The sequence below is a fragment of the Equus asinus genome, chromosome 11 (genome assembly GCF_041296235.1).
Source record: "Equus asinus isolate D_3611 breed Donkey chromosome 11, EquAss-T2T_v2, whole genome shotgun sequence".
NCBI classification, from domain to species: Eukaryota; Metazoa; Chordata; class Mammalia; order Perissodactyla; family Equidae; genus Equus; species Equus asinus.
In genome coordinates, this window is record NC_091800.1 from 32,742,258 (window position 1) to 32,886,436 (window position 144,179).

At 37.9% G+C, this 144,179-nt stretch overlaps 3 protein-coding genes, 1 non-coding gene and 1 pseudogene across 16 annotated transcripts in view; 4 read left to right on the forward strand and 1 right to left on the reverse strand.

Moving 5' to 3' along the window:
• Positions 1-269: 269 nt before the first annotated feature.
• NAA16 (N-alpha-acetyltransferase 16, NatA auxiliary subunit) lies at positions 270-69,748 on the reverse strand. 9 transcript variants are annotated; one of them, XR_011493001.1, is made up of 21 exons: positions 69,410-69,748; positions 65,410-65,494; positions 63,742-63,846; positions 62,172-62,329; positions 59,728-59,862; positions 49,012-49,165; positions 45,342-45,461; positions 42,303-42,398; positions 36,396-36,502; positions 20,494-20,566; positions 18,804-18,973; positions 18,101-18,253; positions 13,845-13,973; positions 13,120-13,260; positions 7,531-7,744; positions 6,461-6,654; positions 5,124-5,232; positions 4,594-4,692; positions 4,114-4,257; positions 2,226-2,323; positions 270-1,642 (listed from the first exon to the last, which is right to left on the reverse strand). XR_011493001.1 is itself a non-coding variant. In XM_014854835.3 (21 exons), exons 1-21 carry the CDS (start codon positions 69,461-69,463, stop codon positions 1,445-1,447), a joined length of 2,622 nt encoding a protein of 873 aa, XP_014710321.1. In that variant the 5' UTR covers positions 69,464-69,728; the 3' UTR covers positions 270-1,444. The 9 variants fall into 9 exon arrangements, 7 of the variants coding, with proteins under 7 accessions (XP_014710321.1, XP_014710322.1, XP_044635845.1 ...); XM_014854835.3 differs by lacking the exon at positions 13,120-13,260 and adding an exon at positions 43,978-44,004 and having other exon boundaries at positions 69,410-69,728; XM_014854836.3 differs by lacking the exon at positions 13,120-13,260.
• Positions 69,749-88,591: 18,843 nt separating this feature from the next.
• MTRF1 (mitochondrial translation release factor 1) lies at positions 88,592-126,528 on the forward strand. Of its 5 annotated transcripts, XR_006533914.2 has the most exons (12): positions 88,592-88,884; positions 89,071-89,187; positions 91,293-91,718; positions 96,190-96,281; positions 97,716-97,797; positions 97,997-98,104; positions 108,428-108,600; positions 113,550-113,667; positions 119,397-119,533; positions 121,141-121,281; positions 122,127-122,225; positions 126,366-126,528. XR_006533914.2 is itself a non-coding variant. In XM_044779904.2 (11 exons), the coding sequence occupies exons 3-11, from the start codon at positions 91,301-91,303 to the stop codon at positions 126,477-126,479; spliced, it is 1,341 nt and encodes a 446-aa protein (XP_044635839.1). In that variant the 5' UTR covers positions 88,592-88,884; positions 89,071-89,187; positions 91,293-91,300; the 3' UTR covers positions 126,480-126,528. The 5 variants fall into 5 exon arrangements, 4 of the variants coding, with proteins under 4 accessions (XP_044635839.1, XP_014710331.2, XP_044635840.1 ...); XM_044779904.2 differs by lacking the exon at positions 121,141-121,281; XM_044779905.2 differs by lacking the exon at positions 121,141-121,281 and having other exon boundaries at positions 88,761-88,884; positions 88,961-89,187.
• A 5,303-nt stretch (positions 126,529-131,831) lies between these two features.
• On the forward strand, positions 131,832-132,742 carry LOC106839866 (mortality factor 4-like protein 1 pseudogene; annotated as a pseudogene).
• Positions 132,743-136,091: 3,349 nt separating this feature from the next.
• Positions 136,092-141,809, forward strand: KBTBD7 (kelch repeat and BTB domain containing 7). The gene has a single exon (XM_070480856.1). It carries the CDS (start codon positions 136,398-136,400, stop codon positions 138,435-138,437), a length of 2,040 nt encoding a protein of 679 aa, XP_070336957.1. The 5' UTR covers positions 136,092-136,397; the 3' UTR covers positions 138,438-141,809.
• Positions 141,810-143,682: 1,873 nt separating this feature from the next.
• The window catches only part of LOC106839856 (uncharacterized), a 2,608-nt gene continuing 2,111 nt past the window's right edge, over positions 143,683-144,179 (forward strand). The window contains exon 1 of the transcript XR_011493003.1: positions 143,683-143,820. This is a non-coding gene — a transcript (uncharacterized protein). The remainder of the gene's footprint in view (positions 143,821-144,179) is intronic.

The following is a 144,179-nucleotide window of genomic DNA, read 5'->3' on the forward strand; positions in this document are numbered from 1 at the left end:
TTTATGCAAATGTCATCTTGCTGAAAGTAACATGACAAATTACATGTTTGCCAGGATATTCAGTGATGAAGATTGATTAGTTCTAAAATTACTAAAACACTAAAAACAAGTCAAGCTGCTGTGGCACCAGAATATATTGGTAGGTGGATTTTTTTTTACAAACTTGAAAGAAATTAAGATGATTAAGTTTTTACTCCCACAAAGAAAAAACATTTTGCAAAAATATCTTGATACCGTTAAGTGACAACAAAACACAAATACAAATGAGCAACTGTGTACAAAATAATTTATTACAGCATTATATAGGTTGGCATTATTTTACAGTGAGTTTTTTTCCTCTCAACAACTATGAATCTAAATAGCTTAGAGTGAAGGAAAATCATTTTAATTAGCTATGTTTCTCTAAATAAAATCTCCCTTTTTGAATTTATGTTTTCCTTAAAGGGGAAGTATTAATATTACAGACATATTTACAAAGTTCTGAAACATTAAATGATTCCATTACTGTTTTCTGTACAAGACAGAACAAAAAGCTATCGCCTCCAAAAAATATTGCCCAACAATACTGTTTTAATAGTCAAATGAATGATAGTTTAAATTCTCATTTTGCTGATATAAAAACACATTTAATAGTCAACACATGGCTATAAGAATGTTTCACTATAACTTATACGCTGCCCTATTAGCTCCCTTGAAGCACACTACTCAGATATAAACCTTGTTAACACACAAAGCAATTAACTCGAGAGAGCATAATTCTTGCCTGTGGGTCTTTAAGACTGATCTAGAGATATGCAACAAATTTACCAGTGAATATCCATAATTAAGAGGCAAACAAACCCCCACCTTCTGAAATCAGCTACATAAAAGTGGAGTACCCTTATTCAACAGAAAGTATCATTTTCATAGATAGTGAAAAGGAAACTGTAAATCATGAAAAAATTAAGGTGGAAAAAAGGGCAAACTGAATTTCTAAATAAACCTCAGTATTTGCCAAAAGGAGCTCCATATTGTTTTTAGCATACAGTTAACATTTAAAACTCTTGTGAATTAAAAAGCAAGCAAATAAACAATAAAACAAACCAGTAAGGGATCAAAACATAGATCCTACAACCAGGATATAAAGAAAATACTACAATGGGGCTGTATACAACTCAGCTTACTAAGAAATCATCATATTCATGATACAGAAGTGACAGCACCCATCACAATGCCGATAATTTGAGAGTTTAAGAAAACTGTACAAGTATAAACAGGTAATTTTAATAGATGTTTACATAAATTGGCAGAATCAGATAAAGAATAAAATAAGCTTACAGAACATTCCATTTAAAAATTCTAGCCAATTTTTTCATTTCATATCTATATTAAAATATACCCTGGAAAAGAAACCCTGATCTGAATTCAGCTTTGAGTCTTATAGGAGTCAACTTTCTACGGGATTTCACATTTCATTTGCCAGGACATCATAGTTAGACGTGTGGTTTAGGGCCGCACTGTGGCTGTGGACTTCATTCACAGCAGGCAGGAACGCAGACGTGAAAGGAAGCAGGTGATGACAAGCCATCCTGTATTCTTCATACTGGGAGTTACAGATCCCAAAGCTGCCATCAAGCAGGGCCTCAGAAACCTTTACTAAAGTCTATTGAAACAAGGGGAAAATAAAAATTATCAAAAAAAAAAAAGTTTGGTTAATAATCACTTTAATCAAAAGATGCAATCTATTAACTAAGCAAGAGAAAACTGACAAGGCCTCAGTCTAAAATAACTTCTTGCTATCTATGGTAAGTAATCACTCAAAAAAGGAACATTTTAAAAATCAATTCTGCAAAGCTTTAAAAAAGCAGTAAAATTCATATACTTGAAAAAGTGAATCTCTGAAACTGTGATCACTAAAATGAAAGTGTCCTTTATTAATAACAGTTCCCATTTACTGAGTGCTATGTGCCAGGCAGGTACTAAGCACTTCACAGTTTATTATTTCAGTTAACTCTGATACCAACTCTGTGAGACAGACAGTATTTTCATCCTCATCTTATAAATGAGGAAAAGGAAGCTACGAGAGGTAACTTGCCGCATGTGACACAGTTCAGAACTGGTGGCGCTGAGATTCAAACCCAGGCATAACACTGAAGGCCTGCTCAAGAATCACGCCATAAAGATACGTTTTCTCAGATCACTCACTATCGGTAAATTTGCAGATATCGGTCTGTGAAAATTCTTACCTTTACATTTTTATCTTTTATAGTTTCATCCAGTCTAGTGGCAACAGCAATTGCTTTCTCTTGCCTTGACTTGTCCAGAAAATACATCATTTTAGCACCTAAAATACCAAGACACTTCAAAATGAGTAAATTCCCATGTCTTGCATTTGATTTGACTTATATTGCCCAGTGACTTAAAATATGGTTCCAAGTGTTTAATCAGTGGTGCTCTGCTGAGCCAAGTGTGACATTTCTTCCCAACTCCTTCTTCAGTGACATCCCACTGACACCTTGAGGCCACAATGGTAGTATTTATATTATGGCAAAACACTACAAATCAGGGCTTTTTCAGTCACAAAGAGATGGTTATTAAACATTTACCACTAGACCAGATTTAACCACCCCACCAACTCTAGAACTCAAAATGTAAATAGGGGCTGCCCTGTGGCATCAAATCATTATTTCAGCTAGAATCATTCAATTATTAAAAAACATGATACCATAAAATAAAACATCTAACAAATTATTGTTACAGAGGAGTATCATGGAAGGACAAGAGAAAATGTCTGCGTATTCACCAAGAAAAAAAGTAATTGTTAAAGCTATTTTTAAATAAAACCCAGTTTATATTTCTCCTGTAATTACATGGTCTATCTTTATTTTTCTATTGGACTGCTATTAATTTATATTGTTTATTGTTAATTTTTAAGAGCTCTATGTATATTATTAGCTTTTTATCAGTTACATATCTGTGAATATTTTTTCCCCAATTGGTCTTGACTTTCTTTATGGTGGCAAAAATTATCTTCTTAGTATTTCATATTATGTTTGGAAAGGCGTTTCCCATAATTATAATAAATAAATGTTTTCTTCCATTATCCTGTGTTCTTGAAGAGAAATTATTATCTGCCCTTACTACCAAGAAGTGTTGTAATTTTTCCCAGGAATTAACTTCTTTTCCTAGTTATCAGAACCTAAAAGTTTCCCTTTACAACAAGAAAGCTTAGGTTAAAATATTTAAACATATGGCATAAAGTAGGAGCATACTTAATTATACTAGGCACTTCATTTTGTCCCCAATTCTTTTTCCACAATCTTTTGTCCAGTTTGCATTTATGCCATCTTATCATTTTGTGAATTTGTATAAACTGCCTAAAATCCTTCCTGTAACAAGGCAGGATAGAAATAAATCCTGAAAATACAAAAATATGTAAAGTAATAAAAACACAAGAAAAAAATAAATCATTCATAACCACAACACCCAAAAGCAATCACTAAAAGCTCTGGTACAGACTTCTTTTCAGCCTTTACCCCATGTATATTATTTTTACACAGTTGAGATTATATCGCATGTTAATTCTGCATACGCATTATAGAAGTATTCACCCCTGTTATTACAAATCTTTGGAATAAACATCACTTTATATGACTACCTGGTATTCCATCCTATGAACCTACTGTTTCCCCTGTTACTGGACATACAATAACTTTGTTTCCATTCTTCTCCCCATACTTACCCACAACGTGTCAGTCACCATCTCTGCACTTAAAGCTCTTTCTTTGCTTTGGCTTAATTCTTTAAAAGTATTTACAAAAGTTACAACTAAAGCAAAAGATACGGCTAACGTGAAGCTCTTGGTAAGAATGACAAATTGCTTTCCTAAAATGGCTGGGCCAATTTACACTTTCAGCAGCAAAATACAAGAGGACTTATTTGCCACATCTTTACCATACTTGAATCTCTTTTGTTCAAACCAAAAAATTTTTTTTGCTAATTTGAAAGATCAAACATGATACTGTAGTCATTTCTTCTTCTCTGATAATTAGTGAGGTTGAACATCTTTCTGATTTTTTTTTCACTGCACTCTTTTTTCCATAAACATTTTAACCCTGGGAGCTAAATACCAACCTGAAAGCAGATGCTGAAGAGAGGTAGCATTGCGCTTGAGAAAATCCTCATTAAAACTTTCCAAATCCTTGTTGACAAATATTTTCTGCATTTCTTGAGATAGAACTTGGCTAACAATGTCTGGAAGGTTACTATGATTAGACACTGTAAAAATAAAACATTTGGAATGAAAAAATTTTTGATCTATCCTTCGAAACAAAATCAATTAATACATTTTTATTTATTATTAAACTCGATAGATTTTACATAGTAAAAATACTGTTCCTTCGGAATATACACATTCTAGCTTATAAATGCACTAATTTATAGCATGTCTTTCATAACATACTTAATTTATAGAAACATCTTCATTTAAATACTTTAAACATTATCTCTTTTTTTGCTTTACATTGTTGCAAATCTCCTTAACATCCAGTTTAATGGAAGACAACTGAATGGTCATATTTGCTTTTACATAAATATTATCTTTTTTATACTTACCAGATTTAGAAAATTTAATTAAACATTCATGTAACCATGGGTTATTACTGTTGATGGCAAAAGCTCGTTTGACAGACTGCAACATTAACAGAAACTTTCCTGTGTTACAAAAAAATACAAAAGTAACAGCATCAACATTTATGTTATTTCCTTCACTTTATTTTAGCCTCACTTAAAATTCAGTAACAAAATGTTGCCTTTCCTGTAACATTCATAAGTAAAATTCAAAGCAGACTGTGGTTATCAAAGACAATTTTTATTTTCTAAAGAAAAGCTTGAAACCTCATGAAGAACTGCTTCAGGTCAACAGTTTGTATGACTGTTCAAACTATGCTTAAAATGTATTTGACCATAATATTCTAATTTATTACCCAGGAAAGTTCTGGGTAGCAAAGGAAAAAGGGATTAAGAACCTTTGTGGAAGACTGAAATGGAACTCTAAGAAACAAAAATAGCTCTAAGTGACAAAGATTACACTGAAAATGGTCTCCAACATAATTAAGGATTAAAAACTGAATTCAAACTATTACCTTTTCTAAAATATATTTCAAATGCTAACAGATGAGTGTCAATGTTATCAGCGACAAGGTTCTTAAGAGGTATAAGGAACTTGATAGCTTCTTCTAATGGATTTTCTATCTATTTTGAAACAGAAAGGAAAATTATTATATTTCAAAAACAGCTACACAAGTTAAATTTCCCCTAAAATTTTATATACATATCTAAAGTAATTTAGACAGTTCTCTTTATATAACCAACAAGCAAGAAAACATTTTAAAACTATCATCTATAAACAAATTCAAAGTAAATAGTCAACAACTATCAAAATGGAAATAGCTCTTTTTTTCTGATTATAAAATCAATATAATTTTATAAAAATCCAAAAAAGTACAGAAAACTATTCCATAGACTTAAGGAGATGGTACACCAAGAACTGACAGTCCCTTACACTAAAAAAAATCTAAAGGAGACAAATATAATTGCATCATGTAACTGAAAAAAAAGTAATGACAAATGTAAAAAAATACTTATCCTAGATTCAGTGAATAAACCAGAAAGCTAAGTACTTCCCTAAATCTAGTCCCTAAATAACTATTAATACTTTGAGAAAATCCTGGAAATGAAGTGATATCTCTTTCCAGTTAAAACATATCTAGCAAGATATATAAAATGCTTTCATATTTAACAGACAATTGTATTGCTGCTGTAACAAATTAACACAAGTTTATTGTATTAAAACAACACTCGTGCAGTTCTGTCAGAAGCCCCCCCTGGGCCTCACTGGGCTAAAATCACGGTGTCAGCAGGACTGTGTTCCCTTTTGGAGACTCTACAGGAGAAGGCGTTTCAATGCCTTTTTCACCTTCTCAAGCCTGCCTAACAGACCTCTAGGCTTGTGGTTCTCCCGGCCCTCTTCGAAGCAAGCAGGATGAGTCCTTCTGACACCACTCTGACCTCCTCTCCTGCCTCCCTCCTGCACCTCTAAGGCCCCTTGTGATTACACTGGGCCCACCTGGACCGTCCAGGCTGCCTCCCTGTCTTAAGACCAGCTAAGTACAACATTAAACCCCATTAGCCACCCTCATTCCCCTCTGCCATGTAATACAATATGTTCTCAGGTTCCAGAGATTAGGATGTGGACACCTTTTAGAGCCACTGTTCTGCCTACCACTACTATAATTTTATGAATAATTAGTATTAGACAACATTTGTATATTATTGCTCAAAAATAACTGATGACTATCTTAATGACCTTGAAATAGTACAAATGGCTTCTGATTTATAGATTTAAATGCATCATGTTTACGACCAAAATAGAACCAAGTAACATAAATTTTACCAAATAAAGGTAGTAAACTCATCTCACCCTTTCTAATTTTTCAGGCATAAGTTCTTCTTTGAGACCACTGGCTTCTTCTTCTTCTTCATCTCTTTTTTTCTTTTGACTTTTTTGTTGACGTTCCCTTTCTGCGTGCTTTTTCTCTTCTTCTAATTTAGCCTTTTTCTGAGCTCTTCTCTGCTTGCTGAGCATTTTCTTCAATTCTTTGGCTGACAGGTTTTCTATAAATATTCAAATAAGTGAAAATTCTGAGTCAATGTTTCCATTTTCCGTATATTCTTCTGCAATACATACTATTAGTAGAGCTTTTGGAGGGCAAAGAGGAAGAGGCAACTCCATAAAAGGTTTTAGAAAGTGCATTCCTAATGACTAGCACAAAATCTGGCACACAAAAGGCAAACAGCAAATGCTGCATCAACCAAAACTAACTGATGCTAGCCCAGTTCTGCCACCGACACCATACATGACTGTAGGCACATCACTTCATCACTCAGTCTCAAGTCCCAAAGTGTGCCAAGTGGGGCTGAGATCACCAAGCACCCTCTTGGAATGCTATTTCAAGGATAGGTGAGACAATGTATATAGACACTAGATACATATTAGGAATGAAAGATCAGAAATTTGCCTCCACGCTGTTTCTCAAATATTCCTAGATATTATAGTGAATAAAAGGCTGTATAGATATTCTCATTGGCATTATTATTTCCAATCAAAAGGTACTAGCAGTTTTAAGAAACATCTTTCTCTAAATAATTTTCCCTAAGAGGCTCAAAGTTATTTTTAGTTACAATAAAAAAAAGAAAGACCCTAGCCCATAGACACTTCTATTATTCCTGAATTGGCCTTACTAAGGATAAAAATAAAAACGATTATGAGTCATTCCATCAGGGTGATTTAGAAGCATCAGCTACAGAAAGAACATCATCCTGCCGACTTTTTCTAAGTTTCTCCACTTTTTTTTGGTAGCATAACAGTTTATCTAACGCTGTCTTCACATCCATTTGACAATACACTTTTCTATGAATTATTTATGTCAATGACATTCTCAAATTTAGTGTTCTTTTCAAATCTTCTTAAGCAAGTACCTGTTCAGTTACCTGAATTTATTTCTTGTTGTTTGCTTTCATTGGTTAAGGGATTATCATACAATTTCAAGTATATTTCAATTGCAGATCTAGCAGCCTTGAAATAGAAAGCATGTCTTCTGAGTGTATCTTCTAATCTCAAAAGGTCAACATAGGCCCGAAGGGTCATCTTTCTCATGCAGTATGTATGGAAGTCAAATTGATCGTCAGTTATCTCAAAAAAATGCTTAAAAACAAAACCACAAAATTACCCCTTACATGTATGTCAATAATGTCTACTTTTGAAAAGAAAATCATAGAAAGACTTCTTTTCAGAATAAGAAAAACAAATAAACAGTCACAATTTCACTTAGTTGCCCTCTCTACTGTTGAAAGGACAACAAGTTGTTCTTTGTATTCGATTAAAGTTTCTCACTACACATAATCCATGCTTATTCCATATAAATCATGTTTTGTGATGATACTCAATTTCTACGTAATAAGTCAGACAAGCAAGTTATTTTGTAAATGTGGAAATTAGTACATATTGATATTTTAGTTTTAACAAAATATTTCTCCTCAGTATTCCTCAAAAATCAGCACAGCAGAGTTACACAGAGCTCTGAATTAAAACTAAATATATACAGGTTCACACTAAATACTTACAAATCAGACTGTTCTACTCAACTCTGAGCGCTTCGAGGGCAAGCAAGCCTTCCCACTGCCTGGACAGAGCCTAGCGTAGCAGACATTCAACAAGCATGCTATTTGCCAACTCAAGAGATAGGCTACTTCTCAGGCATGCGACCTCTTAATCTCCTAGAGCCTCAATTATTTAATCGAATTTAGGAATAAAGAAAACTATATAGCCAATTTCATAAGGCTGTTAAGGGACAAAATAAGAACTATTTTAAAGTTCACTCTAAACATTACTATTACACAAATGCAGAGCGTTACGGTTTTCTCTCACTCAATAAGCTTCCGTTAATCTACCTATGTTCCATTTTAGCCAAGGTTCTTCATCTGGAGTCTGTGTGTATATAAGCATGACAGCGTTTTTGCAAGGGGAGAGCTCAAGGCTTTTATCCAATTCTCAGAGTCCCTGGTCCAAAGAGAGTTAAGAACTAATCCCTTACATGGAAAGAAAATGACTAACTCCCCTAAAAAACAGTTCATAATACTTTTGTTTTCTTCCCTACATATATCTCTAACACTATCTTCTTTCTTTTCCTCTATTGCAGCTTCTCCAAAAACATATAGAAAATGAATGTTTTCACACACAAACACACACTAAGCTCTTCTACTGCTTCACCTTCTCTGCGTCCTGGGGGCCCAGAACACACTGTGGAGAGGACACATTAGTAACTGCCCAAGTCATCTGATAATTTTAGTTGTCTTGGTAATTAGAAATACACTGTACGCAGAACTACATTAAGTACCAGAGACTTTCAGGGAAGAATTCTTAAGATAAGAGAATAAAAGTACACAGTGTAGCAGGAAATTAAAATTTTTAAAAAATGAACGTTTCACATTAGTTTATATTTATTACTTCAATAATTATGCTTTAATGATTTGAAAACTGCATTCCTCCCATCAAGAAGAGAAATCAACTCTTAAATAATAACATAAACTTAGTTTTTACTTTTCTTAATCAAAGGATTCCGTATTTCCTAAAGGTGTTCATGGTTAATGTAAATCGAATTATGTCTAGCACCATAATATCTTAAAATTCAATACAACTGACTGAGGAAAAATGGCAAAGCCAAAAATGATGGAACACATAATGAGTTGAAAATATCTAACAGCTTACAAGCTTTTTTTAAGCTGAGAAACATTTGTGCGTAAAAAGGCAGACATCAGTTTCAAGAGATATTCCTAGCAGCACATTCCTAGGAGACACAGAATTTAAGTCAAGTCTTGGAGGGAGCCGTAGGGAACCACAAACATTTAAGCCGCCTCTTTATCAGTAACAGCCCACAGGCTGCCTCTCTCCAGTTAATGTCTTCCATAAATAGGATAACCAACTTACCCCAGTTTGCCTGAGGCTTTCTGAGTTTTTCCATTGAAAGCTCTGTGACTCAGGAACCTGCTCAGCCCCAGGCAAATCTGGATGTTGATCACCCTATAATAAGCTAATTGTGGTGGACAGAACATGGCTAAATTAGTATCCTACGTTTTCTAATTTAATCTAGCCATATTCTGTATTGCAGAACCCTACTCAAAAACAACTAAATAATCTTAGGTTTTCTTCTTTTTTTAATTTTTTATTTTGGAATAATTAGAGATACAGAGGAAGTTGCAAAGGTAGTATAGAGATGTCCTGTGTACCCTTCCCTCAGTTTCCCCCCAAATGTTACATCCTACATAACTACAGTACAATATCAAAACCACAAAAGTGGCGTTGGTACAACATGTGTGTGTAGTTCTATGTGATTTTATCATGTGTAGACTTGTGTAACCACTACTTCAACCAAGATACAGAACTATACATACTGCTCATCAAGCCCTGCTGTGGCAGCATCCCGCATATAAAATAGAGGAAGATTGGCACAGATGTTAGCTCAGCAACAATCTTCCTCATGCAAAAGGAAAACCAGCAACAGATGTTTGCTCAGGGCCAGTCTTCCTCACCAAAATAAAATAAACCGAACCATGTAAGAATAATACAACTAGGGGCCAGCTCCGTGGCCGAGTGGTTAAGTTCGCACGCTCCACTGCGGCGGCCCAGGGTTCGGATCCTGGGCGCGGACATGGCACTGCTCGTCAGGCCATGTTGAGGTGGCATCCCACATCCCACAACTAGAAGGACCTGCAACTAAGATATACAACTATGTACCCGGGGGGGGGGGGGGGGGGGGGGGTTTGGGAAATAAAGCAGAGAAAAAAAAAAAGAACACTACAACTGAAATGATTAGTAAAAATAAAACTTGAATTATAAGATTGTTTATAATGCCAATTTCCAAGCCCTTTGAAGTTGTTACAATCTACTGTTTTTGTTTAAAGTTTGATTGACTTAAAAATATAGCAAAAATTAATGCTTTAATATTACTAGCTAAAAGTATTATTTAAAAAATTTTTACACAAACTTTGAAAAAACTAGTGGTCACTGGTCATTCACATGTATATAGCCATGTAATGAAAATTAATACAAAAGTTTAGCTTATATATGCTAATAAATTAAAATATATAGAAAAAAAAAGAGACAGAACTATTCCATCACCACAGAGATCTCCTTTGTACTACCTTGGGGTGAGTTTTTAAGTCTCCAAACTTATAAAACATAAAAATACACTAGATAATAACACAAACAGGTAAAGTTAGCTTCTCTGCACTTCAGACAAATGAACATAAGGTCACATCAGCTCGCCACAGAAAGTGGGTACCCAAATTTTAACACACAGCTAACGCCCTCCTTTCATCATAAACAGTAGTGCTCTCTTATTTGGCGGGGGAGCGGGGGGAGGGGTTAATACCAGCACAAATCGCTGACATTGTCAAAATTAGGCTTAAGTCAAGTAAGACAAGTCAGCATAGAATTAAGAAATGCTATTCACAGCTTTAAGGGCATGGTTTTCTTTAGTAATTTCCTATTAGGCTCTCTCTTCTGACCCATATTCTCCCATCCATTACTTCTCAGAGTTCTGGAGGAGACCGGTAAGAGCTTGCATATAGAAAGGGAACAAAAGCCTCTGGAGTTAACAAATAATAACCAGCCGAACTAGGGTAATAAAATATTCTATTTCTTTTATAGAATATCTGTCCTTATAAAGCATGTGTCAATTTCATAAAGATTAAGATGCACTAGAAGACAAAGTTATGAACTTCCTATGGTTTTGACCTATCAGAAACCCTAGATCTTATCAAAAAGTTTCAGAAATAAGTATTGTTGCTCTATTTCAGATATAAATCAGCACACTAAAATAATGAAAAACCAATCTCCAGGAAAAAAATATAAGAAAGAAAACAATTCTTAAAAGATAAAATAGTTTGTTATTCTGAACACTAGGTTATATCCAATATTTTGAAGACAGCTGTTTTATTTTTAATAAAACTCAAGTTCTAAACATCAGATTGGGTTGGACTACATAATCTTTACATACAATTCTAAAATCGTATGACGGAGGCGAGGTGAAGACAGAAAAAGTCCTAAAGCGCGGCCAGTCCAGAACTCTAACATTCCAAACCCAACTACTAAGAGTGCAGAGCAGGGTGGGTCCCAGCCGAAACTGCCTGCAACAAAGATTTCTTGAAGGCAGAAGGAAGACTCAGCCCTTATTTGAACATATTTCTCTATTCACTGACCTTCTATTTAGAAGGTAAACTGCAAAGTTTTATTTTTAAAAGGTGCTCATTTCTTTACTAAAATATTTAAAACCCAGGCAAAAGTAACTCAGGGAGATGTCTGAATTCTGCAATTACTCCTAAATCCTTACCATTATACTGTGAATGTGTTTTCTTTTAGAGTACATTAACTTTATTACAAATCAATTTTAGAAGTATTAATCAGTCTGCAAATATTTAATCACCCTATTTGTACTAAGCACTCACATTTCTACATATAACCACCAGAAAAGTCTTATTTACATTTAGTAAAAACTACTCACTCTAAAGACTAGCTTACAAGTGGCCTAAGAATAGGCTCTTTTCTTGTTTGTCTATTTCTAGTTCTTTCTATTCTCAGAGCAAGCTCTAAATAAAGACAGTAAAGTTTCTAACAATAATTATGTAACGTGACCTAGACGGTGACATGATTTCTGCCATGTTTTAATCTCTGATAACCACTGATTTCCTATAAATTTTTTTCCTTCAAAATGCTTTTCACCAGTCAAATCATATTTCTTGAACTAGAAGTAGTTTATCCAACATTATAGTTTTATTTCATGTTACTCAGCCAATTTTAACAATTTAAGGGAAAGCATAATCTAAATGAAACTTAGCAACAGAATAGCTATTAATCATAGTCTAACAATCCTCAAAAAATATTAAAAAGAATACAGTAATACAGTTATTAATGTTAGGAGGAACGGGATTGAAGCTGGAGAAGTTTGCAATTATAATGATGTTAAGTATGTTCAAACTTCACTGTCACAGAAAATCTGATATATTTCTAGCTATGGTCTTGCTGCAATTACTAACCCATAAGTGCCTGGCAGCCTCTTCATTCAGAAAACAATCTACTACTCACTGAGCATGTCCTGGTTAATAAAAACACACCTTTCCCGAATATCAAGCAGAGTGCTTTTAAAGTGACAGTCATCTAGGAGTGTCAAAACAAACTAATGATCTACAGTTTTACCACAGAAATAAGAGCCTGATTGAAACTAGAATGCTTGGATATTGACTGAATATTTCACATTATCATCCAAGGGCTTTATGTTTTTCAAGGAGAAGATGAGAAGGATTTTCCCCAGAGACACAGCCATCAAGCCCAGGCTTAAAAAGGAAAAAAACCCAAAACAAAGCAAAAAACTAGGTTATTTCTAAAAGGGCTCAGGTATAATCCTAGTTTCAGTTTCCATCAAAAGCCACCCCCTAAGATTCAGCCTTTCTTTTGGGTAAGCTCAGAAGTTTCACATGGGAAAAAGGCCAAAGTGACTGCCAGAGAGCAGACATGAGGCTCACCTGACTACGATGCCTGTGGTTTTATACTGCGCAGCGTGGGAACTGTGTGCCGAGCGACCCCACAACTGAGGGCTGCTGAGGACTGCCTTAGGGGTGCATTTGTGGCTCTGTTCCTCCTGGTGTCCATTTGGAAGGAGAGTGCTTCAGAGATGACAAAGAACAGGAAAACAAAAATTCACACAAAGGAAAAGAAAAGTCCCCTCACTAAGGCACATCACACTCATCATCTTAAAAGCAAGTAATAAAACAAGCCTGCAAACCAGCCATAGGTTGCTGCTCAAAGTACTGAATGTGAGAACAAACAGCCTGGGAAGACAAACTGGAGAGAGGCTGACTACGGAGCAGATCCTGACGCAAAGGGGAAAGAGGTGGCCGTCAGCTTGTGTATCCTTCTAGGCTAGTGATGAAAATCAAATAATGGCCCATTGAGGGAAGAGAAATTTTGAATATATGTTGGTAATAGCAATAATGGCTTACTAAATAAATTTTTTCCTTCTTCCTTCAGACAAAAATACGTAGACCTGTCAAAATCACAACCATTTGAGGAGCAAAAGAAAGCAATCATTTATTCACAACTTCTGAATTTTTGGAAGACTAAAGATCAAGAATTTTCTTGACAACGAAGTTTCCGAGGTAGTTAGAAGAGGTAGATGATCCTGTGTAGAAATCTACCTGTTTTCATCACCTTACAGGAGAAAAATAAAGTCAAAAGTCTATCAACTTACCCTTTCCACTTCATGGCATTTTTTCAAGGCATCCCCGTATCTCCCCAAACGCTGATAAGCTGAAATGCATTCTGTTTGAAACCACATACACTGCATTTCATTGAGATTTTCCATGGCAGATGTTCCTTCCTGAAACGGAAGCATTCATAACTATAGGAAACAAACAGTAAAAGAGATCCTAAAAATCTCATTTTCTCTTTTACAACTATGACTACCAAGTACTATTATGATAATAAATGGCACTTAACAAATATATCAATGTGCTTCCAAAAGGCTCCAACCAATTTAAAATTATATAACATCTTACTTATCCAGCTCTGTTGTGGTTCTCAACACTCTACATAGAAAAGACTCCAGATTACTAAAGCTACGTTTTTAAACACCAAAGTTTCTAATTTAAACTATTTAAGACGGTAATCCTATGAAACATTGCCTACTTTCTGCCTATTAAGTAAAAGCTACTTAACCTTTCCTTGCTGACTCAGCGTCACCATTATGTTCATCCATTCTTGTCAAATCTGTTACTAATAATTCAGTCTCCCAGTCCCCTCCCTGCACAGCAGGCTATCAGTTGTCACTGTCTTTGTACCCATGTGTCTGCTCCTAACAGCATCTCCTGCTCCATGCCAACACTCTTCCTTTTCAGCAGACTGACAAAACCAAATAATGAAATGTGTTAATTTAGGCTCAATGTGAATTCTGAGAAGACTGTAAGACATAAAATACTCAGTTTCAGTGTAGGGACACTGAGGTTTTGTCACAATTTAGAAGAGTTATTTCAAATATATTTTCTGTGAGTCGAGGAATGATGGCAAAAGTGTATTTACATAAATAATGTCAGTCTTCAGTTCCTTTTCACACCTATTTTATCAGTTCAATTTTCAGAATTCTCATTAAAAGTATAAAAACTGGTTATCTCTGAGTGGATGGTATTATCGGCATACTTTATTTCTTCTTTACAGTTGCAAATATTTTTCATTTTCTGATGACTATATATAAGAAATCGACATTATTTTTCATATCAAAACCTTTACCCACTAGAACTATCCAACTTGCATCAGCAACTCTGTACAAAAATTTACAACTGTGAAAAGTTAGCAAGAAGGAAATATGAGCACTTTACTCATTTATTAGCAAGCAGATATTAACCTCTTAGTCAAGGTCATTAGCAGTTTTCCTCCCCTGGCTCACTATGTTATCCACCACACATTACAGACATGCCCAGCCAATGAACCAGTATGGATAAGCTCTCCACACAGCATGACAACTTCAAGAATAAATGACCGGAGGCAACTGTCATGAGCAATCTGAGCCACAGATTTTAGTGAGTACTCTCCTCAAATAGCGAACCTCTGCTCTTCTTTCTCATTCTCCTGTGCCTTTTCAGACACGTCCTAGTTGTCTGTGGCTTGGGGTGGGGGTGGGGGTGGGGGTATGTGTGTGTATGTGTGTGTATGCGTATATGTGTGTGTGATTGTGTGTGTGCTTGTGTTTGGTTTTTTTTAATCACTGGACTTATTTAACTACAGAAGTTTTGTACACTCATTTTTAATTGTACTTTACTTATAATCTCTACCCTAGCCTGCCAGGTGGTACTTTTCTCTACAAACATCATTGCTTTTACATCTACTCTTATACTGTCTTTTAATCTTCAAAATCGAGATACAGTGGAAAGGGCACTGAAGAGTTTGAACCCCAGCACTATTTACTACGGGACCAAAGATGATTCAAGTGACATCTTCACAGCCTGAATCACCTTGCTGTAAAATGTCGAACGTGATTCAGTGCTACACAAAAGTATTACTATTTTCGTAATTTTTTTCTAATACCCATCATTCTTGCTAATACTTTTGCCCAACATTACATCTTCCACTTTGCATCTGCTGTTGATCCTATAGCATCTGAGTTTTAGAAACATCAGTCACTGTAGCTTCTGTTCCTACTAGACGATTCTAAAACACGGGTTTTAGAGTCAGAGACACCCAAGCTGGAATCCTGGCTCCAAATGAATGACTAGCTGGGTGATCTCCCACTGGCACAGTACTTGACCTCTCTAAACATTTCCTTAACTGCAATACGAGGGTAATGGTATAATAGGATCATTAAGATTAAATAACATCAATAAAGTATTTGGCTCAGTGCTTAATAATTGTTAAAGCCACCTTTCTATTTCCCTATACAAATGATATACAAACTATTAGCATTACTCTAAATATCAGAAAGTAAAAGTCAGGCAGGCTCAGATGGAAAAAACCTTTTTATGAGAAGTGTATATACCTATAAATATATATATATAAATTAAATGGATATATATATCTATTAAAGGCCACTATCTATAGACCATATCTTGTTTCTCATTAATATATGACATATTTCATATATATACGTATATGTGATATATATGTACTATATATGATATATATGTGACATACCATTTGTCAATACCTAGTAATGTCAGGTACACATTTCTGCTAATTTGATAGGCATAAAATGATACCTTATTTTTTCCCTGATTACTGATATAGACATCTTTTTTGGTCATTCCATTTTCCACTTCTGTGAACTAACTATTCATATCCTTTGCCCAATTTTGTATTGTGTTGTCTTTTTTTTACTGAGTTTTGTGTGTGTGGGGTACATTTATATTTTTATGACATCACTCTTGCAAGTAAATTTTCATAGTAAAAGTTCAAGCTACTCTGTGGCTTCTAAATGATAAGGGGTTTCCATTAACACCCAGACACAACTAGAAATCTCAACACCTAAGGAAGGTGGTACACTGGCGCCATGTTAGCAATACATTAGCCTCACAGAGCACAGCGATAACTCATTTTCATCCTTAACATCTTACTAGCAAACACCATCACTAAAGCCCTCTGCTTTGTATAGAATTTCAAAGTATCTTAACTGTAACTTGGAAATCAAACTCGTAAACATGGTTTCCTCATTATGCCTCAATATCACATTCAAAGTGTGTTATATAACTATTTCACAGTGAATTCTTTGGAGTTCAATATAAATTCCTTCTTTGTTGTATGAGTTGGAAATATCAACTCCAATTCTATGGTTTATCTTCCCACTTTTTTTGCTGTTTTTGTGAGGAAGATTGGCCCTGAGCTAACATTTATTGTCAATCTTCTTCTTTTTGCTTGAGGAAGATTCGCTCTGAACTAACATCTGTGCCAATCTTCCTCTATTTTGTATGTGGGATGCCTCCTTAGCATGGCTTGATGAGTGGCGCATAGGTCCGCACCCGGGATCCAAACCTGTTAATCCCGGGCCACTGAAGCAGAGCACACAAACTTAACCACTATGCCACCAGGCTGGCCCCTTCCCACTTTACTTACAGTTACTTTTTGTTATACATTATCATAAATTTTAAAATAGTCAAGTATATCAATTTTACTTTTGTACTTGATGCTTTTGGTGTCTTAGGAAATGTTTTCTACCTCAAGCCCTAAAGATAAACTTCTATATTTTCTTCTAAAAGTTTGAAAGGTTTACTTTCCATACTTAGATCTTTAATCCACCTGGAACTGATATGTGTGCAGTGTGAGATAAGGATGTCATTTTACTTTTTTCAACACAAATAACTAATTGTCCCAGCAACATCTTTTCACCTGATTTTTAAAGCACTTCTAGCTATACAACGTGTCCAAATATGTGTGAATCTGTTTCTGAGCTTTCTATTCTGTTCCATGAGTCTACTTATATGTTTAACCATAAACATGTATTATTTTAATAATATAACAGAAAATCTATGTGAAAAAGGACATGAAAGGATGATGAAGGACTGAAAAGAAAGGAACAAATGTTTAGACCAACAATTTCAGAGAACTTAAACTCTTGAATGTCACAGAGACTAGTAGTCCAAAAAAGTTAGTTCTACATAGAAAGAACTCTATGAACAATTCTGAAGATCTGTAAAAGAGAGATTAAACAGCAGTCACAAATTACTAGTGAGACAAAAGAACTGTAAATTGAATACTACACACAATCACTGAGGTATGGCATGTTGCCTATCTTTGCATAAAAGTATTTTGCTCCTTATACTGCTTTTTAACCATCCTCCACCAGAAGTACATGCACGCACACACTCAACCACAGAAAGAAACCGTACTTCGGATATGAGCTACATGGGGTTAAAAAAACAGTACAAAAATGAATTCTTAAGAATGCCTGTGGCAAACTTCATAAATCACCACAGAACTTAAGTTTAATTTTTACTAACTCAGATAATTACAGCTATTTCCTACCCTTGTGAACTTGGAGCACATTTCCTCTGCTTCTTTTATCATGTTTGCTCGAAGCATGTATTTTGCACATTTAGAATTGATAAATCGATCAGCTGTGTCCAAAGACTGCGCTTCATCCATCCACTTTGCAGCTTCTTTGAGATTACCTATATGCTTTAAGAGATCAAAGTATTAAAGAAATCACAGTTTATGATTAAGAGAATATGGGTGCAATATAAATGGAAAAAGTTTATAAAGACAAATCAGAAATTTGGTAACATTCCTGTCAAACTTATCTACAAATCTTTGGGTAAATTACAATTTACACTTACTAAGAGCTGAATCAAATGATCAACACTGATTACATAACTATGCAACATAAAACTCCTTAGGGTTATTAGAGTATTAGAAATAGATTACCAAGGTGCCCCGAAGTTATTTCTATATGGAAAGAACTCCAAGGGTTTTTTTTTTTCTTGATGAGGAAGATTGTCACTGAGCTAACAACTGTGCCAGTCTTCCTCTATTCTGTATGTGGGATGCTGTCACAGCACGGCTTGATGAGCAGTGTCTAGGTCCACACCTGGGATCTGAACCCACAAACCCTGGGCCGCCAAAGCAGAACATGTGAACTTAACCACTATGCAACTAGGTCAGCCCCTCCACGGGTTCTTAAAAGTGGCCAAATTCTTCAACTATTCAAAAAACATGACTAAGATTTTACCTTGTAAATTTTTGCTTTCATATAGAATAATTCTATTAGAGTTGGAGTACTAGCAATTGCAGCATTAATATAATCCAAAGCCAAAGAATATTGCCCAAGTTTATCAAAGTGCTGTGCCAGGAAATACTGAACCCAGAGTAGTGTTGTTGGTGGTTCCTTCTCCCCCTTCTCTGCAATCAAACAAACATAAAATTATTATGGGGAAGAAGACAAAGTAAAGCAAATCATGTAACTTTCTCTCTCCCAATGCATAATGAAATTAATAATTATTACAATAATAAACAGTAAAAACCCAGCAAAAACGATCAATTTCAACAGAAAGAGATATGACTTCATGCCATAAAGTTCAAAAAGTGGCAGCCAAGCACAGAAACAAGATGCTAGTTCCATAGGCTTCTAACTCCTACCGCACTCCAAAGAAAGAATGCTGGGGAAGAGAGGTCAATTAATCTAACTCTGTGAGTTCTCAGGCTGAGAGCATAAGGCAGCAGGCCCAGGAAAAGTCAAGGAAAACAGCTCAGAGAAAAGGTGTCCCTAACCACTACTACAAATTCCACAGAGGCAGGAAGTGCCAGGGGTTAGCAGTGCCGAGGCCTGGACAGTGAGTGAAGGAAACTCAAAGCTGAAGGGCTTGAGGAGGATACGTTTCTGACAGGGTGATATTAACTCTGCTCATCAGCTGAGCTCTGTCCTGTTCCCCCCTTGTACCCTCAAGCTACAGAAGAGCAGGTAAGAAATATCAAGCTACCAAAATGGATTTCAGAAGGGAAGACATACAGGTATAAAATACGGTAGAAAGAGTGGAAAGGAGCATTTACCCGCACTACATCAGAAAAAAGTAGAAGGTCTCCTAGGCTAGCTGAACTATAATGAAAAGATAGTAATGCACACACACAAATTAGCATAAATTAAAACAAATAATAAAGGCAAAAAGCCAAGCATTTATCTTGCTCCTGTTTATATAAACTGTATTTCAAGGGAACCAAACATTTGATGAGGGAAAATTCTCTGTAAGAATTACAGCTAATAAATGCAGAAGAAACGATGATAGGATTGAGGCAACGATCTTCAGCGGCTGTGAAAATTATTAGGTGAGAGGCCAATGAGGAACTTTTTAATGGGCAGATGAGGCTGACAACATCTGAACCCTGATCAATCTTATTTACTTCTGTGTCTGTTATTTTATTATGAAGTTTGTTTCAAACTAACAAAAACAAAAGGACAATAACATGTATCAAAAGATACACCAAGAAACCAGACTAAAGTGGCATCTGCATGGCTGAGAGCACTCCAGCGTGTTTTCTAAATCAAGCTGTCCTGGTTTACATATGCCCCTACAAACAGAGAAACAAAACACGGTTTAAAGTAATAAGAGTAGAAAGAGGAGAGAAGTAGGGATTCAGGAAAAACAGGTTTCAATACATTAAGTGCACAATCTTGGCCAAGCCACTCAAACTCTCAAGTGTGTTCACTCGTGTTAAAATAGGGTTAACTCCCACCTCACAAAATCATGGAAAATTTAAATTAAATAAGATTGAAAGTGCTCTTCTCATTTCATTCACTAACTCAAAAACTATTGAGTAAACAGCTAATCATGTAGCACGTACGTAACAAGATAGTTTTACTATAAGTGACTACAAAGGGATTGAAATGAGTAATCAAATTCCAATTCGATCTAATTTAAACTTACCATAAGGGCTAAAAAAGTCACACATTTTAAGAGAGGCTTCATAATTAGTAACAAGCTCCTGGATTATAGAAATCTGTTAAAGAAACATAGTTTTAAAATTTAAAAATATTTTATGAAGGTACTTATACTTACTATGGGTTAGATTTGGAAACAATACACAGCGTATTTCAGAACTATGAATTAACAAATTAACTAAACCACTAGGGTGTCTGCTTTTCCCCCCTCCCTGTGTGGGAGGAAAGTGAGAAAAAACACAGAAAATGTACTGCTCTCTTCATTAACAGTAAAACAGAAGCTCATAATTTCTCATCTCAATAAGTAGCTTCAGGTTTTGAAAGACAAATTATCACTAGTTACTACAAAACCTTTTTTTGACCAATAAACATATCTGTATAATTTATTATTATTAACAGTTAATTTATTTGCCTTTTGCTTCCCACTGTTATATTGTGAAGCTGTAAGCCATTATATATTCAGATTTTCTAAAATGCTACTCATCACAAAAAAGTCAAGTAAAATGATCCAAATCATACTCTAAGTTGACGGAAGTGGTTAAGTAAACTCCTAACTAGATGTTTAAACTACCTTTGTTTTTAGTGATCATTTTGACAGAATTTGCATTTCAATGCTCACTCAGGTACGAATGAAATATTATAAACCACACAGTAAATGTGCTATGCCCTGCGAGCGCCAACAGCAACATGAATGAGAAGTGGCAGGAGAAAAAAAGGTGCTTACATGTATAGTTGGCTTTAAATGGCCACTGATGTCAACTGTTCAGAATGAGTTAGAAAATATAACCATCTTATTTGTGAATTTCAAAAAAAAAAAGGTCAAAAGTGAAGGAAAATCATTAAAAATTTTAACTGTATCTGACCAATATGATATTATTTTCATAGTGATAATGTTGAAAGTATTCTAATTTTTTAAAAATGGCCTTAATGCTACTAATACCTCCAGACACAAGGAAGATACAGACAGTGGAACAACAATAATAATAAGCCAGTAACTGTCACAAGTGCTTTACAAATATCATGTAGTAATTATATTAATAGTCAACCCTATATATGGCACTTACCATGAGCTAGGCACTGTTTGAAGTACTTTACTTGTATTAACTCAGCCTTAAAACAACCCTATGAAGTATGCACTATTAATAAACTTCATTTTACAGGCAATGGGAAAATAAATATAAGCTGCAAGTACACAATGGCGGAGCCAGAGTTCAACCCAAGCAACAAGGCTCCCGAGTTAAGCTTTTAACTGCTCTGCTCTCCCAGTCTTCAGTATACGGAGCATCGGCACAACTGCTCCGAAAAGGGGAATTCTCCTTGACTCACCGGGGTCCTGTCAGACTAGAGACTAACGGCAGCACAGGAACCTTTCCCCAGTCAGTTCTAGTGCACAAAACACCAAGTGGTGTGCATCAAATCGGCCAGACCGTGGAAAATACACTAAGTGCTTCCAAACTGAGGAGGAGTAAACTTTAAACACACACACACACACACACACACACACACACTGGGGGGACAACAGGGAGGGGAAACTGAGGAGGAGTAAACTTTAAACACACACACACACACACACACACACACACTGGGGGGACAACAGGGAGGGGAAACTGAGGAGGAGTAAACTTTAAACACACACACACACACACACACACACACACACACACTGGGGGGACAACAGGGAGGGGAAACTGAGGAGGAGTAAACTTTAAACACACACACACACACACACACTGGGGGGACAACAGGGAGGGGAAACTGAGGAGGAGTAAACTTTAAACACACACACACACACACACACACACACACACACACACACTGGGGGGACAACAGGGAGGGGAAAGTTTGCCAGAGAGGGAAAAAAAGTAAGAGAAGGCTTAGGAGGGACAAACTTATGACACTCTTATGTGACATTAAGCAACACATTTCCAAATACACATTTCCAAACTGAGTTCCCAAAGAATCTTAAAGAGTTCTTGAAATTTAAAGAAGTTTTCTTTTGTTTGATTGGGGGGAGGAGTGTGTTACAGAGGGACAAACTGGGCAGCCACCCAGCCTCTGGAGGAGTCCTAACTGTGTTATGTCTCAGGTCTCCACGTGCATTATAATCTCTAATATCAAATGCTGTATATTAATTATACCATTAAAAAAATTGTGATCTCCTACTTCAAGTTTGTAAACATTTATTACATGGGGGCCGCCCCATGGCCAAGTGGTTAAGTTCACACACTCCGCTTCGGCAGCCCAGGGTTTTGCCGGTTAGGATCCTGGGCATGGACACGGCACTGCTCGTGAAGCCATGCTGAGGCAGCATCCCACATAGCACAACCAGAAGAACCTACAACTAGAATATACAACTACGTACTGGGGGCCTTTGGGGAGAAGAAGAAAAAAAAGAAGACTGGCAACAGATATTCGCTCAGGTGCCAGTCTTTAAGAAAAAAAGAAAATAAAGCATTTATTACAACAATATAAAATAAGCAAATATAAAATTAACAAAAGAGAGTTATTTCATTTACGAATCATGTTAGCATGTCTACAAAAAAACTAAAAAGATTTGAAAAGTCTGAGTGAAATCAAAAATGACTGATTTGCTTATTATTGTCAGCAGCCCTGGTAAAAGGCAGAAACTAAGAATCTGTTCTTAAAACAATTACAGGTTTTCCTATCTAAATTCACTTACCTACCTACTACTAAAATAAAGTCTGAAACATTGCTTACTATTTTGTGAAAAGTGGGATGTTAGACATTTTATTTTCAGATAAACAATTATTTTCTTTCTAGGCCTCTTTATGAACTAACCAAAACGTACTGTAGTTTCACTGCCAGTGAGGAACAGACCATGTATCCACAAAGTCCTAATCAGATTTTGGTATTTATGGCTACAAAAGAAACCTCTTCGTGCATTCCATGTAACACAAGATGGTATGATTTAATTAATTTAATTTTGAATCCAAATTAGAACCCTGCTCCACAAAGTCACAGGGTGTCATGTCCATAAAGCCACTGACCATCCTACTGACACCAGTCAAAAAACAAAAAAAAGACCAAATTAAAACACTTCTCAGGCCTACATATCTTTGTGATATGATGCTACATCATATGGCATAATTTTCTATAGAAAGGCAAAAGGGAAATAGATGGGACTATACATTAATAATGAGGAAAAATATGTAAATAACATAAAAAAACAGACCACAAAAAGAATTTACACACATTATGACTTCACTAAAATACATATACATAAATACATATCAATAAAAACATTACCAAATAATTAGGATAGTAAAATATGGGTACATTCTTTCAAAAAACAATAATGCTGTATTGTTTTAATAATAAGACTTTTAAAACAAAGATTGTTAAAAAACAATGTTTCTTAAAATCTGAATAAACCTACAACTAGTAAGGAGATTGAATGAGTAATCAAAAATCTATTAACAAAGAAAACCCTGGACCCAATGGCTTCACTGGTGAATTCTACCAAACATTTAAAGAACCAATGCCAAAGTTTTCCCAAAAAACAGAAGAGAAGCAAACACTTCCAAATTCATTTTATGAGGCCAGCATTACTCTGATACCAAAGCCAGAAAAAGACACCATAAGAAACTACTGATCAATACCCCTGATGACTATGGATGCAAAAATCCTCAACAAAATACTAGAAAACAGAATTCAGCAGCATACTAAAAAGATTATACACCATGACCAACTGGGATTTATTCTGGAATGCAAGGATGGTTCAACATATAAAAGTCAAGGTAATATGCCACATCAACAAAATGAGGGGAAAAAAAAAAACTATCATCTCAATTGATGCAGAAAAAGCATCTGACAAAATTCAACATCCTTTCACTATAAAAACACTCAACAAACTAGGATTAGAAAGATACTACCTCAATATAATGAATGCCATCTACAAAAAACCCACAGTGAATATATCAAATAATGAAAGACAAAATGTTTCTACTAAGATCAGGAATGAGGCAAGGATGCCCACTTTCACCACTTCTATTCAACACAGTTCTGGAAGTTCTAGACAAAGCAATTAGGCAAGAAAAAGAAATAAAAGGCATCCAAACTGGAAAGGAAGAAGTAAAAATATCTGTTTGCAGATGATATGACCTTTCCTACAGAAAATCCTAATCACACCACAAAAAAACTTTACAACTAATAAACAAATTCAGCAAAGTAGCAGGATACAAAGTCAATATGCAAAAATCTGTTGCATTTCTATACACAAATAATGAACAACCTGAAAAGGAAATTACAAAAACAACTCCATTCACAATAGCATCAAAAAGAATAAAATACTTATGAATTAACCAAGGAAATGAAAGACTTGTACAATGAAAACTACAAAACATTGCTGAAAGAAATTTAAAAAGACATAAATAAACAGAAACACATCCCATGTTCATGGATTGGAAGACCTCTTATTAAAATGTGAGTACTACCCAAAGATATCTACAGACTCAATGCGATCACTATCAAAATCCCAATGACTTTTTTTTTCAAATAGAAAAACTCATCCTAAATTCACATGGAATCTCAAGGGAACCGAAATAGCCAACGCAATCTTGAAAAACAAGCACAAAACCAGAGAACTCACATCCTGATTTCAAAACTCACTACAAAGTTATAGTAATTAAAACATGTGGATGAAAACTGACAGAGACTAATGGAATAAAAGAGCCCAGAAACAAACCCTCGCATATGTGGTCAAATGATTTTTGACAAGGGTGTCAAGACCACTCAATGGGGAAAGGGCAGTCTTTTCAACAAATGGTGAGGGGAAAACTAGATATCCACAGGTAAAAGAATGAAGCTAGACCCTTACCTAAAACCATAAACAAAAATTAACTCAAAATGGATCAAGGACCTAAAGGTAGGACCTAAAACAATAAAACATATGACAAAAGCTTCATGACCTGGATTTGGCAATGATTTCTTGGATATGATACCAAAGGCACAGGTAACAAAAGAAAAAATAAACAGACTGGACTTATTGAATATTTTTAAATTTTGTGCATCAAAAGATCACTCAGAGTAAAAAGGCAACCCACAGAATGGCAGAAAGTATTTGTAAATCATGTATCTGATAAGGGGTTAATATCCAAAATATATAGAGAACTCCTAAAACTCAACAACGACAAAAAACTCTATTCAAAAGTGGGCAAAAGACATTTCTCCAAAAAAGACATACAAATGGCCAATCAGCAAATGAAGAGATGCACAACATCACTAATCATTACAGAAATGCAAATCAAAACTACAATGAGATACTTCACCCTCAGAGGATAACTATTATCAAAAAAACAGAAAACAACAACTGTTGATGAAGACGTAAAGAAACTGGAACTCTTGTGCACTGTTGGTGGGAATATAAAATGGTACAGCTGTTACGGAAAACAGTTTGGCGGTTTCTCAAAAAATTTACAAAAGAATTACCAAATGATCCAGCAATTCCATTTCTGGGTATATAGCCAAAAGGATTGAAAGCAGGGACTCAAAGAGGTATATGTACACCCATATTCATAGCAGCATTATTCACATTAGCCAAAACGTGGAAGCAACCAAAGTGTCTATCAACAGATGAATGGATAAGCAAAATGTTACCACATACGATAAAATATTTTTAAGCCTTAAAAAGGAAGGCAATTCTGCAATATGCTACAAGATGAGTGAACTTTGAGGACATTATGCTAAGTGAAATAAGCCAGTCACAAAAAAGACAAATACTGTATGATTCCACTTAGAGACACTTAGGGTAGTCAAAATAATAAAAACAAAAAGTATAATGGTGGTTGCCAGAGGCTGGGAGAAGGGGAAAATGGGAAGTTACTGTTTAATGCATACAGAGGTTCAGTTCTACAAGATGAAAAGTGTCATGGCGATGGATGGTGGTGATCGTTGCAGAACAATGTGAATGTATTTAATACCAGTGAACTGTACACTTAAAAATGGTTAAGACAGTGAATTGGATGTTGTGTATTTTACCACAATTAAAAAAAATAAAACAAGGGGCCAGCCCAGTGGTGTAGCAGTTAAGTTCATACATTCTGCTTCAGCGGCCCAGGGTTCACCAGTTCAGATCCTGGGCATGGACATGCAGACTGCTTATCAAGCCAAGGTGTGGGAGGTGTCCCACATGTAAAATGGAGGAAGATAGGCAAAGATGCTAGCTCAGGGCCAATCTTCCTCAGCAAAAAGAGGAGGGTTGGTGGCAGATGTTAGCTCAGGACTATCTTCCTCAAAACAAACAAACAAACAACCAGTGGTTCTTAAAATGTGCTCCTCAGACCATGAACATCATCAATACTGGCATTAGCATCACCTGGTAATTTGTTAGAGATGTAAATTTTGGGACCAAGCCCCAGATTTACAGAATCAGCGATCTGTTTTTAGCAAAACCCTCTTGTTAATTCTGATACACACACTAGAGTTTGAGAACTGAGGGGGTGGCCCAGTGGTGCAGTGGTTAAGTTCACACGTTCCACTTCTCGCTGGCCCGGGGTTCGCCAGTTCAGATCCCGGGTGCAGACATGGCACCACTTGGCAAAAGCCATGCTGTGGTAGGCATCCTACATATAAAGTAGAGGAAGATGGGCATGGATATTAGCTCAGGGCCGGTCTTCCTCAGCAAAAAGAGGAGGATTGGCAGTAGTTAGCTCCGGGCCAATCTTCCTCAAAAAAAAGAGGGAAAAAAGAACTGAGAAAAATATTGCAAAAAGACTATTACTATAAAGCAAAATTAACGGTAATAGACACTTTTGTGTGCGTGTGTGTGTGAGGAATATTAGCCCTGAGCTAACATTTGTGCCAATCTTCCTCTATTTTATATGTGGGATGCTGCCACAGTATGGCTTGATGAGCAGTGTGTACGTCCACACCCAGGATCCAGACCTGCAAACCCTGGGCCACCAAAGCAAAAATTGCAAGCTTAACCACTACACCACCAGACCGGCCCCAGTTATAGACATTTTTAATGCACCATGACCAATACCACGCCATCAATCTCACTTAGAATATCTGTAAGTTAAAAAACTTTCCAGGTCTAGAAATTCAGTCCTCAAGTTGTTCAATTTATGGAAGCAAAAATTTTCTCATGAACTTATAATGCCATCTACTGGCAGTTGCAAAAACTGCAGCTGAAGTATGTTTTCAATAAGGGTCTCTCTGCATCTCTAAGGGTGAAACATTTTTAAAGTCAGTTTAATAATAAAAGTACAACATATATTGAAGTTACGTATAATTCAACATAGAGACATATAAATACTACTGAATAAAAAAGATCTCCAGCTTTAGAACTTCAAAACAAGATTTGATTGAGGAAAAATCAAGATAATGTAAAGTCCACATGAAATCTCCTAAATAAAAGAACCGCAAAGAACATCGGCTTTCCTGGTTCATTAGGCATATTTCTTGAATCTAAAAAATTTATATTAAAGTCACTAACTCAAGAGTTAAGCGAATAATTCAATTTTCCAAATCTGTCTATGAAAGTTAAGTCTAAGGAGTTTTACTCGGGTATAAGGACCCATCATACTTCAAGTCTACCTAGAATTTATGTCTCAGCTCAACTCCTTTCTTGTAAAACTTAACATGTAATGACTATCCTTCTTGAAAATAATATTTTGCCACTGCCATTTAAAATCAAGAAAACCAATCTACTAAGTTAGTTATCTAAGATCACAATAAAAACTTAAAGCCTTGGGGCCAGCCTGGTGGCATAGTGGTTAAGTTCGCAAGCTCTGCTTTGGCAGCCTGGGATTCGCAGGTTTGGATCCTGGGCACGGACCTACACACATCAAGCCATGCTGTGGCAGCATCCCACACAGAAAACAGAGGAAGACTGGCATAGATGTTAGCTCAGGGTCAACCTTGCTCACCAAAAAAACCCAAAAAACAAAAAAAACACCGAACTTAAAGTCTCCAAAAGGACAGCTTAAGTTATACAGCCAAAATTCTATGAACTGAAAAATTTCCAAATTCAACCACCTTATCCTAATTTAAGTATTTTCTTCTATAGCTATATTTGATCAAGACTGAAGCAGCTTTATTTTTGTTAACAAAATCTAACCTGGGCAAATATTGTGACTACTATAGATAATTTCCTAAATCATGATGATTGATCAGCTTTTCTTATGTACAAGTTAAAAGAATCCTTTATTAACCTTAAAGACAAAGTGCTACAACACCACATCTGATACACAATTTTTCACAATATAGACACAAATCACATGCTTAAAATGTTACTGTGACACGAAAGTCACTGAAACTATCTTTTCATTTTTTTACCCAAACTGGAAAACTAAAAGCACAGCAGTTTATTGACAAGGACCAAAACTGCTGGATTAATTTCCAATAAAAGTACAATTAGTAGTGACAATTTTGGTTTCGAAGGAGCTAGTTCCGGAGATAAGTTGTCCAAGAACTAAGACACTAAAACGAAAACAAGTAATTTCTTGCAGAGATGAAGTGTGAGGAACAGGGGTGGTGAGAGAATAACCAGTTCTTGAACACCTTTCTCTGAATCAAACACTTTACAAACTTTATCATTTAATTAAAACACACACCAACTCTTTAAGTATTATTTTCCCCAACTTCATGATCCAGAAACAGATTTAGGTAATTGCTCAAGCAAAGAAGTGATGGAGTTAGGATTCCAAACCAGACCTGATTTCAAAGCAATGCTCTTTTCCCTGCACGGTATTTGCCAAAGTGTGATACACATGGTGAAACACAAGATGATTATAGTTAACTCACCGACTAAAATTTTTAATTTTTATTTTATGTTTTATAAAAAATAAACTAGCATAAACCTGTGCATTTTATGAAAAACAAAAAAGCAATCAAACTCAGTGAAAAAACAAATTATAGGTGTTCCCCAGCAACAACAGCCAAATGATTCAGTACTTCCCATAGAAACACCGCAATGAAGTTTATGATGACTCTCTCTTTCTTCACTGAACACGAGGCCAAGTTTTCTATCACTCTTTGTACCTCCTGTCACGGGTTTCTAGAGAGCACACATAGCTCCGCCCGTTCTTTAACTACAGGAGGATCTAGGTCTGTTTTCATAGTATGGGCAGATTATCACACGAAAGAAAGGTCTCCTGCGAAACAGCCTACCTTCTCTTCCTGTGAGTGGACAGTCATTTACTTTCTGTTGAGACATCTGACACTTCATCTAGTCAGAATCTCATCAAGTACTCAATTTCCAGGATGTTTTAAGTTACTCCTATTCAGTACACCTGTGTACTGATAGCCAGCTTCAACGGAATCAGATGCACCTGTAACAACCCAGGCAAACCTTAATGACGACCGTCCTTACTCAAGAGTCTTACACTCACAGGGAATGTCTACAGAAGAAAACTAGGAAGTCACATCCATTATAGGTGAAAATAGAAGTCCAAAATTAATTTGCAGAGTCATTTTGGTTTCTTTTATAACACATGCACACACCAACATGCATAACCTGTAACCTTGACAGTTGAATTAAAATTAAATAAAAACTGATTTCACTATCTTTTTTTGTACAAATACAAATCTTTATTCTTAAACCTGTTTTTCTCACTCAAATCAGTAAAGTAAAAGATACAAGTACAGAACACTAAGAACATATTAGAAAAAGGACACTAAAAAAGACAAGCAAATTAAACCTAAAACAAGTAGAAGATTAGATTGGAAATTAATGAAATAGGAGGGGAAAACAATCGGCAGACCTAAAACTTGGTACTCTGAAAAGACTAACAAAATGAGCAAATCTTTAGCTAGACTGACCAAGAAAAAAAGACTCACATTGTTAAAATTAAAAAGAGAAAAGACATTACTACTGACTTTACAGAAATAAAATGATTATAAAGGAACATGGATGATTATATGCCAATATTTGATAACAGATGAAATGGACAAATTTCTAGAAACACAAATTTCAGAATCCAGGTCAAGAAGAAATAGAAAATATGAGTAAACCAAAAACAAGTAAAGAGTTTGAATAGGTAATCAAAAACTACCCACAAAGTCCAGGCCCAGATGGCTTCAACTGGTAAATTCTACCAAACATTTAACACCAATACTAATTCTTCACAAACTTTTCAGAAAAAAACAGAACAGGAGAGAACACCTTCCAACTCATTGTAAGGCCATTAATATCCTGATACCAAAACCAGACAAAGACATCACAAGAAAACTACAGACAAGTATCTCTTAGGAATAGAGATGCAAACATCCTCAATAAAATACTAGCAAATTGAATCTAGCAACACATAGAAAGTATTATACACCATGATTAAGTGGGTTTTATCACAGCAGTAACAGGTTGGCTTAACATGTGAAACTCAATTAATGTAATACATCATATCAATAGAATAAAACCCAAAAAACACATGATCATCTCATCAGACACAGAAAAAGCATGTGACAAAACTCAACACCCTCCCACAATAAAAACACTCAACAAACTAGGAATAGAAGGGAATTTCCTCAAAGTTATAAAACGCATATATGAAAAATCCATAGTTAACATAATATTTAATGGAGAAAGACTAGATGTTTTCCTCCTAAGATCAAGAACAAGAGAAAGAAGCCTCTCTCATCACTCCTATTCAACACTGTACTGGAGGTTCTGGCGAGGACAATTAGTCAAGGAAATGAAAACAAAACAAAATGGAAAGGAAGAAATAAAACTTTCTATTTGCAGATGACATGATCTTACACATAGGAAATCCTAAGAATCCATTACACCAACTATAACAGCTAATAGACGAGTTCAGCAAGGGTGCAGAATACAAGATCAATCTACAAAAATCAACTGTATTTTATATACTAGCAATGAACAATCTGGAAATGAAATTAAGAAAATAATTCCATCTAGAATACCATAAAAAAAATAAAATACTTAGGAATAAGTTTAACAAAAGATGTACAAGACTTGTATACTGCAAACTCCAAAAAAGTGCTGAAATTAAAGAAGATCTAAATAAACGGAAAGACATCCAATGTTCATAGATTGAAAGATTTAATATTGTTAAGATGGGAATATGTCCCATAGTGATCTACAGATTCAATGCAATCCCTATTAAACCCCAGATGGCTTCCCTGTAAAAACTGAAAAGCTGATCCTAAAATCCAAACACGAATAAAAGGAATCCTGAACGGCCAAAAGAATCTTGAAAAAGAACAAACTAGGAAGATTCACACTTCCTAAATTTAAAACTTACTCTAAAGCCAAAGTAATTAGGACAGTGTTGTACTAGCGTAATAACAGATGTACAGATCACTGGAATAGAACTGAGAGTCCAGTAATGAATGCTCACATTTACGGTCAGTTTATTTTCAACAAGGCTGCCAAGACCTTTCAACAGAGAAAGAACAGCCTTTTCAACACACAGTGCTGGGAAACTGGAAAGTCACATGCAAAAGAAGGAAGGAGGACTCCTACCTCACACCACATACAAAAATGCTCTCAAAATGGATTGAAGACCTCAATGTAAGAATTAAAAGTATACAACTCAGAAGTAAATGTGTAAATCTTCATGACCTTGGATTTGGAAACAGTTTCTTAGATATGACACAAAAGCACAAAAAACAAAAGGGAAGGAAGATAAACTGGACTTAACCAAAACTAAAAACTTTTGTGTGTCCAAGGATACTTTCAAGAAAGTGAAAGACAACCCAAAGAATGGTACAAAATATTTTCAAATTATACCTCTCAAAAGGAACTTGTATCTAGAAGATAAAAAGAACTCTTACAATTCAATAATAAAAAGACAACCCAATTAAAAACTGGCAAAGAATCTGAATTGACATTTCTCCAAAGAAGATATACATATGGCCAATAAGCACATGAAAAGATGCTCAACATCATCAGTCATCGGAGAAATGCAAACCAAAGCCACAAAGAGATAGCACTTCACGCCCAAGAGAGTGGCTATTAATCACACATAACAAGTGGATCGTCGGTGAGCATGTCTAGAACTCAAAATACTCATACACTGCTTGTGGGAGGGTAAAATGGTAAAGGCACTTTGGAAAACAGTCTGGTAGTTTTTTACAAGTTTAAACATAAAGGTAGCATTTGACCTAACAATTCCAATCCTGGGTAGATACACCCAAAAGAAATGAAAACATGTACATGCAAAAACTTGTGCAGAAATGTTCATGGCACCATTATTCATAATAACCAAAAGGTAGGAACAACCAAAATGTTCATCACCTGATAGATAAAATGTGGTATAGCCATAAAATGGGATATTATTTGGCCATAAAAGGGAGTGAAATACTCACTCATCCTACCACATGGATGAAAATATTATGCTAGGTAAAAGAAGCCAGAGAAAAAAAGGCCACATATTGTATGATTCTGTTTGTACAAAATGTCCAGAATAGGCAAAACCACAGACAGAAAGTACACCAGTGGTTGCCTAATGCTGGGGGGATGGAGCTTCTTTTTGGGGTGATGAAATTTTCCAAAATTACACTGTTGTGATGGTTGCAAAACTCCAAATATACTAAAAATCACTCAATTGTACACTTCAAATAGTTAAATGTTATGGTATATCTCAATAAAGTTAACAAGAACAATGAAAAACACTGGGAGGAAGGTACTGGTATCTAGTTGGTAGAGACCAAGGACAGGCTAAATATCCTATAATGCACAGGTCAGGCCCCTATGACAAAGAATTATCTAGCCCAAGATGTCAATAATGGAATTCTCTGTTGTGGGGGGCTGTCCCGTGCATTGCAGAATGTTTAGCAACACCCCCGCCTCTACTCGTTAGACGTCAGTAGCACACCCTCACAATGGTGACAATCAAAAACGTCTCCAGACAGTACAAAATGTCATCTGGGGGACAAAATCCCCTTTCCCACCCACCCCTGAGAAGCACTGCTCTAGGGGAAGAGGACTTTCCATACTGTTTCTAAAGCAGTAGACGACTTTCTACAATAAAAATAAAGATCAACAAATTTGGTTACATTAAATTTTTAACTTCTTTATGTCAAAAAAAAAATCTCCATAGAAAAGCAAACACAAGAAGGGAAAATATTTAACAACCTAATGCTGGTGAGGGCCCAGTGAACCTGTCACATACACTGGTTCAATACAAACTGGTGTCTACAATCCTAGAGAAACCAATCTATCAGTGTTTATCCAAGAACCACAAAATGTTCATACCTTTTACTCACTAATTTATTCTGAGAATTTATGAGAAGGAAATAATCCTAAGTAAAGCTATGTGTACAACGATACTTAAGATATTTTTTTAACAGTGAAAACTTGAAAAATGGAAGTTCAACAACGGAGGTATGATTTTATAAAAGACTGCAGTCATTTAAAAAGGAAGATAATGAAGACTATACAATAACACATTAAATGCTCATGAAATTGCCAGGGGAAAAGGAAAAGCAAAATTTTTTCATCAAAATTACTACAGCTACATATATACACCACAAATAAATTCACAAAGAAAAGAACCTTGAAAGGAATTACACAAAAAATGCTCTCAAATAGTGCATTCACAATTTAAAATGCTGGAGACATTTTTAAAATATTTTTTTGCAATTGTACTATATCGTGACTTCAAAAGATTATTTTATTTTCATGCTACCTGACATGAATTATTCTTCAAGACTTGGAAAGTTACAAAACCCTGTTTATCAGACTTAACATTTTTTTTTCCTTAAGATTTTATTTTTCCTTTTTATCCCCAAAGCCCCCTGGTACATAGTTGTATATTTTCAGTTGTGGGTCCCTCTAGTTGTGGCATGTGGGACGCCGCCCCAGGGTGGCCCGATGAATGGTGCCATGTCCGCACCCAGGATCTGAATCGACAAAACTCTGAGCCCCCGAAGCGGAGCATGCAAAATCAACCACTTGACCACCCGGCCGGCCCCAAGACTTAACCTCTTTGAAATCCTTCCTTGAGAGTTAAAATGCAGCCCTTGCTAAAAGTCAGGACTAACTGCTGGTTAGAAATGTGCAAATTTTAAAATGCCCTTATGAGGATTCACAGATGTATGTGGCCAAAATTATTTGAGAATTTCCCATACTTGTAAATTTTTTCCCACTATACTAAGTTCTGATGACTTGAACTCAATTTTCTGCAGTTTAATTCAATTCTCAAAAGCACTTGGTAAACATTCCTGGTGTGTGCTTAAAAATTAATACTAAAGAGATGTCAAAGATTCCCATATAAATTAATGCATTCTCAGTGCCTTCTTTAAAAATGCAATTTCCACACTTTATAAAATACCAACAAACGCTTAACACCTTTATGATGGTAACTTTGGATCAATATTGGAGGGATCTGAAAACGTCTACGCCCCTTGTGAAAACTGAGAAACCCCGTGAGAACTCAGCGAAAGCCTAAAAGGAACCTAGTCTTTAACGAACACTGCATTCACTTGTTGGTGCGACACAGTGCGACAAAAGCAGCGTGCTAATTCACATATGTAAGTTCTTTATGACCTTTCATCTCACCTTTCTTCTCTGTCACCCTTGCCAAAAAGAGTAAGAGAGGAATTCTGGCGAACACTAATTTAAATAACATACAGAAGTTATTGGTAGGCGCTGCTATGTGTTTTCATATGAACCAATCACTGTTTCTCAAAAAATGCATAGCACTGCCATTACAGTCAAATAAAGCATACTACAGACATCAAAGAACTGTAAGATTTTTTAAAGGTAAATGACATTTTTACTAATCAAGTACTAGATATTATCAGTTGTCCCTTTCAGTTTACAAAAGCTGCTGCCACAGGGAAGAAAGTGCCAATCAGTTATACCTAACATAGACCTTGGTTTCAATATTTTACTATTCAAATTATTGCTAATTTACAAATAATTACGGGTCAAAGCTAAATAAAGTGGGAGAGGTTGAACAAAAAATATTTTGGCATTTCTTTTTTTCTTTTTTTAAAAATTATTGGCAGCTGAGCTAACAACTGTTGCCAATCTTTTTCTTTTTTCCTCCTTCTTCTCCCCAAGTCCCCTAGTACGTAGTTGTATATTCCAGTTGTAAGTGCTTCTGGTTGTGCTACGTGGGACGCCGCCTCAGCGTGGCCTGATGAGTGGTGCCGTGTCCACGCCCAGGATCCGAACCAGGGAAAGCCTGGGCCGCTGAAGCGGAGTATGCAAACCCAACCACTCAGCCACGGGGCCAGGCCCTATTTCAGCATTTCTAATAAAATCTTTTCCTTATCAACTAGTAACTTTCAAAAACTCTGACTACAGAACAGAACACAAGATTTCAGACCTTTAATAAATAAGAAGTAATGCTTACAAATATTTTGTTTTCTATTAACTTTTAATTTTCTAATTATCTTTCTAATTTAAGACCAAGTGCCTATTTTCTAATTTTTAAAGGCAGAAAGTATTATTCTCTTTATTCAAGAACTAGCTAAAACTACATTTATTAAAATGTAGCCTATTTGTTAAAAGTAATAGTACTAAATGACATTTTACTGGTGCACTAACTCAATTATCCATGCTCTAACTTTAAAAGCACGCATAACAAATTAAAAAATCCACTATCATACTATAAAATAATAGATAGTTAATCATGAACTAGTTAAATATAGACCTCTGGTGACAATACGTCAAATTTAAAATCCCACTAGAAAAGTATAGCCATTAAAAACAACTTTTTTCATCTTAATGCTTTTAGAAAGCCTTTACACTCTTGGAAATCTCACAGATTGACATTTCCTGTGATAGTACTTATACCATATGCATATAATTTCAGTTTATTATTAGACTAAGGTGATTAACATTACTAAAATAGAGAAAATAATTAAATCATAGCATATTCTTCACATGGAAATCTTTCTATAATAATTAAGTTAGTAAAAAGAATATAACAAAATAGAATAAAGACCAAATTTTACCTTTTCTGTATTGTAATATAAAGATTTCAAAGTAGTAAACAAGGGTGGGCAGCCTTTACTGAAGTTAACCCTCAGGAACTTATCGATCAGGTCTCTAAATTTTTCACCTGGAAACAAAAGTATACCTTGTTATACTTCAATTAATGTAAACGGTTTTCAAAACGACTTTATAAACAAAGATAAAACTCCCTCAAAAACAATGATCCCCCTCTCCAATTTTAAACCCAAAAACTCAGCATTATTTCTTGTTTGTTACCAATAAGGAGTATAACACCAAATATCTCAGTTGGCAACTACATTTTTTCCCTAGATCTAGGTTCAAATTATCTTCAAGGAACACTTCGAAAGATAGGTAAACAAGATGACTGCACAGCTTTGAGTAAAGGTAACCTACTATCCATTGTGAACAGTCCCACAGCAAGTATCTGTCCCAATGTCACTGACCAGCACAGACTCAGTCCTGTCTGCAGACAACTCATAAAGCACTCTGCAGACTACAGAAAGATTCTACTGCAATCAGCACCACATTCAAGTAGCAGCCAAAATATCTTTTTAAACCCTAAAGTGGTATTTACAAATGTTTTCCAAATCAACTAGCAATTTACTTCAACATTCATTCATCCCACAATCATCTATCCAGCACCTACGCATGTGCCAGGCACTGTTCCAGGTAGTACAGAGATAGCAGTGATTAAAACCAAATTTTTTTTTTAAATCCTGCCCTCATGGAACCTAACACTCTAGTGAGTGAGATAGACAATAAGTAAAACAACATGTGTTAGACACTAGACAGAGCCCTGGAACATTCTAACATCAGAATTAAAACAAATACCCTGGGACTGGCCCTGTGGTGTAGTGGTTAAGTTCTCGGTGTACTCAGTTTCTGCGGCCTGGGTTCACAGGTCGGCATCCCGGACCCAGCCCTACACCACTCGTCAGCCATGCTGAGGCAGCAACCCACATACAAAATAGAGGAAGACTGGCACACATGTTACCTCAGGGCTAATCTTCCTCAAGCAAAAAAAAAGGAAGACTGGTAACAGATGTTAGCTCACGGCTAATCTTTCCCACCAAAAAAATATAAATAAATAAATACCCTATTTGCAACATCAGTAAATAATTATTATTCTTACATCTTTACCAAAAAATTTTGGTGTCATTTTTTGAAAGCAGAAAAAAATTGAAAAAATTTTAATTTTAAATACAAAGGTTCTAACTCAGATAAATGAACTTTTTGACAGTAATAGTTAATATATAATGACATGGATTTGCCCACTCACTTAAAAAAAGATATGTCATGAATGTTAACCTGAAGTAAGACTACCAAAATGACCTCTTAAGGTTTCTTTATGAATCACAACACTTCACTAAAAACCAAGCAACTCAAAGTGTTTGTTTTTATTTGTTGTGACTGACAGTGTTGAACAAAACATGCATACTCAATAAAATTAGATGTCATAAAAATTTGAAAGAGAAATTTAAATTTTATTGAGTAGAAAATTTATCAAATATAAAAACAGGTTCAACATTTGTTAACTCTATTATAAAGACTGATTTCAGATAATCTCTCAGCTTTGTATCAGAGGAAGTGCTGGAAAGATTTGACCTCTGAAACTAATTTTGATTTTTAAGGAAGTAATGATGTGTATTTAACTCAGAGTGAAGATGTGTGTTGTCTTGGTATACTTCGTACATGATCTTTCAAAAATCACAGGTTACTTAGGGGAATGCATAAACCTCCACTTACTTTGTATGTGACGTTGGGCAAAATAACTTGTCCACTAAAAACCTTTCTCCACCCTAAGATGAGGATACTATCATCAGCCTCTAAAGTACTCTTATATGGCTCAAACAAGCTGGGAGCATATAGCAGGAAGCAGAGTGCCTGGCACACGGTAACCACTCAACAGATGTCTTGATTATCTGACAGCTATTGTATTTCTACAGGTAAGAATCTTTTGCTATCATCTACTGAGAAAACAAGCATTTTATCTTCATGTCAGGACCTTACATTTTATCTTTACTTTGGGCTCCTCTTCTTGGTCAACTTTCTCAGTCTATTCAGATCATACTGGTAGATTTGATTTAAAAGACAATATACTCAACTCTCAATTATCCACAATATTGAAAGCCTCTCCTCTCACTAAACTGTCACTTAGACTGGACAGCTCCAAGAACAAATGAGGAAGCTCCTACCTGCTGACAGCACTGAACTCTAGACACTGAATTCCAGTTAAGTGAAAAGGAAAAGCAGGTGCAGAGCAATCTATGTCAACACTTTCGTACAGAAAGGGGAGGAAAAAAGCAAACTATGCACAAACTCCCCAAACGCATTTTTGTTTGTATATGCACAATGTATTTCTGGAAGAACACACCATCTACTGATAACAATGGCTGTCTCTAGAGAAGTAAACTTGGTGGCCAGCGGACAGAGACAGAAAAAAGATCTTTCACTTTAAAACTCTTTTGTATCCCTTTACCTGGAACTGTATAAATGTATTATCTAAACAAGAAGCCTACATTCAGTTACTCAACTGCTCAGTCCACACTATACCCCGAAATTACTTACTATTTACACATCTCACAACGTTTTCTTTAGGTATAAGAAAAACTCTTTCACGAAACAAATAACCTCCCTTCTTCCTAGTTATTGTTAAACAATTCTTTAGTACTCCCATAGTCTTTCCTTTGGGGGGTAAAAAGACCATCAATCATTATGTGTCTGTTCAGTATTACAGCTTACAAAACAGGTTATCTGACTACACAGATGCTATGCTAATTCTTCTCCAGATGTGTAGCATAGATTCACACAAAACTGATGTCTCAAAATTCATTGCTAAAATAATGAACATAAACAGCAAGATCAGACTGTATCTGACTCACTGGAAATTTATTCTAAATATCGGAGCATGTCCTCACTACAAAAAAGAAATGATAATTATGTGACCTGGCGGAGGTGTCAGCTAACACTGGGGTGGTAATAACATTGCAATATATAAATGGATCAAATCAGTATGTTGTACACCTTATGAGTGACATATAACATTGTGTAAGTCTACCTCACTAAAAAATAAAAAAAAATAATAATCCAAAGAAACAAAAATAAAATAATGGAGCAAAATTTGATTAGCATTCTATGTTTAATACACTGGATTATCTCCTTCCCTCTCCCTCCTCCCTTGGTCAGTGAAGACTAAGAGAACACGATGAATCAGATAGTTATTTTGAAAAGTACCTGTATCCCTGCATTATCTGCACAGCACTTAATATTTTAGGCTGCTAGAGAATCTCCCCAGGACTTCTGCTGTGTTCACTACTCTGTAGATAATAAACCTTTTTAACCAAAAACTAGAAAGCCCTTTTCAAAACTCATCTTGCATTCTCAAGTTCCATCATGTTTCTTGAAAAAGACCTTAGTGCTTTTGATAATGCCAAGATACCTTTCCTATTACACAAAAAAATATTTCTAGACAGGCAAAAAAACTTCATGAAGTATTCAGCTTTTGCACAAGTACAAGTATTTGCACGATTTTATACAGGCTCACTGGAGCTCTGTAAATACATGTATGTTAGTACCTCACAGTGATGTTGACCTTGAACCCATGCCATCAGCCCCCTCAAGTGAGACCTATTCTGTAAAAAGATCCCTTTAGCATTTCAAAGCCAGAATGTCCCACAGAGTCCACACAGATTCCACTTTAACCTAAATTGTGCTTTAAAATCAATAGTTGATTCTAAGTTATCTTTCAGTAAAAATGTATTTCCTATCATGTACTGAGGGCTTTTAGAAAACTTTAGCGACTATGAACATAAATCCAGGCAGGGTAAATTTGAAGTTCCATGTTCCATAAAGGAATAAAAGAACTAAGAAGTCTTGTCTGTAATCTTAAAGTTAAATGAAGTTTCTTTCTTTTCCTTAAGAGGCACATGAATGCATTTGAAAGCTCCAAACTAAGCGAATATCTCCAGTCACATTGTGAAACACAAGACATATCCTGAGACAGATTAAAAAAAAAAAGTCAGACACAAAAGGCTACCTATGGTATAATTCCATTTATATGAAATGTCCAAAACAGGCAAATCCATAGGTACAGACAGTAGATTAGTGGTTGCCTGGTGCAGGTGGGGGACAGGGGGCGGGGGAGTGGGAGTCACTGCTAATGGGTGTGAGGTTTCTTTTCAGAGTGATGAAAATTTTCTGAAACCAGATAGTGAGGATGGTTGCACGATTCCACGAATATACGAAAACGCTAAGTTACACACTTTACCAAGTGAATTTTATGGTATGTGAATTGTATTTCAAAAAGCTGTTATTTTACAAAAAAAGGAGATATAGAAATGTGAGCCCAAGCACCTTCCATAAAACACTTTTCTAGGGAAACACTCCTCCCTGCACAACACAGCCTGTCTTGGAAATTCACGATGCATCTATTACAGTTTCTGGGAAGTCCTGCAGAAACCTGACTGATCACGTTTAAACCAAAGCCTCCCAAAGTCAGGGAACTGACGAACACCTGGGTCCACCAGCACCCTCCTCCTCCAGCCTATTAACATCCACTTAGACATAACGGTCCCCAGAAGACATTAGGGGATCTGCTCTCAGTCTTTCACAAAGCCAAACAAGAGAAGATCAGAAGGCACTGGTGGAAAATGAATTTTTAAAATAAATTTGTATCTGCTGTCTAATCCAATACATTTCTAAGAGACTTTTCATATATTTTAAAAGTTAGTCAACTAAAAACTTTCAATTTTCATGAATCTTTTGATAAAAAGAAAATTAGAAGACAATTGTTTAAACAAACATTTCCATTGTAAATGAGAATTCATTAGAAAATATACTCCCTGCTCACCCCATGCCTAGATTTTTAAGTTATATCAGTTTTCTAGGGTCTGACTTGTATCAAAAGACATGCCAGAAGTCCCAATAAGTAATACATAATCTATAGTACTTTCAACTAAAGATAAAGACAATTTTAAGAAAAATGGCACAATTTTCTATAAAATCATCAAAGATATTAACTATCTGAAGAGCTAATATACTCTTTAGCTCCTATACAGTCCAAAAGTCAACGAGTTCAGCTACATGCAACAACTTGGATCAAGGTCATGAATATACTATTGATCAATAAAAGCAAATCACAGAACACATACCATAGTACTCCAATTTACATAAAAGTACAAAAGCAGGGGTTTTTTTGTTTTTGTTTCTAGGAATAAAAAAACACATGGAGCGCTACAAAAATAATAGCATGGTAAAAAGCAGATTTCAGTAAAGTGGTCAACTCTGAGAAGAGAGGGGGCCTTCAAAGGGAATGGCGATGTTCTTAAATAGTGCAGCGGGCATAAAGAGCTCACAACTCTTTCCTTGAATTTATGCTCTAAAAAAAGATTCAAAACTACAAAACTTCTACCACTAAATCGTAATATCTCACATATAATTTGTCATTAAATTCTAGGGAATTTAATTTACCTTCTAAATATGGTGTTTAATTTTTAAAGTCACTAAAGAAAAACAATTTTGTACAGATAATTTCTGATACTTAAAACCAACACATAGGGGCCGGCCCCGTGGCCGAGTGGTTAAGTTCGCACGCTCTGCTTTGGTGGCCCAGGGTTTCACATGTTCGGATCCTGGGTGCGCACATAGCACAACCAGAAGGACCTACAACTAGAATATACAACCATGTGCTGGTGGGCTTTGGGGAGAAGAAAAAAAAAAAACCAACATATAGGCATATACTGAACACTCTTATGAACATATACATAATAAATTCACAACAGATCATTCCCACCCACAAGAGTGGTGTAAATGTAAACTCTATACCAGAAACAAGTTTTTAAAATGTGAATGGTGTTGAGTAATTTCAACAAATAATTATTAGTGTTACAAAGATATCCTAATATTACCTGGGACAAGATTCAAAGGTAATCTTCTAGGTGAAATTGCTCTGGGGTGCTGCTTACTAATTTCTTCATAAATTTGAAGCCTCTCTTCTAAAGTGCCTAGTATCAGTAAATATGTATGAGAATCAAAGCATAAAAAGTCTTACCTACAATAAAATGCTAATTAACTTTAAAAATTATGATACAAATATTGCATTATCAATATTAAAGCTGCTCTCAATTTCGGTAAGAATGACATTAACTCTGTGGTAGTGAAATAACAAGTAAATTACCATTTTAAACCCAGTCTCTGGAGAAATTCAAAACTTCTTTCACCAACACAGATTCTACATCCAACTCAAATGATATACACACAAGACACACAGACACACTGCCCTTCTCTTATATTCTCTAGGGCACAACCCATGAAAGAGAAAATGTTCCTGGGGACCAGCCCCACGGGGAGTGGTTAAGTTTGTGCGCTCCGCTTTGGCGGCCCAGGGTTTCACCGGTTTGGATCCTGGGCGCAGACACGGCACCACTCATCAAGCCATGCTGAGGTGGCATCCCACATGCACAACTAGAAGGACTCACAACTAAAATATATACAACTATGTACCTGGAAGCTTTGGGGAGAAAAAGGAAAAATAAAATCTTATTAAGAAAAATGTTCCTTTATAACATATCTTACGTAAACCCTCTAACCCAACGGAGCCTACATACATCAATACAAAAATCTATAACGCCTGTTGATTAAGCTTAAAGAAGCAACAATTTTAGGATCATGAATGCAAACGTTTTATATTTTAAAGAGATTAACTAAATTTCTAAGGTAGTTTTCACACTTAAAATCTTCAATGAAACTCCATTATAAAGAACCCCATTTGTACAGACTGTTTAAAGTGGCAATTATTTCTCCCAAATAAAACGATATAAAATACATTTCTAACGGAAAGTTGTATCTTCCCTGCCAAGAGCAACCTGATTTTATAGTACTAAACAGAGAATCTATATATAAACTACATGATACTCTGCAATAGCAATTTGCCGAATAGGATCTGGGTCTAACTCATTATTCTAAAATAATATCCTGCAAAATTTACAGAGAGAGATTATATGCATTATTTTATATAAGCAATAAAGACCACTTACAGCAGAATTTTAAGAAAAAGCAAACAAACCTGTTTTAAAACTATAAGGTTTTAAGTGGATTTTGATTCAGACCACAGAAATATAATTAATTTAAGAATAACCCTTGGTGCTAGCAATCAAGGTATCTGCATAGTAAATGCAGTGTTCAGTATCGAGATTATAAACGCCGCACTTTAAACGGTAAAGTCTGATTTTGTTTAGACTCCTTCCTTCCCCCAATAATATGCTTTGGAGCTCCAATGTGGTTGGATTTTAAAAACTGGGATATGTAAAAAGTAATTTTCACCTTCTGTTAACGATTTGGAGACTTCATGAAATATTAAGGACCCTTATACTAAAATTTACAAGAAGGCTATTGCATATTTAAAAAAAGCAGTTCTCATCTTTCTGCCTAATCTAGAGAATGACAAACTATAAATACAAAAAAAAATTTCTCCACTATTCCATATATAACAGGTCTTATAAATGCAGTTAAATTAACATTAAGACAAAACCAACCCATTTCAATGCCCTATTTGAAGTCATAATTTGGAGCTCCAGAACTTACCATGGGGGAGAAAAGGTCCTAAGGAACCTAAAAAGATAAGTAATGCAATTAGTTTTGTAAACAATACAATGTACAGTAAGCATGGATCCTGACATTTGGAACATCTTACATTCATTTCACTAAAACATTTCAAAAATCTGTATTATTAACTGCACATCAGTAATCAGTAGTTTAAAGGAAAATCATAGCTATCTCACATTTCCAACCTTCAGACATATGATTTGTGTCCTGTATTTTTTAAAAAACAGATTACTGATCTAATATTTTAATTATCATCATTTTCTTAAAAATATTTAAGAAGAAAATTTAGTAATTTGTGATATTAAATTTGAAATACAAACAGAAAACCTGGGTTAATTTATAACAGTCATTAGGATACAACAAATAGATGTTTCTCATAGCTATATTACTATAAATGAATATGGGTAGCTACCTATTTACCATACTTTTTAAATTTAAAAATTCTGCTGTTTCAATACCTTTGAGTCATAGTTTCATAATTATTTCAGCCATATACTTAGCGATGAGTAAATGTAATTTTTGGAATATTAACAGCTTCTAATAACATTTAATTATGAAAATATTAGGGAAAATCTAGAATAATACTCTAGATTTCTGAAAAGGGTCAAGATTATCTAATTTCAAAAGAAAATATATAACATTTTGCTCTACATAAAATTAGCCTAGTTTGAAATTAAGAGAATAATTTTTATGCTGATGCTATATATACTACATATCCTCAGCAAAATTTCTTTGGCCCAATTCTTATGTTTAGAGGTTGAGGGTAACAGACCTCTAATTCTTTTTTTTTGGTAAGGAAGATTGGCCCTGAACTAACATCTGTTACCAATCTTCCTCTTTTTGCATGAGGAAGATTGTCCCTGAGCTAACATCTGTGCCAATCCTCCTCTATCTTGTATATGGGATGCCACCACAGCATGGCTCAATGAGTAGTATGTAGGTCCACACCCAGGCTCTGAACCTGCAAACCCCAGGCCACCAAAGCAGAGCGCACAAACCCCATCTCTACGTTCTTGGGCTGGCCCCTCTAATTATTCAAAAATATTAAATAATTAGGATGTTTCCCAGAAAGGGAATGCTCATTTTCTTCTCCATCTCTCTAGTTAGTCTAAATCGGTAATGTTTTAAGAGGCCAAGGAACTTAAAATTATCTGTAAGCATTTACCACTTAAGTATAAATATTGGAATTCACTTTCACTCTCATGTCTAACCTGTATATTTCCTAAATGGAAAAATGGATGCTAATGCTAAAAATGTATTTGTCTTGAAATATTATTACAACTTTACATTTTATTGTACTTCAAGCACTAGTTAAGAGAAGGTAGAGGAGAAAAATTACATACTAAGTTGTAGAGCTTTTTCCAAGCCTTCATAATAACACCAATTTTCTGCATTCCGATCAATTAAGTTTTTGAATACTTCACTGGCTTCTTTTAATCTTCCCAATTTCAACAGCATTTCCCCTAAAATTAAGTTTAAAGTCACATTCATTTTACTCAAATATTAAATACCTTCCTGATCCCACAGATTTCACTAAGTGTTATTAGCTAATATGTGTTTATGAAAGACAAAACCGTATGTCCTCCCCTTTGGGGCATGTTGCAGTTCATACAACTAAACATAGATTAATTCACAGCTTGCCTTCAGAAATGAACCTTCATTTACATATTCTACTACACTAATATTCATTTTTGGCTTCCTCCCACACCCCAAATATACATATAAGCTATTAATTTGTTTGTAAAAATCTTTACACTATACACATTTTTATGTACCCTTTAAGATAAAGACACCCTATACAGATAGGTAAATAATTATAACCACACAGCCCTACCTTCGTACTTCACCATTTGCAAGTACTTTTCCTGATTAATTCATATATTAAACAATTCCCCAATAAACCCTCGTAGTTTCCTTTTCAGTGACTAAAACTGGAGAAGTTTAACTCAGTAAGACAGTAACACTAAAGGCCACTCCACAGCAAAAACCACACACACAATGCTCACACATGCGCCACCTCTAAGATTCAATCCCTTCTACTAAGCCATACAAATTGAAAGTGGGTACAGGAAGTGAAAATCTAAATTTCTCAGATAAAATGGAAAGCATACCTAATCCAAGATAAAAGGGAGAGTCTCAAAAAAGAACATATCTCAGATATAGAGATATATCATATCTAAGATATATCATATCTAAGATTTCACATTCCCCAAAGAATCTATTTCAGACAAAAAACCCTTTGAGATGTCTTCAGTCATACTATTTTAGCTTTCATCATCCTAGAGGAGGCAGCATATTATAGTGGTCATTATATACTAATATTTTACTATTTATACATTTATATATTACTCAGGCTTTAGAGTACGACTAACTAGGCGTAATTACCAGTTTTACCACTTTCTAGCTTTGTGACCTTGAGCAAACCACAAATTTCCAATGTCTATTTCCTAACCCATAAAATATCAACTACCTCAGTCTGCTTTTGTGATAATCAACCGAAATAATTTACTTCAAGTGGTTGGCACAGTGCGCTTGGCACAAAACAATGTACATAAACATTCGCTGCTTAAAACTATGCACGTGTCCCATTCCTCCACAATTAACTTCTGGCTAGTCCAATTTTTACCCTTACCCTAAACATAATAGATAACAGTATATATTTCAATTCCGAAAACCTCTGTGACCTGCTGCCACCACAAGCAAAGGTTATTACTAGAACAACATACAGGATAAATAAGTACACTTTCATATTAACAAAGTAAGTGAAACTCTAACTTTATGTTAAAAGTTTTTTAAAGGATCTTAATATGCTAATGACTACAAAAGACAAAAATGTATAAATATAAAAGGCCTCTGGGCCTGCAGAGTTCACTGAAAAAATAAAAATACCATAACTTGTCTCTACAAGCGAATATAGAGCATTGTCTTTATATTCGAATTGACAGCCCCTAAATTACCCTCCCTTGCAACATACAGATGGATGTGGCTATGGTGCAACTTGCAGAGTGTTTGTAACTAGAATTGATCTCCCTTCATCACATCTACTTTTTAATCACAGCATTCCCTATTGATGCTACAAGAGAGAAACAGCAGCCTGAGAGTTAAGATTTAATCAGGAAATAGCAATAATACATCAGAACATAAAAATAATAGCCTTTTGTCTTCGCTCCCATCAAGTACAGGTAGTGGAACAAAAAAGAAACCAAAACATTAAAATAATTTGTCCACATTTTACCAAGAGTTTGAAAAACATTGTTGTATTCAATATTGTTATATTACTTACAATAAAAATTAAACCAGTCAGTTGCTATACATTAACAATAAGAGTAGAAGATAGCACTTAAAAGGATTCATGAAAAGACATGGAGGAACATTAAATGCATCTTACTAAGTGAAAGAAGCCAATCTGAAAAGGCTGCATACTGTATGATCCCAACCATACGACATTCTGGAAAAGGCACAACTATGGAGATGGCAGAAGATCAGTGGTTGCCAGGGGTTGAGGGCAGGGAGAAACAAACAGGCAGAGCACAGAGGACTTTCATGGCAGTGAAAACTACTCTGTAAGACACTATAATGGTGGATATATGTCATTATACATTTGTCAAAACTTAGAGGTGTACAACACCAAGAGTGAACCCTAATGTAAACTACAGACTTTGGGTGATTATAACGCGTCAACACAGGTTCACTGATTGTAACAAACGTCCCACTCTGATGGAGGATGTCACAGTGAGGGAGGTTGTGCACAGGTGGCGATAGAGGGTATATGGGAAATCTCTGTACCTTCCACTCAACTTTGCTGTGAACCTAAAACTGATCTAAAAAATAAAGTCTATTTAAATTAAAAAAGAAGGGCTCTGAAGTCAGAAAGATGTGTTTAGAAATTAACTCTCCCTCCTAAAAGGCTAAGGGACTCTGGCCAAGTCCTTAACCTCTCTCAAGCTTTAGTCTCCGCAACTATAAAATGAAGATAATAAATAACACCCACATCACAAGTGTTACAAAATTAAATGAAATAAACTAGTTTAAGCAATTGCCATACTCTGATATACAGTAAGAGTAAATAAATGTTAGTTATTTTTATTAAGCTTTAGAAGTCCTACAAATGTATGAAACTTTAGTTTTAAACTAATTATTAATTTAGTTGGACATTCTATTTAACACAGCATTGCTCAGGAAATGGGTAAATGATGAGCAAAGATTTGTATAAAAAAAAATAGTGCTTGATGTTTTGTTGAGGAACATTTTTAATGAACTATTTATCCAGCTCCTGCCTTCATAACTAGCCCTTAATGAAAATAAATTAATCTTGTTTTCATGATGATCCAAGTGTCATCCTTTACTATTCTCATTGTATTTTACTATATATGGAGATATACATTTGGGGGGTGGGAGGGATACGAAGGCAGTATAACATACTGCTTAAGAAAGTGGACTCGGGGGCTGGCTCCGTGGCCCAGTGGTTAAGTTCACACATTCTGCTGCGGCGGCCCAGGGTTCGGATCCTGGGCGCGGACATGGCACCACTTGTCAGGCCACATTGAGGCGGCGTCCCACATTCCACAACTAAAAGGACCTGCAACTAAGATATACAACTGTGTACGGGGGTGGGGTTGGGGAGATAAAGCAGGAAAAAAAAAAAAAGATTGGCAACAGTTGTTAGCCCAGGTGCCAATCTTCAGGAAAAAAAAAAAAAAAAAGAAAGTGGACTCTGGAATTAAAATCCCTGGACTCAAATCCAGTACTACTCAGCTTACTTAGCTGTGTGACTTTGAGCAAGTCACTTAACCTCTCTGTTCCTTGGTCCCCCATCTCAAAAAGAGATCTAATAACTACATCATAGGGTTATGAGGATTAAATTAATTAATAATGGCTTAATAATAAAAGTGTTCAGAGTACTGCCTGACACATACTAAGCCTTATTTAACCGTTAGGACAGAACAAATTATATAGTTTTTGTTCTTTTCTTTAATTGAGGCCATTAAAAAGGGAAGAAGCACGTCAATTTACCTTTGATTTCTTCCACCAAAAGTTTATCACATATTTGTCTCTCATATGTTTCTATATGTTCCAAAGATTCCTGAAACAGATCTGCCTCTCTCATCACTTGATTCTGGTATAATATCAGTTCACTATATTCATAGTCGATTTTGTTGGGAGGAACCTGGGAAAAAAAGACCAAATTACCTTTTTTATATAATGACATAAAGCAGTTACAGGTCTTTAATTGCTTTCTCAGGAAAATCATTCACACAGACGTAAAAAAGGAACTCACAAGCAGTTACAAACAGGAGGGTGATTAACAGAAAAGAAGATTAATACACTCTTTAAAACAAATAAAAGGATGGGAACTTCAGCCTATGGCAAAGTGAAGAGGTCCGCAAATCCTACACCCAAAAAAAAAGTATGAAAATTGTTAAAATCCTCTAGAATCTACTTAAAAAACTACTAGAACTAAAAAGGAAGTTTAGGATGGTGACAGAATACAAGATCAATATATGAAAATCAATTATACTTGTATATACTAACAATGAACAACCAGAAAATGAAATTAAAATAATCTCATGCACAAAAGCATCAAAAAGAACAAAATATTTAGGTATAAATTTAAGAAACAAGATCCATATACTGAAGACTACAAAACATGCTGAGAGAAATTAAAGACCTAAATAAATGGAGAGACATTCTATTCCATATTCAAGCATCAGAATACTCAATATTGTTCTGATGGCATAATTCTCCCAAATTAATCTAAAAACTCAATGCAATCCATATCAAACCTCGGCAAGCTTTTTTGTAGAAACTGACAAGATGATTCTAAAATTTTAATGGAAATAAAAGGAACCCTGCATGAACAAAAGAATCTTGAAAAAAAGAACAAAGTAGAACATGCACTTCAAATTTCAAACTTACTATAAAGCTACAGTAATCAAGACAGTGTGGCTGGTATAAGGATAGATGCACTGATCAGTGGAAGAGAATACAAGGCCCAGAAATAAGCGTTTATATGCTGGCCAACTGATTTTCGACAAAGGTGCTAAGGCAACTCAATGGGGAAAAGGAAGTCTTCTCAACAAATGACGGTGAGTCAATTAAATATCCATATGTGAAAAATAATCTTAGACACATACTTCATACTATACACAAAAATTAACTCAAAATGGATTACAGACCTAAATGTGAGCACTAAACCTATAAAAGAAATCTTAGAAGAATAGGAGAAAATCTTTGTGACCCTATGCACAAAAGAAAAAACTGGCAAATTGGACTTCATCAAAATTATAAACTTTTCCTCTTCTAAAGACATCATTAATAACACGAAAATACACGTTACAGACTGGAAGAAAGTACTTGCAAATAGTACATCTGGTAAGGTATTTGTCTTGAGAATATATAAGGAACTCTCACAACTCAGCTGTAAGACAACTCAATTAAAAAATGGGCGCAAGATTTGAATAGACATTTCATCAAAGAAGAAATATAAATGGGTAATAAAAACAGATAAAGGGTCCAGCCCAATGGTGCAGCGGTTAAGTGCGCATGTTACGCTTCTCAGTGGCCCGGGGTTCGCCGGTTCGGATCCCAGGTGCGGACATGTCACCGTGTGGTAAAAAGCCACGCTGTGGTAGGCATCCCATGTACAAAAAGTAGAGGAAGATGGGCATGGATGTTAGCTCAGGGCCAGTTTTCCTCAGCAAAAAGAGAAAGATTGGCAGATGTTAGCTCAGGGTTAATCTTCCTCAAAAAAAAAAAAGATAAAATGCTCAATATCATTAGTTGTTAGGAAAATGCAGAGCTATCATTAAAACTATTACATATCGGGGCTGGCCCGGTGGCCGAGCGGTTAAGTTCGCGCACTCCGCTGCAGGTGGCCCAGTGTTTCGTTGGTTCGAATCCTGGGCATGGACATGACACTGCTCATCAAACCACGCTGAGGCAGCGTCCCACATGCCACAACTAGATGGACACACAACAAAGAATATACAACTATGTACCGGGGGCTTTGGGGAGAAAAAGGAAAAAATAAAATCTTTAAAAAAAAAAAACTATTACATATCCACTAAGATGGCTGTCATCAAAAAACTATACAATAACAGATGTTGAGGATGGGTAGAAATTGGAATTCTCACATTGCTGTTGGGAATGTAAAATGGTTCGGCCACTTAGGAAAATAAATGGGCAGTGGTATAAAAAGTTTAATATATACTTACCATACTACCAAGTAATTTCATTCCTAAGCATCTACCCAAGGAAAATAAAAACATACATCCACACAAAAACATGTACACAGATGTTTATAGCAGCATTAGTCATAATAACTAAAACTAAAAACAATCCATATGTCGATCAATTGATGAATGGATAAAGTGTGGTAAATCCATATATTGAAACAGTATTCAGCATTAAGAAAGAATGAACTACAAACACACGCTCTAATATGGATGGATCTCAAAAACATTCTGAATAAAAAAATCTGGAGACAAAACAATACATTATGATTGCCTTTATCTGAAGTTTCCAGAAAAGGTAAATCCTTAGAGACAAAAGGCAGATCACTGGTTGCCTGGGGCTGGAGATAGGAGTGGAAATTGACTGCAAATGAGCACAAGAGAACTTTTCAGGGTGATGAAACATTCTAAAACTGGATTGTGGTAATGGCTACACAACTATAAATTTACTCAAAAAATCTTTGAGATGTACACTTACAATGGGTGAATTTTATAGGATGTAAATTATACCTCAAAAAAGCCTCTTATTCCTCTTAATTCTACCTTTTATTACAAAAAATAAGAAAATTTCAAACACCTGATTTTAACCATCAAATTGTAGTAATACTGTGTTTAAAAGGAAAGCGTGTTTATCAAGCCCAGTGACTATGGCACAGTACACTACTCTGTTTTGGTCAGGAATTGATTCCTGGATAAAGACAGAGAACCAGTCTCAACAGAGAATTCTCGAGTTTGTGGTAAAAAGCTAAGAATCTAAGTAAACATGGTGGATTTACCACACAGTTTATCTCCTCCCTTATAAGAATAAAGAAAAATAATAGAGGACTAAAAATATATATATAAATCAATAAAAATAGAACATACAAGATTTCAATGAACTTCCGGGAGACGGAAAGCAAATGAAGAATAAGCGATGAAGTAAAACAGAAAAAGCTGAAGCCCAGAGCAGCTGTAAAGAGGAAATCACCAGGGAGCATGCCGATCTGCCCTGGGAAACCCCAAACAGGGTCAGGATCTGACAGGACAAGTAAACAGAGGGAGAAGGAATGAGACACGGGGCTCAAGATTAAGGGACTAATTGAAAGGCTGACCCCCATCCCATTTCCATCAACTCTACAGCCAAAACCTTGTCTAAAATATCCTCTATCTTAGGCAGTATCCCACTCAAAGAGTTAACAGCTCTTCTCCAAAGAAAGTAGATAGCCCCAGAGAACTGGATGCTAAGGAAAAAAAAGACAGACAGATATCTCTACACTCATGTTCACTACAGTGTTATTCACAATAGCCAAGATACGGAAACAACCTACGTGTCCATCAATGGATTAATGGACAAACAAGATATGATACACACACACACACTATGGAATATTACTCAGCCATGAGAAAGAAGGAAACCCTGCCATTTTCAATAACATGGATAGACCCTGAAGGCATTACACTAAGTGAGATAAGTCAGACAGAGAAAGACAAATACTGTATGATATCACTTACATATAGAATCTAACAAAGCTGAACTTGTAAAAACAGAAAGTAGAACAGTGGTTACCGGGAACTGAGGGTGGAGGAACTGGGGAGATGCCATGTAAGGAGACAAATTGTCATGAGTAAAGTTCCAGAGATCTAGCATAGCACAGTGATTATAGTCAACAAGATCATATTATAAACTTCACAGTTGCTAAGAGACTAGATCTTAATTGTTCTTAACACGAGAAAGAAATGATAATTATATGACATCACAAAGGTTTTTGGTTAACGCTCCTCTAGTAATCATACTGCAATATATAAATGTACCAAACCAACATGTTGTACCCAACCTTACACAATGTTATGTCAATTATATCTCAATAAAAAAAATCAATCAACATGATATACCACATCAACCAACTGAGGAATAAAAACCACATGATCATCTCAACAGATGCAGAGAAGGCATTTGACAAGATCCAACAGCCATTTATGATAAAAACTCTGAACAAAATGGGCATAGAAGGAAACTACCTCAACATAATAAAGGCCATATATGACAAACCCACAGCCAGCATCATACTCAATGGGCAAAAACTGAACGCCATCCCCCTGAAATCAGGAACGAGACAAGGATGCCCTCTATCACCACTCTTATTTAACATAGTACTGGAGGTCCTGGCCAGAGCAATCAGGCAAGAAAAAGGAATCCAAATAGGAGGGAAGAAGTGAAACTCTCACTGTTTGCAGACGACATGATCTTATATATAGAAAACCCCAAAGAATCCATTGGAAAACTCTTAGAAGTCATCAACAACTAACAGCAAAGTTGCAGGGTATAAAATCAATTTGCATAAATCACTAGCATTTCTATATTCTAATAACAAACTAACAGAAAAAGAACTCAAGAACACAATACCATTCACAATAGCAACAAAAAGAATAAAATACCTTGGGGTGAATTTAACTAAGGAAGTGAAAGACCTATACAATGAAAATTACAAGGCCTTTCTGAGAGAATTGGAAGACGACATAAGGAGATGGAAAGACATTCCATGTACATGGATTGGAAGAATAAACATAGTTAAAATGTCCGTTCTACCTAAAGCAATCTACAGATTCAACGCTATCCCAATCAGAATCCCAATGACATTCTTTACAGAATTAGAACAAAGAATCCTAAAATTCACATGGGGCAACAAAAGACCCTGAATTGCTAAAGCAATCCTGAGAAAAAAGAACAAAACGGGAGGCATCACAATCCCTGACTTCAAAACATACTACAAAGCTACAGTAATCAAAACAGCATGGTACTGGTACAACAGGTGCACAGATCAATGGAACAGAATTGAAAGCCCAGAAATAAAACCACACACCTATGGACAGCTTATCTTCAACAAAGGAGCTGAGGGCATACAGTGGAGAAAAGAAAGTCTTTTCAACAAATGGTGCTGGGAAAACTGGAAAGCCACATGTAAAAGAATGACAATTGACCATTCTTTCTCACCATTCACCAAAATAAACTCAAAATGGATCAAAGACCTAAAGGTGAGACCTGAAACCATAAGGCTTCTAGAAGAAACGGTAGGCAGTACACTCTTTGACATCAGTATTAAAAGGATCTTTTCGGACACCATGTCTTCTCAGAGAAGGGAAACAATAGAAAGAATAAACAAATGGGACTTCATCAGACTAAAGAGCTTCTTCAAGGCAAATGAAAACAAGATTGAAACAAAAAAACAACCCCCTAACTGGGAAAAAATATTTGCAAGTCATATATCTGACAAAGGCTTAATATCCATAATATATAAAGAACTCACACAACTCAACAACAAAAAATCAAACAACCCGATCAAAAAATGGGCTGGAGACATGAACAGACATTTCTCCAAACAAGACATACAGATGGCCAATAGCCACATGAAAAGATGTTCATCATCGCTGATCATCAGGGAAATGCAAATCAAAACTACACTAAGATATCACCTTACACCCATTAGAATGACAAAAATATCTAAAACTAATAGTAACAAATGTTGGAGAGGTTGTAAAGAAAAAGGAAGCCTCATACACTGCTGGTGGGAATGCAAACTGGTGCAGCCCACTATGGAAAACAGTATGGAGATTCCTCAAATAATTAAAAATAGAACTACCATACGACCCAGCTATCCCACTACTGGGTATCTACCCAAAGATCTTGAAGTCAGCAATTCCTAAAATCCTATGCACCCCAATGTTCACTGCAGCATTATTTACAATAGCCAAGACATGGAAGCAACCTAAGTGCCCATCAACAGATGACTGGATAAAGAAGATGTGGTATATATATACAATGGAATACTACTCAGCCGTAAAACAGAATAAAATCGTCCCACTTGCAACAACATGGATGGACCTTGAGGGAATTATGTTAAGTGAAATAAGCCAGACAGAGAAGGACAATCTCTGTATGACTCTATTCATATGAGGAATTTAAAAATGCAGACAAAGACAAAAAGATTAGTGGCTACCAGGGGAAAGGTAGGGTGGGGGGGTGGGCACAAAGGGTGAAGTGATGCACCTACAACACGACTGACAAACAATAATGCACAACTGAAATTTCACAGGATTGTAACCTATCACTAACTCAATAAAAAAAAAAAAAACCCTAAGAGAAGCCCTTCCTCCACAAAAAAAGAGACAAAAGAAAGAAAAAAAGAAATCTTTTAAAATTAAAAACATGATTGCTAAATAAAAGCTTCAGTGAAAGGATTAAAAGCAAATGTGTTCCCGATTGTGGTTGTGGTGGGAGTTACACGAATCAACAGGTGTTAAAATTCAGAGAACTATTTGCCAAAAAAGGATCAATTTTAATGTACGATTTTTTAACTAAAATTTAAAAACAAGAAGAAAATCAAAGAAACGTATAGAAAGTAGAGTAAAATGAATAAAAAGGTTGACAAAAGGGAGGAAAAAAGGGATAATCTAGGAGAGCACTGTCAAACTAATAAGTGTTACAAACTTTAATATTAAGAATAAAGAAAATAATAAAAAAGAAGTGATGAAAGAAACAATCTAGGATAAAGCTGAGAACTCAAAAATCTATTTCTCTGGCTAAAAAGACCCACTAAGTGCCCAATACAATGATTATTAAGATCAATACCTAGACACATTGTGGTAAAAATTTCAGACCCCTTTTCAGCAATACTAGATAGCTTCAGAGTTCTATGGGAAAATGATTTTCTACCTAGAATTCTGTAAGAACGAAACTAACAAGCGTCAGGATAGATTAAGGACATTGTTATATATACAGGGGCTCAGAAATTTATGTCCCATAACCTTTCTTAGAAACATACCAAAAGATATATTGTAGGAAAATAAAGTAAATGAAGAAAATATAAATTTCAGTAAAGAATAAAACTTTTTATGGTTTTTCTGGGTTCAGGAAAAAAAATTTGATAAAATACTTAATATAATGAAAATACAGAAAAACCCTGAGGCTGTGATAAAAACTCAAATTGTATACAAAAAAAGAAAGTAATTAAAATTCCAGGAAAATCTAAAAGCTGTATAAAAAAGAAAATTACTAAAATTAGCTCTTCAGTGAATAATATTTACATAGTAACATAAACATGATCTATTGATTTTCAACTTTAAAATCAACCTACAGAACAAACTACTGATACACACAAGAACTTAGATGGATCTAAAGGCACGATGCATGAAAAAAAGCCAATCACAAAAGTCACATACTGTATGATTCCACTTACATAACAAAGTCGAAGCAACACCATTACAGTGACAGATGACAGAGCAGTGTTGCTGGGGGTGAGGGGAGCGGTGCAACTACTAAGGGGTATCACAAGCAAGTCCCGTGTGGTGATGAACAGTTCTCTATCCTGACTGTGGAGTTGCGTGCTCAAATCTACACACACACGATGAATTTCACAGAACTATACGCCATGGGAAAACTGGTGAAATCCAAATAAGGTCTGCACCTAAGTTAATAATTGTACCAACATCAATTTCCCAGTTTTGACAATGTGCTATGGTTATATATTACCATTTGGGAGCACTAGGTGAAAGGTAACTATACTATTTTTGCAAATTCTTGTGAATAGCAAACCATTTCAAAGTAAAAAGATTTTTTAAAAAAAATCAACCTATAGACAAAGATAAGAATTTACTGTTACAAAACAGACTCAAAATAAAATCAGAGACGACAGACACTGGGAGACAGAAAGTGGAAAGGAGCACAAATGAAGGATAGAGGCCTCAATATCCTCACATCTTACAAAGTAGAGCAAAGAAATACTGCAAATAGTTGCTGGCGTAAGACACAAACGTGTAAATATGTTCCCTAATGCTATAACAATAACACTTAAAGAACTAAAAATATTGTTATAACTCTATCAGGAGAATAGGGAGGAAGAGATGGTATGGTGACTTAAGAGACACATACTACCCTCAGTATTGGCAGGGAATGTCTAAAACACATGCAAACAAGTTGCACGTGCATTATTTAGACACATGGAGGACTATCTTCTTCCATATGTCTTCTCTGAAGGAGGCTCTGGAGAGCAAAGCAGGGATGGAGAGGTAGCACAGAGGACTGTCATCACACGGACTCTGTACTGAGAATTACCTGATAAATGAAAAGAGAAAAGTCTATCACTCTAGCAGGTAAAATTAGGTTGGCTATCATTCTAAACAATACCTTGCTTTCAAAGTAATCTGTCAAAAGAAAAAGGTTTTCGTCAAGATACAAAAAGGATGATGTCAGCACAGATGCCAGAGCAAAGACCTCCAAAAATTCACCTCTCAATAAAAGCAATGAAAGGACCAGCAAAAACTGTCAGGATCACATTTTGAGAACTCTGAAAACTAACCAAAGGCTTGCAGCAACCTAGGGAGCATTTACTGAAGAAAAATGGCTGGATCTTGGTAAAACCAGCGAGCTTAATGGAGTTTTAACTTGCCCTAGTGCTGTCCTATCTAATCTCTCCAGTTACACAGTAGCCTTGAAAAGTAAGCTTGTATTCCCAGAGCAGCTTGACAGTCAGCAGAGAGAACAGAATGAAGCTGGCGCTCTTTCAAAGCCTGTAATTAACTGACCTATCTGGTGGTTCCCTATAAGATCTCTACATACAATGCTAACCCAGAGCTTGCCCAGAGCAAAAAGCCTTGCGGGGAGGGGGAGGCCAAAGGTGTCTGTCCACAGAGATTACCTCAGGCAAGCGTTTTATCTTTACAGTGCCTGACTCAATGGATAACGGCAATAGGGGTCAGGAGACTAAACAAAAGTCTTAACACAAAAGCTGCAAAGAAATGTGATGTCGACACTGGCTTGGAAAAGCCACATGCACCCAGAGAGCTATGCACATGCTCAGGAGAGACCTGTGAAAGTCCTAAATTCTCACCTCTTACTGACCTTGAGACTCTGCACACGCAGGAGGTAAAAGCTAAAGCAGAGCTGTAAATTGCCTGGCTGAGTGCTGAAGGCACACCCCAACACACCCACAGAGAAAATTAACAAAACTACAACTTGGTTCTTTGAAAAGATCAACAAAATTGACACACCTTTAACTAGAATGACCAAGAAAGAAAGAAAGAAGACCACTGAAATCAGGAATAAAAGGAGGGACACTATCACAGACTCTATGGAAAAAAAGATTATAAGGAACTATTACCAAAAGTTACATGCCAGCAAATTAGATAACCTAGATGAAATGGACTAATTCCTAAAAAACACAAGCTACTGGAGCTGACTCCAGAAGAAAGAGAAACTCTGAATAGATCAACAGCAGGTAGAAAATAAATTAGTAATTAATAAACTTCCCATAAAGAAAAACCCACAACTATATGCTATCACAGGTGAATGCCACCAAATGTTTACAGAAAAATTAATAGCATCCTTTACAAACTCTTCCTAAAAACAGGAGGGAACACTTCCCAACTCATCCCATGAGTCCAGACAGACATTAAAAGAAAACAAAACTACAGACAATATCTCTTATCCCAATATCCCTTAACCTCACTAATAATCAAGGAGACACAAATTAAAGGAAAAATGAGATAAACTTCACATCCAGAAGACTGGAAAAACTAAGAAAGCTGACGATAAGTACCAGCAAGGATGCGGGGAACTAACTGTAAAACCTTGCTAGTGGGCGTATAAATTAGTATAGGCAGTTCAGAGAATGATGATCTAACACTTAGCAAAGCTGAAGACACACAGAGCTTTAACTCCGCAATTCCAGTTTTAGGGGTACAGTGAAGAGAAACTCACAAATGTGGCTAATGAAACAGCAGACAATATTCATTGCAGCACTGTTTAGATAAAGTGGAATGGATAACTATGGTTTCTTTATATAATGGAACACCAAACAGCAGTTAAAAATGGATAAACGAGCCCTACACGAATCAACATAGATATACCTCAAGAAATGTTGAAATAAAAAAACTGTGTATCATTCACGTAAATTTTTAAATACAGAAAATAATCGTTTGTAACTCTTATGGACTTACACACAATGTAAACATGCCTACGAATGATCCACATCAGTTTCAGAATAGTGACCACCTCTAGGGAGCACATAGGAGGACTAGTTATTTCTGTAACAGTTTATTTCTTTAAAAAGGAAAATCTGAAGCAATTATGGTGAAATGTTAACATCTATTTAATTTCTCTTATGACAGTATATTTTTGTATTTTTCTATTTTACATATACATGAAAACATTCAGCAAATATATAAAAATAAATATATATGAGAGAAACAATTCTCATAGTAACAAAACTATTTTCACTTTTACAAATCCTTTTCTTTCTTTATTTATTTGAATATTGTTGAAATTGCAGAATACAAAAATTTTCATATTATTTATTTTGTATTAACAACTCTATGTTTTAACTTTTTCTAATTATTTCTAAATTTCTTCAAGTTTTTCCATAAATCTCAAAGACTTTAATTCATATTTGGGGGCAGGCGCAATACTGAAGTCAAATATTTTAGTTTGTGAAGGTAGAAGAAAATGTTAAAATGAAGTTCTTACTTGCTGAGTTTGTCTAAATTCTTCCAATAGTTTTAGTGCCATATCATAATCTTTCAGTAAATGATATGCAATAGCATATCCAATCCAGGAGGCACGTTGTGTTGGGCGCAACTGAAGAAGCTGATACCTTGTCTCCTTAAAAAAAAAAAAAAAAAAATTATTTTTTTTACTTTTTTAACTTTCTCTAAAATATTTATATTTTATCACAGAATTTTAGGAAAATGATTTAATACCTTTAATTCCATTCTAATGAATTCAATGAACAAATATCAGTTCCAGAATAAAATGGAAGTATTTTTTTATCTTCCTTATCTAAATTAATTAAGTTCTGGCATACCCTGCCTATAATGTTCACTGTAAGGCTGTCACTGAAAAGCCGTCCTTGGGGCCCATGCTTTTGGGCTGCCTTGTAAAATTACCTTTATAGAACGAGAATTTCTTTTAGTAACCAAACATCTTAGAAAAGAGACTAAGATAGCTTTTCATTAAACTAAATTTTGCTGCTTATAAAATTATCATATGGAATTACAATGTATTTACATTGTATAATAGGCCCCAAAGACAGGGTGGACACAGCCAGGGGAAACACTCCAACATCTGACTGGACTTTTCTAGCAGAACCATCACTGCTGCCACTCTAACGCAGCTCAGTATCCATGACATTAGGGAGAAAACACCAGAAATTCCACCATGGCTGCCCCAGAAGAATCAAGATACCGTCACTACCAGAAATCCAAGCTCCCTACACAGTCCCACGTCCTCATAGCTCAAATCTGCCTCTGAGTTTCAGACGAGTGCAACTGCTTAGAGGAACAGGGTCTCAGAAGAACACCAGCTGCAATGAAGTTTCCGAAGTGCACTGTTTAGCTTCTGCGACTGTTGCAGAACCGGTGCCAAGCGAGTCCAGCCACAGTATAAGCCATGAGGAATAACATGATCGGATCTTTTTTAAAAAAGATATCTTTGACAGAAGAACCTAGTACCACTCCTCTACATTCATGTGTAAGCGTCTGGTTCCTTTTGGGTATATGACATTAAGCTATATCGCTCTCATCCCTTATTTGCAGTGTTGCTTCTCTTCTCCTTCATTAAAGTCTGGGTTGGTTTTCTTCTCCCTGCCAAATCCTGCCATTATCCTGGGCAAAAGTAACACTGTGGCGTGCCCCTCCAACAACCTATCTTCTTAGATCCAAAATTTCCTCACTTTAATGATCTTCAGCCCACTTCAGAGACGCACTCCCACAACCACATCCTAGACTTTACTGCCACCCAGAAATCATATATTCAGATACCTCACTCTCTGGCCACAGCGCCTATGCTACCAATACTCTCACTCGTTGGCATTCGTACCCTTGTTTGTAGACACCCAGCAGCACCTCTAGTTTCTTGGGTCCTTCTAACCGCCAGCTCTTTTATCTTCATTTACTTCACTATCCCTCTTAGCAACCACTCTCTTGCCAATGTTCTTAATTTCTTTGCCTCATTTCTAAAGATAACTGATTTCATCTCCCAGCGCACCCAGACTGCTAAGCCCTGCTGAAGAAAAACCGCACAACCTTGAAGAATGGTGCCATTATTAAGCTGATCAGAACCCCCGAAACTTGTGCAAAAATCTAGGCATAGGGTATAAGAACTTACATGGCAGTAGAAGGGCAAAAGTAAATGAAAGACAGTTTACTTAAAGAGAACTGTTAAGAGGTGGTGGCCTCCTTCACATAAGAGAGAGAATTCCATTTTCAAAGCACTGAATTTAGGATACTAAGTGGAGTAAGCACATGGAGATACCCAGCAGAGTTGAAGATGCCAGTCTGAAGACGTCTGGACCACAGAATGATAGACTTGTAGCAATCCTTCTCACATTATTTTATATTTACTAACCCATAATAAAGAAAGCTAATTAATCTCTACATTTAGATTTCAACTGTAAAATCTCCATTTACCAAATTTGTAAATGCCAACCCTCAAAGAATCTAGCACAGCATTTGTACATAGGAGATATTCTAGTTTTTAAAAAACCATTAAATGAGGCCAGCCCGGTGGCGCAGCGGTTAAGTTCACGTGCTCCGCTTTGGCAGCCTTTTGGTGCACCAGTTCGGATCTCGGGCACAGACCTACACACGCACCACTCATCAAGCCATGCTATGGCAGGTGTCCCACATACAAAGTAGAGGAAGATGGGCACAGATGTTAGCTCAAGGACAGTCTTCCTCCAAAAAAAAAAAAAAAAGCTTTAAATGAATAAACAGCTATCCTTTTTTGAGGATCAAGTGTACAGTTCCACAGCTACTGCACAGAAGCGCCCACGTGACTTTCCCCTTCTACTACAGACTATAATCAACAATCAAACCTACAAGATCTTGGTTTACATTCATCTCATTCTGAATTCATATGCTTCTAAATTGTTATCTATTGTAAAAGTATGTACATAAGACTAAAGTACTTACTCGGTAACCTTCAAGGTCTCTCATTTGGATCTGCAACAGAGAAAGATCTCTCAAAATTTGCAGATTATCTTTATCTAATTTGAGAGCATTTCGGTAACACTTAATAGCTTCATCATATTTCTTATGAGAACGCTGCAAGAGTCCATATACATGCCAACCTATCAAGTTAAGGAAATAGAGACATTCACAGATACTAGAACATACTATGCTGAATATCTAATATAAAGCTTACCTTAACGAAATGGTATTTTGTCTATTATTTACTTCAGAATGATCTGGGGTCAGAGGGAGGGGGAGAGTGAGGGGGTGGTAAAAGATGAAACCAAATCAGCCTTGACTGACAACTGTTAAATTACTGAAGCTAGGTGATATGTACATGGAGGTTCATTATTCTATTCTATTTTTGCACATGTTTGAAATTTTCCTTAATATTTAAGTAATCTTAAAAAATTCTCAGTAAAAATTCTTCACATGCCCTACCCTCATCCTCTCACTTTCTTACCCCAGCACTTCAACAGTCACTTATTCTTAATCACTAAGTATTAAAAGAGAATATATAAAAAAAATTGCAGTTATCTTTTAAAACAAGTTTATATTCAATTAATTCTAATACAACATGTAACTATCAGTTAATTCACTAGTGACATTAAAGACCGCAAAAATTATTAATCATAAATTAAAGTCTTAACCTTGGATCCAAAAGAAACTATCATACTTACACGCCCTCTCTCTTCACTGGGGTAAGCACTGAGATAATGAAATGAGTATTTAGTATTTTGAGAGAATCCTAAGCTAAATATGTGAAAACACTACCAAGACTACTGATGTTCAGTACTGGCCAATAGCTAGATGAATTAAATTTTAAAAATTAAGATACAAGGGCAATATGCAAAAAGGTTGTGAAGAAACACATAAATAGGAAAAACAGAAATGAAAATCAATTTCAATGACCCATCCTTAAAAAGTATTTTTGTTGTTCTACAAACTGGGATACTACCCAGAGAAACATACAAATATAAGTACCCAGTGAAGTAACAGCTATGTCCCCGTCCAAATGAAACCAAGCTGAAGAACCAATGTAATATTTAATACTAAATAAAATCTGTTTTAAAACAAGTTTCTTCTGAATTTTTCTGCTAAAATTTCTAAAAGAAAGCTTAAGGAACACAGATTTTACTATACACAGGTAAGCAATTATTTGCAATAGTAGGAAAGTGCCACTCAATTTACAGATGTGTAGAAAAAAATGGGTTTCAAGTCACATTAATTACTAAAGTTACTTTTCTCTCACACTAAGCACAACTGAAGTAAATACATACTGTATAAGGATTCTTTTTAAAATATTCCAGTAAACCAAACCACCAAGAGGTAGGGAACAGACGAAACTAACATTACAAAATGCGAAAATCACTGAAGATGAGTAATGGGTACATAAAGTTCATTAAATTCTCTCTTCTACGTAGGTTTGAATTTTTTCATAGTAAAGCCTTTTTTATTTGAATTAGGAAAAAAACTAGTAAATGGAAATACATAAATAAAATTAAATTATTCAACCAGTGCAAAAGGATACAGACATGACTCTTGACATCATTACGAAGACCTTTACGAACAAATTCATACGCTTCTTCTTTTTTTCCTAAACAGTTCAATGTTAATCCTTTCATAGCCAAAGTCTCTGAAAAATATTTTTAACCTCTATTTACACATGAAAGATTCAAATTATTCTCTTAGGACTATTTCAATATTTGAGATCTGCCAATGCTTATATTATTCATTTTTTTAATCTCATAGCTGGAAGAACTTCTCTCCAAATACAAAAAGTAAAACTACATTTAAGTATTTGCTTAAAGCTTAGGCCGAGTTCTTTCCTGAAATTTCTTAGGCTGGCACTGAGTTGCTAAAATGCTCTCTGCCCTTTAGAAGGCTCTACAAATGGGGCTGAGATTATTCTAATGAAAAAGGGAACCCAGCAGGCACCTGAGTCCTGGCGTTAAATCTACTGCAGCAGCCCACGGATTTCACCTGAGATCAACTCTAATCAAGATCCAAATAATCTGATATGTACCCCACAAAAACACTCAACCCACCTTAACAAAGAAATGTATGCAATTTAAAAATCACCTGACTCAATATTGGAACTTGATTGGCATCAAGTTTATTCCAACTAATTCTAGGTAGGCTAACTAACATCAGTTTGCATTTCAAGAGTACAATACTGGACTATGGGAGTGGCAACCCAAGAATATGTTTAAGGTAGTTAATGAAAGATGGTTTAAAATTAAATAATTCTCCAAATAATCCACAAGGGAAACAATGATTTTCAAAATGATCTCTGTGGAGTCTGGCTTGCAGAACATGGTGGCCCGGCAGTGCAGGCCGCTATACCAAACATCTTTTATCTGTTTTTACATAATGAAGTTCCCCACCAGCTTCCAGCTGAATAAGGGTTCCATAGCTAAAAAGCTTAAACACAAGCTTTAAATTTCTAAAATTCTATGAAATGAAGACTCCTTTCCATTTCCTACACATTATTAGAAAGCTAAGCAAGGTCAGCATATTTCCCCAATTAAGATGGTCTCAAAAATTACCCAAGTCTAATATTCAGAGACCCCAATTAGCCTTGCTCTGCTACCAGACTATTCTTTGCATGTCTAACCTGATCCATCCTTTTAACAAACATTGGTTATTGATGAAAAAAGATGAAACAAGCAAATAGAGACTTATTAACACCAGTGCTAGAAAAACAACTCAAGATAAACAATCTAATGGTAAATCAGTAGTATCATATTTATATATAAAGCTCAGCAGATACATTAAAAAAAAAACTCCCAAAGAAAAAAATCCATTTTACTGTATCTTCATATTACCTCTGGACTGCAAAAATAGTTCTAATTTTATATATAGGAAATCAAAGTATAACCTTAAATTCTATTCAAAGTAACAGAAGAAATCAGGTCTATAAAGATACTGGTATATACTCCAACTGTTCCCCGATAGATCAATCAACCATTTCTCATCTAAAAGTAAAGAGTGCACATATACCTAAGTATAACAGAAGTAACCTAGAGTAAAACTGCTATGAGGCATAACCAAAAATGTTCAACATTTATACTATCTAATGCAGAACCACCAGGCCATGGAATCTGGAAAGTATTCTTCTTTCACTGTTTAGGAATCCTGTCTGTCTGATTTTGGAGTTAGACTTCCCCAAAGCAGTCTCTCACAGATGAGACGATACCTCCATGTTCAGCAAATTTTGGATTCGAAAGAATCATCTTGCAAAACTTGAGGCCGTTTTTGTATTGCTTCTGTTCATAACATTTCTGTAAAGAAACATGAACAAATTATTTTATAAAATGAATATACATGGAGCAACTTTTCATTGCATTATATAAATTCTAAATACAAGATCCAAAATTAGGTCTAAAACATGTGATGGAAAGGTTTTATATCAATTCATATTACTTACAACATGAAGTGTACTGCTGTTACCTGCTCCTTGCCAAACTGTTCTAGTATGAGCACTTTCACTTTTACAGAAGATAAAGGAAAAAAACACAATAAACAGAGAACATAATTGTCAGCCAACACTGCTACAGCTTTCTTAAATTCAAAATCCAAAAGCAAAAACATGTGTGATAAAAATATAGAAAAATACTATAAACTGCATTAAAAGACTTTGCTACTTCAAAAACAGAACCAAGGCATATACACCAAAAATACTGCCATTTATCGAGCAACTACCATATGTCTGTACAAAACTTGTTATAACATAATTCCTTAAGGTAGGTGTCATTACCTCCACCTTAGAGATGTGGAAACTGAAACTTAAGAGTTCATAAAATTTATTTATAAGTAGCTCAGCTTAGTTGCAAACTCTGGTCTGACTCCAAAGACCATGGTCTCTCCATCACTAATCTAATACAAGTGTAAGCAACCTCTATTCCTCAATGCCACCAGCCAGGCTAAGTAACCAGTGCCTGTCATCCACAGCCACTGACCATGAGAACATCTCATCTTCTTTCACTAACCCTCTCACTTATATTGTTATGGGTGTTCCTTCTAGTACTCAACATGTCAAGCTGACCCCCTTAGGGGACCTCTGCATTTGTGCTCCTTCTACCTGAAATGTTCTTCCCCAGATCTTCCCACGGCGACTCCTTACCATCAGAGTTTCGCACATCACCTACCTGACCACTCTATATAAAACTACCAGATTCCTACCCACCACTCACACATATTCTCTACCATATTACTCGACTTTCTACATAGCGCTATCATTTCCCGAAATTCTTGATTACTTCTCAGTGTCTACCTTCCCCACCATACTGTAAGCTCCATGAGAACAGGGATCTTGCATATTTTAAACATGGCACATCCTGAGGTTCTAGACAAAGAAGCACCGCTCAATAAAGGCAGCCCTCTAAGTTCAAAGCAAAACGGTACCAGCAAAGGAGGAGGAAGCAATTAATCCTTGCAGCAGGAGTGGCAAGTGGAGGAGAGAAAAGTGTTCACAGAAAAAAATATTTAAATTGAAGCTTCTTGACTGCCTCTGGGGAAGGGAACTTGGTGGCTAGGGGACAAGGATAGGAGAGAAACCTCAATTTTGAACCGTGTGAATATATTACCTATTCCAAGAATAATTTAAAATAAAAATTTAAAAACTAAAGATCTGAATTTGACTATAGGAGTTCACCTGACAAATGATAAGGAGGAAAAAACAAACAGAAGGAACTAATGGGGGAGAGGAAAAGAAGAGATACACTATATTTTTTATCTGACTTACCAAGTGATCTGGAAGTAATAATAATCATACTACCAATAATACTAATAACAACAGTTAACACTTATTGGAAGCATTTACTATGTGTCAGGCCCTGTTCTCATTTACTCCTTACTCAAATCCCAGGAAAGCCTAAGAGATACATGTCATCTCCATTTTAGATGGAGACTGAGGCCCACAGTTATTGAGTTTACACAGCTGCTAAGCGTCAGGGCCACAATTCAAACCCAGGTAGTCTGTCTCCAGTATCCAAATATTCAGGTTAAAGCAAAGTCGTAAGTCCAGTAAGGAACACATACTTAGTAGAAAAGATAGATTCTAGTTTCAACTTTGCTACTAACCAGAGAGAGAACTTTCGACACTTAGTCATTTACCATTCCTGGGTCTGATTGTCTCATCTGTAAAAGAGGGCATGGAGTAGCTCCAAAATTCAACAAAATGTAATGCTAACAGCCAGTCTGGAGAACAAGATAGGCAGATGCAAGTCATGCAGAAAATGTGATAACCTAACTGGCGAATTTGTAACGGCATGTTTAGGTACACTGATAATAAAAAAAAAAATTTACTGTTGGTAGCAAAGCACTCTGGTCCACCAACCAAACTTAAAAAAAATTTTTATTATAGACACTTTTGTTTGGCATGGAATTTGCTGTAGCAAAATTTTACCCACATTTATTGCAATTGTGAGATGATAAAATCATTCACTTTTGCAGCACCCTCCTAAATTGATGCAACCTTATAATAAACATTACATCAAAAAATGATGTAGATCAAAAACATTAGATCAAAAAATGTTTAGCATTTCCCAATTTATTGGGAGATAAAGTTAACTCAGCAGTGGCTTTAACTTTTTTGTAGCCAGAGTATAATAAATCATGTAGCTGTTTTTCATTATGCTACCAATAAACATGATTTGAAGTAGAAAATATCCATATATAGAGAAAATAAGTGCTCTGTCTTCTTTTAAGTGTAAGGTCAAACGTCCTGAAATCCAACAATCCAACTAACAATTTATAGATGATTTTTCATCAACATGTTTTAGATTCCCTAGACCAAAAAAAAAAAAAAAAACACCTAAAAGGGCAAAAAAGTTCACTTCTCCAATTCAGTACTGTGAAAATATAAGGTACGAGAAAAGTGAAAGCAAAACAAGAAAATATATACAAAGCCAAGTGAAGCAATCTGCCAAAATGTTTTAAATAGAACTTTTGGTTTTTACACTTCTCTCTCATTACTTGCTCAACACTTAGCACCATATAAAATTGAGACAAAATTTTCACCCCATCTACTATGTATCTTTTCTAACATTCTAAAGATTAAGTGTGAAGTTTCTACTGGCTTGAAACAGAACAGCTACTATGAATTTTTATCTGCTGTTGATAATACTTAAAACCATTCTAGACCTACAACTAGAATATATAACTATGTACTGAGGGACTTTGGAGAGAAGAGGGAAAAAAACCATTCTAAACTTAGTATCTTATTTATATTAAAGGTAAGCAACAGCTGATAGTTACAGAACCAACACAAGCTCTAAATAATAAATAAATCCATCCTTAAAATCTAAACGCTTGCTCACAGATGAAAAGACAGACTAGAATAGACAGCTACCCATCTACAATCTACAGTCCCCAGTGCAGACTGAGAAAAGCAGAAGCATGTTGCCTCTTCTCCCTGAAGAATGGAACCTGGAAAACCGTGAAGACATCAGGGACTCGGACACACACCCTACAGAAAACTCCGCTCTCGCCCGGGCAGCGGTCATTACCGGGCCATTATTCAGGTTTCTGCTCGGAAACAAGGTAAATGCTCCCCTCAAGTGCCAAACCAGCCAGCGCGCACGGCTTCTAATCACTTACTCAAGGCAGGGCCTGCGCGAGTTAAAAGCAAAGAGCTGTGCTGGACTTTTTAACTGAGAAATGCAGTTCGTCACTTTTTCACTTTCCAAAGAGGGTAAGTACTTTACATCAAAAACGTGCAAACTCGCTCTTAAGGAGAGGCTTGGGCTCCTAGGGTTCCCCGTCTGATTTTCCCGTAACCGGCGTAAAGCGGAGCCCCACCCCACCAGGGGGTCACTCCCGCTGCAATAAACACAAAGCAATGAATGAAGACCTGGCCGAGGGGAGCCTGGCAAAAGAAACAAGCGAGGAGGGTCGGAGGGTGGCGAGGCCCGCCGCAAGGCGCCGCACGGGGCCACCACCCGGCCGACGCGCCCTTGCCCAGAGCCCGCTGAGGGCGGCGTGAATTTTCTGGAAGGAGCGCGGCGGGGGCGAGGCGGGCGGCTGCAGAGGGAGGGAACGCGCGGAGGCCAGGAGAGACCCGGGCGGCCCGGGGCGGGGAAGCAGGTAGTGCGGGCTCGGAGATAAACACAGACGCGAGCGGGGCCGAGCCGGTTCGCGCGGACACCGCCGCCTGCACAGGGCTCGGGGCGGCGGCGCGGGTCCCGGCCACTTACCAAGATGCGTTTGAAGAGGTTGCTCTCCTTGGGCGGCAGCTGCACGTTCGGCATCGCGGCCGGCGGGGAGGCTGCGCGCCCGGAGCTCCGTTTCGCGGGGGTGGGCACTGGGACGAGCCGCGGCTAAGAGTCGGGCTGCGGGCGTGGCGGGGGGGGGGGGGTGGGTCAGCGCATTGGCCTCGAGTTGGGGCTGGGCAGCCTGGGCAGGGCTGGCAGTGGAAAAGGAACGCCGTGTGAGGACAGCCCAGCTCCGGCGCTGCCTGTGGGCTAGCGACCGCCGCGGCTCCCGCGCGCGGCAAGATGGCAGCCAGCGCCCGCCCCCTTGAGCGGGCGGTGTGCGCACGCGCGAGGTGCCCGGCGGCCGGGGGTGGGCTGGGCGGAGGGCAGCGGGGGCAAGAGATAGTGGGGGCGTGTGTCCGGCCGCCGCTTCTGTCACCCGAACCTCGGCGCCAGGTGGGACTCCTCCACCGTAGCCCCTCCTAAGTCACTGACTTACATTATCCTTTGATTGTTGGGCTTGTGGCCCAAGATAATATTAATGTCAGAGTCAGACTTTCTTGGTCTCTGTCCTCGAAGTGCTCAACTCAAAGTAAATTCTTAATATGGGACGAACTTGTTTTCCTTCTTTTCCCGCTCGACTTGGACGTTAAGAGAAGTCTTCTCCTTTACGTGCAGACCGAAGAAGTATTCACAACGTATGTGAGGCCATCGGGCAGGCCTCGAAATGGGCTGATGTGGAAGCACGTTTGAAATGACAGTAAAAAGTATTCTGAGCAGTTTAGAACACCTGACATTGTCAGTGAGGATTATGGTGGTTTTTTGAGACCACTGATTCTCCAACTCTATCCACTGTTTCTCCTCCGATGGTTCCCCTTCATACAAGCCATATAATAATGAAAGAAACAAGATTGAACCCAGGATCTTCCAAGTGGGGGACAATTCTACTATAGACAAAGAGGAGCATAGTGCTAGAAACGTGTGAGTCTGGAAAGATAGGGATATACATGGATAACAAGAAGAACTATATTAAGGTTTAATATTAAGTGTATAAACATTAGGTAGATAAGCTCATTTATACATGTTCTGGATCTTTGTGCATATTTATGAGACTGTAGGGTAACTGACACATAATTGCATTTAATGGGCTGTAGTCAGAGCTAAGCTGGAACTTCTTTGATATTTTTTTCCCTCTAGCCTGAGTTGGTTGGAGATGGGAGAAAGACAAAATTCTTTTAAAATATGGAAAGGACTGTTATTAAAAAGGAGGGGTCCAGAGGGGCCTATGTGTTCTGGACACACAGCTTCCCAAGCCATTAGAGAGGAAGTAGGCAAGGAGGGCTTTGTGGGAAACTTGGCTGGGTTGCCCCTGACCTAGTGGTAGTCTCCTAGACCACCAGGCAGGGGCAGAGAAGGGCCTGTTCACAGCACCCTCATAGCCAACCACTTCCATAGTCCCTACCCACTGTTTGCTCATCAGGGCATTACTGACTCCTGAAAATGCTTTGGCTCCCAATTTACATCCTCAGGAGCAAAGGGTTAACTGTGTGAAGGGCTGAAGCTCCAGTGCCCCAGTCAGGCCATCCCTTGACTCTCACAGGACATGGACTTTCCTGGAATGCAGCTCAGCCAGCTCAAGCTACTCTGCCACACCTCAAGGCCAATTTCAAAATGACAAATTGAAAAAAGAAAGTAAAAGAGAAGAGGGCGAAAAAAGCATAGTGCCAAATGTAAATATTTTGGAGACAAGTAATGTTTCTCTTTTATGAAATTTTCCAGTGGACCTAGGCCAGCCTAACTTACTACAAAGCATTAGCTGTCCCCACTCTCTGTGGCAGCTCCCAGACCTTTGCCATGTCTCTCCCCACCCCTAAGTCAGGTAGCCCATGCTGGTTTTTCATTTGCACTCCGCAGCTTCCCACCCGCTGCCAACTTCTCCCCCTTCCCACAACCTCCCCAGCATCTCCCAGCAGTGCAAAGGAACCTGCATTCCGAAACACTGAGAAGTGGGTTGTTATAAATACTCATATTTAATATTGTCCTCATCTGTCATTCACGCACCATGACACACAAAGCACACATACCTTTGTTGTCTATACTGGGGGCTGGTGGTGGGGGCGAGGGGTGAAGGAAGAGACGAGGAATTGAAAAGAACGCCAGTGGTGTTGCTGGTAGTTGTCAGCCTGAACTGTAGAATGCATAAAAGATGTAATGCATGCACAGTCAGAAAGCCTGCATTATCCAGTGGCTGTAATTTTATTACTGACTTCCTGTTTAGTCTGGAGCAAATTTATTTCCACCTTTCAACAGAAAATGGGGTTATAATAACATTGTTGTAATCTTTCACAGCAGGGTTATGTGAATGTAATGCTTAGTCATTTCTAAGCTCATAGAAAAAAACAAATGCATTGTAAATCTGAACTGGCTGTCTCTCAGGAAGAATGCTAAAACTCCACGGGGGTTGGGGGGGGGGTCTCGACCCAGATGTTCCTTCCTGGTGCTTCAGGCAGGGTATACCTCTTTTAGAATCAGGCACACAGTAAAAAAACAGTAACAACATCTGTAATATGGGCCAGTGATTCTCTTGCTAAGCCTACTAGAGCCAAGGAGGAAAGAATCTAGAAAAGGATGTTCTCCACCCCATATACACAGCATCTCTTGCAGAGCCAGCTGACAGGGTAAAATCAAGTCGTTTGCTGCTATTCCCACAACCAGTTTAACCGTGTAGTTAACGCTGGATGGGAAAGGAACTCATCAGATTGCAGGACGCATTACACCTCAGATTCCCTAATATTTCTGCTGTCTTCTTCCTTCCTTGCCCTAATTTGAAGGAAGAAAGTGCACTTTCATTCCTCTCTTAGAGCTCTTGATCCCATCTTCTTTTGCTTTTCCTGAACTTTTATTCATCAGTTATTCCCCTTGCGATCTGCATTTTCCTCCTTCCTTATATAAGTTCTATTCTAATGAGAGAAGCCAGAAAATAGACAAATAAGCAAGATAATTCCAGACTGTAGGAAGTCCTAGGAAGGAAATAAGACAAGGTCATGTGAGGGCAATGGGGCTTGAGGAAAGGACTACTTTAAAGCAGGTACTCAGGAACGATCAAGAAAGGCCTCTGGGGAAGTGGTAATGGGAACAGAGATGTTAAAGATGAGAAGGGAGTTAACAAGGTGAAAAGCTGGGACAGTGTATTCTAGCCAAAGGGAACCACATGCAAATACCCTAATGGAGGAACAAGATTGGCATGGTCAAGGCATAAGAGTGACAGGTAGGAACTTCAAGTTTAAGGAGGTGGCTGGAGGGTAGTACGTGAGAGGGAATGTCGTGCGCAGTTGAGTTGAAAATGTAGGCCAGTTTGTGCAGGGTGTGCCAAATCAAGCAATGTGGTTTGGTTTGGTTTTATCCTAAGTTCAGTGGGAAGCCATTGAAGCATTTTAAGCAGGAAAGTGACATGATCTGATTTATTTTTTAAAAGGTCGCTCTGACTATTTATGGAAAATGGACAAGAGATACTGGGTTTCTTCTAGGAAAGTGGCAACTCTACTTATTCCTTAAGATTTGGCTTCTGCCTCCAATGGTCTTCTGAAAATGTTCTCTGAAATATTACCAATTCATTTGTTCAGTACTTAATTATTGGGCACAATGTGACAGGCAGTCTTCCAACAAACGAAAATATGTGCCCTCATGAAGCTTACATGTTAGGGATTGCCTAGCATCCAAATCCAAAGATTGTTTCAGTCCACAGTTTCCTTCCCCTCTCTGTAGCATTTCACACAGTGGACCACCCTGTCCTTCTTGACTTTTTCTGCCTTAGGTCACCAAGACCTTGCAGAGTCCTGGGTTTCCTCCTGTCTCTCTTCCTAGTCATTCTCTGGGTCCTCCATCAACTCCTCTTCCTTCTCCTAAATGTTGGTTGTTTAGACAATTCTGCTTTCTTTTTCAACAACAGCAATAAAGCATGTTCATTGAGCACCTGCTACTCACCAGTGAAACAGAATTAATAAATTCTCCTGCTCCTATTGCTTCCATCATTAGCACCAAGCAGATTGTAAATGTCTCCAGTTTCAAGCCCTCGTTTGATCTCCTAGCCTTCACTCCCACTTGTTCGTTAAATATCTCTCCATCTAGATGTCTAATAAGCATTTTTCTGCTTGAACAGTAAAAATAAAACTAATCATCTTCCCATCAAACCAATCCAAGTGCTGACTGCTCTATTTTTGTTAATGACACCACTCTTGCAGTTAAAACATTCTGACCCTCTTTGACTCCTCTTTATTATTCCCCACATCCAAGTTGCTTAGTCCTTTAGATTCTAGATCTATGCTTCTGCCTTTCCTCCCCTGCTTTCCATTCCGGCTCCACCTTAAAACTAAATATTGCAAAAACCTCATAACTGGTCCCTCTATTTTCAGGCTCTCTCCTCTCCATTTCATTTTGCACATTGCCTCTATATGTGTCTTTTCTCTCCAAAATTCTAAATGGGTCACTCAGTGTATCAAAGCTTTCAATGGCCCCCATTGCCTAGAACTCAGTCTATTCTCAGATTTTTCTTTCACTTTGCTCCTACGATTTCCTTATATAGCAGTGGAACCAATGACTATATCAGGTCCACTATTTTCTAAACTTTATACTTTTGCTCAACCTGATAGTTTTATCAGAGATTGTTCTTCCACTACCCAAGTCTTTATCTTTTAAATCCTTCATCTCAAACAACATGACTTTCCTGAAGTCTTTCCAAGTCTTCCCAGTATATCTGATCTCTCTCTTCTATGAATTTACATAGCACTTTGTCCTTCTTTTATGCCTTTGTCTTGCTCTGTTTTATGTTTTATAAATTGGAAGTGTTTCGAAGGCTGGGGTTCTCAACCTTGTCTGCACTTTTCTATCACCTAAGGAGCTTAGAAAACTACTGATGGCTGAGTCCTACCTCCATAAATTCTGATTCAGTTGAGGTGGGGTAGAGATTGGGCTTCTAAAATTCTTCCCAGGTAATTGTAATATGCAACCAGAATTGAGAACCACTGCTTCAAGGCATGTCATCCTAATCCAGGCTGAAATAGGCCACCATTCTTCTGAATTTAGATAAGGCACAAAAACAAAAAACTCCCATCACCAAGATTCAATTTGGAATCCTAGGCAAAAGCCACGAATTTCTGGTGGAACCACAAATAGTGAATGTGGTCTAGAATTGGCACCATTTAAAGTCTCTGGGTTAGCACAGAAACATCTTTGTTCAAGAATTCTCTGGAAACCATCGTCGGATTCTTGCTCCTCCAGTCATCTCACTTCTGTTGTATTATTGTTTGTTTGTTTGGTTCTCTGCTTTCTTTCCAAACTCATCCTCCTGCTGCTGTTCTCTATGCCACACCTTTTCACTAGGCTTTATCCTCAACCCCTTCACCAAGCACTCTCTTCCTCCTCACCTTAATTGATACACAACCCTTCACCAAGGACATTGTCTCTCGTTTTGCGTTTTCCTCTCCTATACACCATAGGAGTTGGTGGGGGGAGAATCAGCAATTTTTTCCATCCCACTGACCCCTCCAAATCATAATACTTCACCTTCCTTTAAGGAAAAGGAAATTTATTTTGAGTCTGTACTCACCAGCTCTATCATTCTCTTCTCCTTTTCTTCTTGGTGACTATCCTTCATTCGTTCATTTGCCAAGAGACAACAGTCATCATTTCAACTTCACTCCTAGTATCCATCTATTATGATTCCAGTATCTATGTGGATGATTCAAAACCCTAGCCTTGGATAAGTAAACTGTGGCACATCCAGACAGTGGAATATTATTCAGGACTAAAAAGAGCTATCAAGCCATGAAAAGATATAGAAGAATCTTGAATGTGTATTACTAAGTGAAAGAAGCCAATCTGAAAAGGCTACATACTGTATGATTCCAAGTCTACGACATTCTAGAAAAGACAAAACTATGGAGACAGTAGAAAGATTAGTGAGTGCTAGGGGCTAAGGGGAGGGAGGGATGAATAGGCAGACCACAGAGGATTTTTAGGGCAGTGAAGACACTCTGCAGGATACTAGAATGCTAGATACGTGTCATTGTACATTTGTTATAACCTAGAGGTATACAACACCAAGAGTGAACTACAAGGTAAACTGTGGACTTTGGGTGATTATGATGTGTCACTGTAGGTTCATCAGTTTTAACAAATGTACTACTCTGGTGGGAGATACTGATAAGGAGAGAGGCTATGCATATGTGGGGGCAGGAGGTTTCCATATGGGAAATCTCTGTACCTTCTGCCTAATTTTTCCTTGAACCTAAAACTGCTCTAAAAAATAAAGTCTATTTAAAAAAAATAAATCTCTAGCCTTAGAGTTCCTTGGTTTCATCTCCAAAGACCTTCGCCTTCTACCCTATCTTAGCCACCCACTCCCATGGCCAAATTTTGAATTACTAAGGGCTGTCCCACCTCTTAAATCATAAATTCCAGCAATCTACTATCTTATTTTTCTAATTATTTTTAAATGAGAAGAGATTTGCCAATATTCTTTTAACTCCAAGAAAGCTTCTTACAGCAGGCATAACATACCTGTTATTGAAGATGAGATCTTCATATTAGTAGCCTTTGGGGATTAGTAGCCTGTCAGGGTAACACTGAGAGAAAAGTCTTTTTACCCTTGTGTTGAGGCTCTAGCATCCTGCCTCCAGCATGAAGCCAAGAGCTGTTGCTTTCATAGACTTGTTCTTTATACATCTATAATTTCTGAGAACAGTGACTCCAATCAGATGCTTGTGGGGACAATCCATGTTCTAATGACAAGCTTCTATTTCTTTCAACAAATATTTGTTGATGCCTTAATAAGTGCCATTCACTCTTCAAGATGCAAGGGATGTAGGCTAGCTCACTCAATCCTCTATTTTCAATATACCTATTCTTCAACCGCATCTAACTTGCCAGTTTCTGGATCATACCATTTTCTCCTTATCTATTCACTCAATCAACCCAAATTTCCTGAGCACTCATTCGCACCCATCGTTTCTCTTCTTTCTTCCTCTCTCAGCAAAAACAGTGCCTTCTGGCCCATGCAGAATTAATTCCTCCATCTGTGCTTAGAAGGGAATACATTTCTACCTTCTTTGGAGACTTTACTCCTCTCTATTTATTCTCTCTTGTCTTCTCAGTTACTGTAATCATTTAATAATAACTATTATTGAGCACTTACTCTATACCAGGCACTATATATAATGTGCTATTTCTTATTTAATATTCATGAAAATCCTATGAGAAAAATACTATTACCCCCTGTTTACAAATGAGAGCTGAAGTTTTAAAAAAGTAAATTTGTACCAAATTACAAAACTAAGAAGTAAGGGCCATCTTACCAAAGCTCGTACATTTAGCCACTATGCTAAACTGCCTCCCACAGCATACTAACTAGTTTCCGTGGATCCTTGGCCAGCCTCCTTCAATTCATTTTCTGCATAGAGGCCAAGGGAGTCTGTACTAATTTCCTATTGCTGCTGTAACAAATTGCCACAAATTTAGTGGCTTAAAGCAATACAAATTTATTATCTTACAGTTCTGAGGTCAGAAGTCTGAAATGTGTCTGCAGGACTGCATTCCTTTTGGAGGCTCCAGGAGAGAATGCATCTCCTCGCCTTTTCCAGCTTCTCAAGGCCACCTACATTTCAGGGCTTGTGGCCCTCTCTTCCATCTTCAAAACCAACAGCATGGCATGTTCTCTCCTCTCTGACCTCTGTGTCCTCCTTGATGCGGGGTCGGTGAGCCGAGGAGTCGAAAGAAAGATTTCTTAGACTCTCAAGATCTGGCAGTAGTGCTCTTTTATTTAGAGAATAGTGTGGAATAGCATGGAGACGGGACCCATGGGCAGTCAGAGCTTCTGCTGCTGCCGCTTCTGCTACCCCCCCCCCCCCCCCCCCCCGGCATGGGGACAGAGCCCATGGGCAGGCAGAGCCGCTGCTGCTGCCCCCGCTGGCATGGGGACAGGACCCATGGGCAGGCAGAGCTGGTGTGTGGGGACAGGACCCACGGGCAGTCAGAGCTCCTGCTGCTGCCCCGAGTTGAGGGTTAGGGCTAAATTTAAGGCATAGGTATGTGAGTTATCTCTTTACAAGACAAAGAATATGTAAAAAAGTTAAAATGGTATCAGTGGCCGTATGGTCTGGCCATTTGGCGGTCCCACAACTTTAGATAAGAATCAAACCGGATTGAGTAAATGGCAGAAGTCACCGCTTGAATTTTATCCTCGGCTAAAGACAAAGGAGGATTTGTGGGGGGGGGGAGGGGATCAGTTACATGAGGTTGCCAGACAGTAACCAACTTAAGTTCTTGCCTCTGGCATTGATTAAGAGCCTCTAGAGATAAGACCATCCCCCCCTCTTCCTGGCACAGAGAGGGAGGCATCTTCACAGATAGAGGTTTCCCTTAGAAATGTAAATGTTTCCCAACAAAGGGGCAAACAAATTCCACTCCTTGGAGCCTGAATCTCATCTGTAGTTTTAAAACTAACCAGCCTAAAAATCCTCATCTTAAGCCATTTTAAAATTAAGCAGCCTAAAAATCCTCATCACTCCTCACATCTTCTGTCTGACTCTAATTCTACTGCCTCTATCTTATAAGGACCCTTGTGATTACCTTGGGCCCACCGAGATAATGCAGGATAATCTCCCCATCTTAAAATACTTCATCACATCTGCAAAGTCCCTCTTTGCCGTGTAAGGTAAGGTTTTCACAGATTCTAGAGATTAGGATGAGGACATTTTGGGACAGAGAGGGGCATTTTTCAGCCTACCACATGATCTTTGTAAAATACAAATCTAATAATACTTATTGTTTAAAATTCTTCCATGGCTTTCAGGTGAAAGCTGAGCCTCTTTTTTTTTCTTTTTTTTTTTTTTTGAGGAAGATTGGCCCTGAGCTAACATCTATGCCCATCTTCCTCCACTTTATATGTCGGACACCTGCCACAGCATGGATTGATGAGCAGTGTGTAGGTCCTCGCCTAAGATCCCAAACTGCGAACCCCAGGCTGCTGAAGCTGAACATGCAAATTTAACCACTATGCCACTGCCCTGGCCCAAGCTGAGCCTCTTTATCTAAGTATGTGAAGCCCTTTATGATTTGGTTCTGCCTGTCTTTGTAGCCTCATGTCCCATCACTCAGCCAGACTGCACTACTTGTAATTTCCCAAATTCTCAGCATGTATCTGTGATGCCCTTCCTATCTGTGCCTAGCTGTTACCAAGCCCCAAGGGACCGGTGACCCGCAGTGGGACCTTTTGCCCACAGCTGCCCACACCAGTAGAATGAGACCAGACTCGGAATAGCAGAGCAGAAACATTTTTCATTGATCAACGAATGGAGGAGCCAGAGCTCATGCTCTAAAATACCTTCTCCTCAAAAGGAAGGTGAGCAGGGTTCTTATGGGATGTGAAGGGGGAGGGGCCTCCACTCAGGGCATTTGGGGCATGCACAGATCTTCCCTTTTTGCACATGGCACCTTTTGCACACATTTTGTAGGAAGAAGATTGTCTCTACCCACTCTAGGTCCTTCTGGCTGGGCTATGAGTTAAATTGACACAAGAAAGAATAACAGGAGAAAATCAAACAAAGCTTTATGTCATGTATACATGGCAGAAACTCAGGAAAACAACTTGCCAGAATGGCTGAGCTGCCAGCTTATATATCATCTTCAGCTAAAGACAAAGGAGGGTGTTGGGGGTAGTGGGTTGGGACTTCAACGGGGAGGAAGGCAATTCACATGGAGATGGGAAAGCAAATGTTTGGTGAACAGAACTTTGATAAGAATGGGCTTAGCAAGGTTCCTCCCAAGTCTACTGATACCCAGAGTTATCTATGGTGATGGCCTGTCCTGGGGACAGGCCTTTTATCTTAAAATTCTTATAGGCACTTGGGAGGGAGGTCAAAGTTTCTTTCATAGTCTTTTGCTCTTGAAAATAATTAAAGCAAAGAGTCATATTGTGTGTGTGTAATTTTCTCTTAATTAATTAATTAATTAATTAATTTTTTTGGTGAGGAAGATTGGCCCTGAGCTAACATCTGTTGCCAATCTTCCTCTTTTTGCTTGAGGAACATTGTCCATAAGCTAACACCCGTGCCAATCTTCCTCCACTTTGTATGTGGGACGCCACCACAGTGTGGCTTAATGAGCCATGTGTAGGCACATGCCAGGGATCCAAACCCGCAAACCCTCAGCTGCTAAAGCAGAGTGCACAAAATTAACCACTATACCATGGGGCTGGCCCCTAGAGATATATTTTGAAGTGGCCAATTCTGATCCCCCACAGTTTCCCTCTATGCATGGCACCCCATCGCCTTCTTGGACCTTTCTGGTTTGGACTGGTTATGTTACCAAACCAAAGTGGTTTGGCCTCCTGTCAAGTTAAATAAGACTCTCCACCAGAAGTAAATTGTTTCACAAAGTAAAATATATTTGCAGCAAATAGGAGACCATGAGGAATCATTTCCAAAGTCATGGCGTCCCTGAGCAAAGGGAAGCAGGGACCTTTCATTTCAGATGAGGAATGAATATTCAAAAGGGAGAGGTGGGTAACTGCTTGCGCAGGCTCAGTTGGAAAACCTGCTTCCACATATGCTACAAGATATGGTAATAAAGACCATGCTCCTCCTAGAGAGATCTTGGCATTAAAAATAAGGTAAAGGTCATAGGCATTGCTCTTGTGGTGAGGCTTAGTCAGGTCCAGGGTGATTGGTGATTGCATCTCCTTAACATAACAAAATAAAAAAAATAATTTGGCAAAAAATTAAATGCTTCCAAACCCACTATTGAGTTCCTCGGGGCAACTAGTCAGTGACAGTTCTGCCATTTGGCCACCTAGCATCCTTCTGCCTTGGTTCCTATAAGCAAGCACAAATGAGAAACAAAGCATTAGATGTGGAAAATGTTTTAGGGACTTCCCTGGGTGACATAGGTAATGCCTACTTGCCCTTCAAAACTCAGATTAAGCATCAGCTTCTCCCAGAAGCCATCCCTGCCCTCTCCTCTGATGTGGCTGCCCCTCCTCTGTGTTTTCTCAAAACACTCAGTACTCACCTCTAATATAGCACTCATCATACTATGTTGAAGTCATTAACTTACTTGTCCATTTCCTCCATCAGACTGAAGTTCCTCTGGATCAGACACCGTGTCTTGTTTGACTGTGTATTCCCCATGTTTTACAGCTGGTGCTCAAAAAAGCCTTTGTTGACTTAATTGTCTTCCTGTAGCGCATAGCATAGCATCTTAATACAGCAGAGAGTCAAAAACATATTTGTTAAACTGAACTGCAGTTGTTTTCACCTCCTCAAGAATAGAAAGATAATTTACTATCTTCTGCAAAAGATATTCAGATTTTGGGACTTGCATCCTGCTCCCCAGAACTGTAAAATCTAGTGTGCGTAACAAATTGCCAAGTATGATACAAGGAAAGACTTAGCAATATTACATGAGATGTAATTGAGATGATATGGGAGCCTAAAGAAAGGAAGAACTAACTGTGATTAGGCGGAGGAGCTGATCTATAAAAGACAATGACAGCTGGAATGGTGTCTGCTTTCCTCACCTTGAACCCCTAGCACTTAGCAGAGTGCTTGGCGCGTAGTAGGTATCCAATAAGTCTTTGATGAAGACAACGTCAATGAATTTCACTCCAAGCACAGGAATTAGTATTGTCAAGAAAAATTGTGAGATATTGAAATGGGCAGAAAGATTATAGAATGCCTTGTTGAATGGTTTCTTATTGCCTTTGAGCTATTTTACAACTCTTTTAAACTGTAGAAAACTGCTAACAAAGCAAATGATTCTTCTGCCTAGAAATGCAAATTGTGTGTAATGGAGATGCAAGTGATTATTGCCTTGTATATATTGACCAGTTTCTCATCTTTTAAATAAATTCATTTCAGCATTCCTTATGGTGTATTTATATTTTCTCTTGGCATTTTTCTTTAGTTATAGCATCCCTTGTTAATTGGTAATTAATTAATTAAAATTTTTCACAGGTGTGTATCTCATATTTGTACAAGGGCCATAATCTTACCTTTTAAAAAAATACCCTTTAGGGGCCAGGCCGGTGGCGCAGCAGTTAAGTGCTCACGTTTCACTTCGGTGGCCCAGGTTGGCCAGTTCTGATCCTGGGTGCGGACATGGCACCACTTGGCAAAAGCCATGCTGTGGTAGGCATCCCACATATAAAGTAGAGGAAGATGGGCATGGATGTTAGCTCAGGGCCAGCCTTCCTCAGCAAAAAGAAGAGGATTGGTGGCAGGTGTTAGCTCAGGGCTAATCTTCCTCAAAAAAAAAAAAAAAAAAACCTTTAGCAATATGAACAAAAAAGACAAGTTTGGAAGCACGTTTTTGAGAAATACAGAGTCATCTTGTTGAGCTGAAACATGAGGTTCTTGGATGTCATGATAGAAGAAAGAGGCTAGATTGAAGTCAGATCATGGAGATCTGGGAGAATGATGTCCCCTTTCATTAGACAGAGACTACAGTGGGCAGAAACAAGGTCATGGTGCAGCCCAGCCTTCTTGGTTCAAATCCCTTTGGCCATTAGATTGTCCCTTTGGGCACAATCTTGAGCAAGTCATCTAACCATGCTGTACCTCGGTTCCCTAAAATGGGCATTGCAATTGAACCTACTTCATAGGGGTGTTGTGAAGATAGTGAGTTAGTTAAATGGAAAATGTTTACACTACATTACAAGGTGAAAAATAAGTACTCAGTGGATGTTAACTACTATATGATTGTTACAGTTCACAGTTATTTATCTGAAATACTTGGGACCAGTTGTTTTAAACTTCAAGATAGTTTGGATTTAGAAAGGTAGATGCGTATACTGTATATCACATAACACTCTCAGCAGGATCTGGGGCAGCGCCTTATAATCCGATACACAAATATTTCTTCAGTAAAATATATGAATATTTATTCCAAGTGAGATGAATACAGATATAAATAGCCTACGTCAGTCCCCCTCAGGTTTCCCTACCAAAGTGGTTTGGGTTAGAACAGGTTTGCCCATCAAATAAGTTACCAAAAAAACCTTCAGTTCTCAGAGATTTTTTATTTTTGAATTGAAAATAAGGTTTTTCAGAGCTTTTGGGATTTGAGAATTGCAGAAGATTGCTGTATTACTAAAGTAAAAAAACGTAAGATTGAAATAGAATTTAGAAATCCTGGAAATTGTTCAGAAAGCAAGCTTTTGAATTTGATCGCTTCTCCACTTTGGCAGTTTTAATTTTTCCATTTAAAAAGTTGAAAGCAAGGGCAAGAAATAGTTGTTGAGGGTAAGTTTCCCTTTATAGAGGTTCCAGCTAATAAATGAAGATGAAATGATAAAATATCACCATTTTGCAACCTCTACTGAAATAACGAATCTTGGCAATCAAGAGCTACTAATATCATTTAAAAAAGACACAACTAAATATTATGTACCTTCTTTTGGAAGTATCTAACCCACATACGAAGTCATTTTGCCAAAAAAATGTAAATCTGAGTCTGCTCAAGCGTCTAGACCAGTTTATAAGAAATACAGGGAACAAAGGAAGATGGTACATGCAAGTCTAGAAAAATCTAGACTGTGTGAAATTCCTCAAGGCAAAGGATCCACTTTCTTCAACAAATACATCACAAAGGAAAAACAAAAAAGAGGGGAGAACCTAGAGATTAAAACAAACAAAAAATATAGCAACAAATTGCAATGTATGGACCTTATTTAAATCCTGATATGAACAAATTGCCAAAAAAAAAAGAAAAAGAAAAAAATCTGACACAATCAGGGAAATTTGAATACTGACTAGATATTTGATTATATTAAGAAGCTATTTTTAATTTTTAGAGTGATTATATTTTTTAAAAAGTCTTTATCTTCTGGAGCTACAAACTAAAATACTTACAGATGAAAAGATGTGATGTTTTGTATTCGCTTTGAATTAATCCAGTGAGGGGGAAGAGAGGGGGGAGGTGGGAGGGTAGGTGAAGCACTGAGTTGATAAGTGTCGAGAATTCGTGATGGTTGCGTGGGGCTTCATTATACTGTTCTCTCTATTTTGGAGCATGTTCGAAATTTTTCATAATGAAGAGGGAAAAAATCATAAGATGTATATTTACATACATGCACACAGTATAGATTACATTGTATTCCTCAATATAGACCACTTTGGATCTAAGCTGGAAAATAATGCTTATAAAGGGAATCTGAAGAATACTGTTAGTAGAAAAAGATGGAGAAATAAAATTTATTGAAATGAAGATTTGAAAATGTACAATTAAAAACCAAAGTAGGGGCCAGCCCGGCGGCACAGTGGTTAAGTTCGCACTTTCTGCTTTGGCAGCCTGGAGTTTGCCCGTTTGGATCCCGGATGTGGACCTACGCACCACTTGTCACGCCATGCTGTGGCAGGCGTCCCAGATATAAAATAGAGGGAGATGGGCACAGATGTTAGCTGAGGGCCAGTCTTCCTCAGAAAAAAGAGGAGGATTGGCAGCAGATATTAGCTCAGGGCTAATGTTCCTCAAAATAACCCAACAAAACAAAAAAACAAAGTGAATGATTTAAGAAAAATATTTAGCATGAAATTTAGGATGATAGATGGAAGAGAGAAAATTACCAAGAAGTTGTAGGAGACAACACTAAATGAGCTTGTTAACAAGGGTGACATCAACCTAGGCTAATAGCAGTTTAGGGGGGACAAAAGAGTTTCCAGGAGCAGTTAGTCTTTGACTTGTCTTTGCTTTTTTTTTTTCAGAGTAAAAGAAAGATAGTAGTTGACCTTTCAAGGCCTCTTAAACATCTCTGACCCTGAAAATTGTTTGAGTGATCGAGTTTCAATAATGCCAGCAGGTGGCGCATTCCAGGCTAAGAAAAATTTGAGAACCAGTATGAATATGTGAAAAGAAGAAATGCTCCTTTTTCATCCTTCCTATTCTGCTTTTCTCAGGGAAGATAGTTTATAAGAATACAAAGAGAATAATCTTTGTTTTATTTTCCACCTTAGTGAGAGCTTGAATTTTGTATTAAATTGCTAAATAATTCCTGATTTCATTTTTTCTATAGTAAAATATATCTGATTAAAATCCCAAGCCACTGCTGATCTTCGCATTGTGGGATGTCTCCAGATGTGGTCAAGAGCCTAAACTCCAGGGAACTAGAAAGCTAGGTGCATCGTCATAGTGTGCTATGAGACATAATGTGTTATGGCCTATGCGCTGAGATTTTACATTGCTTCCAGTGCCTCTGAAAATTTCCCAAATGGGACCAAAGGTTTCAACTTAGCTGGTAACAGTCTCTACACCCACCCCAGTCTTGCTCCCCAAAGAATGTTCAGGTCTGAGGAAATCCTGGTGTTCTGCTGCTCTCAGGGAAAGTCGTAAGCTCACACTTCATTGATGTGGAATCCTTGTGGAAAGACACTGTGGACTAAGGAAAACTTCACAATTCAAACAGCAGATGTTTATTTGGACAATTAGAATTGCAATCCAGGAGACACAGATTCGGGTAGAAACCCACAATATGTTCTGAGGAAGACAAAGGAAGCAAGGATTTATAAAGGCAAAAAGAGATAAATTAGACAGGTTGTTTTGCAAGATTGTCACTGGTGCTAGCAACAACTGTTACTTCTTGGTCATATGTGATTGGTTGCTAAGGCCATCTCTAAGGCACAAAGTTCTTATCTATGGGAGTAAGCATATTTCTTGAAAGAAGGTCAAGTTGACAACAGTGAGGCACAGTTCAAAAGTTACATTCCATCTGGGTATCGAGGTGGTGTGTGTGCATAAGCCCCATTTCCTCCCAGCTCCACTTTAGAAGCCCCAAAATATGTCACGCCATTTTGTTATCCTTGTCCACAACATGAATCAACCTTCTGTTAGTACTGTAGACACAAGAGTGTCTTCACAATCTTTAAAACAATCTGGAGATCTCTGAGAGGAAGCTAAGTGAAAATCCCCTTTCCCTACACCTTTGGGTTTTGGGCTGAGTTGGCTCTCAATGGATCTGAAAAATGGCTCCATGTATTTTGTTGTTTTAGGTTTGACAAATAGAAATGGCAAGCAATAGGATATATTGGAGTATATGAGGAAGCCGTTTGGTGTAAACCTAATTCGGCCTGACTTTGTTTTTTCCAAAAGGGCCTGACCGTGGCCATTGAGCATGCATTGTAGATCTGCTTTAAACATTTACTATGGCAAGAACAAATGTCCTTAAGATAAAGGTACAACGTCCCCCCACACTGGCATTTCCTTAAGGATAAGCATCTCTCCCTAGGCTAGGAACTGATTGCTGCGCTCACCTGTGACCACCACCCAGCTCACCTGTGACCACCCAGCTTGAGACAACACACCTGCCACCCTGCTGTGTTCACCAAGACAGCAGATCTACCTGTGTCCATCAATCGCTGTGCTGACAGAGCAGTCTCTCAACTATTGTAAAAGGGACATTTCAATCATATGTGAAACATCCTCTTTGGGGGTATATAACCACTCTGTACACCCCACTTCTTTGGTGCCCTTTCTTCCTTCAGGAAGAAAGGCCCCGGGCCATGGTCCTCACATTTTAGCTCAGAATAAACCCACCAAAATTTTCATTTATAGATTGGTTATAGATTATTTTCATTGACAGATTACTCCAAGTGGAAGAAGGCTCCTGGAGGAGGGGGACACAAATCATTTAGTTTCTCAAAGGGATACCAAGTTGTCAGTGCCCATTACAAATTCATTCAACAAAGAAACTATTTATAGTCAACTTTATTGTGAATTATTTCAGACATGGTAGCTCGTTGCTAATTTAATCAAATGCTCTTTTTTTGTTTTTTTTTTACTGACTCAACCTTTTTTATTACTATTTCTGGAAATTTTTATCCTGTAACATATTAGACTCTTTGGAAGTAGAAGTTATTTCATTTCATAAAATGATTCCTATGAAATCTGAAATTATCCATATTATTATTCACAATAATAATTTCCATAAGGCTTTTTCAGTCAAACTTTAAAGAATGTCTTCGTTTCTTTTATAGCTTTCTTGTTTATAATAATACTCATCACAAAACTTCAGGAAATCTAGAATACTATAAAGAGAAAAATAAAGATTACTGATAATTCCACTGGACTTTTAAATATATATGCATCACGTATGTTATGGAATAGTTTGCTGAGTTTTTTAATGTCCTCTTTCACTTAACAATATATTGTGGAAATCTTTGCATGTTAACATATATAGATATGCCACATTATTTTCTTTCTTAAAAAATGGAGGAGGAAGCAGTATTTATAATACCAAGCATAAATGTCTTTAGGGATTTTTTTAAATTGAGGAATAATATACACAAAGTGCATAAAGTTTCATGTATATCTCAATATTTTTTTTTTTTTTGAGGAAGATTAGCCCTGAGCTAACATCTGCCACCAATCCTCCTCTTTTTGCTGAGGAAGACTGGCCCTGAGCTAACATCTGTGCCCATCTTCCTCTACTTTATATGTGGGACACCTGCCACAGCATGGCTTGCCAAGCGGTGCCATGTCCACATCCAGGATCCAAACTGGCGGACCCAGGGCCGCCCAAGTGGAACGTGTGCACTTAACCGCTGTGCCACTGGGCGGGCCCCTCAATAAATTTTTATGTATGTAAGAGTATTAGTCTGCTTGGGCTGCCATAACAAAATACACTATTGGGTGGCAGAAATTTACTTCTCACAGTTTTGGAGGCTGGAAAATCCAAAATCAAGGTGCTGGCAAGGTAGGTTTCATTCTGAGGCCTCTTTTCTTGGCTTCTAGGTGTTTGCCATCTTGCTGTGTGCTTACATGACCTCTTTGTGCTCACATGACCTCTTTGTGCTCTGTTGCAGGAGAGAGAGACACACACAAAGACCTCACAAGCTCTTTGGTGTCTCTTCGTATCAGGGCACCAATCCTATCAGACCAGGGTTCCACCTTTAGGACCTCATTTAACCTTAATCACCCCCTTAAAGGCCCTATCTCCAGTACAGTCACATTGGGGGTTAGCTTCATCATACTGAATTTGGGAGGGACACAATTCAGTCCATACCAGTAAGTCTTATTTTTTTAAGGAGAATAACTTAAGATATATATCTGCATACACAAATCAAAATACAGAATTAGAAGATTTCGTTGGGGCCAGCCCAGTGGCACAGCAGTTAAGTTCCTACATTCTGCTTCTCGGCGGCCCAGGGTTTGCCGGTTCGGATCCCAGGTGTGGACATGGCACCACTTGGCAAAAGCCATGCTGTGGTAGGCATGCCACATATAAAACAGAGGAAGATGGGCACGGATGTTAGCTCAGGGCCAGTCTTCCTCAGCAAAAAGAGGAGGATTGGTGGCAGATGTTAGCTCAGGGCTAATCTTCCTCAAAAAAATTAAAATGTAGTAGGTAGAAGTAGATACCTTGAAGCAGGTAATAAATGTTAGATATTTACATTTATGGATAATTCTCCCTTTTACATATGTGGTCATAATCTAAAAAATATCCTGTAAATTCAGTAATATGGAATTCTTTTTGCCTTTGCTTTTCAGGAAGAAATACTGAGGCAGAGAGATCAAATGACTTGTAAATGTGATCGCCAAGGTGTGTATCCCACTGAAATATTTAAAAAGGCACTATGTTTGCATTTTCTTGGAACTGGTTATTGTTTGAGTTTTTAATCCTTTAATCAGTGGCTTACAAGCTATGAACTGAAGCTGATCCCCTAAATTCCGTAGTTGCATGCAACATCTATAAAATCACTAACTTGTGGATATATATAGTCTCCTACCTTTTGGATCCCCGTTACGATTTTTAAAAATACAAATTTATAGTCTCATTTAGTCATTAGCCATTTTCTCAGGAAATGGAAGCTGAAAGTACAGCTATTAATATGCAGAATCCCCTAAATTTTTAAATGATGAGAAGGGGATCCTAATTAAAAAAAAAATCAGGAACCACTGCTTTAGTGGCTCCATACATAACGACATTCTTGTGATTTTACATTAATATATTGTAAATCTTGACCTATTATCAAAACTGTAGAGACTCTCCTGGGTTTGTCTGAAACTGAAAACCAAAGCTCCACCTTCGGCCCAGGGAGCAGAGCGCCGTTTCGGGTATAAACTACAACTCCCAGGATTCCTGGGTGGGAGTTCCCGGGAGTCGTAGTTTATTCCACACGCCGGCGCCGCGCCCCGCCCCCCCCCGCCACGCTTAACCTCTGCGACCCCGGCTCCAAATCGCAACCCACGCCTTCGGGAAAAGTACGCCGCGAGGTTGTCTTGTGAGCATTATTCTCGCTTTGCCATTTTTCTCTTTTGTTTTTTCCGTCAGCTTATTCTTATGCACGACCAAGGACGACTCCTCTGGAGGAGGGTCGAGACCGAGGAGGAGCCGGATCGAGCGTTAACCCGGAAGAAGTGAACCAGGGAGTAAAGGTGATCCCGTGTCTGTCGGGCCGAAATGTAGCGAGTTACAGAAGGTTCCGACCTCAGTAAGGAAAATTAACGTCCTTTCTTCTTTTTCTTAGGTACTTACGATTCATTTCTTTGTTCTGATCGTTAAAAAAGTCTTTTTCTTTCTCCACTGTATTTTTTTTTCCATGTTGTCTCCTTGTGGGATCACCGCATACTGTATACTATGTCACTCGGTATGGCTTACACGTGCTGCTGTCGCTCAGGCTTAGTGTCAATTCTGACATCCCGATGCTGAGAATTGTTCCTAGAGTATCAGAGAAGCCCTGTTGCTGTGGTGGGTCATGGAGAAGACTTGCCGTTCTCGAATATAGATAACCCTAGTGAGTAAACGTCTTTTTTTCCTCCCTTAACATTGAGGTTCATGACCTTGAGAGTTACTCATTCTACTACTGTTCCTAAGATGGAAGTTTTATCTAGAAGTGTTCTAACAAAAATCTGTTTGCCATCCTTTTATTCTGACCGTTTTCAGTTGGACATGCCTCCTCTGATGTGCTTGAGACTAGAGGTAAAGACGCACAAGCTTCTGCTGGAAGCCTGTAACATTCGTGGCTAGGGGCCATTGGTGCAATCTTCCACAGTCCTTTCCAAGGGTGATTCAGTACCTTAAAGTTCATTAGTGGAACCTGCAAACTTTGCAGATTTTAGAGACCATTTTGAATATTTTATTTCCTAGGAGATAATGATATCTAAATTAGATGTAGAATGATCAAATGAGCTAAAAGATGAATGCACCTCCTAGCATAGTAGGAACATTGGAGACAATAAAGGTTGTGATAAATTTTGACCCTTATTTCAACTTTGAACTTCAGGATTTTAGGGGCAAAGTATTTATTTTTATTTTTATTTTTATTTTTTGAGGAAGATTAGCCGTGAACTAACATCTGCCACCAATCCTCCTCTTTTTTGCTGAGGAAGACTGGCCCTGAGCTGACATCCCTGCATGCCCGTCTCCCTCTACATTGTATGTGGGGCGCCTGCCGCAGCATGGCTTCATAAGGAATGTGTAGGTCAAGGCCAGAGATCCACACCCTCAAACCCCAGGCCACTGAAGCAGAACGTGTGAACTTAACCACTCCACCACCACCCCGGCCCCAAAGGGCAAAGTGTTTTTATTAGAACACTTTATCTTTTTCCTTTCTTAATGAAACCATTGTGTACTTTCATGAGCTCTTGATTATCTCTGTTAGAGGCAAGAGAACAGATAATGGTACACAGCCAGTTTCAGGTAACTTGTAATTTTTTTTTCCTGATTATGAAAGTAATATGTGCTATATGTATAAAAGACTTAGAAAACACTAAAAAGTAGAAAAAATAGAAAGCAAGCAAAAGGTATCCATAATCCCACAACTACAGATCATCTTATTAACATTTTGGTATATTTCTTTTTTTTTTTTTAAAGATTTTATTTTTTTCCTTTTTCTCCCCAAAGCCCCCCGGTACATAGTTGTATATTCTTCGTTGTGGGTCCTTCTAGTTGTGGCATGTGGGACGCCGCCTCAGCGTGGTTTGATGAGCAGTGCCATGTCCGCGCCCAGGATTCGAACCAACGAAACACTGGGCCGCCTGCTGCGGAGCGCGCGAACTTAACCACTCGGCCACGGGGCCAGCCCCTGGTATATTTCTTTTTTAATCTTCTTTTTTCAAAATACTGTGTACCTTTTTCACATGCATTCCATATATTGTAGAAGATTCTTAAAACCTAATTGAGCTTATATTTTTTTTGTATTCTTCTTTTTTCATTTAATATAATTATTGCCATTGTCCATTTTTACTGGACCTCCTACTTTCTTAGTCTGTGAATATTTGAAGTTTTCTTCCTTTAGGATCTCAGCTAAAAGGGAAGCACCTTTGAAGAGTGATCGCAGATTTGAGAATCAGAAGCCCTGAGCTCTGAATAGGCAACCTGCATCCTGGAATCAGCTCTGCCTCCTCCTGGCTGAGTGAATAATCGTGATTAAGTTACTTGACTTCCTTGGAATCTGGATACTTAAAGAATTAGATGAGAAAATAGTTAATATTTCCTTCAAACTTTATAGAAATCTATTACTATGTGAACCACCTAACGTTTGCATGATTATTTCGTACCTTTCAAATTTTTTCCACACGCTCAATTCTAGATTCTGGATACTTTCTAGAAAATTCCTGATTTAATCCATCCTATTGATATATTTATTAATTATGCTCCTACTCATTTGCGTTAGTTAATTATGTATGTTGAGTGAATAGAAAACAGTGCTATCTTCATTTATTTTAATATGTTATATTCAGAGGTTTGAAGAATTATCTTCCTTTTGTGGGTTATTGAATTTTGGGACCGTGTTTGGAGCTGGCTGAAGCAGTGAACTGAGGAAGATTTCTTGAGACTCCTTCCAGCTTTTATATCTATGGAGTTGATTGTTTTCACATTGTATTTATTATATTGCAGGTGCGGAGATGAATCGTCACCTGTGTGTTTGGCTTTTTAGACATCCATCTCTAAATGGTCACCGCCACTGCCACATCCATCCCCATTCTTATCAGTTTACACAGATACATCTTGATACAAGACTGGTGGTCTTTAGACAAAATAGGAATAACATTCTTCCTCATCTATTAAATAAGAATTGGTTTAGGAGGTATTGTCATCAAGACACCTGGATGCTCTGGAAGCATAAAGCACTACGGAAATATATGGAGGACCTGAATAAGGAGTACCGGACCCTTGATCAGTGTTTGCAGCGTGTGTCTGCGAATGAAGGAGACCGAAGATCTTTGAATCGAAGGCATGCTGAGTTGGCACCACTTGCAGCCATTTACCAAGAAATTCAGGAGGCTGAACAAGCAATTGAAGAATTAGAATCAATGTGTAAAAGTAGGTGAAAGATACGTGTGTATCTGCAAGTCCAGAATTGATTTTCTGAGTTAAAGCTTTATTGAACTCAGTCTTTTAAAAAGTTTACAAGTAATAAGCTCTACACTTAGAAAGGATAGGTCTCTATACTCTGGGTGTTGGAAGGATTTCAGCTACTAAAGATCAAGTACTGAGAGACCAGGCTCCTTGGGGGTGATTGTCAAGAAGTTCTTAGGGTCTGGGAGACTGAGTATTGACCTTTTCAGAGGCTTTAACTTATTGAGCAGAGCTTTATTGAGCACTGTCCTACAGACCACATTCCAAGGACACACAATACAGTTCCTGCTCCGTCAAAGGGCTTATATGGTCTAGATATTACTTGACCACCCCAAAAAGAAACCCCACACCCTTTAGCCATCTTGTCTCAATCTCCCGTTCCCTACTAGCCTTAGACAACCACTGATCTACTTTCTGTCTCTATAGATCTACTTATTTCAGGCATTTTATAGAAGTGAAATAACAATATCTTGTCCTTTGTGACTGTCTTCTTTCACTTAGCTGAATTTTTTTTTTTTTTTTGAGGAAGATCAGCCCTGTGAGATCTGCTGCCAATCCTTCTTTTTTTGCTGAGGAAGACTGGCCCTGAGCTCACATCCATGCCCATCTTCCTCTATTTTATATGTGGGACGCCTACCACAGCATGGCGTGCCAAGTGGTGCCATGTCCACACCGGGATGTGAACCGGCAAACCCCGGGCCGCCAAAGCGGAACATGCGAACTTAACCACTGCGCCACTGGGCTGGCCCCTTAGCATAATATTTTTAAGGTTCATCTGTGTTGTAGCGTGTATCCATACTTCATTTCTTTTTTATTGCTGAATTATATTCCATTCTGTGGATATACCACATTTTATTTATCCATTCATTGGTTGACAGATACTGAGTTGTTTCTGCTTTTTTGGTTATGAACAAAGCTGTTATGAACGTTTGTGTACAAGTTTTTCTGTGGACATAGGTTGCTGAGCCATATGGTGACTTTATGTTTAACTTTTTGAGGAACTGCCAGACTGTTTTCCAAAGTGACTGTGCCACTTTACATTCCACCCCAGTGTATGAGGGTTCCAGTTTCTCCACATCCTCGCCAACCCTTGTTATCTGCCGTTTTGATTCTAGCCATCCTGTGGGTGTGAAGTGGTATCTTATTGTGGTTATGTCTTGCATTTCCCTGATGATTGATGTTGAGCATCTTTTCATGTGTCTATGGGCCATTTTTAACCATCTTTGGATAAATGACTGTTTAGATCCTTTGCCCATTTTTTAATTGAGTTGTCTTTTTATTATTGAGTTGTAATAGTTCTTTATATTATAGATACAAGCTCTCCATCAGATATATGATTTGCAAAAATTTTCTCCCATTTTGTGGGTTGTCCTTGGAAGCACCACAGTTTTTAATTTTGATAATGTTAAGTTTATCTTTTTTTCTTTTGTTGTATGTGTTTTTTGGTGTTATATCTAAGAAACTGTTGCTTAATCCAAGATCAAAAAGGTTTACATCTATGTTTTCTTCTAAGAGTTTTATATTTTTAGCCCTTACATTTAGGTCTTTCATCTATTTTAGTTAATTTTGTAGATGATGTGAGAGGTGTTTATTTTTAATTTTAGTATTTCTTAATATTGCTAGTGTCTTAATATTTTTTCTCTTAGGAAAATTTTTCAAAATATACCAAAGTTGAGAGAAAAGTACAATAACTAATATAGGATTCAACATTTATTCAGATTTTGCAATTGGCTTTTAGTTTCTAGACTTTCCTCTGTGCTCTGTCCTGTTTCCTTAGGCCTTAGACATTAAGCAATGTCAAAGCCAGTCACAGTTATAGCTGTGAAGTCTTTGATGTCCAAAGCCTTACATTTTCCTGCCTTCTGTTAGTGGCACCATGAGTCTTTCACCTACATTTAATGAGGATTATTTTTTAATATTTTGCATAATGCCACTCGAATTTATAAGTAAGTAGTTTTGGGAAAATGGCTTGCACATAATAGGAGCCTGCTAAATGCTTTCCAAATTAAGTTGACATAACCTCTTTCAGCCTTGGTTATATCACGTATAATATTAGTAGATTGGATTAGATTGTTTCTAGGTCTACAGTCCTGCTGTTCTATAATAAAAGTGATAATAGCTACATTTACTCAGTCTTACCATTTTCAGGCACTAAGCTAAGAATTTTACAAATATTATCTCATTTGAATGTTCACAATAACCTTATGAGGTAGGAATTATTAATAGCCCATTTTATAGATGGAGAACTGAGAGGTTAAAGTGCCAAAGGTCGCTCAGCCAGTCAGGAGAGGAGCAAGGATTTGAACCCAATCAAGGAGGCTCCGCAGCCTCTCTTCTTACCCACTGCACAATAATTTGACGTCCAATAGACTCTGCCTCTGTAATGTATCTTGCATGAGTCCGCTTCTATTCTTTCCACTAATTTGTATCTTCATTACATCTCATCCCAGATGATTGCAGTGAATTCCTAGCTTGTCATCTCACCTGCAGCTTTTCCAGTCCAAGTAGAACCTTAATCATTTTACTCCCCTGCTCAAAATTTCAGCAGCTCCCATTGCCTATAGATACAGATTTCTTGGTTTGCTATTTAAGAGCCTCTGCAGAGTGACCCCCGCCTCTCTGTGTAGTATAATTCCCTTTGCATATTCATCCTTCTAACCAAAATAGACAACTTGCCTTTCCCTGAATACACCCGTGCCATCTTATGTCTATGTCTTTGCTCACGTTGTTATCACAAGTTTCACCTTGATAAAATTCAGTCCCCTTACTAAGTATGGCTTGAGTGCCGTCCTTCGGTTTCAGTCCCCTCTGTAGAACAAGTATGGCTGCCTGTCTCTGTTTCGTATTCTGATCCTTTGTGTAACTGTCTTAACCTCAGCCCCTTCCCCCATTGTCTGTTCCTCAAGGACGGGGCCTGTGTCTTATCATTTTTATACCTCCTGCAGCACTGAACGTAAGATATGATAGGCTGTCCAATCTTTGTTGATATAGTGAAATTGAATTAGGTTGAATTTTACAGTTTAGTAAATAACAAGAGGCCACGAGAATAATTTTATATGATTGATTGCAAATCAGAAGGTTTTTCTGATACCTTTGGCCAAGCAGATATCTATATTGAGTAATGGTGGCCTGGTTTCTGTTTCTGACGTATGTGCACAATGTGGGGCCAGTGGTGATATTCAAATTCTGCAACAGATGGTCTATAATTACATTTTAGTGCAGACAGTGCCTTATCCAGGAAGCCTTCCTTAAGTGCTGAAGTCTGGTTTGGACCCCCTCCGTTATGCCTGCATGGCACTGCCTTAATTATGTATTGTAATCCTGTGTATGTGTCCATCTTCCCCACCAGCCTGAGCCACTTGAGGCCTGGAATTATGTTTTATTCATCCTTGTGTCCCCAGCAGCTAGCATAGTATCTGGCACATATAAGTGTTAAAATTTTGAAAGCATGAATGAGGCGCAGAGTCTCACCAGACCCTAATGACTTCTGTGACTAGAGAAGAGTTGTAAAGAGCCTTTTCTCTTATAACAGATTCTTCATTTCTATATTCTTCTTTATTATTATTAAGAATCAAAATTTTCTACCTCAGTTTTCAAGCATCATCACTGACAAACGGAGTCTCCAGGCACCTAGAGCGTGGAATCAAAGCTTGTGGGCTCCACTGTGCTTGGTCATTCATTGTTTTGTTAGAATTCCATGGTTTAACTTTCTGCTTTTGAAATGGTGTGAAAAGGACCATTGTTTCCATAAAGCAGAGGTTACAAAGATGTGTTTTGTTTGACCCACATGATGTTTTTAAAAAATATTTATTAGGTATGAACATTTTGAGAGATTTCAGAATTTGAAGAAAATGGTGGCTCTGGCCATGCTAGTTTCCTCAGTGTGCTGAGCAGTGGCTGCTGCCTTTAGATAAGTGGTCACCCCAGTTTACTCCAAAACTTACATTGTCAAATCTGTTTGCTTAATCACTGCTTTCTGTAATTACTTATAGATATGCAATCACAAATTCTTTGGGGCAAGATCCTATTTCTTTTCACACTGAGTTTTTTGGACAGTCTTCACAAATACTTAATTCTCTAATGATTCTAACTATTCTTTTGTATAATCTCTTGCCTTTTTTTTCTTTTTGAGGAAGATTGTCACTGAGCTAACATCTGTGCCAATTTTCCTCTATTTTTTTTTTTTATGTGGGATGCTACCACAGTGTGGCTTGATGAGTGGTGTGTAGGTCCGTGCCCAGGATCTGAACCTGTGAACCCCAGGCCACTGAAGAGGAGCACACAAACTTAACCACTATGCCACCAGGCCGGCCCCTATAATTCTTTACCTTTATAACTGAAATAAAACTTAGCAGGCAGAGATTAGGTAGTTTTTTAAGAGTTTCTCTGTAAGTATTTTAAAACTTTTACCATTACTTCTGTTGCATGTTTGTAGGTCTAAATAAACAAGATGAAAAGCAGTTACAAGAACTTGCATTGGAAGAGAGGCAAACCGTTGCTCAAAAACTCAACGTGTTATACAGAGAGGTATGTTTAGGAGGTAAACTGATCTCAATAGTGTTGAGAGAAAGGAATACTCTTCTTGCGAGACTATACTTTGTTGCTCAAGATACGGTCCAAAGGCCAGTTTCTTAAGTCTTCTCTTATGGCAAGCGATTAAGCTTGGTTTAGTGTTGTAATTTGCTACAGAATCAGATTGAAGAGATTGTGATGTCAAAGAATAAAACCCTGACACCCCCTCCCCCCCACCCACCGAGTAACAGTATTCCAAAGCTGAATTAATTAACTTGCCAGGCAAGGAGACATGCTGGTGAAGAAATTTAGTTCACCGTGGGGAAGAGTCAGGGGGTCTCAAGTCCTAGAAAGTCGGAGTGGTTCATGGTGATTGTGTTAATTAAGCACTGAAAATCTGCATTCTGGATAAATTGGAATGAATTCAAGGGTATAGAGACAATGGATTAACACAAGTCTTTAACTCTTAGCTTAATGAATGATTTGTCTAAAAGACAATGAAAAACACAGCACTATATACCATGTTACCCTCTGTCATACTTGCCTTCCTCCTGCCTTCAATCTTCCCTCCTCTGGGAATCCAGCAGAGGGGTTTATTGAGGGGTTGAGGGGGATGAGGTGGAGGTATCAGTTATTTTTATCATTGATTTAACCAGCTAATCAAAGGCAGAAGTAAGATGTCTGACTCTTAGCCTAATATTCTCTCCAACAGACTATATCATTTCTAGCAAAGATGAAGTATTTCAAAAATTGGCAGCAGGGAGAGTCATGACATGTAGGCACTTTTCATTTGATTTGAAAGTCCTTTTAGTCATAATAAAAATAAAATTACTTCTCTTTTCTTCCCAAGAGGAAAGTTGGTTACTTTCTTTGTTAGGAAGCCCCCTTTTTTCTTTTCATGGCTGAGAAGCTGTTTGAGCCTCATTTGGGAGTCCTCAACATACCCTTTAAGCAGAGCAACTCTACTGAGAAGACGGGGCATGGCCTGGTATCTGCTGTCATTTATGGCAAGAGAGAATATGCAGTCATATGTAAAAAGTCCTCATTTTCTCCAAATGAAGACTTTCAAAGCTTTACTTCATTCATCTAGATGAAAGAAGCTTCTGTTCAGAACTAATTATAAGGGCAAAATCTGAAGGAAATTGAATGGAACACTCTGAACTTTGATCTAAACTTGTGCATTTTAGAAAATCAAGATGATCTGATAGCATGGTGGAGAATATCCTGACAAGTAACTTCATTGTTAACATGAATTGATCACTTGTTTTAGGTCTACTTATTATAGCACTTCAGGACTAGACCTCATTGGGATGCTGTATGATTTTGTTAATTACTGATTTTTTAATATTTGGAGCTTTTTAAAAGTATCCTTTTTACTTTTTAAAAGTAATAAAAGTATACCATGGAAAATATATACACACCAATGCTGATTTTTTTTTTCTTTTTCAGCTTTTCCAGAGTCTTGTGCCAAAGGAAAAATATGACAAAAATGATGTTATTTTAGAGGTGACATCTGGAAGAACTACTGGAGGTCAGCACAATAATTTTATTGTAGATGATCTAAAAAAATACTTAAATTTTAGCTTGATTTGACACACTGTAACTTTAAAAGTTTGTTAAATGTGTTTCACTTTGGAGTTATTTACTCCTTGTTTCCTAGTGGGCTTGTACCTCAGAATGGCTCTTTTAGAAATTTATGCTAACTAAATCTTTTTTGTGTTTTCTTTTAGGTGATATCTGCCAACAGTTTACCCGGGAAATATTTGACATGTACCAGAATTATTCAAGCTATAAACGCTGGAAATTTGAACTTCTGAATTACACACCAGCTGATTACGGTAGGTGTATTTGAGGATTTTGTCCATAGATGATGCCGAAAATTATTTTACTTCTGATCTTGATTAGAACCATGTTGTCCCATTTTTTAAAACATTTTATCTATTTCTACTAAATACTGTGACATAGGCTCTTCAATCACAGTGGCTTACTACAGTAGAGTCCTTAACTGGGAGAAGAGAGTGGGAGGGAGGGAAGGAAGAAGTATTTGAATTAGAGAAAATTTCCCTGTGGAGGATAGATAGATACTTTGCCTTGAAAATTCTTGTTCTCCGTATTCGAAGCAAAGTTATATTGAGGCTTTTACTCTAAAGAACTTTGCCATTTTTGCAGTACAATTGGAGAGTATTGTCAATTAGGTTAAGTGGCTAACGATGTGCTAGATTTTTATGAGAATGCAGAAAAAGTTAATCATTTTGCTTTACTTTCAAGAAGAATCCACTCTATTTGGGCTGCTAAAAACTTGTACAACATAAAAAATAACAACCGATGCAAGTCCTTAAACTTTTAAATACCCAAGTATCTTAAAGCAGAACATCTAATAGTAATTCTGGTTTTTGTTCGATTCTTTTAATCCATCTGAAATTTTTTTTTTTTTTTTAAGATTTTATTTTTTTTCCCTTTTCTCCCCAAAGCCCCCCGGTACATAGTTGTATATTCTTCGTTGTGGGTCCTTCTAGTTGTGGGTCCTTCTAGTTGTGGGTCCTTCTAGTTGTGGCCTGTGGGACGCTGCCTCAGTGTGGCTTGATGAGCAGTGCCATGTCCATGCCCAGGATTCGAACCAACGAAACACTGGGCCGCCTGCAGCGGAGCTTGCGAACTTAACCACTTGGCCACGGGGCCAGCCCCCATCTGAAAATTTTTATGTAACTGCTTAGTTACATAGTGATATGCTGTAGTAGACAGGGGGGTCATCAATAATAAACCACAAACTATCAAAGTGGGGATTGAGGATTAAGGTATGTTAAACAATAGAGGGACATGGAAACCAGTATACAGCATAAGTAAGTTGCACTTGATACAGATATTAAACATTGCCAGTGGTCAGGAAAGGGGACCATCAATGAGAGCAAAGGGAAGAAACAACCTGAGCAACAGCATGGTGGTAGGGAAGATCTCAGTGTGTGTAGGACCATGAGGAAGCCAGTTTACCCAGAGCCTATTTGTGATGGGAAGTAGTAGGAAATAGGCTTGAACTGGTGGCATTTGAACAGCCTTGAAAGCTGAACAGAGCTTGACTGTTAGGGAATAGGAAGCTGTTGTGGATTTTATTAGTAAGAATATGACTTGATAAATATATATTTTAAGAAGATTATTTTGACAACAGTATGAAGGATGGATTGAAGTGGCTCCATTTAAGAGGTGAGTAGGGTAATCCAGATATGACTAAGAGTTAGAATTGGGAGTAAGGAGACATGTGAGAGACCTTCAAAGGAAGAATGGGCAAAATTTGCAGACTGGATACAAGAGAAGCTATTGCTTGCCCACTGTGTCCTGTGTGCAGTAGAGTTATTTGACCTACAACCCTGTGAAATAGATATTATTAATCCCATTTTACACATGCGGGTCTGGATTTAGAGAGTAAGTCACTAATCCAAAATCACACAATAAGTAATGGAAATCCCGGGATTAAATTTAAGTCTGTCTGATCCAGAGCCACACTACATCCCATTAATCTATTCTGACACAAAGGAGATGAGCCACAGGGCTTCTCATCTTTCTAGCCAGGAAGATTGTGATATTCATTCCTGCCATTGAATGGAATAGAAATTGGAAGGCAAAGCCCATTTAGGAAGAATAATGATATGTGGTTTTTTGATTATGAAGTGTGTGGTTATAGTGAGCATCCATTGAGAAATATCCAGTAAATGCTTAAGTTGTGTAACCAGAGCTTTGGCAAAAGAACAGAATTGAGGAGAAATATTTGATAGCTGTTAGCACAGAGATAATGTCTGACACTGAGAGAGTGGGGGAGAGTGCGTAGAGAGGGAACATTCAGGGCACCAAACCTTGGAGAGTGGCCACGTTTAGAAAGATAGACTAGTTGGCAAAAGAAAAAGAAGAGTCAGATAAGCAGAAAAAGGATGAGGACAGTATACCATTATGGAAACAGGAGAGAGTTTAAGGGGAATATAATCAGAAACAGCAGCGTTTTATTATTATAAAAAAGAATAGTGGGAAATGTCGTCAGTGACCTCTAAGATGTATATTTTGAATCTGACTTTCAAGAATGAAAGGGAGGGGCTGGCCCCGTGGCCGAGCGGTTAAGTTCGTGCGCTCCGCTGCAGGCGGCCCAGTGTTTCCTTGGTTCGAATCCTGGGCGCGGACATGACACTGCTCATCAAACCACGCTGAGGCAGCGTCCCACATGCCACAACTAGAAGGACCCACAACGAAGAATATACAACTATGTACCTGGGGGCTTTGGGGAGAAAAAGGAAAAAATAAAATCTTTAAAAAAAAAAAACAAAAAAACAATGCCACAAACTAATTTAAAAAAAAAAAAGAATGAAAGGGAGATGAACATAGGAAGGGAGCTTCTGTTCCAGGTGTGTAGAGTAGGCTAAACAGTGGTTGGGAAACTTTTCCTTTAGATATACTGACTCACTGGCAAAATAAAATAAAGATATTTTAAAAAGTAAAAATCCCTTTTTTTTAAAGAAAAATTTTAAATATTTCACTCGTATACCTTTAAAATGAAAGACTAAGAATAAACCTCTATTCATTAAAATTGTAAAATAATTTTTAACAATTGATTTATTATTTATATCAGGAAAAGAAAAAGATGTGGATAGAAAAAGACTAAAATAGAGAAAGGGAAAAAGTATCTACCTTATAAAATATGTATATTAAATGATATCTTTTTCTATGTTTAATTGAAATAGCTGGGAACTCACAGAGAGGAACTCCACAGAGATTCACATAGCACTGAAAACTAAGATTGAAAAGAAACATGCTTTCGTGCAAAAATTCAGACATCAAGTGACTTAAAGTCTTGCAGTTTTGTGACTATAGGTACAGACAGGGACGATACTCAACCATTACATAAATAGTTCAAACTAAATGTTTACAACGTCGTCTTTGTGGAAGCAGTGCGGGGTGATGGCTCTTGATATGGAGTGTAGGTCTGACGTGTTATTCTGTATACCTGCTATCTAATGAACTGATATATTTTCCAAGTTAAAGGGATTCTATGAAATGTGTTAGATTATTTCCTCCCTCCCAACAAATTAATCTCTATAATTATATTTTATTATTCTCTGCTCACCAGTTGAATTCAGGGAGAGGTCACTTAAAGTAATGTGATGATTAATTTTATGTGTCCAGAAGACATACTTTTCACCACAACTGTGAGAAATAAATTTGTGAGAGGAGCCCCAGCATGCTTGCAGAGCTCTGTGATCACTCTTCTCTGTAGGCCAGACCTTACAATGGGAACTCTGGTAACTGAATTGGAAATCTAAAGGGAATGGGAATAATTGGATCTCAGGGTGGCAGGGGCCAAGTGATGGCACTCAACATTCAAGGGCAAGATGGGCATGGTTACCGTAATGGACAGCAGAGTCAAAGCGGCAGTCAGAACAGTCTGACTTGCGTGGACTTAGGATGTGGGCTGGTTGATCATGGTGTCCTTAGAAGTAAAGTAAAATGGGAGCCTGCTACGTTCTTACTTGATCTGTGCAAGCAGGAAAGTTCTAGGTCAAGTGAACAAAAGTGTAACCTCTATCATAAGAACAGAAGTCGTGGTCCCTCAATCAATTCCTGGTCTTGAGCTAGTCTGTAGACCCCAAAACCCCTTGAAGGCCATGTCCCCTTCAGGAACCCGGTACACTCCCCAAAATTTATGCTGTTAATCTTTCTCTTAGTCTTCCCCAAAGGGGCCTCTGGTCTTTTACCAGGGTAACTGTGCCTTGGGGAAAAGGGAATAATTATATCTTTCAGGTACTACTGGACACTGGCCCTGAATTGATACTAACTCTAGGAGACCCAAAACATCTCTGTGGTCTGCCAGTCAGAGTAGGGGCTTATGGAGGTCAGATGATCAATGAAGTTTTAGCTCGGGTTTGTCTCACAGTGGGCCCAGTGGGTCCTTGAACCCATCACGTAGTTATTTCCTCAGGTCTGGATGTGTAATTGGAACAGATATACTCAGCAGCTGGCAGAATCCCCACATTTGGTTCCCTGACCTGTGGAGCAGAGACTATTATGGTAGGAAAGGCTAACTGGAAGCTGCTAGAACTGCCTCTACCTGGGAAAATAGTAAACCAAAAGCAATCCCACATTCCTGGAGAGATTACAGAGATTAGTTCCACCATCAAGGACTTGAAAGATGCAGGGATGCTGATTCCCACCACATTCCCATTCAGCTCACCTACTGGGCCCGTGCAGAAGATAGATGGGTCTTGGAGAATGACAGTGGGTAACTGTAAACTTCACCAGGTGGTGACTCCACTTGCAGCTGCTGTACTAGATGTGGTTTCATTGCTTGAGCAAATTAACACCGCCTGCTTCCTGGAATGCAGTTATTGATCTGACAAATGCTTTTTTCTCCATACCTATCAATAAGGCCCACCAGAAACAGTTTGCTTTCATAGCTTCACTGTTCTACCTGAGTTATATCAGCTCTCCAGCCCTGTATAATAATTTAGTTCAGAGGAATCTTGATGTCTTTCCCTTCCACAAGATGTCATACTGGGCCAGGAGAACTGATGGTGTACATCCAGTTACCACTGATACTTGTTGACAGCTAAGTGTCAGCACCACTAAATGCTCTACAAGTGTTTATCACAGTTACTCCTCACGACCATCCTTGGAGAGTAGGTTGAATTCAGGGCTATGCCATATGCTTACATGAGGCTTGAAGCATTACTCACATAATCTACAGTATGAATGGCTCCCCCTTCAGGTGTGCAGTGCTGTAGCTCAAGTTATATATTATGATCACTTACAAATAAGGAAACCAAAGCATTGACAAGTTAAGTAACTTGCCTGTGGACACACAGCTAGGAAGAGGCAGAGCTTGAATTTGAACTCAGGCAGCCTAAGACTGGTTCTCTTATTCTATACAGTAAAGTTGCAGCCTTCTTCTTTTCAGCTCACATAAATTCAAATATTTATGCTCAACATGAAGTAAAGGGGGTAGGAGGAATAATTTTAAAAGTAGAGAATGAATGTAAGATGGGATGTTTAAATTGTGGTCTCACTCAGTCTCAGTTCCTGGTTATTTTTCATAATATGATCATCTTACTAAACTGTGAGTGGGAAATAAGTGATTTTTTTGTATCATCTGACCCCTAAATGCATGCCAGCTTCTTTTTCTGGTATTCAGGAAAATAGACAGTAGTCTGCTCCGTTGCTGGAGGAAGACTGGCTGTGCTGGACGTTATTAGGAGACAGTATGTCAGTCTCTGATAAGATACCTTCCTAGGGCAGTTTGTAGGGAAATCGAAAACTATGTGTAATTTTTGTCTAACATGTTGACTTTGGAAACCAAGTAGGTTAGATCTGACGATAAGACTGTTTCTTCTCACAGTTAGAAACAGTGAGAAAACAATACAAGATATGAAAGAACCCCATAGATCAGGATTAGAAATGAAGTGATAGACTCAGGAAAGAATTAGAAATAGAAGAAGAATCACTTCAGAAATGAAGAATAAATCAGAAGGAACATATGAGCAGATAAAGGCAACGGATAGTGCCTTAAGAAAACAGTAGTCAAAAAGAGGAAATCTTTTTAGAATCAAAAAGAAATGAAGAGGGGCCAGGCCGGTGGTGCAGCAGTTAAGTTTGCACGTTCTGCTTTGGCAGCCGGGGGTTCACGGGTTTGTATCCTAGGTGTGGACATGGCACTGCTTGTCAAACCATGCTGTGGCAGGCGTCCCACATATGAAGTAGAGTAAGATGGACATGGCTGTTAGCTCAGGGCCAGTCTTCCTCAGCAAAAAAAGAGGAGGATTGGCAGCAGATGTTAGCTCAGGGCTAATCTTCCTCAAAAAAAAGAAAAAGAAATGAAGAAAAGTAAAAAGGAGTCAAAGAAAATGATATGAAGATAGGCCAAGAAGATTGATAACGTGATGAAAAGAATCAGAGAAGATACTGTATGTTATTTATTGCTGTGTAACAAATTACCAAAACTTAGCAGCTTTAAAGCAACAAAGTTTTTTTATCTCACAATTTCTGAAGGTCAGGATTTGGGTGGCAGCTTTCCTGAGAGGTTCTGGTACAGGGTCTCGTGAAATTGAGGTCAAGCTGTTCGCTGGGGCTGTAATCATCCCAACACTTGACTGGGGTTTAAGGGTGTGTTTCAAAGCCCACTTGGTTGTTGGCAGACCTCATTTTCTCATCATATGGGCTTTCTCCATAGGGCTGCTCACAACACGGCAGCCTGTTTCTCCCAGAGTGAGTGATGTGAGAGAGAGAGAGAAAGGGAGAGAGAGAGGAAGTTAACTCTCAATAGGGAAGCCATGGTTCTTTGTAACCTAATTTCAGAAGTTGTACCAAGTCTGCCGTCTGCTATGCATCCTACGGACCAGGAGAGGGAGCTACAAGTGTGTGAACAGCAGGAGGCAGGGCTCATGGGGGCTGTCTTTGAGGCTGCCTACCGCTGGTACTAACATATTTCAACAAAACTATATTTCAACAACATTCTTCAGAAATAGGAAAAAAAAAGATGTGAAGCCACATGTTTAAAGAACATGTATGAAGATCTCCAGCCAGAATGACAATACTAAATCATATTCTAATAAAATTATTGGACTTTAAAAAATAAAAGGAAAAAAATCTATTAGACGTGGAGACAAAAAGAGCCTGTGACTTGTAACGGAAAGAAAATGAGATTTTCATCAGGCTTTTCAATAGTAACACTTTGTGCCAGAAAGAGATGAAGTTCATTCAAGGCAAGAAAATTTGAGTTAAGAATTTTACGATCAGCAGAACTGACTTATAAGTATAGGGGTACAAACTGTTATAAATACACAAGAATTCAGGACATACTCTTCCTACGATCCCTTTCTGAGGAATCTACTAGAAAACAAAACTTCAGACCATTAAAATATGAGGTATCAACATAAGAAGTGGAGGTGAGCATTAAATATGTGGTTATGTAAAGAACTAGGAATAATTGAGAGCTAAGAGAAAGAATACATTAAATAAAGACTGTAAGATCTGACGGTATAGATAGAGTACAACCATTTAAAAAATGGGGGGAGAATGAGACGAACATATGCAAAAAAGTGTTAATGTTTTTAGTAATCATATTGGTGGTAGACCTAGTGTTGTTATTCTGAGACTGCAGTATGTGTCATATGGGATAAAACAGATGAGTAATTATGAGATATTCTAATTCTGGTATCCTCTCTGTCTGAAAATCAAGAGATACAAGAGTAAAAGAGAAGAGGTTGTAATCTTGAATTTACATTTGAAGTATCAACTGTCAAGAACTGTGAATGGTTAAGATTTTACCCTACTTGCAAGCTAAGAAGTTAGCATGCAGCAGTTTCATGGGTTGGAGACAAAAGACAGTAAATTACAGTAGTAGGAATAACCAGAATATCAGCATTTTTGTGCTGGTTCCATGAAGCCCAAGTCCCACAAGGCAACTCGAAGAAGGCCATATGATACCAGCGCACACAGTAGGTTTCATTACAGGAGAATAACCCTGAGTTTAGGGATCTCAATTCTTTTTTTTTTTTTTAAGATTTTTTTTTTTTCCTTTTTCTCCCCAAAGCCCCCCAGTACATAGTTGTATATTCTTCGTTGTGGATCCTTCCAGTTGTGGCATGTGGGACGCTGCCTTAGCGTGGTTTGATGAGCAGTGCCATGTCTGCGCCCAAGATTCGAACCAGCGAAACACTGGGCCGCCTGCAGCGGAGCGCGCGAACTTAACCACTCGGCCACAGGGCCAGCCCCTCAATTCTTTTTTAATGGGCAGTAAGCATGCCTGTCCATTGCTCTAGAAGACGATGCTATCTTCCAAAGCTGGAAACAAATTTGTCTTTTGCTCTGGAGGGAGACATTTCTCCAAAGCTGTTCACTATACAGACACCCTTAAAAAAGATAGTCTGGAACAAAGGGGCGGGAAGTGCCTTATTTGCAAGATGTACAGAAACACAAGAAACCAATGGAGAATTGTGTCTCAGCATCAGTATGAACTCATGAGGTATTTCCTATGTCTGTCTGCTGAAAAGGCCTAGAAACAATGACCAACTCAGCAGTAGTGAACATCCCTAGCACCAAATAGTGAAATATTATTTCTCTCTGAAAGGAAGCAGGGTTTCTTGGAGAAATGGCTGATTCCAGGTCAGAGCAAGAAATGTTCAAGATAATCCTGGAAAATCTTTTTATGCCGTAACAAGAGGCATGTCAGAAAACTCAGAAATTAACTTGAAAAGCCTCCCACTGGCCAAAGATGGGTCAAGTTCAGCTTCAATAATAATAATTACAATTGATTTAAACATGCTAGATGTGTTCACATCCTTGAGTTCATAATGATATTTTTAAAAATAATTGGTCATCTTCAGAGGATTAAAAGGACCCTAATTCATTATATGGCAAACAATATATATTGGTAAAACCGGTAAAGGGACAGAATCAAGCATTTATCCTGCCTTTCCTACATAACTGTATCACTGGGTAATCAAATAGTAGACAAAGGGAAATGTCTCTTTATAAATGTATTTTAACTAATAAGTGAGAAAAATGATAGAATTAGACTATCACTATTTTATAACCCCCATGATACGTTAAGCATCAAAGGCTGTCAAGCCCATAGAAAGAGAGATAACCAGACATTACATGCCTCCTGCAGTCTCGTGAAGGAGCTCAAGCTGGTGTCTGCTCCACTCTCTGGATCCAGCTGCTAAATTGCAGCCAGTACAGAGGGGAGAAGAACAGGTTGAATTGTGCCAAAAGTACATAATCAGCAAAACCAAACTGTGAGAAATTCTGCAGATCAACAGCCCAGGTTCTTCAACATATAATTTGTAGGAAACAAAAGAGATGGATGATGAACCTATAGATTAAGAGATTTAAAAGACATATCAGGGTGGGCCCCATGGCTGAGTGGTTAAGTTCGTGTGCTCTGCTTCCATGGCCCGGGGTTCCGCTGGTTCGGATCCTGGGTGCAGACATGGCACTGCTCATCAGGCCACGCTGGGGCAGCATCCCACACAGTACAACCAGAGTGACCTAAAACTAAAATATACAACTATGTACTGGGGAGATTTGGGGAGAAAAAGCAGAAAAGAAAAAAAGAAGATTGGCAACAGTTGTTAGCTCAGGTGCCAATCTTTAAAAAACAAAAAAGACATATCAAACTTTTTTAAATGGACAAGACTAAGCTGTAATGCTTAGGGAAGCACATTTAGGTAATAAAATTATAATAAGGAAAGAAAAGTCGAGATACTAGTTACTCATTAGAAGGGGTGGGGAAGGTTTGGGGTGACTGACAGAAGTCTTTTTCTTTTCTTTTTTTTTAAAGATTTTATTTTTTCCTTTTTCTCCCCAAAGCCCCCCAGTACATAGTTGTATATTCTAGTTGTGGATCCTTCTAGTTGTGGCATGTAGGATGCTGCCTCAGCATGGTTTGATGAGCAGTGCCCTGTCCGCGCCCAGGATTCGAACCAACGAAACACTGGGCCGCCTGTAGCGGAGTGTGCGAACTTAACCACTCGACCACAGGGCCAGCCCCAGAGTTCTTTTTCTTGATCTTGTGGTCATTAAGCCATACATTTGACTCATGTAGTTTTCTATGTCTGTATATTATTTTATAATAAAAAAAATTTTTTTAATGTTTGATAAGAAGCTAGCCTAGGCATTAAGATTTTTTGTGCTTATCTTCCTGTTCCACAGATAAGAGAGAGCTAAATTTCAATAAATTTTTTTAAAACTTGAGAGGATCTGTAGTTATTTATCATTATCAAATTATTATATTATTGATCATTCTTTTATGTATGGCACCATATTAGCCTAAGATTGCATACAGTAGTTCAATGCAGAAAACCTCCTAGTATTCCTTTTTTTCTAATAGTGTTTTTATAAAATTAAAATTTGTTCTTTATAGATAATTTAGAAACAAAAGAAGTAAAAAAAGTAAAATAAAAAATATGCTGTTATTCTGTTCACCAGAGATAACCATAAATAATATTTTGATGTGTTTCCTTTTATGTATTAATACACTTACATTGGGAAAATCTAGTTTTGTCCCTTCTATGTGATTGCATCTTAGGTTCTGTACTCACATTCGGGCCATAGATTGAGAGCATTTAAGACCCGGATCCCTTTAAGAGTAGAGTTCATTAATGTTTCTGGCTGGTTTTTTTTCCTAGGTGGGCTACATCATGCGGCTGCCCGAATTTCCGGGGACAGTGTCTATAAGCATTTGAAGTATGAAGGTGGGATTCACCGAGTTCAGCGGATCCCTGAGGTGGGCCTGTCGTCAAGGATGCAGCGCATTCACACAGGAACAATGTCAGTTATTGTCCTTCCTCAACCAGATGAGGTAACCTCCCCCAGAGACATTGCAAACGCACTTGTCTGATAAATGGGTGTTGTGCTGAGAAGCCTTAGCTTCCAGGAAAATCTGTGATTTCCAGGGTTGCAGAGTGAACTTCACAGACTCTAGCCGGAAATCCTTACCTCTTCCCCAGGTAGAGCTGCCCCTCTTATCCCTGAGCAAGATGTTTTGTTTTATTTTAAATAGAAATGACTTCTCTTCATAAAACAGAATCCATGACACTTTTAAAATGTGGTTCCCTAAGTTTTATCTTAGGAAACAAAATGAATTCCACAAATAATATTTTGAAGTCAGTGATATAATATCCATATGGGATCTATGTTGTATTAATTCAATACAGCCATATTCCCCATATTTTTCTTTTTCCTAACCTTTTTTAAAAAAAGCTTTAAACAGGCAGAAAGTTGAAAGAATACCACACTGAAAACTTCTGTAACCTTCACCTGGAGGCAACAATTGTTTATATTTTGCCGCATTTGCTAGATTATTATAGATGTGTGTTTATATATTTTTTACTTTTCTATTTTAATTTTTTCCTGAGGAAGATTCACCCTGAGCTAACATCTGTTGCCAATCTTTCTCTTTTTTTTTTTGTAAAGATTTTATTTCTTTTCTTTTTCTCCCCAAAGGCCCCCGGTACATAGTTGCATATTCTTAGTTGTGGGCCCTTCTAGTTGTGGCATGTGGGACGCCGCCCCAGCATGGCTTGATGAGCGGTGCCATGTCCAGGCCCAGGATTCGAACTGACGAAACACTGGGCCACCTGCAGTGGAGCGTGAGAACTTAACCACTCAGCCACAGGTCCAGCCCCCATCTCTCTTTTTTTTTTTTTTTAATGTGAGCCACTGCCATAGCATGGCCACTAACAGATGAGTGCTATGGTTCTGTACCTGGAAACTGAACCTGGGCCACTAAAGCAGAGCATGCCAAACTTGAACCACTAGGCCATTGGGGCTGGCTCTGTATATACATTTTATTTATTTATTTATCTATTTTATTTTATTTTATTTTATTTTATTTATTTATCTTTGAGGAAGATTAGCCCTGAGCTAACTGCTGCCAATCCTCCTCTTTTTGCTGAGGAAGCCTGGCCCTGAGCTAACATCCATGCCCATCTTCCTCCACTTTATATGTGGGACGCCTGCCACAGCATGGCTTGCCAAACGGTGCCATGTCTGCACCCGGGATCCGAACCGGCGAACCCTGGGCCACCAAAGCAGAACATTCGCACTTAACCACTGGGCCACCGGGCCAGCCTGTATATACATTTTTTAAGTGACCTATAAAGGATATAGCAGACACTATGAGACTTTACCCCCAAATCTTCAGCTTACATCTGCTGGGAATAGGACATTCTCCTACATAAACTCCATACAATGGTCTATGAAGATCAATCATAACTCTGTAATATTATTGTTTAGGAAACCCTCCTGTGTGTTCTGTCAACTCACAGAATACTTCTATACTCCATGTGTGGAGTTTTTTTCCCCCATCAAACAATTCTTCAGTTCTCTATGGACACCAAGTAGGTGTCCTACAATTCAACTAAGTTCTGACACTGTCTACCTGGAGATAGCCTTAGATCTCACAGGCTAAGGGCTCAGTCCCAGAAGACTGCCTTCCCTCCCACTTCAGAGACCCATCGCAAGTCCAGCTTATCACCTGTGCTTCTGACCATTTGGCTGTAAATCAAGAGGTTCCCACGATCCCCCCTGCAGGTTTGATAATTTACTGAAGTGGCTCACAGAACTCAGGAAAACATTTTACTTACTAGATTAATGGTTTATTATAAAGGATACACCTCAGGAATAACCAGATGGAAGAGTTGCATAGGACAAATATGTGGGAAGAGGTGCAGACTTCCGTACCCTCTCCAGGCTTGTCATCCTTCCAGCACTGCCACATGTTCACCAGCCTTGGAAGCTCTCTGAACCTTGTACTTTTAGGATTTTTATGGAGGCTTTCACACATAGCCACGATTGATTAAATCATTGGGTGTTGGGGATTAATTCAGCCTTGAGCCCTGCTCTCCTCCCTGGGGGTTTGGGGGTGGGGGCTGGAGCTGAAAGTTGTAACCCTCTGATCCCATGGTTGGTTTCCCTGGCAGTTAGCCCCCATCCTTTGGGTTATCTGGGGCTTTCCAAAAGTCACTTCATTAACATAAACTCAAGTGCAGTGGAAAGGGACCTGTTATGAATAACAGAAGACACCTTTTCTCTCTTATCACTCAGGAAATCCTGAGGGTTTTAGGAGCTCTGTACCAAAGCTCTGTACCAAAGCTTCATTTGGATGAAGACCAAATTTATGTTTCTTATTATAAATGACGATATCACAATTATCCAATATCTAGTCCATTTTATAGTTCCCCACTTATCCCCAAAATATTTTTATATCTTTTGTTTAACCAAAACCCCATCAAGTTTCACACATTGCAATTAGTTGTTAGATCTCTTTAAGTCTAGAACAGTTTCCCAACCTTTTTCTTTTTTTTATTTTTTTAAAGATTGGCACCTGAGCTAACAACTGTTGCCGACCTTTTTTTTTCCTGCTTTTTTTCCCCCCAGTCCCTCCAGTATATAGTTGTATGTTTTAGTTGTGGCGTGTGGGACGCTGCCTCAGTGTGGCCTGACGAGTGGTGCCATGTCCGTGCCCAGGATCCGAACCAGCAAAACCCTGGGCCGCCGAAGTGGAGTACATGAACTTAACCATTTGGCAACAGGGCTGGCTCCCCAACTTTTTTTTTTAATGACATTGACTTTTTGAAGAGTCTAGGCCCTTTGTCTTGTAGACTGTCCCACATTCTGGATCCATCTGGTTGTTTCTTCATGGTACTCTTTAACTTGTTCCTTTATCCCCTATATTATATTGAAAGTTGTATGTAAATGTTCCGTTCCATTCAGTTTACACGTTTTGAGCAGGAATACTTTATAGGGGTAGTTATATTCATGTTGCATCTTACCAGAAGGCACATAATATCCGATTGTCCCACTTCTAGTGAGGATTAGTTTGAGCATTTAGTTAAGATGGTGACCACAAAAATATGTGTATTTTGAAAGTAGCTTTTTCCCTTTGCAATTACTAAGTAATCTCTAGGGTACATATATCCTCTTCCCAACACTTTTCTTCCACAGTTTTAACATCCATCCATTATCTTTGCCCAAATCAGTTACTTAGTTTCAGGTTGCAAGATGGTGATTTTCTAATTCTGTCATTCCTTGTACGTGTATTAACTGGCATTCTTTTCTGTAGAATACTTTCCTCTCCACTACCTTCTCTCCTCCTTGCTTTTTGCTTTCTTTCTCTTTTATTTTACCTCATTATAAACTCATATATTGAGTTTCATATATTGACCTTATTATAGACATATGGATTTATTTTTTAAATTCAGTGAGTTATAAGCACTATTGTTTTTGATGTTCAAATTGTCTCGGATTTGGCCAGTAGTAGCCTTTTTGGGGTAACCTATTTTGAAATTGACCCCGAGTCTTTGAGTGTGTCCTTGCTTTCTAGTATAATTAGATATCCCATAATAAATGATAAATATGGGGAAAAATTTTAAATGTCCCCTCAAAAACAGGCTATTTTATCACTATTTGTTTATATATATATATGTTTGTGTGTGTGTATAGAGAGAGAGAGAGAAGAAAATGTCCTAAAGCTGCCATAACAAATTACCACAAACTTTAAATTTATTCTCACAGTTCTAGAGACCAGGAGTCCAAAATCAAAGTATTGGTAGGGCCATGGTCCCTCCAAAGGCTCTGGGGGAGAATCTTCCCTTGCCTCTTCCAGCTTCTGGTGTCTCCAGGTGTTCCTTGGCTTAAAGCTGTACAATTCCAATCTCTGCCTACGAATTCACAGGGTCTTCTCCTCTTCTTTCTCCTCTAGGTATCTCTTATAAGGACACTTGTCATTGGATTTAGGGCCTATCCGAATAATCCAGGATGATCTCTTCTTAACTCAGTTACATCTGCAAAAACCCTTTTTCCAAATAAGGTTCCAGTGGTTAGAGCAAGAACATGTCTTTTTGGGTGTCTCTGCTCAGTCCACTAATAAAGGCATGCACACACATGCACGTGCACGCAATGAATTATCATTATTCGCAGTAGTTAGGTTCTATGAAGTCATAGCAAACAGTGATTTAGTGAATACTGAACTATTTCTCCTAGGAGGGAAAAAATTATGTATATATAACCATATAGATTATAATCTTAAATCCTAAAAACAACTCACCCTAGTAGATTCTGTTTTATTTTACAAAAGAGAAAATGGAATTGAGAAGTGTTAAGTGACTTGCCTGAGGCTGCCTTCCTAACAGGTGCCAGAGTTGGGATTCAGACCCCATCCAGCTGGCCCCCGAGCTGGGACTTCTTGCACTATGCTGCTCTGCACCCTCCTGTCTTCATCGTCTGCTCATCTTTGTAGGAGCTGAAACAAGAAAGCAGACTGTCACTTTGTTTGACCTTGGCTGGAAACATGCCCCAATTGGAATTTTTTGCTGCTTTGTGCGTGTCTGCAAATGACTGTGAAAGTACTGCAATAATTGATTTGAGGGAACAAATAAATTTTAGTAAGCAGGTGAATTTGCAAATACAGGATCAGGGAATAATGAGTATATATACTTACATACATATATATATTTTGTTTATTTTGCATCTAACGTAGCTTTGTGGGATGATGGATGATGAAACTTTGAAAGATCTCATAACTCAGTCATCTCATAGCATCATGAGTCAGTGTTAAAAAATAGCGTCCATTGGAATAGGGAGTTTATGGTCCTTTCTTTGGTATAAGATATTTCACCTCTTAGTCTAATGGCTATGACTTATCTTAATACAAAACAGTACAGTTTATTTGAAAAATCTTGGAATAAATTTAGTATTCGAAGTATTTGTTGAGTGTAGAATTTACTTATGTTATACGTTTTGTTCTAGGTAGATGTGAAAGTGGACCCCAAGGATTTGCGAATAGATACATTTCGAGCCAAAGGAGCAGGAGGGCAGCATGTTAATACAACTGATAGTGCTGTCAGACTTGTGCATGTCCCCACAGGTAAGCAAGTCCCTTTGCTTTTATACTTTTAACTTTTTTTCACATCTTATAAAACTGTTCAGCGTTTAGAAGGAAATAGTCCTATGTTAGTGTCTGGTTCCTTGCACAAACCCTTTAAAGGTGACACTGGGGTTGTGAGTCTGAGGTCCCCTGTGTGTTTATATTCTCCATCTGTTTGGAAAAGGTACTTCTCTCAAAGGATGCAGACCTGTTCAGAGAAGCTGTCCAGGTGTACTGGACAAGAGTGTGCAACCAGACGTGCTCCACCCTAAAAACAAATGAAATACAAAAGTAATATTGGACATGCCACTGCCAGGGATCTTTTGTCACCTTGTAGATTGACTGCCAGCTCCATTGCATTCCTGCTGTTATTTTGAATGTTGGTAATTTTGGTACACTGTGAGAGTTTTGCAGTCCTCAATGCAATAAGTATTTCTGTCATTTTTCAGATTTTTAAACTTTTTTTAATTTCTTTTCTTTTTAAATTAATTTTTACATTACATGGATATGATTTTAAAAGTCCAGTGATAACGTCCTATAGCAAAAAACAGCAGCTCGCTAGACCTCTTCCTCCTCCCTATCCCTCCTTCCTCAACCCTAAATTCCAGTTACCCAGAGGCAGCTCCTTTAAACTCTTAGTTATTCTTTTTCTGGTAATTACTGCAGTATTTCTAAATAACAGGCAGATAGTACTGTTCCAATCAATTAATTATAAGATTATATATTGACTTTTTAACGTAGTAGATGAAGATTTTGGCTCTCTTATAAGATCCTCTTCCTAATGTATTTATGTTTGGGCAAAATTAATCTTCACTGTTTTTACATAATGAGCAGGTAAATAGTGTTCACTGTTGAGTCAAGTAGTATACTATGATTTCATTTCCTAAAGTTAGTAATTACCTCATTTTTTTATTTGCTTAGTTTTCTTTGATTCTAAGTCTTCCTACATCTTCCAAAAGCTCTATAAAATGAAATTAACTCAATTTTCTACAGGGCTGAGGCTTTGTGGCGACACCTCTGACAGAACACTCCATTATTATGGATGGGTTGCTCTCTAGGGCTGCCGCACAGAGGTGGTCCTGGTCACCAACAGTCAGGGAGTTCCCTTCATCTCTATTCTGTGTTTGAGCCTTCTGTTTCTTAGATCCCATATCATCTGTCTTAGTTTACTCCCTCATTTTAGCAAAGCTCACCTTTAAGTGGCTTCCTGAGAGAAGGTGCGTGAGACATAAATATTTTGAGACTTTGTATGTCTGAAAATAGCTTTATTCTAGCTTCATACTTCACTGATCGAGAACACTTGTTGAAAATCATTTCCACGTGTAACGTTTAAAGCTTTTGTCCTCCATTGTATTTGTTTCTTTCAATTTGGAGACTCATGCTCTTCACTTCTGAAATATTTTCTTCAAGAATTTCTTACCATTTTCCTTTTTCTTCCTGGAATTTCTCTTAGTCAGATGTTAGACCTTTTGGATTCATTGTATAATTTTCTTCTTTTTTCTCTTACATGGTCTTTCACTTTATGTTTTAGTTCTTTTTCCAACTCTTTCACTGAATTTTTAAAATGTGTTCTTTTTAACAAAATTTTTCAAGAGCCCTTTCTTATTTTCACTGTGTCCCTTTTTCTTAGCATCCTTTTGTTTTGTTGATGCATATTTCTTCTTTCATTGCTCAAGGATATTCATTTTAGTTTCCCTGAGGTTTTCTTTTGCTTTTTGCAACATCTCTGTTTTCTCTGAGTTTATTTCTTCTGTTTGTTTCGGTCTTGCTTCCATGTTGGAAATGTCTAGGAATCCTTGGCTGTGTGTATATATTTGAGAGTGAGATTCTAAAAGCTCTGAGTGCATGGGTGCCAGTTATCCACTGGTAAGTTTCAACTGTAGGGCAGTTAGATAAGTAATCAGCTTTTTTATTAGGGACCCCCAAATGTCAGTGTTTGCAGATGCTTTCTCTTGGGGAGTTTGTTTCCCCTGAGAAGGATCCTCCAGCCTACATCTGAGAGTGAGGTCAAGGTCTCACCATTCAGTAAGCAAACTTTTGCTTAGTCCTCTTGTTTTCAGGCCCCTACCTCACACTTGCCCTCCTTTGAACCTAGTCTCAAGTCGGGGACTTTCCTTATTTAGTTCTCTAAAGACTATACCTCCTGCCTCCTACAGATTGAGGGAGGGGACTCGAAGATCTGCTTGTTATATAGATTGTCTGTTTTTAGCCCCCGAATCATCAGCCTCGACTTATGAAGTAGCCAGCGCCTCAATTCCTGAGCCTTTGTGGTGCTCAGCAGGGCAGATGGATGGCATCTCCCACTACAGGGAGCTGGTCTCACCTTCCTGCTCTGCTAAGTCGTCTGCTATTCTTTCGTTCACTTTCTGTCTTTATATATTGTGTTTGGGGACTACATACATCACCTCATGTTATTTCAGATGGAGTTTTTGTTCTTGTTTTAGTGTGATTTTTAAAAGAAAGAGGAGGCCATCTTGAAATCAGGTATCAATTTTAAATTCATTTCCAGCCAATTATTATTTCTTGTACTGTTTATAATAGCAAAAGTTAGAACAACCTAAATATCCAACAATAGGATAATTTTATAATTTGTCTTAAGTTTTCTTTGTGGATTTTTATTCCATAAGAAACTGTAAAAACTTAGAACATATACATGAGCAAAAGAGCAGAAAACATCTTTAACAATACCTAGTAATCATTGTTGGTATATATCTTTGGTGCATATCCTTTCAAATTCTTTTCTATGCATATATAAATATATCCTTTTTCACCAAAAATGAGGTTATAATTTTTGTAGCTTACCATAATTTACTTAAGAAATCCACAAATTGTGGGATACTTGTTGTGTTTTATCTAAACACTGTATTCTATATTATAAGCAGAGCAGAACAGTAATTAGCTTAAGAAGAATTAAAAATTAAATTGAAAAAAAGTAAGGTAAAAGATGACCAAAATTCTGACAAAATGAAGCAAAATACTTTAAAACATAATGAAGGAATGTAAAACCACCCTGTGCCGCCATAAATTACTGATTTTACAAAAAGTGACTGATGTTTGTATTGCCAAACTTACCTTGGGCCGATTTATTTTTTACCCGCTTAGATCTGGTTCTTTGATTTAAAGAGGCCTGAAACTTGACCCTCAAACAGTCCTCTTAGGCGAGGCGTGCCGAGGCCTGCTGACTCTTAGGAATCCACGTAGTTATGAGCAAGTGGTTTCTTGAGTCTACTTCTTACTTTGAGGTTTACCCTGATTTCAGCCTCTACAGCACTGCAGACTCAGCCTTTCTTCTATTTCTTCATCCCAAAACCCTTAACGTGGGAACTATGTCCCTGCTTCAACTGAAAGTGAGAGCTGTAGGTCACTCTTCCATTTTCTCCTTGCACATGGACTCTGATGAATCACTTTTTTTCTAACCTACTGCTTCTGTGTAACTCCATTTTCTACCATTGGAAGAGTAGTACCGTAGGGGTATGGTTAGATGTTTATACAGGGAAAAATTACTTTTTTTTGGTAAAATTTTTCAAAACAAGAATGAAGACAAATTAGTATTTTGTGCTTTAAAGGTAGCTTTTTAGTTTGTTACCCATTGGTGAGTGAATGTGGACCTCTGTAATTCTTACACTGCCTTTCTTGATCATTATAGATTATGGATAACACTTAATTGTTCCACATCAGATTTAATCTTTTACATCAGTTTGCACTTTTAAGGTTAAAGGATTTTTATTTAGCCTTTGATTATGTATAACTTATTTGATCTAACCTTAACCTAAGAATGCGTCAATTGAAAGACACATCACTATTTTATTACTGTGAAGGAATAAAAAATCACTGCCAATTAAGTGATGATATTCCAATGATGGTAAGATGTATCCCAATTTCAGAGATGTTAAAAATTTTTTTAAATGAGCTTTTTAGAATAAAAATATGATATTTTTGTTCTCATTTATAACTACAAATATTTTAAATAATATATTTAGTTATTCCGCAAATGTATATTAAATACCCACTTGGTACTATTGCTACGTAGAATTTTGGAATCTCCTGTAGAGTACTGAAATAACACTGAGAAAACTTTTTTTCCAAAGCCCTTTTATAGTTTTTTTAACAACCCCAGCACCTTGTTTCAACAGCTCTTCTATTATTCAACATACCCTTTTTCCTCCCTATCCTCTGTGTCTAAGGGAATACTTATGATTAAATACTCCCCTATAGAAAGTGTGTTAAAATATATAATTGGGGGCCAGCCCATGGCCGAGTGGTTAAGTTCTCGAAGTCTGCTTCCACAGCTCGGGGTTTCACTGGTTCGGATCCTGGGCGTGGACATGGTGCTGCTCATCAGGCCACGCTGAGGCAGTGTCCCACGTAGCACAACCAGAAGGACCTACAACTAAAATATACAACTATGTACTGGGGGTTTTGGGGAGAAGAAGGAAAAAGAAAAAGAAAAAATATATGTATATATAATATCAAGCGATTCCCTTAGGAATTACTGAACTGGTAAGAATTTTAAGCTAAAATTTCTGACTTGAGCCACTGGAGAGGAATAGTGCAGGTGTCTAGGCAAAATTCAGCATGGGTCAGCTGACAAGAAGAGGAATTTGAAACAAAGCTTATGACTGTCTGGCCATCTGGAAATGGAAATTTTCATATTCTTTTGGTTGGTGAAAAAAAGGATACCAGATTCAAGAGAGCTCCAGGCAAATGCCTGGAAGATGTGAGCAAGTTGGTGCCCCAGCTCAAACATGTGGCTGCAGCAAAACAGTCAAGAAATAAGTCTAAACTAATAGAGGTGAAACCTAGGTGCCCTACGAAAAGTATTAGCAGGTGTGGATTGTAGCTTATTCAGACAGGGAGGAAACATAATTTGGAGTAGAATTTGATAGAAATTTTTTAAATCTCCAGCAAAATAGTTACCACCATATTACTGCAGCTGCCCTAAGCTAATAGGGTTTTTGGGTTTTGTGATTCAGAAAGAAAAGTACCTTTCGCCGCTAATGTACCTGGAAGCAGAGCTGGACTCAGACCTTCAGAGTGGGAGCTGCAAAGTTAAGAACACATCTGACATCAAGGGTCAGCATTTCAGGGCTAGATTTGGGCGAGTAACTGGGCTGCACAGTGGGCCAAACCCACTCAGATCCCGAAGTTGGCTAACCAAAACGTATGTGGTTGGACGTGTTGATTAGCTGGATTTAGAACCAAGACAACTGAGAAACATTCAGTGTTAAACTCTTCCTTCTAAAGAGTTTGGGTTGTTTCTTTTCATTGGTTTCTATATGTAAAGTCATTTTTAAAACATCAGCTCCATGTGTATCTGTGACTTCAAGGGGAAGGGCTGAGTTCTCCTTGAGTAAAACAGAGAGTGGAGCAGGACTGCACAGTGGGTGGCAGTAGTTTGCTTTTGTTGAGCTGTGAAAGTATCTGGAGGGGCTGGGATGGAGAAGAGAGCTCTGGGAATCAAACGATGTAACCATCTGCATGCAGATATTGCTGCCTTCAGTCTTCTCTTCTGAAACTTCTTATTTAGATATAAGAATGTAAATAGCCATCTACCGCTATTACCATCATAACCAAATATAGTTTCTGAAGTGTGCTAAATCTAAACTGCTTTTAATCCTTTATGATCTTTTCCTGATTGTTTCCTCAGTTAATCAGAAAATGTTCCTCAGTTCTATCTTATTTTGGCTCGTGGAGGCTACAGTTTACCTCTGATCCCTGTTGCTTTTCAGGGCTTGTAGTAGAATGCCAACAAGAACGATCACAGATAAAAAATAAAGAAATAGCTTTGCGTGTGTTGAGAGCTAGACTCTACCAGCAGATTATTGAGAAAGACAAGCGTCAACAACAAAGTGCTAGAAAACTGCAGGTAAGATTTATTTGATGTAATCATTTAACACCTCTGTACAAAAAGTCATCATTTTATGTAGAAAATGTAGTATTAATTCTTGATTAAATGGAAATTCTTAGAGCATAGGCAAACATGTTCATTTGTAAATAAGTAATAGTTTAAATGCATATAGACTAACAGATTATGGCTAAACTTGAACATGCCAATTGGCAAATGAGTAAATGAGATATGAGTAAAATAAAAATTATTTCCCTCCAGTGTTTATATCAGAAGTGTCTTGAGAGGAAATTGGTTTAAAAGATAAAATAATCCTCTGGAAATTAAGAGATTTTTAAGATTTTTAAATTTAAAAACCTCTGCTTTTATTGTAACTTTATGTGGGATCAAAAATAAATGGCACTGCAGAAAACTGGTAACAGTGATTGCTACTGATGCAGTGTTGGGACAAGGGATAGAAGAGAGATTTATTTTTCACTGTATATCCTTTTGTACTATATACATGGATAGTATTATTTATTCAAATATATAAGTAGATAAGTTCTAAGCAAAATGAATGCATTATTGTTTTAAGTAAACAAAGTGTTGTATGATTTTAAATTCTAAAAAAAGTAGAATTTGTCTTTGAGGTAGGTTAGAAGAGAAAGGGGAACCCAGAAATAACTGTGCTTTTGTGTTATCTGCAGATAGGTGTGCTACAGTAAATTTGGAAGATTTTGTGGCCTTTTAGAATAATGAATTTTACAAAACTAAACATTAATTATTCTTTTTGCCTAGACATCGTAGTCTTTTCACACTTTCGCCCTTCTAGTTTCCCTTACCCACATTCTAACCTGCAAGTAGTAAAAGTGACAGGATAAGTAATACATTAGTCCTCTATTTATCGTGATCTCAGATCGAGCCACAGCATCTGTATATACATTTGCAGATAGGAACCCTCATTTACAAACCATTACTTCATTACAAGTAAGTGATAACATAAACATTATCAACTCTGCCACATTTGATTTAATAAAAGACATTGGGATTCATTTGCCATTTGACATTTTGGCTCCAGATGTTTCACACAGTAATTTTTAAAATAAGTATTCAAGATTGGCCTTATGCAAATTGCATATGTCTGTCTTCTTCAGTAGTCTGGTTTAAAGGGCCAGAAAAGACCTCCCTGCCTCCCAATTAACTTGTCCATCTGTAGGAAATTTTTTTGTAGATATTTCTGATGCTCTGAAGTTTTTCTTCAGCTGTTATATATAATAGCATTTATATGGAAGGCATTATGCCGGGTTCTCAACCCTGGCTGCACTTGTCACCTGAAGAGTTTTGTAGATGCCTAGGCCCCACCCCCAGAGATTCTGATGTAATGGATCTGGGTGGGGTCCTGGGCATTAATATGGTGCTTTGGGCTAGTAGTTTCCAAACCTGGCTGGTTGCAGAATGGATGGCCTGGGGAATGTTCTAAAGATACATAATCCTTGATTCAGTGTATCTGAGGTTGGGCTTTGGAATCTTTAATTTTAAAAAATTCTCCTGATGATCAGCCATCTTTAGGAGTTTAGTTTCATATCATTTGTTTTAGGGGGTTAAGAAAATAAGTTATGGAAATGTCTTTTTATCTTAAAACTTGAAAGCGAGAGAGGATGTTGTGTGCCTCGTGTGCTGGGGAGGTAGGGAGAGGAGCAGACTGAGAAGAGTACAAGCAACATAGCATAAGGCGGACTGTGGGGCGCTGTGGAGCAGATTCCAAGTGCACCGGGCTTCAAAGGAGGAAGGTAACACATTTCAATTGATGGGACCAGGAACGGCAGAGATGGTGGGAGAGTGTTAGGGAATAGTACCCCTTGAGATGATGTTTTAGCAGAGTTAACACAGACACACATAATAATGACATAATATAAAAGTGGCATCATAGAAATTCAGTCTTCAGAAATAATGTAGGAAAATTGGCCACATTACGAAGTGCCTTGAATCTGAGTGGAGTTGTGTCTGTTTAGTGGACAAGAAGGAACCAAAGAAGAAAATTAATCAGAAAACTGTGTTTTAGGACAACTAAGCAGGGCAACCCAATGTAAGCAAGGAAATGTAAGATTAATCAGGAGATTTTTACAGGAATGCAGGTGAAAGTAGCAAGCCCGTGAATGATAGCTGGTAGCAATGGAAAGGGCAGGATATAATGAGACCCTTGAAACCGTTGGGAGTGGGCAGTCAGAGAATGGGAGGTGCCCCCAGCGTCTACGTCATAAGCCTGGCAGGTAGAAAGCTCCCATGAAAAGTTTGTTAAATTGCAGGATGTCTGAGTTTCCTACTTGGATCGAAGGGAATGGTAGTGTCATTTATAGAAACCAGGAGGAAGAACTGATGGGGTGGAAAGATAATTTGGTTTTAAGTATTTGGGGTTTGAAGAGCCAAAGAAACATTAATTCTTGTTCCATAACTAAGCTTTACAAACCTGTAGTCTCAAACATTTTCTGCCCATTATTGTTCCTTGTCACTTTGTATATGACTTTTAAAAAAGATTTAAACTGTTGAAATAGAAAAGTCACTTGCAAGTACCTTTTCCATTGCAATAAAGGTAATTATAAAGTTAAAATATGAATTGCTTTTTGTTACGGCACAGGTAGGAACAAGAGCCCAGTCAGAGAGAATTCGGACGTATAATTTCACCCAGGATAGAGTCACTGACCACAGGATAGCATATGAAGTTCGCGATATTAAGGTAATATTACTGAGTATGCTTTATGTACTTTTGACTTTTGAAGAAGCTGTAGTCAAATTCTGAACAGTTATGTCTAAAATATTGCCAAGTAATTTAAAATCATTAAGCCAGTTTATGTTAGTTGATGCTCTAAAATTTGCAAACATTTGTATTAGTTCGCTGGTAAGAAATATAGTCTTTGTGCCAGTTTGAAACAGTTATCTTTTAAATTTGAAATTCTTTGTTATGCAATCACAACGTATTAACAGATACTCGGTATGCATATATACACGTATATCAGTTTTCTATTGCTGTGTGACAAATTACAACAAATATAGTGGCTTAAAATAATAATAATCTCATGGGTAGTGTAGCTCAGAAGAATGTAACTCAGAAGTCCGAGTATGAAAGAGCTGAATTCTCTGCTGTCTGCTCCTAAAGACCGCCTGCGATTGCTTGCTATGTGGCCCCTTCCATGTGCCTCCTCCCACTCTGAATCTCTTGCAGGAATGGCTCAGGCCTTTTAAGGACTCATCTGTTTAAGCCAGGGCCACCTCGATACTATTGCTTTTGATTAACTCAGTGTCAACTGATTAGTCACCTATCACTGGAGTGACAGTCCATCATATTTGCAGCTTCTGCCTGCACTTGAGGGAGGGAATTACACAAGGTGTGCACAGCACGGGGCATCTTGAACTCTGCCTCCCACAATGTGTATTCATGAGATTCAGGGGTTACGCTTAATACTGTTTTGGAAAAGACCCTGTCAAGATGGTTTGAACATTAACCTAACTAAAACTCATCTAGCCGAGACCACTGACATTAATACATTAATGATGAAGCACAGAAAAATTTTGCTTTTGCTTCCACTGAAGCGGAAAATGAACTCGTTCCCATAAAGGACTATGTGGAAAAGGCAGGTGACAGAAGGTTTTGATTTTTTTCTTTGGTGCCATGTGATACCTAGGCCTCCTTTACTTGATTCTGTCCCATCCTATACTCAGAATTACAGTCCTAATTTTGCAAGGGAAATGTCTGTGATTTTAATATATTTAGAAATTTCTGTGTATCTTGTGCCACCACTTCCTGTGTCTTCTCAGCAATTTAAGGCTGTCTTGCAGAGGAACATAATAGTTGTGTCAAAAAGAAGAAAATACTTGCTAACTTCCCTTTCCTCAGGAAACATACAGAAATAGCCAAGCGTGTTTGGCAATATTGTTTTAATTGCACCATATTCTTTCAGTTGTTTTTCTGGTAATGGTGATGGTTTCCCTGAGACAGCCACATTCTTATGACCAGTAATGTTTTTTAGATGGCCACATAGGTGCTCAGTATAGTATTCAGTCATGAAACAGAGGCAGGTTAACTAGCTTTAATAGTTATAAAATATCTTACTTTGGCTAAATACTGACATGTTATTACTAAACTAGCATGCCAGACTCAGAAATAATAAGGAAAATGATATTGACATGCTCTAATAATCACTAACAGCTTATTGGAAAGAAAGAAAACATTCCATATTAGTGAAAGGAAAGAATTTGAAAATGGCGTGGAAAAAAATGTTGTAGTAAAACATTAAAATCTGAAGGACAGGAAGGAGCTGAAATATGTGAAGTCTACAAGAGGTCAGAAGTCACATTTCCAGCCAAGCTGGTATAAGGAAAGGAGCAAAAAGGAGAACAGGATGGAAAGAATCCTGATGATATGAATCCTCACGTTCGTTTATTCCTAAGGCCCAGCTTCACTCCCATGGTGGTGGCAGCAGCCTTGTGCGTTCCTATCCCTGGGTTCTGTGAGATCATCCAGTATTCTTAGCATGAATTCTCTTGTAGGTTATTTTATTTTATTTTGTCTAGATAATGACCACAGGCTACCATGTAACATATTGTTTTGTATTTTTATTCTGTTTCTCCAATTCCTTGTGCAGATTCCTTAGCATCAGCTTATCCCCTGCCCTATATTCCAGTCACACTGGAAATTTCCCCTTGCCCTGGGCTTTAAATGTACTTTGTTTCCATGCCTCTCTTCCTACTAATTCTTTTGACCGTTCTGCCTACCTCTACAGTCATGCACCACATTAGGACATTTCAGTCAGTGAAAGACCACATATATGGCAGTGATCCCATAAGATCACTGCCCTCTAGCCTGGGTGTGTAGTGGGCTATACCATCTCGGTTTGTGTAAGTGCACCCTGTGACGTTCGCACAACAAAATCACCTAACGACACATTTCTCAGAACATATCCCTGTCGTTAAGCGACACATGACTGTATTTGGAGAAATATTATTCTCTTTTTAAGATCTAATTAAAATATTTTTTTCCCTCCTAAACCCTTTGCTGATGCCACCTTCTTGTCGAAATTAATGACTCCTTACAGCCCTCACTTTTTCCTTTATTTTTTAATTTCTTGCACTTTATTGTGATGCTTATATATTTGCCTGGCTCACCCCTACATTATGAGCTTCTGAAAGTTAGGAACTAGACTCATTGATCTTTATCTTCCTCTCTCTAGCACTCTGGTTAATCCAGCTGAACTCTCAATGTGATGTGATTATCAGTAAGAATGCTAATCCTTTTTACATAATTTCCAAATGATGAAATCACCTTGGCAATACCATAATAATGTGAACTCTTGGCATACTAATTTTATAATCAGTTTTCATTTTATGCTCAATATGGCATAAGTCTTAATTTTCTAATTTCATCATGGTGCTTTTGCTTCCAGTTTAATTTTAAAGTTTAATTGAGCTTTTACTGTGTACAGGTATTTGGGGAATACAAAGATAGTAAGGCAGATCTTTTCCCCTACAGTTTAACTTGAGGGATAAATGTGTACACTTAATCTAAAATTCAATTTTAAGACCATTCAAGAAAGACTAAATATAAGATTAGTTCGTGCCTGCATAAAAACTTTAAATATTTTCTGTTCCAGATGCCAACACTACAAAGTATTTCCATTGAGCCAATGTGTAGATTTTGAGCATTTCTCAAGTATGAAATTGTGCTAATTCACTAATCCCAACAACTCTGTTATATAGAGTGTGTATAACACAGGAAAAGTACTTGAAGTCATTGTTGTAGTCATTTCTCAGAGAGGCACTGTAGGGAAGTCTAACTGAAACAGTTTTCATCCAATGGAATCACTTGGAGGTAAACATAAGAGAGAAATTTTTTTCTCAACTTTTTATTTTGAAAGTTTCAAGCATACCTGTTTAAAGACTAGTTCAATATACACCCTATACCGAAGGCAGCAGTCGTTGGCGTTTTGCTGCATTTGCCTTCTCTTCCTCCTCCACCTCCTTTTTCTTTCCGTATATACGCCTGTGTTGCTATTGAGCCATTTGAAAGCAGTTGCAGACTTCAAGACACTGATCCCCTAAATGTTTCAGCATGTAGGACTTCTAGAGTTTAAAATCAGTATATTTTCAACTGAAGAATAAAACGGAACTGTCATAAACCATTTCATCTAAATTTGGAGGATTAGCGTGTGAGCTGGAATGGTCTCGGGAGTCTTTATCTGAGCCAGGTCCAGAGGAGTTGGCAAGGAGAGAATGGCAGGGAGCAGTGTGCACATTAACACAGCAGCAAGATGCCTGGGCATTAAGGCGTTTCAATCTTTTTTCCCCTTGGGAAATAAGGGGTTATGAAGGAAAATGGTAGAATTTTCAGGACAAGAATAAAAACCCTTATTTTTTTTAGGGTACAAGAGGAGAAAGGATTCAGCAAACATATCCTCCCAAAGATGGTTTGAGGACCTAAAACGGTTTTGTCAGAAAAGTCGAGCAAAGGAATTTTAAAGAGAGGGAGGTGGTAAATTCAAAAGTTGATTCAGCTCTCTTTGTTTTGTTGTCTCCAGAGTTGTTGGAAAGATCCAAACCTCAGGAGATTGGTTTTTAAACAAAAGGCTAATTTAAACAATTTGAGACGAATAGTAGAATTCCATTTACTCTTTTGGATTCACTTTTTATATAAAAAGCCAGTACTAACTGGGAATTCTCCCAACTTAGCAATCATGGTCATTACATTGTAGAACCATGTTGGTAATCCTGTGTTGCTATTAGTGACTATAAAGAAACCAAGTAAATACACAGTTAATTCTTTGCTTTGTTTCTCCTTTATTTCTAGTAATGGAGTTTTCCTAATAACTCTCTCTTTTATCAGGAATTTTTACACGGGGAGAAGTGCCTGGATCACCTAATTCAGAGACTACTTCAGTCAGCAGATGAAGAAGCCATTACTGAATTTTTGGATGAAAACCTTAAATCAGCAAAATAAATGATTTATCATTTATTATTGTGTAAATGAAATGCACCTATATCAAGAAGCAGACTGAGCGTGGAAATCTTTGTGAATGTTCATAAAGCGCAGCCAAAAACACACAGTACTTACAAACATATTTTTTAATGAATCGTCACATTTCTTTTTTTTTTTTTGAGGAAGATTAGCCCTGAGCTAACATCTGCTGCCAATCCTCCTCTTTTTTTTTTTTTTTTTTGGTGAGGAAGACTCGCCCTGAGCTAACATCTGTGCCCATCTTCCTCTACTTTATGTGGGACACCTACCACAGCATGGCTTGCCAAGCGGTACCATGTCTGCACCCGGGATCTGAACCGGTGAACCCTGGGCCACTGAAGTGGAATGTGCACACTTAACTGCTACACTACTGGGCCGGCCCCTGAATTGTCACATTTCTTGACCTAAGAGTTTATTTTAGGTTTCCTGTAAAGTACAGTCCAACTCTTCAAGTAGAAAACAAGCATGTGTCATTGAAAAGAGAAATAAAGTATTGAGAATTGATTAGGTGATTTAGGACAGGTCGCTTGTTCTCTTTATATGCCTTTTCTTAAATAACCATCTATAAATTAATTTAAACATGTTTTTTATCTGTTACTTAAGGACTTTACCATATGGTAAACTTTGGTGGTATGAGATTTATAAACTTCTTTGTAAAACCCTATTTAAAGACAACTTTAATCATGTTAAAGTTAGGCCTTAAAGTGCTGCTTTTAAATAAAAAATAAATAAGGATTGTGAAGTCTATGAGGGAATAACAATGAGCGTCTCTAGGATATAGATTGTAGAGCTCTTTGAGAACTAAATGAGTTCTATACTATATAAACTACAAGCTAGTATTTAAAGTAGACTGTCTGCTTGGCTTCTATTTTTTATTCTTTGGTGTAAGTTAATGAGCATCAACAGATGTGGTGTAATATGAGTAATTCCCTGCAATCGGTTTTGTGCAGTGATATATAAAACCTAGTCCTTACCTGACAGAGCTTCCAGTTGAGTGAGGGAGCTAAAATAGAAATCACCAACTCAAAAACAAAGTGGCATGATGTATCTGGTAATTGTTCTCAGGAAATTTCTTGAGTGAAAAAGAAAGGAGTTGTTATTTTAGACATTCTTCAGAGAGGAACTATATTCCAGAAAAGACTGGCGAAAATAGAGTTTTAAGACCAATAGAATTATTTGGAAGTAAAGATGAGAGAGAAATTTTTTCCAAAATTTTTATTTTGAAAATTTTCAAGCATGCAGAAAAGTTTTCAAAATAATTTTTAAAAAACAGTTCAGTGAACTCTGTATACTCTAGATTCAACATTATATGCTCACTTTGCCACATTTGTTTTTTCTCTGTATGGACATATACACGCACACACATGTTGTGGTTGTTGGACTATTTAAAAGTTAGTTGTAGACCTCATAACACTACTCCAAAATATTTCAGCATATCCTAAGAATAAGGACATTCTCCTACAGGATTATAAGTCCATTATCACACCTAATTGTATAATAATAAAATTGTATAATATAATCCAATTTCTTTACATATTAAAATTTCTTCAATTATCCCCAAAATGTCTTTTGTAGCTATTTTTGTTTGTTAGTTTTGTTCAATCTAGCATCCAACCAAGATTCACACATTGCATTTGGTTGTATCTCTTCAGTTTTTGGATTAATCCCCCAAGATTTTTTTTCACATGACATTGACCTTTTGAAGAGTCCCACAAGGTTGTTTTGTAGCGTGGCCTACACTCTGGGTTTGTTTGGCTGCTTCCTCATGCTGTTGGTAACTTTCATCCATCCCTTCAAAGTATTATTAAGTAAAATTAAGTCTAAAGATTAAACACGGCAAGACTACTTCATAGGTGATGTTGTGAAATTTATACTGTATCATATCAGGAAGTTCCAGCATTAGTGATGCAAAGTTTAGAAACTGTCACGTCTCTCCATTGTAATGGTACATGTTCTTCATAACTAGTATGTAATCTGTGAGGAAATACTCTGGCGTCATATAAACATTTGATTCCTCTTGTGCTAGGCAGCTTCTGAGATGATCTCAGTGATCCCTGTTCCTGGCAGTCATGCACTTATGTAATCTCCTCCCCTTAAATGTGGACTGGATTTATAGACTCTCTTCTAACAAGTAAAATACGAAAGAAGTAGTGGGATTGTCACTTCTGATACTATGTTTTAAAAAGACTTGCTTCTGCCTCTATCTTTCTATCTCTGTCTCTGCTTCTGCCTCTCTCTTGGGCCACTCGAATTGGTGGAAGCAAGGCAATATCGTGAGCAGTCCCAGGAGTGGCTCACACCACGTTGTATGGCAAAACAGACTCTCTCTGACAGCCCTCAGGGAACTGAAGCCTGCCAACTAGCTCATGAGTGAGCTTGGAAGCAGATCACTCAGCCCTATTTGTGTCTTGAAATGACTGTGGCGCTGGCCAACAGCTTCACTACAATTTCCGGAGAGTCCTTGAGCCAGAGCACTTCACTACCTGCTCCAGGATACCTGACCCTCAGAATTGAGTGAATTAGTGTTTGTTGTTTTCAGCTACTAATTGTTGGGATGATTTGTTTCACCAAAATATGTAGCTAATACACCCAAGGATCTTTCATCTCACTGATTTAACATCAGTTAATGATTCTTACTTTGCCTGAATCAGCTGTTACATTGGGAGTTACAAAATGGTGATGTTATTGTTTCATTCTTTCTACGTTTTTTAGCTGGTGTTCTTTAAAGAAAGCTTTCCTTTGTTTTTCCTCTCACTTGGTCTGAGTTGAGAGGTAATTTAATCCTATTTGAATCAATATTATTATTTCCCTAGGGGTAGGCATTGCCCCCTAAAATAATATATGTCTCTGGAAAATCTGATTTAATTTGAGAGCATGTTGAGACTTTGAGGGTAAAAGAAACACAGAAACTGATTTTGTTTTCAGGCATTTTTTATAACACAAACATTTATCCAAGGCAATGTAAATATTACACATTGTGTGAAACAAGGCAAAATGTAGATACTCTAACTTGCTATACTATGTCAATTATGAGACTACATGTAATTTTTCAAATTCTACCTTTTTTTCAGAAAAAACCCTAAATACATAAACTTGAAAACATGATTTCTGCAAATATTCATTAAGAAAGTAAAAAATGGGCTGGTCCCACCGCCAAGTGGTTAAGTTCATGCACTCTGCTCTGCTGCCCAGGGTTTCCCAGTTCAGAAGCCGGTGCAAACATGGCACTGCTCATCAGGCCATGCTGAGGCGGCATCCCACATAGCACAACCAGAAGGACCTACAGCTATGATATACAACTATGTACTGGGGGGCTTTGGGGAGAAGAAGAAGAAGGAAAAAAAAGGAAGATTGGCAACAGTTGTTAGCTCAGGTGTCAATCTTTAAACAACAACAAAAAAAGAAAGTGAAAAACTGTAAGAGGGGAAGCAAGAGAAAGGAGTATTGATTTGTTACCGTTCATTCATTTGATGATCAGTGTCATCATTCTACACATGCCAAGGAAGGGAAGGCTTTAAGAGGGAAAGAGGACAAAAGGGAAAAGCACTTCTTTAGCCAAAGGGAGGCACCTCCTTAATGTGTCCAGTAACCCTCCTACCACTGCCAAGGTCTTTGCCCTTCCTTCATCCTCCAGCTCTGGCTTTTCCTTACAGCACTCAATTTATTTGGAAGAAAAAGAAGTCGAAACAAATAGTGGAGCTATAAACCTACAGAAACCTCCAATGGTATATTTCTCAGACCTCTGTATGTGTACAGATTACTTGGAGATCTTGCCATAATGCAGATTTTGATTCAGTACGTCTGCAGCCTGTGATTCTGCACTTCCAACCAGCTCTCAGGTGATGGTGGATGCTGCTGACCCACAAACGACACATGGAGTAGCAAGGACCTAGGACATCCGTTATTCAATTAATGAGTACTTTCAGTTGTTATACACTTTATTTCCATACAATGAGATTTGATTAAACTCATAATCCCTGCTTCATTCAGACAGACTTAGTCTCTCAAACTACAAAGATAAAATGGACATCTTTTAACTGTTAGCAGAAAAATGTTAGAAATGAACAGATAAGCCAAAGAGAAATCAGGAATCTTGTAAAAAATCTGGAAAGCCAAAGTTTGTTGCTTCATATGCACAACACTTTTAGAATATCAAGGAATAACAAACTTTATTTAAAAAATAAACTTTGGAGTTTTTAAGTCGAATTTGAAATTGAGTCAAGGGACCCAGGATTAACAAACTTCTAGAGACAGTCAATAAAAAGTTTTTTAAATTATTTTAAAAAGCATATAACTGTCATGTTGGGGCAATTGTCAAGAGGAGGACATGTGTTGAGGGGTGAGGCTTCTGGGATGCTGGTAATACTATATTTCTTGACCTGAGTGAATGTTACACAAGTGTACTCATTTTGTGATAATTCATTGCATTTACAATTTTGATTTGTTCCCTTTTCTGTATGCAAGCTATACTTCAAAGTTTTTAAATAATGAATTAAAAAATTCTTTTTGTTTTTGTTTTTTGCTGGGAAAGATTCGCCCTGAGCTAACATCTGTTGTCAATCTTTCTCTCTCTCTTTTTTTTTCTCCCCAAAATCGTAGTACATAGTTGTATATTCTAGTTGTAGGTCTTTCTGGTTATTCAATGTGAGCCACTGCCACAGTATGGCTACTGACAGATGAGTGATATAGGTCCTTGCCCCAAATGAGTAGGCCACCAAAGTGCAGCACACAGAACTTTAACCACTAGGCCATCAGAGCTGGCTCTAAAAATTTTTTAAAGTATATGACAGGTTTGAAACAAGTTAGCTGCCCCTAAAGTGGAACAGAAGTCACGCCCCAGGCAGCTCACTCACTAGGCACTCTCCAATTGAGCAAGAGTAGACCCATAGAAACTTTCATGGCAGCCAATGACTAAAAGCAGTGTGAGTCATTTTGGATGTAGAAATAAAGCATGTTCGGGGCTGGCCCCGTGGCCAAGTGGTTAAGTTCACGCACTCCGCTTCTGCAGCCCAGGGTTTCGCCAGTTTGAATCCTGGGTGCAGACATGGCACTGCTCATCAAGCCATGCTGAGGCAGCATCCCACATGTCACAACAAGAAGGACCCACAACTAAAATACACAACTATGTACTGGGGGGCTTTGGGGAGAAAAAGGAAAAATAAAAAAATCTTTAAAAAAGAAAAAAAAAAAAGAAAGGAGTGAACAGTTTGTAGACTCTGTTTAAAAATCAGAGTAAAAAACAATACTGATGGGGCCCAGGATGACAATCTGGCAGCCCCTGACTGCAAGCAGGACCTGAGTTAGGTGTAGTGGGGAGTAAGGGGCGGTACTCACATGGGGTGGGAAGAGGAGGCACTGGAGAATCACACACCGCACAGAAGACAAAATTCTGAGAAGGCAAACCGGTGCTCTGCTGTCGTGGGCTTCTTTATGAAACAAAGTGTGTCAAGATTGTGATAAAAGACAAACAAGTGAAATACCTTATACATTATAGTGGTTGGAATAAAAACTGGGATGAGTGTGTTCCAGAAAGCAGAGTACTCAAATACATGAAAACCAATCTGCAGAAACAGAGCTTCAAGAAACCAATCAGGAGAATATTCAGTGGGGAAGATGAGAGGGGCTGCCCCAGGAAAGAAGATATCTGATCTGCAAGAGAAAAATGTTGGAGTCACTCAGAAATGGAAATGGGGCAGTCCTAGTGAGACGCCTCGGCCTCCCCAGAAAGAAAGGGCCCAAGTGGACTGAGCTGTTGGAAATGCTCATGAACAGAGTTGAAGTTAAACTTCAACTCCTAAAGATTCTTAAAGAACTAAAATGATGGTTTGTTGATGACTGAGGCTTAAATACCAGACAAAACCAGCTCTTTATCTTCCTGACAAGAAGAATGTGGATTCCATTGCAGAGGATTATGCAAATTACAAGAAATCTTGAGGAAACACAGATAATTAGGTAATAATAATGCTGTTAATGAAGTTATGTTGAGAATAAAAGTATACTGGCATGTAATGTTGGGCACTCAGCTACTCTACAAATTTGAAAGACCCAGTATGCTGAAATTCTCAGAGATTACCCCAAGGCATCTTTGTCCCAGGTGGAATAGAGCGCCAGGCACTTCTACTGAGATTTGGCGTGATGTTGGTCTATACTCCTCTAGATGAGACAAGTCCTATTTTATTTATGACTGAACTATCATCACAATTTCCTGGCAAAGAATTCTACAACTTTATTTAGTGCCAGCAGAAGTGGCTCCTCCTAAGAGGAGGTATAATTTAAAGTAAATTAAGTGCACAGATCTTAAGAGACACTTCACTGAATTTGGCAAGTGCATGCACCCATGTAATCACCAGCCCAATCAAGAAGAAAACATTTCCTTCACTCTTGAAAATTTCCTTGCGTTCCTTTCCAGTCAATTCAGCAATCTGCCAAACCCCTTTCTCCAACAGTGGCAGCCTCTATAATGATTTTTATTCAGCAAAGCTTATTTTCACTGTTCTGGAACTGCACATAAATGGTCGTACTACTGTACTCTTGTATATCTGGCTTCTTTTGTTCAACATAAAATTTTTGAAACATTTACAATATTGCATGTTCAAGAGTTGTTTCTTTTTTATTTCTGAGTAGTATTATACTGTATGAATATACCACAAATTTTTTCATTGTCCTATTGATACACATTTGGCTTGTTTCCAGTTTTTGGCTATCGTGAATAAAGCTACTATGAACATTCTTGTACAAGTCTTTTTGTGGACTGACGTTTTTTGTGGACAGACGTTTTAATTTCCTTTGGGAAAATGCCTAGGAGTGAAATTATTAGGCATCTAACATTCAAAGAGCGGCCAGCCCTGTGGTCGAGTGGTTAAAGCTCTGTGCACTGCCCTTTGGCGGCCCGGGGTTCGCGGGTTCAGATCGCAGGGGTGGACCTACTCCACTCATCAGCCATGCTGTGGAGACATCTCACATACAAAGTAGAGGAAGATTGGCACAGATGTTAGCTCAGGGCTAACCTTCCTCAAGCAAAAAAAGAGGAGGACTGGCAATGGATGTTAGCTGAGGGTGAATCTTCCTCACACACACACACACACACACACACAAAACATTCAAAGAAACTACCAAACGTTTTTTAAGTGGATATACCAATTTATATTCCTATTATTAATATGTGAGGGTTCCAAAGGCTTCCTATTGTCATCAACATTTAGCATTCTAGATCTTAAAGTTTAGCCATTCTAGTGGGTGTGCAGTTTTCTCATTGCGAATTTAATTTGCATTCATCTCGTGATGAATGACATTGAGCAGCTTTTCATAGATTTATTGGCCATTGGGTGTATATATTATGATTATTTTTTTCCAGTCTATGTCTTGCCTTTTTATTTTGTTTCTACTGCTTTTTGAGTAGTACTGCTTTACAGCCAAAAGCTTGTGATCTTGTTGAAGTTCATTTTATCAATTTTCTTAAGGTTAGTGTTTCCTGTGTCCTAAAAAATATTTGCCTACTTCAAAGTCACAGAGATAATCTTCTATGTTTTCTTTTAGAAGCTTTATAGTTTCACTTTACATTTAATATTAAGATCTCTTTTGAATTAACTTTTGTTTAGGATATAAGGTAGGAGTCAAGGTTAATTTTTTTTCACATTGTGATCCTGTTGTTCAACACCATTTGTTGAAAAGAGTTTTCTTTTTCCATTGAATTGCATTGATACCAATGCTATGTTTCTAAATTTTAAAATTCAGTTCCTCAATTGCACTAGCCACATTTTAAGAACTCAAGAGCTACAGGTGACTTCTGGTGACCGTATCAGTCAGCACAGATACAAAATGTTTGCAACATTGAGAGAGCTCTGTGACCGCACTACTCTAGACCTTAGGGCACAGTGTATACTACATATTTTGAATTCTGTGAAGGGTAATCTAAACCAAGTAACAAAGTAAGGGCAGATATAAGGAAGTTAAAAATCAATCACTGAGCTTATATGAAACACCCAGAGTAGTCAAATTCAAAGAAACAGAAAGTAGAATGGTGGTTACCAGGGGTTTTGGGGCAGGGGAAAGGAGAGTTATTGTGAATGGGTACAACATTTCAGTTTTGCAAGATAAAAAGAGTTTTGGAGATGGATGATGGTGATGGTTGCAAAAAATGTGAACGTATTTAATCCCAAAGGAATATACACTTTAAAGTCATTAAAATGGTAACTTTTATGGTATATATATTTTACCAATATAAAACATTTTTTAAATTCCTTTTTCCCCAGCTGGTGTTTAGTTCAGGTGAGAAAGCAATTGCTATTACTAGTGACTTAATTCTCTGTGGTGTATGTGAGGGAGGCCAACAGAGGTGCAGAGGAGACACAGGAGTCCAGAGCCCGACTTAGTTTAAGGGCTCTATCTTAGGGTTTTACAATAGACGTCTTCAGCTAATAGGAAAAGAGAGAAAAACAATTTGACTGAGGGTTATTCTATCATCAGTTATCCACCTATTTGTGTAATATTAAAGATGTCATTCATTAAGTTATGGTAACCATGGCAAACTAGTAGCAGGAGCAGTCTGGTTTTTAAATAAAAGTTCTCTATTTTTTTACTTAATCTCTAAGCACTTGATTTTGACGATTTAACTAACAGACAATGTTGATCAATATCTATCAAAAACATTTATAAAACATAGATTGTACTATATTAATTCAAGAAACATCACGGCATGTATGAATACCAAGCTCTGAGGATCTTGTGTTTTTGTATGATACAAGGTTTATTTGTTTAAATATTTTCATTTAAAACTCTCATTAAAACACCTTAATAAAAACAATCTCAGAATCTTCAACTGATTTGTGGCAAGGAAGTGAAAGGTGCAACTTGAAAACACTCACATAAAGAGCTTATGAAAATAATCTTGCTCCCCAGGAAATGAAGCGTCCATCTGGTGAGAGGCCAACCCACCTATTTATAAGCCTGATTTGCATTTGACGCCATCTATAAACGCTGTTCTCTAGGACCTCATCTTTGTCAAAGACATCCTAATGAATCTATGGATATAGTTTAGTATTGAGAATATTGCAATACCCTTCAGAACCTTTCAAAGGAAGCAACATTAAGAGCTGGAGCTTTTCTTTGCAGAAATTGCTCATGGTTTCAAATTAGGAGGTGTCTCATTTTTCAGAAACTCTAAAAGAAAAGCTAGCAATGACTGAATATATTCTAGGTACGGCGTAAGCAATTAATTATTGTTCTAATCAACACATAATTATTAAAGCGTCCTACGTCCTGCTCAAATTATTACAGCCTCACAAAATCCTATGAATACCATCATCTCCATTTTACAAAGAGGGAAAAGCTCTCAGAGAGAAGTCACACAATGAATGAATCCTAAAACGGGGCTTCTACTCTGGACTCCAAACCCGGTGCTCTAAATCATCAAATTGAAGAGCATTAACGCTTTTTAATCGTTAGCTAAAGCAGGCCGCCCCAAGAAGCCTCGCGATATTACTCAAACTACTACTCCCGACATGCAAAGCGGCTTCGGTCCGTCAGCCTATGCCCGTGAGTCTGGAGGGCACCGGCATGCCTCGAGGCGCGAAAGGCAAGCTGGGAGCCGTAGTTCTCCGGGGCGCCTACCGGTATTGCCAGCGCGGCAGTGGCGGCTCTCTCGGTTTCAGCTAGCGGATCTTGCGAGGGCGAGCTGAGGCGGAGAAAGGGCGCGGAACTGGAACAGGGTGAGTCAGGCACTGTCTACGCGATAAAGGGAAGCAGCACCGCGGCGAAGGGCGGAGTTGAGTAATTGCGGCCCCTGCTACCGTCTGTTCAGGCAGACCGCGATCTTAGCGCCAGCCAGAGGAGGGTGAGGAGGAGCCCAAGCCCGGTCCTTGCACCCGTTCTCGCCGTCGGCACCCCGCCGCCATCTCCACCATGCAGTCCCGGGAAGAAGCTCCGCGTTCTCGCCGCCTCGCCAGTCCCCGCGGTGGGAGGCGGCCCAAGAGGATTTCCAAGCCCTCGGTTTCGGCTTTTTTCACGGGCCCGGAGGAGCTAAAGGACGCAGCCCATTCTGCAGCCCTGCTGGCACAGCTCAAGTCCTTCTACGACGCGCGGCTGCTGTGTGATGTGACCATCGAGGTGGTGACACCTGGCAGCGGGCCTGGCACGGGCCGCCTTTTTTCCTGCAACCGCAACGTGCTGGCTGCCGCCTGTCCCTACTTCAAGAGCATGTTCACCGGCGGCATGTACGAGAGCCAGCAGGCGAGCATAACCATGCACGATGTGGATGCCGAGTCCTTCGAGGTCTTGGTCGACTACTGCTACACGGGCCGCGTTTCTCTCAGCGAGGCCAACGTGCAGCGCCTTTACGCGGCCTCCGACATGCTACAGCTGGAATATGTGCGGGAAGCCTGTGCTTCCTTCCTAGCCCGCCGCCTAGATCTGGCCAACTGCACCGCCATCCTCAAGTTTGCGGATGCCTTCGACCATCACAAGCTGCGGTCACAGGCCCAGTCCTTTATAGCTCACAACTTCAAGCAGCTCAGCCGGATGGGTTCAGTTCGGGAGGAGAGTCTGGCAGATCTGACCTTGGCCCAGCTGCTGGCTGTCCTGCGCCTGGATAGTCTAGACATCGAAAGTGAGCGGACAGTGTGTCATGTGGCCGTACAGTGGTTGGAGGCGGCTCCCAAGGAGCGGGGTCCCGGTGCTGCAGAAGTGTTCAAGTGTGTCCGCTGGACACACTTCACTGATGAAGATCAAGATTACCTGAAAGGGCTGTTGACCAAACCCATTGTGAAGAAGTACTGTCTGGACCTTATTGAAGCGGCCCTGCAGATGCGATACGGTGACATGTTGTACAAGTCTCTGGTGCCAAAGCCAGAGAGCAGCAGCGGCTCTGTTGTGTCCACAGCAGAAAATCCACCCCAGAGGCTGGGTGTGTGTGCCAAGGAGATGGTGATCTTCTTTGGACATCCCCGAGATCCCTTTCTGTGCTATGACCCATACTCGGGGGACATTTACACAATGCCATCACCATTGACCAGCTTGGCTCACACTAAGACTGTCACCTCCTCAGCTGTCTGTGTCTCTCCAGACCATGACATCTATCTAGCTGCCCAGCCCAGGAAGGACCTCTGGGTGTATAAGCCAGCCCAGAATAGTTGGCAGCAACTTGCGGACCGCTTGCTCTGCCGTGAGGGCATGGATGTGGCATACCTCAATGGCTACATTTACATTTTGGGTGGGCGAGACCCTGTTACAGGAGTTAAATTGAAGGAAGTGGAATGCTACAGCGTTCAGAGGAACCAGTGGGCACTGGTGGCTCCTGTACCCCATTCCTTCTATTCCTTTGAACTAATAGTGGTTCAGAACTATCTTTATGCTGTGAACAGTAAACGCATGCTGTGCTATGATCCTAGCCACAATATGTGGCTGAACTGTGCATCTCTTAAACGAAGCGACTTTCAGGAAGCCTGTGTCTTCAATGATGAGATCTATTGTATCTGTGACATCCCGGTCATGAAGGTCTATAACCCAGCCAGGGGAGAATGGAGGCGGATTAGTAACATTCCCTTGGACTCAGAGACCCATAACTACCAGATTGTCAATCACGGCCAAAAATTGCTCCTCATCACTTCTACCACCCCACAATGGAAAAAAAACCGGGTGACTGTGTATGAATATGATACTAGGGAAGACCAGTGGATTAATATAGGTACCATGTTAGGTCTTTTGCAGTTTGACTCTGGCTTTATTTGCCTCTGTGCTCGTGTTTATCCTTCCTGCCTTGAGCCGGGTCAGAGTTTCATCACTGAGGAAGATGATGCACGCAGTGAGTCTAGCACTGAATGGGACTTAGACGGATTCAGTGAGCTGGACTCTGAGTCAGGAAGTTCAAGTTCTTTTTCTGATGATGAAGTCTGGGTGCAGGTAGCCCCTCAGCGAAATGCACAGGATCAGCAGGGTTCTTTGTAAATATTTTGAAACACTAAGATATTTCTACTGCTATGGAATGTATCTTAAAAAGATATTCTCTCCTTTTTCTTGGAAAAAAAAAAAAGGTGATTAGGACCGCAGATTTGGTTTAGAAAGGGTAATGTTTGAATTACTCACATAATGTTACAAAACTTAAACAGTCCACAAAATCAATCTGTATAATAATTTACTGTGCTAAAAGTCAAGATTGAAATATGCAAAAAGTGAGCTATATAATTCATTAGAATGGTTGGTGGTTTTTTTCATTGTTCAGGTATTCATTGCACCAGTGGAGTGTTTTGTTTTGATTCGTTATGCTAGTTTATATTTTGATTATCTAATTTAGTCTTCTGTTAACTTTTTAATTCTACTTAGTGCCACAAAGAATTTAACTTCTTAATTTTTATAATAGAAAATTGGACTAGAAATTGTTGGTACCGTTTTGAAAGTTTATGTTTTCCTTCAAAATAACAAAAGTAGCGGATTCCCCAAATTTTAAATTAGTCAGTTTTTAATATTCTAAGTTCGTATAGTTTGTTAAAATTTGGTTTGGTTTTTTTTCCCTTTTGCAAAGAAAAAAATTGGACATGTATATATTAAGTTCATAAAATAGTGATTCATTTGGGTAACATGAAGAATGGTCTTAAGAGCTCTCAGAAAGGAAAAAAAAAATCAGGATTCCACTGTTTTAAAAGAAATTTCACTTTTAATTTTGCAATATAAAATGTGTTTTTGCTAAATGTGACCATTTTTCTATCTTAACATCCATTCTAGTAGTGTCACCAATTATTTAAACACCCTTCTAAACCAAACACACTAGGTAAGTCCTTTGTAAGTTCCTATTTTTCATCTATACCTGATACATGCTTCGTTGAATCAGAGGAACAGTCCTTTTTTTCCCTGGACATATGATTGGGTAATGTAAATTTTTATCCATTGGTCATGCCTTGTCTTAAAAGTTTATATGCTTTCCTAAAGTATTTTGGCTGTATAGGTTTGGTGTTTGTCTCAGAGGATTCTTCAGCAGGAAGTGATTTATTCTTTACTGTTTTGTCAGGTAATATTGGTTTCGAAAATATGTATAAACTAAAAACAGTATTTTATTGAGATCCCTAGTTATTGTGTCCATCAACTATAAAATCAAGTGCCACCAGAAAACTTTAAAACTTTAAGCTGTATATAAAACTGTTTTGTGTAGCATTGAAGTATTCTGTCAGATTTGTAAGTCACTGGAAATGATTATCAGCTTGAAGTTATTTTTGTATTAAAAGTGGACAGTTAAACAACAGTGGATGATGGCATTTGGGGCCAGTAGTGAAAGTATGTTTCCTCTAAAATATTTCCCTAAGCAGTGGCATACATGTTTTTTTTATCACAGTATTTGTATTTGTATTGCTCTGTAGTTCTCTGTGAACCATGCTTGGGTCTTTTTTGGATTGTTTTGTTTTGTTTGTATCACCATAGTGTAAGGGAAAGTCCAGAAATAGAGACTAAATCACACAAAATTGACATTGTTAAATACAAGAACATATAGGTGCTTACCTTCTGAGGGTCTGTTAATACATATGGTTGTCACGATCCATATACATGAAAAATGGTGTACGTATACAGATGCTTATGGTCTGTATGTTTTCCTGTACCCACTTGGAATTATCTTCTTGAAATCTTTGTTTAGTAACATGCTAATTCCTCTTCCATGTTTATTCTCTAGTGACCAAATGCTGACATTTCTTACATCCTGGCAGAGTACTTAGGAGTGTGCTTCTGGATGGGGAACCGAATTTTGAATGAGAAAAGAGAGAGAGGGAGAGAGAAAAAGATTTTAAAAAGCCAAACACACAAAGTTTTCTTAGCCATTTTGATTGGCCACTTGAAGAGTTCACAAGACTTTCCTGTTTAACATTATTTCTGGTGAAATAAGATTCTTGCCGTAGCATATGTGTTCCTTCAAATAGCAGACATGCTGTAGTGGGCAAAGGCTAACTTGTCCCATTTGATATCAGGGACATTATAGGTACTGCTCTTAACATAGAAAGCTGTTTCTTAATAGTGTTGTTTTTTGGCCAACTTTTCTTTACCAGTAACTTCTTGTTGATAGCTTTTTCTTTTGTAAGGTTGAAATAGGACAGTGCTTATCTTGACCAAATTATCCATTGGCAGAATTAAGATATGCAACCAATTGATAATAGACGAATTCTCTTATTTGCTCTTCTCAACCTTAAAGTTAGGTACAAGCTAATTAATAGTCATATCTTGGGTTACAAAAAGGTTTTCTTGGGAAGTTTTGGTTTCATGAATATTTGTCAATTAGGGAATAGGTGTTAACCATTATTTTATAGATAAATGTTTTGTACATGGTTAGTTACAAATAAAACTGGCAGTAGAACCCAGGCCTTCTGACCTCTTAATTTAGTGTTTCTGCTAAATGTATGAAAGCCTTATTTACCCAGTGAGTGACACAACCAGCAGTGTTGAAACCCCTTCTTGACAGGAAAGTACCTTTGTCACAGTTTTACAATTAATTAGCACATCATTTAGCAAATGCTCAGTACAATGTTGATTACAGGACTACTATTTTTAAGGGTTAGAACCATCTTATTTTTTGTATCTGTGTGCCTGTAGTCTGGAAAGCTCAGAGAACCCAAATTATTTCAAATACTTTTAAAATTCAAAGAATAAGTAGCATTGGTGTTTTTAAAAGAATAAAATAAAAGACTAATTTAGCAAATGATTTGTTTAATTTGCGTTTAGAATTAAATTTAAGTTCTAGTTCCCTTCGAGCTCCTCTAGTTGAGCAGTGTTTTTTCTGTTTTGTACCTGGCTCTTAGTGAGAATCTGATGAAAGCTTTTGACCCATTCCCCAGAAAAATGTACATGCTCCTGTTTTCACAATTTCAAGGGTATTATGACACTTTTGAAGTTCATCCACACACCTTGGGTAAGAACACTTGTGACAGAGTCCCAAGAATACTTCTACAAAAAGGAGCTGACATTGCTGAAATTCAAATTTTTTTGTGATGAGTAACACAAAAATGAGTAAATGTAAGTGATTTAAAGAAATGAATCAAATGAGCTAATGTATATGAAAGTTTTTCAACTTGAAGTGTTGTACATATATGTGATATGAGTATTGTCTAGGAAGGCTGTGTATATATTAGAATTTAAAGCAAAATATAGGTTCCTGATGTTTCAAACTGCCGCCACCATAGCTGTTTATTCGACATGTATCTAAGTAGCAAGAGTTCTTCTTCTCATAAAGAGCAGGTAAACAGGAGGTTGGAAACAGGCATCTACCCATAAAGAATCTATTTAAAATTTAATAAAAAAATAGAATCAATTTGCTACTCACTGCTCATTAAACTAGGAACCAGTGCTTTGCCTGATGTCATTTTTACCAATTTGTACTGAAATGAGGAAAAAATATAAAATGTGATGTAAACTAAAGTTATTTCATTTGTTTTAATGTTCATACATTGGAAATATAAAAAGTTTGCAGCTCTAGGTCAGTCCCTAAACTTTAAAAAGTTTACTTGTCTTTGAAATCCTAAAGTGTGATAACCAGAATGTAGACAGTGACGTGCTTTAGATTTGAACTCTTGGAATCGTTTTATGTTGGGTGCTTCTTAGCTGTTTTATGTTGCCTCTATCCTCATCAGATCTCTCCCATGTGTTCCTAAAAACTTGAGCACCTTCTCATCATTACAACTAACTTTAGAATAATATTCATTATAGCAAATATGAAAGTATTAGGAGACAAAATTATTTATAGAAAATATGACTAGCAATCCTAAAAGAATTAATTGATAAGCTGTTTTTAGAACCATCAAGATGGTTAAATATATACAAACCAGCTGTTTTCTTAATTGAAGAATAAAAAAAAATATTCACAGAAAATGCCAAGTCTTAGGATAACCAGATAGACAATAGGTTTGGTGGCCTCTCCTTGACTTTGGGCCATTTTGTCACCTGGATCTATTCCATCAGCTCCTGTTCCTCAGTTCTTTAACCTTGTGGACTAAACATATTCCAAGACACTGGGAGTACAGGGACAGGCATTGTTGCATAGCATTCTATCCATTTTTGACACATATTTTCTCAGAAACCATCCTAGTCTGTGGGCATTACCTCTTTTCAGTGGAATCAACCTTTTATATTCTCACCTCCAAGGCAATTTTAGCTCTTTGGGACAGCCATATCTTAATCAGGAATATGGGGGTCAAACTGTTCCTTAATTCTGGGGAAACTAGCAAATCGCTAGCAAAATCTAGCAAATGGCTCTCACTTCGAGGCACAGCATGATCCAGAATCTCGATGTCCTTATGGCTTTCTTTGTGCAGAGAAGATATCACAGGGCAATGGTTTCCTCTCACTTTATATGCTAGTTAGGGTCTAGGTGTGGTTGTATATACAGAGACCCTATAGTTTTTTTAATAAGATAAGTTTCTTATATATAAGTCCAATCTGTTGTGTTGGCCCTGATCTTTTGTCATTTTCTGTGGGGGAGAACCTAAGCATAGCACTACATCCAGCTGCGAGGTTGACTGGGAAACAGTGTCATTAGATGGATAGCTATGTGTCCAGCTAAATCTCAGGGGATTCTATTACTAAATAGATTAGTAAGCTAATATATTTTAATATAGACACATCCAGGACTCCTGTATTCAAACGCAAACAATTCACAACACCATGCAGGCTTCATTGCTATGATGGTCATTTCAAATCTCCCCAATCCTCCTTCCATAAATAATTCACAGCCAAAAGTTAAATTCCATGTAATGCTGAACAATGATTTTTCACAAAAAAATGCACCTCCACGTGCCTTTAACACACACACACAGGAACACTTGTCGCATCCTTGCCATTAAGTCCTATCTCAGTCCAAGTTTTCCTAGCAATGGCAGAAATTAAGCCTCCGGAGTGTCAGGGTTCTCTCCCTAAATGCTTAAACTCTTTTCCAATCCCCTCTTCTCCTCTGGGAACCTACCAGCTTAGCCCTCTCACTCATCCCGCACCCCAACAGCTCTCGCTATTACTATGAGGAAAAGGAGGAGAATGAACTGGGGCAATTGGCAGTCTCTGTCACAGTTGACTAAATGGATATGCTGTCATTCAATGAGTTGGAGAATATAGGAGTCAGATCAGATTTGGAGACACTAGTAGATGCATGTGGTGTTCCACGTCACACGCTTGGCCAACTTGGGACTTCAGCTGCATCTATGGTGGACACCCCTAGACCATGGTAACAGGCCACTTTGTTTTTCTGCCTCAGGACTTTCTCTGAAGGATCATTCTCTTGGGCAATGCTCCGGCAACCACAGCACAGGAGTTCAAGGGGAAGTTAGTGTCCCCAAAGCAGTCCTTAAGCAATGGAGGATGGGAATTGGTAGGTACCTGCCTCAGCATCCCAACTTTAAGGAAGGGACAATTCTAAAATGCATCCTATATGGATCCTCAAAGGGTCCCCTGCTGGATTGAACCCCAGTCTTCCCACGACAGTAATCAACTCAGTAACACATCTTCCCTGTGTCATTTGCAGGGTATGGCCAACCAAGTCACATTACAGAAATTTGATTTGGCAGTTAGAAGGTCATTGGTGATATTTTGCAAAGAAGTTTCAATCTGAACATAGCTTAGGGGCAGAAGCCTGGTAAGAGTAGATTAGAATGAGTGAGATGAAGCTTTAGTTAGCCACATGCTACATGCGGCTCTAAAAGAAAACAGTCAAATTCAAGCCTCACAGCC

What these genes read in the sequence shown, in the direction of transcription:
- NAA16 (XM_014854835.3), bottom strand. Translation starts at nt 69,463, where the DNA reads ATGCCGAACGTGCAGCTGCCGCCCAAGGAGAGCAACCTCTTCAAACGC. An exon ending in TGAAAGCAAAAATTTACAAG is followed by an intron (nt 18,254 to 18,803) that starts GTAAAATCTTAG and finishes GATCTCTTAAAG; the next exon opens with CATATAGGTAATCTCAAAGA. An exon ending in TGTGCTCCAAGTTCACAAGG is followed by an intron (nt 13,974 to 18,100) that starts GTAGGAAATAGC and finishes CTTCCGTTTCAG; the next exon opens with GAAGGAACATCTGCCATGGA.
- MTRF1 (XM_044779904.2), top strand. Translation starts at nt 91,301, where the DNA reads ATGAATCGTCACCTGTGTGTTTGGCTTTTTAGACATCCATCTCTAAAT. An exon ending in ATTAGAATCAATGTGTAAAA is followed by an intron (nt 91,719 to 96,189) that starts GTAGGTGAAAGA and finishes GCATGTTTGTAG; the next exon opens with GTCTAAATAAACAAGATGAA. An exon ending in ATGAAGTTCGCGATATTAAG is followed by an intron (nt 122,226 to 126,365) that starts GTAATATTACTG and finishes CTCTTTTATCAG; the next exon opens with GAATTTTTACACGGGGAGAA.
- KBTBD7 (XM_070480856.1), top strand. Translation starts at nt 136,398, where the DNA reads ATGCAGTCCCGGGAAGAAGCTCCGCGTTCTCGCCGCCTCGCCAGTCCC.